The sequence below is a fragment of the Lygodium microphyllum genome, chromosome 5, assembly GCF_053477565.2.
Source record: "Lygodium microphyllum isolate KBCC chromosome 5, Lygodium_microphyllum_v1.1.10, whole genome shotgun sequence".
Classification (NCBI taxonomy): Eukaryota; Viridiplantae; Streptophyta; class Polypodiopsida; order Schizaeales; family Lygodiaceae; genus Lygodium; species Lygodium microphyllum.
In genome coordinates, this window is record NC_141139.1 from 22,752,997 (window position 1) to 22,888,329 (window position 135,333).

Sequence of the window (135,333 nt, forward strand, 5' to 3'; positions counted from 1 at the left end):
GCCGAAAGCAAAAATCACCCTTTCCAACCGCCCACATCGCATGGCCCAAAGCATATTCATGGGCTACTCTCTCTTTCTGGGTCAAGCTCTATAGTTGCCTCACGGCAGTCGTTACCTCAATTGTACCAACATCGCATGTGTCGCAAGGAGGTTTGCAATATCTCAAGTGTATCTCCCCATCTCAACAACTGCTTCTCTAACAACGAGGCTAGGGCACAATCATCACTGTAATATCCATTTCCTGAGCCTTCGAAGCTTGACATTTTCCAACACATTGAAAGGCTAATAGCCTCAACATATTGTAATGGTTGAACTCAAGCAAGTCCCAAAAAAAAACAGAACGAAAGAAAGAAAGAAAGAAAAAAACACAAGAAAAAGAAACAAAAAAAAAATGAATGAGAAGATAAGAAGCACCCACGATCACAACACAGCACCTAGAGGTTCTCAAATTAGGTACGTCCAGTGACCTTGGTCGACTGGCTCCGTCCCTAGTCCCCTAGCCCTTTAGCATCACCCACAATTGTTCAGAGCACATCAAGGGCAGGGCATACCTAGGGAGCTTGTTTTGCCTATGGTTAGACCTGTCACCCTGACCCACTTGCACAATTCTCTCTTGCACTCTGCCTTAGTACCATTGCAATTAGTGGTCGTAAGCACCGCACGATTGGCCATGAAAAGTACACCTTCCTCATCAAGCGAGTCCAATAGCTTCCAGCTACCAAAAGTGCGGTGTCCCTATATTCAATTATGCTATGTCGTGTAGTCACAATGCAAAGGATGTCTCATATACCTTCACGTGTACTTCTTCTCAACATGGACAACTTTGCTTCATCCACACATTGTTACGAGAAACTAGCCCGCAGTCTTCTAACTACGTAATATCTAAGTATGCACGAGCACTCACATAATATCTGCACCAAAGTATATACACAGTTTGGGTCCTCAAGTGCAGGACAATACTCTCAGCTTACTTAGAGTTTGACCTGTCTCCCAAACTAATCAAAATATGTTTTGTGCATGATAAGAAGACTAGCACTACTCCTTAGGGAGAGACCACATGAGAGGTTTTCAATTGCAGGTATTGAAGACTCCAACGAAGGTGTCGTTCGCTCTTCATTAACACTCAACTCTGACTTCCTATCCTTATCACCCTGTAAGCCTGCCAAGAATCAGCATGTACAGAATCCCCAACAAACTGCCACTTGTACTCCAACAAACTGCCACGTACTCCATTAGTGCAACCCCAACAAACTGCCACTTGTACTCCATTAGTGCAACCCCCCCAAAGAACAGCCCTACCACCAACTTCCATTGCCCTATCATCTACCACTTAACCCACCAATGTGTCCCCAACGACCTTCCTCCCCACCACTACCAACACTCTGCCATGGCAACCACAGACGTCCTTGCCACCCACGTCTTCGGTGCATGCTAACGCCTGCTACCTATGATGGTGAGTGCCATGGGACTAGCACTCGTCTAGGAGGGGGGTAATGTTAACCCTCAAACGAATGAAGGTGGAAAATTTGGAAAAGCTAAAGCAGAAGACAAAGACAAAGGCCAAGGCAAAGAGAAATAGAAGACAAAGGCGCACAAGGAGAAGAGTCCTAAATAAGGGAGAAAGAAGCACAAGGAAAAGCACAAGTCAAAACTTTTGTAAAAGAGTGCAAGTGCATCATGATTTAATTCAAGGAGCATCGGGCTCTCACTCGTGCAATTTGTAAATGTAGACAGGCGGTGGAAAGGAAGCTAGGAAGATAGAAGGACAATGGGAAAAAGGGCCTAGGCTACGATCGGCCATGTAAAAAAGGGGAAAAGGGGATGACCACCCAAAAGAGATTTAGGGTTTTGTATATAAAGTTGAAAAGTGAATGAGAAACTCATTCTTGTGTGTGGCCAAAAGTAGCTCTCCTCTTCTTCTTCTTATTCTTGTTCTTGCTTGCTTGAGCTTGTGCTTGAGAGAGGGAGTGTGAGAGTGTGAGGGAGTGAGTGTGTGAGGGTGAGGAACCGGGGAGGAGAAGCTTTCCATCTTCTCCTCTCTTCTTCTTCTCTTCTCTTCTCTTCTCTTGCTCACGGCAATGGAGCTTGGAGTGTGGAGCTTGGGGATGGAGCTTGCTCGAAGCTTGCACTTGGATCGTGGAGCTACCGGAGTGCGCGAGAGAGGAGGTAACTCAATCGGCATGGAGGTAAGCTCACTACACCCGTAGATATGGATGGCGCGTCGGCTATGTGAGAGGTAGCCATTAGTGCTCGACTTGGAACGCTTGAACAATAAGCGGTCCGTGGGTCTTGGCGGTTGAGCGAAAGCTCCCACATTTACATAGGCAAGGGTTGACTTTACAAGGGCTAGAAATTACAACGTATGGAATTAGCATGATTCCAGAGTACAAAAATATCAAGGTATTTTTCATTCATGACAGACCACCTCATCAAAGCGGGGAACTGGGATACCTTGGAGCATGAGATCACCCTCATGGCGCATTGAGGTTCGCACAAATCCCTGTACCCAAATACAAGCATTTCATCCCGATGCTACACAACAAAATCATATGTAGCAAGAAAAGCGTATAAGGTTACCTTGAGGGTTATGCACATAGATAGTACATGCATGGGAAAGATTATATGAAACATACATCGATGGTACACAAATTGATCTTGCATTAAAGTCTTGCTAACATCACAAACTATTAGTTCATTGGGATCTCTAAGTTGTGTGTAGCTAGTACAAACAACAATCATTAGGATTAAAACTATGATGCCTTGAGATCTGTCCAATAATGACTATGTTTATCAATCCTATTCAGGGTTGAGCTTGATGCAAACAACATCTCCACGCCTAAAAGGAAAGAGAAGAACTCAAGGGATTAGAAAACCATAGGATCAAGTACAGACCAATACTTCTAAACTTATTGGAAAAAAGGTCGGGTTGTCAATCAATGTAAGTGTGCTCAATCGAATTTACATTCTTGCATAGGTGTATGAGGCCTTAGTATGTGTCATAGCTGAAGTGTTAAGTAAATTTTGCATAGAGTTGCTTAGATCCCAAAGGGGAGAGCAAATGTGCGATGGGAACATTATCATGACTATTCTTCCAACTCGAGAGGGCACTACTCGATTCACGAGCCAAAGGTTGAGTGGTGAAAAGACCAAACACAGAAACTATGCCTCACTCCTAGGTCGCTTGGGGTCAGGTGGAGCTCTGGAGACCCCTTGCCTAGTCCGGAACGGAGTTGAAGACTCCCATGATCCTAATGTCTATGGCGTTGGAAAATCCTATTCTGGATAAAGGATCGAAACTATAGTGCCATGTAATTTGGACCAGTTACTTCTGCAGAGCATAAGGGATATATAATTTCTCTTATATGGGTAGGAGACAAAGATTAACTTGAAGATAAGTTAAGGAACTTATTTGTCCAAAGGACTGCTTGCTCTATTTTTATAATGGTGCTATAAGTTACGCGAACGAACCCTATTCCCTAAAAGGCTTAATTAAGGAAGTTAATTTTAAATGACACATATAAATGTGATAGGACCTAATTAGATAACTAAAGCACGCCTATTGAGGAAAGCGGGTAAGCAAAACCCTCGACAAGTTTGTCCTATGATAGGGTGCTCCCAGAGAACTGGGAGGCTTCTCACAAGGTTTCACCATCATTCAACCTTTAGGTATTGATAGGTTAGAACTTGATTCATGCCATTTTAGGGGACCGGAATGGGACTATGCCCTAGTGGCAGAGAGGTTAAGCAGCACATCCCTCTTGTTTCCCATTCTCTTTGAACCAAGTTCTACATGGATCTACTTCAGCCTAATAGTTTTCAACGTCAGAAAGAATTGTCTTGGGTATCTCTATGTAAAGTAGGATGTCTAGGACACGCAATGCTAGAATGTTGTCAAGAGACCTTGACCCCTAGGAAACCAAAATTTAGGTTGATCCTAATGGGTTCAGCCGTGAACGTTCCGTTGTGAGGTGGACTCAAGAATAGATTCCTTTTTTCGATGGACTGCTAAAGCGTGCTTGGATAGCCAATAGGCAGCAGGCACGTTATAGTTGGTATGAGAGCAAAACTTTGTAATGATACATGATTGATTAATGTATGGTTCGTAGACATATCCTAAACAGAATAATTGAAGTGGTATGGATTGATTGTCAAGTACCTTTTGCACCCACGAATGCTGACATACAAGAGAAGAAATTCCGAGGTTGATCGAGAAGGGATGCACGTCGCAACCGAGGCAGAGATATGGATTGAGTCGATGGATAATTATTTTTCTGCTTCAGGAATTGCTTTTTTTAATCAAGCAATGACAATCAAACTTAAGTTAGTTGGTCATGCTTAGATATGGTGGAAGCAATGGTGCAAAGACTGAGGTGTTTCTAAAGCCACTGTCACTTAGGCTTAGCTAAAAGATGTTTTATGTGGACGATACCTTCTGCCAACCTACTAGACTTTGAGGATGAATGAATTCTTCAAGCTAAAGCAGCTGGAATTAACCTTGAAAGCCTATTACTCAAAGTTTGTAACCCTATTAATTTATGTGCTACCTATGGATCTCGGCAACAAGTATCCAAGTTTTTCCATGGCCAGAACACTCCTCTGAACTACCATCTTGAAAAAATGCGTCCAATAGATTTGCAAGATGCATTACTTTGAGCAAAGCCAATCATCCAAGAACTTGATCGGGCGATTGTGACAAAGATGATCCCCAAGATCAGGGCAAGAGATGCCACATGTGCAGAGAGATAGGGCACATCCATAGGAGATGTCCCTACTGTCAATGCTTCCACTGCAATAAGCTAGGGCACGTCTAAGCAGACTGTCGTGAGCCTCCAAGTAAACAAAGCTACACAAGTGCAGTCTTCGAATATATAGAGAAATCAGATGAAGATGAAGATTTAAAACCAACTACACCTCTTCAAAATTATTAGAAATCCTAGAAATTTTATCGACATGTAATACATCTTACATTGGGAATAAATCCTACTCTTGTACCTACAATTAATTGCAAAAATATGAGTTGCACTACTTGAATCATTAAGAGTAGCACAGCAAATGCATGGTGGGTCCTAACCCATATGCCTTAAGCCCCATTAATGCTTGTCTTCCCAGTTTCTTCCAAGATGAGGACATCTCGAGTTCTCTAAGGGGTAGAGGATGTAACGCCCCCGCTTCCACAAGGGAACCACCTCCCCCTTAATATTTAATATTAGTGTAATTTTTTTAAATCCTTCCCCTTATCATTGCAAGCAGGGGAAAGGAAGAGGAAGAAAGGACGGCGTGAAGATGACATGAGAAGGGAGTAAGCCGTTGACGATGACTACAAGGGACGAGACGACATCGCTGTCAATGACGAAGTGGGAGAGGAACAGAAGGACGACATCAACGAGGGAGAGGCCACGGGCCTCCTATCCCTCCGCAGCACCATGCAATCCGATACATGGTGGGTGGGGGAGACCACCACCACTCCATCCCCTCCCCACATTCCCCCCCCCCCAATAATACACCACCCTCCATCCTATATAAACCCCCCCCCCCAATCATTAAAAAAAGAAAGCAACACTACTTCTCTACCCCCCCTTGATGTTGGACTGAGAGAGAGAGAGAGAGAGAGAGAGGGGGGGGGGAAAGACAGAGCGAGAGAGAAGAAGAAAGTATGGCCCCAACATGGAGGGTGACACGCACCAGTGGAAATCACGTGTCCAACAATGGAGCCACTGGTCAAGGGAGACATAGGTATGTGCATGAATTCATTTTAACAAGTAGCTTGAATTCATTTTTTAATAGTTAACGAACCCACAGGGGATCATAGGTTAATTCTTTCTGCAACCATAGATGACCTTGTATAGATTTATGCATATGGTGCATTGAGGTTCGCAAACATCCTTGTACCCAAATAAAATCATTGCATCCCATTGCTACACGAAAAAATCATATGTAGTAAGAAAAGTGTATAAGGTTACCTTGAGGGTTATGCACATACATAGTATATGTATGGGAAAGATTATATGAGACATACATCAATGGTACACAAAATTATATTGCATTAAAGTCTTGCTAACATCATGAACTATTAGTTCATTGGGATCTCGAAGTTGTGTGTAGCTAGTACAAACAACAATCATTAGGATCAAAACTACGATGCCTTGAGATCCGTCCGATAGTGACTATGTTTATCAATCCTATTCGGGGTTGGGCTTGATGCAAACAACATCTCCAGGCCTCAATGGCAAGGGAAGAACTCAAGGGATTAGGAAACCCTAGGATCAAGTACAAACTAATACTTCTAAACTTGTTGGAAAAAAGGTTGGGTTGTCGATCAATGTAAGTGATCAATAGAATTTACATTCTTGCATAGTTGTATGAGGCCTTGGCATGTGTCATACGCAAAGTGTTAAGTAAATTTTGCATAGAATTTCTTAGATCCCAAGGGGAATGTTATCACAACTATTCTTGCAATGTTTGGAAAAGAATACCATTGTTTTTGTTGGCTGATCAAACAACACTCTAAATGCTTTTACAATCAACTGGTTGTTGGATTGTAGTTTAGATCATTATTCCAAGTGCTTGTGATTGTTGGAAAATTCATGGCAAGGGTCTATGATGACAAGTTGCCATGGGGATAAATGAATTTTTTCTTGGAAAATGATATTAGGGTTGATTGCCTTGATTGTGTTTGATTCTTAATTGGATTAATTAAGAAAATGATATTTTTGCGTAGGAGGTCGATCATCTCTAAGGTCACGCCATATTTCAACCAAAGAGGGCACTACTCAATTCACGGGCCAAAGGTCGAGTGGTGAAAAGGCCAACCACGGAAAGTGTGTCTCACTCCTAGGTCGCTTGGGGTTAGGTGGAGTTCTAGACACTCCTTGCCTAGTCGGACTTGAAGACTGTCGTAAACCCAATGTCTATGGCATTAGAATATCTTATTCTAGATAAACTATGGAAATTACGGTGCCATGTGATTTGGACCAGTTACTTCTGCAGGCAGAAGGGATATGTAATTTCTCCTGTATGGGCAAGAAACAAAGATTAACTTGAAGATAAGTTAAGGAACTTGTTTCTCCAAAGGACTGCTTGCTCTATTTTTATGTCGATGCTATAAGTTACGCAAACGAACCCTGTTCCCTAAAAGGCTTAATTAAGGAAGCTGATTTTAAATATCACACATAAATGTGATAGGACCTAACTAGATAACTAAGCAACACCTATTGAGAGAAGCAGGTGGGTGGAACCCCCAACAGGTCTTGTCCTACGGTAGGAAGGTCCCAGATAACTAGGAGGCTTCTCACAAGGTTTTAACGTCGTTCAACCTTTAGGTATTGATAGGTTAGAGCCCGATTCATGCCATTTTAGGGGACCAGGATGGGCCTATGCCCTACTGGCAGAGAGGTTGAGCAGTGCATCCCTCTCATTTCCTATTCTCTTTGAACCAAGTGTGGCATGGATCTGCTTCGGCTTGGGTATCTCTACATAAAGTAGGATGTCCAAGACCCAATGCTAGAATCTTTTTAGGAGACCTCCACCCCTAGGAACCCAAATTTCAAATCAATCCTAGTGGGTTTGGTGGCGAACGGCGTTCCATTGTGAGGCACGGACGCGCGAAACCCTAGGCGACAAACCCCAGAACATTCCATGGGAATGTCGAGCATCGATGCTTAGATTCGTTTCTCGATGGACCGCTCAAGCGTGCTTGGACAGCCAATAGGTGGGCACGTTATAGTTGGTATCAGAGCAAAACTTCGTAATGATAGATGATTGATTAATGTATGGTTCGTAGACATATCCTAAACAAAATAATCGAAGTGGTATGGCTTGATTGTGAAGCACCTTCTACACCCATGAATGTTGACATGCAAGAGAAGAAATTCCTTCTCAATCAAATTAAGGCACCTGAGTTTGGTGGAGAAGGGATAGACGTCGCAATCGAGGCAAAGATATGGATTAAGTCGATGGATGATTTCTTTTTTGCTTCAAGAACTACTTTTTCCAATCAAGCAATGATAGTTGCCCTCGGATATGGTGGAAGCAATGGTACAAAGATCGAGGTGTTTCTAAATCCACTGTCACTTGGGCTCAGCTGAAAGATGTCGTACGCGGACGATACCTTCTGCCAACCTACCAAACTTTGAGGATGAATGAATTATTCAAGCTAAAATAGCTGGAATTAACCTTGGAAGCCTACTACTCAAAGTTTGTAACCCTACTAAAAAATGTGTTACCTATGGATATTGCGCAATAAGTATCCAAGTTTTGTCATGGCCTAAACACTCCTTGGAACTACTGTCTTGAAGCAATGCGTCCAACACATTCGCAAGATGCATTACTTCGAGTGAAGCCAATCATCTAAGAACTTGGATCAGACAATTGTGACAAAGATGTTCCCCAAGACCAAGGCAAGAGATGCCACACGTGCGGAGAGATAGGGCACATCTGTAGGAGATGTCCCTACTGTCAATGCTTCCACTGCAATGAGCTAGCGCATGTCCAAGCAAATTGCCCTGACTTAAGCCCAGAGAGCCTCCGAGGAAACGAAGCTACACAAGTGCAGTCTTCGAATATATAGAGAAATCAAATGAAGACGAAGACTTAGAGCCCACTACACCCCTTCAGGATGATTAGAAATCCTAGAAATTTTATCAACGTGTGTAATACAACTTACATTGGGAATAAATCCCACTCTTGTACCTATGGTTAATTGCAATAATATGAGTTGCACTACTTGAATCATTAGGGGAAGCGCAACGGATGCATGGTGGGTCCTAATCCACAGGCATTCAGCCCCATTAATGCTTGTATTTCCAAATTTCTTCCGAGATGAGGACATCTCGAGTTCTCTAAGGGCGAGAGGATGTAACGCCCCCGCTCCCGCATGGGAACCACCCCCCCTTAAAAATTAACATTAGTGCAAAAAAAAAAATCCTTCCCCCATGTCGTCACCAAACATGTGGTGGGGGGAGAAGAGGAAGAAAGGATGGCGTGAAGATGACATGAGAAGGAAGGAAGCCGTTGACGATTACTACGAGGGAGGAGACGATGGCGCCATCAATAACGAAGTGGGAGAGAAAGAGAACGACGACATCAATGTGGGAGAGGCCACGAGCCTACTATCCCTCCACAGCACCATGAAGTCTGACATGTGGTGGATGGGGGAGACAACCACCACTCCACCCCTTCCCCGTGTCCCCCCCCCCCCAATAATACACCACCCTCCTTCTTATATAACCCCCCCATCATAATAAAAAAAACAGGCGACATTACGTCTCTCCTCCCCCCCTTGCTGCCAGATTAAGGGGGAGAGAGAGAGAAGAAGAAGAAGAAGAAGAAGAAGAAATTATGGCCCCAAAACAAAGGGTAACACGCACCAGTGGAAATCTCGCGTCCAACAGTGGAGCCACCGATCAGGGCATTACCGTCAATACAAATGCAATGTTGGGTATGGTTAAGTCATCTCCAAATACCCAGGTACTAATTGCAATCTTTACTATTCATTGAGACATAGGCATGCACATGAATTCATTTTAATAAGTAGCTTGAATTCATTTTTTGATAGTTAACAAACTCATAGGGGATCATAGGTTAATTATTTCCACAACCATAGATCACCTTGTATAGATTTTGAGGTTCGCACAAATCCTTATACCCAAATCCTAGAGCTACGCGACAAAATCATATGTAGCAAGAAAAGTGTATAACGTTACCTTGAGGGTTATGCACATAGATAGTACATGCATGGCAAAGATTATATGAAACATACGTTGATGGTACACAAAATTATATTGCATTGAAGTCTTTCTAACATCATGAACTATTAGTTCATTGGGATCTCGAAGTTGTGCATAGCTAGTACAAACAACAATCATTAGGATTAAAACTACGATGCCTTGAGATCCATCCAATAGCGACTATGTTTACCAATCCTATTCGGGGTTGGGCTTGATGCAAACAACATCTCCAGGCCTCAACGGCAAGGGAGGAACTCAAGGGATTAGGAAATCCTGGGATCAAGTATAGACCAATACTTCTAAACTTTTTGGGAAAAAGGTTGGGTTTTCGATCAATGTAAGTGCTCATCACAGTAGAATTTACATTCTTGCATAGTTGTATGAGGCCTTGGCATGTGTCATAGGCAAAGTGTTAAGTAAATTTTGCATAGAATCGCCTAGATCCCAAGGGGGAGAGCAAATGTGCGATGGGAACGTTATTGCAACTATTCTTGCAATGTTTGGGAAATAATACCATTGTTTTCGTTGGTTGATCGAACAACACTCTAAATGCTTTTACAATCAACTCGTTGTTGGATTGTGGTTTGGATGATTATTCCAAGTGCTGTGATTGTTGGAAAATTCATGGCAGGGGTCTATGATGACAAGTTGCCATGGGAATAAAGGAATGTTTTCTTGGAAAATGATATTAGGGCTGATTGCCTTGATTATATTTCATGTTTAATTGGATTAATTAAGGAAATGATATTTTTGCGCGGGTCGATCATCTCCAAGGTCACGCCACTTTTCAACCCAAGAGGGCACTGCTTGATTCATGGGTGGAAGATCGAGTGGTGAAAAGGCTAACCACGGAAAGTGTGTCCCACTCCTAGGTCGCTTGGGGTCAGGTGGAGCTCTGGACACCCCTTGCCTAGTCCGGAATGAAGTTGAAGATTGTTGTGAGCCAAACATGTGTGGCATTGGAAGATCCTATTCTAGATAAAGGATGGAAATTATGGTGCCATGTGATTTGGACCAGTTACTTCTATAGGGAAAAAGGAATATATACTTTTTCATTGTTGAGCAGGAGACAAAAATTAACTTGAAGATAAGTTAAGCAACTTGTTTGTCCAAATGACTGCTTGCTCTATTTTTATATTGGTGATGCTATAAGTTGCGTGAAAAAACCCTATTCCCTAAAAGGCTTAATTAAGGAAGCTGATGTTAAATGTCACAAATAAATGAGATAAGACCTAATTACATAACTAAAGAATGCCTATTGAGGGAAGCGGGTGGGTGAAATCCCCGATGGGTCCGATAGGGTGGTCCTAGAGAACTAGAAGGCTTCTCACAAGGTTTTACCATCGTTCAACCGATTCATGTCGTTTTAGGGGACCGGAATGGGACTATGCCCTACTGGTAGAGAGGTTGAGCGGTGTATCCCTCTCGTTTCACATTCTCTTTGAACCAAGTGCGGCATGGATCTACTTCGGCATGGGTATCTCTACGTAAAGTAGGATGTCAAGGACCCGATGCTAGAATGTTGTCAGGATACCTTGACCCCTAGGAACCCAAATTTTAGGTCGATCCTAGTGGGTTCGACTGCGAACGTTTTGTTGCGAGGCATGAACTCGGGAAACCCTAGGCGACAAACCCCAAAACATTCCATGGGAGTGCCGGGCAACGATGCTTAGATTCGTTTCTCGATAGACTGCTAAAGCGTGCTTGGATAGCCAATAGGCAGGCATGTTACACTTTTGTAGTAGAAAGTACTACTCAGTGTTGATGTTCAGTGTTCCAAGAGAGAGAACCACCTATTACAGTAACAATAAAACCTATGAGAGATCTTTGAGTAGCAAGGTCTCCACCCCAATTTGCATCCGAATATGCCTTTAAAAGAAAGTCATTGTTATCTTTAGAAAACCATAGCCCCACATGAGATGTGGCCTTCAAATATCTCAAGACTTGTTTCAACTACTTCCAATGCTCATACGTGGGTTGATGCATGGCCTTGGAAAGAATAATATCTCATGCATAAGACAAGTCTAGATGGGTACAAGTAATAAAATACTTGAGATATCCAAGTGCTTCCATATAGTGAATAGTTTCCATTTCATGGGCTTGCTCGTTAGAGAGAGAATGAGATGAACATGGATTGAGCTAGAGATTTTGAGCAAGAGGAATGACCATGGGATTACAATGTTTCATGGAATTTCATGAGAGAATAGACATGATGTAGGTGTGTTGACGTATTTTTATGGATGTGAGTGTACCTTCAATTTCAATGCAAATACAATAATGCATAGGACCATAATTTGTTATAGAAAATTGGGAGGATATGGTGGATTTGGCCTTGAACATTGTATAATGAGAGTTTTTTAGGATAGGAATGTCATCAATATAAAGAACTAAAATAATGAATGTGTTGCCTTCAATCAAAATATAGATATTATGATCTCTATCTAGCCTTCGAAAGCCATGGTGTAGTGTGAGTTTTGGCATCCACATGATGTAGAATCAATTCGAAATGAGCATCCAGCTCTTATAGCATGGATTCGGTAATGACATGATTTCATCATCATTAGAGTCAAAAGAGTTGAAGAGAGTGATGGGCATGAAAGAGGAAATTGGAGATGGAGGTTTGAGAGTAGTGATAATGAGAGCAGCAAGAGGAGAGTTTCTTGAAGTGGAAGACATGGTATCTATTCGAGTGGACCTTCAAAGACTAGGGATTGGAATGTTCTTTTCCTCTTGGAGTTTTTGTTGTGAGTGAATGAAGCTGATCTGGAGATGAGAGAGGAGATTGTTGAGGAGCTCAGGCCAATGAGAGTGGACTAAAGGCCTTTGTGATTATTGTTCTTTGAGAACTGTTGCCTTCTATAGCTATAGTGGTAGTAGCGTGGGGCATTTGAGGTGGAGGTAATTGTGAAGGGTTGATTAAGGAGCTCGATGGAATAATGGAAGAAATAGGGGCTTGAATAGTTGTTGGATTAGAAGGAAGATAGCTAGCTACCTACATTGTTAGCTCATGTTGTATACTCAGTGTCATATGATGAATGATGTGTACCTTATGATTGTGTTCAGGCAGCCCTAAAGCTGGTTCTGATGGTCCTGCAGGTGAGAAGTTAAGTGCAGCATTTGTGAGGAATGAGGTAGGAGATGATGGCATTGAACATGACACAAAAAAGTGGTCCTGAGCAAGCTATCGTGACTTGGAGGGAGAGTTAAGAGTATTGGTTAATATTGGATAATTAATTTTCCAAATTTTTAGGGCTTTTCCACATGTGGCAAGTGGTTGGGAAGCCTTGTGAAGTGGCAAGTTGGTGTGAGAGAGCTGAGACCCACCAATATGAGTGACAAGATGAGATGTGTGTGTAGTGGATGACAAAGTGGATGTAGTGGGCCCGTCATTAGATTTTTGTGTTAGATTGAGGTTTTGTGATGGTTGAAGAGTCTAGGAAGAGATTGACTTCACTCAATATGGCACTTCTACCATAAAGGAAAACTTTGTGTTGTGGGTCATTAAAACGATAAGCTTTGTGGCCATAAGGTTTACCATATCCAATAAAGATAAGTTGTATGGCTCAAGGAGAGAATGGATTTATGGTCTATGTTGAAAAGAAAAGCAGTGCATCCAAATATCTTTAGATGTGATAGGTCAAGAGGATAGGTCAAAAGTGTGATTGTGTGGAGAGGTAGAGTACAATGTGTTTTGAAGATATGTTGTTGTAGCAATTGCTTCCTCCAAATACTCTTTTCAAGACATGTTACTAATAGCATAGCTCTTGCAACATTTAGCACAGTACGGTTTTTACGTTTAACAACTCCAATTTGTTGTGGATGATACGATATGGTAAGCTCATGTTGAATTCCAAAGGCTTTGCATTAGTCTTTGAACTCATTTGATGTGTACTCTCCTCCATTATCTATCCAAAGATCTTTGATTCATAACTCCTGTTTATTCTCCACTACTTCTTTGTATTCTTGAAACTTGAAAAACACTTGCAACTTCCTTGTGAGAAAATATACAACAGTATATCTAGAGTACTCATCAATGAGTACCATGGAGTATTTTGCTCTTAGTGAGAGAAACACAATCAAAGTGTACTAATTGAAGAGGTTGAGTTGTAATGGAGTTAGATTTGGAGTAAGGAAGATATATGGGTTTGCTGAGAGCACAAGCTTGACAACATGGAAAAGCTAAGAAAGAGAAGGTGGGATGCCCAAGACAAGTTTATTATGGTGAGTAAGTTATTGGAGAACACATTGACAGGCATGACCAACTTGAAAGTGCCATAGAAGATAATCTTGTGATGTACTAGAGAGTGAGCTCAAGGAAAATACTATATGTATATCCTCTACATCAAGTGCATTGAAAAGGCATTTTTATAAATATCCTTATCTGTGAATTTTTCTTGAATAAAACATAACCCTTTTCTATTCGATCTACAAATAATCCCGTCATATGACACTCTTTTGTATGTAAAAAATCTATAAAAATGATATTGTAAAAAAGCCTTATTTCGAACCCACATGATGCACACATATATTCATGAGAGTAACTTACCCAAGAGAGTGAAGTGGGATTAGCGGAGGAATTTGCATGAGGTTGGAGAATTGAATATCCAAGTGTGTAAAGTTGACCTAATTTTAGACAAATGAGTGTGAGAGAAGGTAAAAGTAGTTGCAAGATATAGTAGTCTTTGTTGAAGTGATTAGTGAGAGAATATTGACAAGTGAGCTCACTAATGCTCAAAAGATTTTAATTGAGATTGGGAACATAGTAGACTTTATTTATCTTGATTGGACGGAAGCTCTATTTGAATGGTGCCCTAGCCTTGATCTTGCTAGATGCTATTGTCCCCCATGGTGACACTAAGTGGAGTAAACATGTCTCTAAAATTGACCAACCTTTCGATAAAGTAAGCATGATCATCGAATTGGAAAGCTCATCTAGCTCCAACCAATCATCTCCATCAATAGTTGTAGATTTTATGCTCTTCAAATGGATGTGCTTTATATGATTCGTTTGCATCAATATGCAAACTTACAAGGTGAGTAGACAGATGCTTAGAATTTTTTCATTTTCCCCATCAAGCTTCTCAATATCAAAGATTGCATTCTCTGATGATGAATCCATAATAAAGATTTAGAAAATTTACTGAGATCTTGCACGAGCTAACAATCTCAATGTAAGAGAAATATTTAGTTAGTACTTGCATTGACATTGTGCTTGAAGAATCTCTATAACACTCTAGCATAAAAATAACATCAAAGTGCTTATCAAACTAAGTCAAAATGTAGGTGACAATGGATTCTCACACCCTCCGTCCATCGAAGAACCACTGTACTACATGAGATGCATGATAATCCACAACTCAAATCATCTATTTATTGCTAAAAGATGACATAAACAAAGGCACGTTCATAGCTCAGTATATCAGTGGATCAACTCAGTACATCAAAGCATGTAAGCAATATAGCAATTACAAGTATATTGCATAGCCAAGTATGTTACTTAACTCAATGCATTAGCTGTCCAAGCCAATATGCAATTCAATATTGCAACTAATCCTTTAGTGCCAAAGTAGTAAAAATGTGTGGCTTCATACACAACAAATTATGAAGTAAATGGACAATATGATCATTCCTATAACATAATGCCTACTATCATTGTCTTCCTAGCATCAACCTCTCGATGATTGCTCATGTAGCAAATGGGCATATTAGTATTAGACCAGCATTGTACTCTCTTTCATCAATAGCTCTTTGAACAAACCAATTCTGGATAGTTATTGCTCTGGTCCAACATAGCACTAATGTTGCTCACATAGATGGCTTATTGTTGCTCATGAAAAATAGCCTCCTACTGCATCTATAGATTAACTTGTGCGATATGTACTATTCATTGAAAATGACAAAAATAATGTTGATACTATCTTTTATTGTATCACTTTCTCAAAGTGCATTACACTTGACAAAAATGACATCACTAATTTTATTGCTATTTGATATGGCATCAGCTACCCAAACTATACTATCCTAGTTGAAAATGGCAACAATAATATCAATGTTATATCCAGTGTGATATCAACTGTCTAGAGTGCACTATAGCTGTTGAAATGATTGCACTAGTATTACTATGATATAAGTTTCTTAGAGCACATTAAACTTACTAAACATGCCAGCACTAATGTGATTGTTATCCACTATAATATCAACTACCCAAAGCATGCTACACTTGTTGAACATCATAGCACTAATATTGTTGCTACCTGCTACTTATATCTTTGCTAGTTTATGTTGTCAATTCCACCAACTATGAGATGTTGAAAGCAGCAACTTGTTGGTCTACTACTACTATTAGAAGAACACGCTACTTGCTGAGATTTACAACTTCTTACAACCACTCAATTCCTTAAAATCGTAGCAATAATTTTTATCTTTCTTGTTGCAAACAATAATGGACCTCTTACTACAGTAACTCTCTTGTTAAATACTTGTGGTATTTCTCCACTATCAAGAGTGCTCTCTATCTAAGTCAATAGAATCAATGAGAAACTATACCTGCGATCATCAATTGATGGAACCATGAGAGCAAGGGGGCAAAGAGTAAACAAAGATAGCGATAGAGATGAGACAAGAGCAGAGTCTTAGTGGAATGCTCTTGACTAGTGCATTCCCTTCTTGTCCATTAACTAAAGAACAAAGATTGATATATATGTCCATTGATGGGTGGCCTCTAGTGTACATGGGTGACAAAGCACTCATCCTTTAACCCAACAAATGATAGAGTGAAGTAATGAGGATCCATGAAAATGCACATGAAAGAACCATAGCTCATGAAGAAGATGCACACATCTAAGGAAAGAAAATGATACATGTGAATATGTACAAGATGTGTAATAGGTAGAAAGAATAGTTGGTATGACACATGGTGCAAGAGAATCCAAGGTACGATAGTTCATACCCTAAGTACAAATGTTGTGCATGAATATGGGTTAGATAGCAAAACTATGTGAGCATTCTAAATATCATATCTCATAATAAGAACGCTCTAATAAGAATTCTATGTGTGAAATGTGGTAGAGAGTAAATGCCAATTAGAAGATCTTTAACTAATTAGTAGCAAAAAGGATTCAAGAAAGAAAAGAGCGTCGACTTTGATGAGATCTTTTCACCAATGATCTTTGCACCAATGGGCTACTCATTGTGTAGTTCTTGCTTTGGTTTTCAAAGAGCACCTAGAGCTTATTCAAATACATGTCAAGATAGCATTATTGCATGTGAATCTTCATGAGGACATCTATATGCAATAACTAGATGGTTTTGTTGTGTCAAGCACACATAGTATGCAAACTCCAAAAAAGCCTTTATGGCTCGAAGCAAGTCTGAGAGAATGGTATAATAAGTTTGACGCATTCATGAAGTCTCAAGGATACAAATGGAGTGAGATGAATCAAAGGATCCACTTGATGGCATTCATTTTATCTTTATCCTACATACAGATGATAAGCTACCTATTAGGAAGCACATACATGATGTGGATGCTTTGAGGTAGAAGTTACATGAAACTTTTAACATTAAGAATTTGATGCATGCTTATCATATTCTTGGCATGAAAGTGTTTTGAGATAGAGGACAAAAACTTTTTTTTTCTTAAAAAGATTATGTCAGTGAGGTGCTTAAGCATTTCAATATGGAGAGGGGAAAGTGTCTAGTAATATGGAAAACTTAGCCAAGAGATTGTCCTAAATCTAATGAAGAGTTGTCTAAAATGTCCAAGATTCCATATAAACTTGTAGTTAGCAATTTTATATTAGCTATGATAGCTACTTGGTCATACATTGGTTTTGCATTGGAGGTTGTCAACAAATTTATGGTTAACCTTGACAAGAAGCATTCGAGGCAATAAAGAGGATCTTGTGCTAGTTGAATGTACAAAGGAGCTATGCATTTTCTTTTGGAGAAAACATGCATCTACCTTTGGGTACTTAGATGCATAGTTTGCATACAAGGTGATACCATGAGATCTACTACATGATACTTGTTCGTTATGGTTGGACATGCACTTTTTTGGCTCTCCCATCTATGGTAATGTATGACCCTTAAGTTGAGAGCATTCCACCAATGCTCTACTCATGTCTCATCTTTATCTATCTTTTGCTCTCAGCTCCTCTATTTGTTCCATCATTATATGCTTGTGCATGTCCTTGCCAACTCCTTAGAACTTTCAAAACACTCAGAATTTCCTCTTGGAAGGAATAGATTACACCAGCTAGTTAGCTAGTCCTTGAAAATTATGAGCATATTTTACCATGGTTCCTAAAATCGATTACAGTCATGATGACATGATTATGGCTATTATGTCAATTGTGGATATTTTTTGGATGAATATGGTTATGCTTTTAGATTCATATGATCAACGAGATAACCTTTTTTTGAATGGAAAATATTCATGTGATCAAGGAAATACCTTTTTTGATAGGAACACCAAATTTGAGAATACTACTTAAGGAAGTAAGTGGAGGACATAACTATCCATCTAGAAGCCTCTAAAAGTTGAGATAATCTAACGATGGCTCCTCTCCAATATGTTGATGTGATTTTAGAGCAACCATGGCTCTATCACCACATGGGTTTTGTGAATTAGCACCCATGATCTATCCTCATTCGAGATGGATCTTGGTAGGTGGCAACAATCTTGCACAACACTCTTGCATATTTAGGGGCTCCTACTCAGTAGGCGGTAGTTATTTCTCATCTCCAAGCAGGTGTTAGTTATTTTTCATCTCTAATTAGTGAAGCAAGTAGTTCACAAGTGTGGGCATCCTCTAATGGTATACGTACCAGAACTTGAGAAGGACTCTTCTTCTTCACAACAGGGAAATGTGGACAAGACAGGCTTGGCATTATTGCAGGAGTTTGATTGAGATGGAGACCATATTTTTGTGGCTTTCCTTTTTCGACCAACTACCTACTCAATTGACAAGACTTGCAGGAGCAGCTGCTGCAGATGAAGCCCCTATGGGATTTCTTTGAGGTTTGACACTCCATGCAAGGATATGTCTTTGAGGTTCGACACTCCATGGCAAACCCCAAGATGGAGGGGTTGATAACCACATTGGTTATCCATTGGAGGGAATGATGCTCCTGTCCCCACACATCCTAGAGGTGGATCCATGAGAGCCTCGTGAATCAATGTTTGAAAGGAAGTTTCAAGGGGTAATAGCCAAGTCCTTGAAGATTTGGTGTTTTTCACATGGTCCTTCTAATACATCAACGTGGAGAACTAGGAATCAAGATCACTGTCCTCCACAACAACGGAAAACACTGTAAGAGATCAAAAAGACGTCACATGGCACTTATGGTCAAACTAGTTAAGTTTGTCCAAGGGTTTAAACCCAAACCCAAAACAATACCTAGTTAATCATAAGGTCTCTAGCATTAAGCTATTAACGATAACCCTAGGGTGCCATGTCCTAGATTGTCAAAGTAATTAACAATACATAGCTTATTCCAAGTTTATTTCCATAAAGTTTATCATACCCTAAACCCTTAAACTCATCAGATCTTAATGAACACCTAATTTGTCATATGTTTTGTCATGAAGTCTTTCATGCAATGACCTAGATTTTCATAAGGTTTATAAGAAAGTAATTAAGAATACTTAACTAATTGTAAGTTTGTTGTCATAAAGTTTATGACAACCTGAACCCTAAAAATCATCAAGTCCTTTAATGAATACCTATATTGTGGTAGCTTTTATCATGAAGTGTTTCGTACAATGACTCAAATTGTCGCAAGGTTTATCATAAAGTTATTAAGAGTGCATACTTTATTGATGGTCTCACAAAGTTTATCATAGCCTACACCCTATACCTCATCAACTCTCAATAAGCATCTAGTTTGTCCTAGGTTTTATCATGGACTCATAACCTAAACATTAAGTTTATCCTTTGAAACATTATGACTCGAATCATACTACAATATTACCCAAAGACCAATGAGATCCAAAAAGAAAAAAGCCTAACATGAAAAAATATAAAAAATATCATACATCTTTTTAGTAAGCTTTGTCCATTTTACCTTTGTTTTACAAAGCACTACATAATGAAAAAGATCTTGCTTGTATATTAGTTCAAGACAAACAAGAACAAAAAGAAAAAAACCCAACCATTAAAATATGTCAAAAAGATCACAATATGGGTTTTTTAGAAAGCTTTAACTACTTTCAGTTTTCTTTATAAAACACTAACAAAAAGATCCTATTATGAAACCATATTATGTTTAATTAACAAAACCATATTATGCTCGAGGGGGTTCACCACACACACACACACACACACATATATCATATACCTTCAAGCCCTATTTATAAATATCCTTATTTGTGAATTTTTCCTGAATAAAGCATAACCCTTTTCTATTCAATCTATAAATAACTCATTTATATAACATCCTTTTGTATGTAAAAAATATACAAAAATATTATTTAAAATTATCTTATTTTGAACTCACATTATATGCACATATTTATGAGTGAACCCCCCCCCCCCCCCCCATGCATCATATTCAATTAACAAAACAATATGATACAACATTATATGCTTGTGTATTAGTTATAGACACATGACAACACGAGACAAAAAACCCTAGCAATTAATGATAGTGACCAATAAAGAGTGTGTACTTCACCAACCACAATGCTAAAAATGACCATTTATCACCTACATGTAGTTGCAATATTATGTGTATGTAATCACTACCCATAGACTAGGTGTTACAAGTAATTGGGTGATCTATGAAATAACCACCTACATTGGCGTGTGTGTGATACATAAAATGATGAAAACAAAGTAGAGATGACCTATAAAGTCACCATCACATATAACATTACACATACAATATTATATGCTTGTATATTAGTTGAAAACATACGAGAATACAATTCATAAAAGATAGACTTTGGACATCATTACACAAAGTCATCTATTATTCGGGTAATTTATATCTATATGTAGTGGAAATATTATGTGTATGTAGTCACCACCCATAAACTAATGTTATAAGGAATTGGGGTGGCATGTGCAATCACCAACTATATAGACATGTATGAAACATCAAATAATTAAAATAGAGTGGGGAACAATCTACATAATCAATTCCAACTATGCAGTAATCACCACATACAACATTATATGCTTGTATCTTTGTTATAGAAACACAAGAACACGATTCATAAAATACACAAAATGCATAAATAAAAGACACCATTCATAAAACAAGTCCTACAAAAAAAAACACGAAAATTACATGTTTTATACATAGCTATAAATGTCCTACTATGAAAGAACGCAAAAATTACCTATTTTATATGTAGCTTGTTGCAAACAACAAAGGTGGCTTGCTTCGTTCTCCAACTGACACATGGCAAGCTAAGTGCTAGCACCCACTCTCCCCACAACTATCAAGGAGAGTCCAATTAACTGAAGATACCATAGATATCTCTGCCACATCAAAAAGGATCCACCAACAATTGTAACCCCACACATGAGCACAGAAGTAGAGGTAAACAAAGGCTCCAATGTACATCCACCTTTTGCTCCTGAACAAAGGTGCGAGTATTCTTCCGTTCTCAGAATAGATACCTTTCCAAAGTGGGCTATGATACAAGTAAACAACATGGAAACTAGCTTTGCGTATTCAAAGAGCTCATGTGAAGATTTGGGAATTTCATCTTCAACACCCAACCCAACCAAGGCATATTTAAAAGTACACCATCGCTCCTTGCGAAGCTTAGTACTAGAAGGGTGAGTAATGTAACAAACCCTCTAAGGAGAATGCATGGTTCCCTAAAATTTCTAAAAGATTCTCAAACATTCTAGAATATATCTACATCATTGCTTATGTCATCATCAATATCAACACGCCATGTGTCAATATATATATCATACCATGTATCAACATGAATGTCATGCCATGTGGCATCCTCTTGTAAGGACGTGTTTCACTTAACCTCCCTAAGCTATAATGTAAATAAGGTTCATGGGCTACAAACCCTTTAATCTTGCCATCACTTGAGGGACCTACAAGGTAAGCCATCTTCTAGTTCTTGTCTTACTCTAGTCTTGTCCTCTATCAAGTTTCGTCTAATTAAGCCATGCTCTTGTGAGCCTTCTCTTGTAATTATCTCATAATCAAATTCAAGATCAACTTCTCTTTCAAGTTTTTATCTTGTAAGTTGTGAGATCAGTCTCCTCGCTCTCAAAGAGCACTTGTTGTGCCCATAACATCATATATCATCCAGTAGTCTTAAAAAGATGATTTTAGATGTATGAACTTCCAAAAGGTATGATTCAATTTGCAACAATTTTACCACATTCAACCATTGAAAGACATGTACGTGCACATCCGTGTTTGCCAAAAGGATACATAAGGGCTATTTGAAATAATATGCCTTTGTTCGAGAGATAGATAGTATAATTCACCATAATGAAAAAAGACATGAAACAACGAAGCTTCAAGATGATGTATGAACTCCTCAATAAATCTAAGCTTCATTACATGCACTAGTAAAGATTTCTTTTTGTAAAGAGAGAAGTAGCAAGTCTTCAACCCATGGCACTAATCTGGCAATGGACTCGACAAAAGCACCAAATTTGAATAAAACACATTTGAGAGAGATAGATGAACGAATAACAATCCATTGGACTTGTTATCGATGTTTAAACACTTGAAAATATATAAAATAAAGTCAACCAAAAAAATACGAGACATTAAAATAAAACATGTCTAGGACAGATGAGTGAATAAGGCTTTATTGGACCTATTATCCATGTACAAAACGTTAGAAATTATAGAAATAAAGCAAATATTAAGACGAATGCATTCACGCATACACCATGCTTGGTTTCAACTGGTCAAGTTTTAAATATCGACTTGAAAAAAGATATAGAGTTCTATTTTTATAGACTGTTTTCTACATTTCCGAAAGGTACTAGTAGTTTTAAATAATCGATACACAAACTTCAGACAAAAACTTGGAATCTTGGTTACCATTAGCAGCTCATAATCCTCCCATACATACTTCAGACAGAACCTCGGAATCTTGATTCAAAAAGTTTAATTTCTAGCCAAAAATCCTCATAAGCTAACATGTAAAAAATACCTAAACATGGAATACTCATCTTGCCACATCTTGAGAGCATATTTGGTCAAGCATAACTTCTGGCTGTTTGACATGGGGGATACAATTTGCCCTTTGGGCATCTATATGCATTTGAGACGGGACAAAAAATCAACCAAAAAAAAAAGGGGGGGGCATAAACATTATTGTATATTTTCTACATCACTCAATCAGCATTCAAGCCTCCATTCTTGAAGCACCTTCATGCTTCACTTGTCTTGAATTCTGCATCTTATGTCTTTTGTACGCAACTATGCATTCATCAGATAATCTAAGTGACCCTGGAACAACTAATCTTGACTAGTTGGATCGCTTTAAATGCTTGGATACTTCTTTTAAAATATCTTACTGGATTAAATTGGAGAAATCGGATGAAAGGCAGCTCATCAATGCCTACCAGCAATGAGAATTTACACTCAATCATACATGTAGAAGAGTTCTCCGAAAACAGATAGACTTCTTTAAGGGGGAAATTGTTACAGGCAATCGCACTCATTGCTGTCTGCACATCTCTAAAAAATCAGGAATACCAAATGTCCTTACCCAATTACACTGCCCATATCGATGAGCTGAAACAGTGCACAGACTCGAAATATCTCTCCTACTGATGAACACACTTCTGATGCCACAGCACACTTGTACTGTCAGTTATGTCTCACTGCACGGCCTTAAGTGATTTCTTGTAATCATTGAACGTTCCTTGAAACGGTGTGGCCTTTCCCTCAGAAATTACCCATAACTCATCTACACTACCAGAAATAAGATGCTCATCATGGCTAACCTGTTTGAAAAGTCAGAACTAATATGTCATGTTTAATGGTTAGTTTTGCATTGAGAACAGATTACTTGATGAAGGCTAACTACAGAGAATAGATGTAATATAATTTTCATAGTTGAGACTCTAATTACCATTAAAACTCCTCCTTGAAATAGTACAAGCCCTTGAATGAGAGCTTCAACAGCATCCAAATCCTACAGACATATATACACAAAGATCACTGTCAATTAGATGACTTCAAGCCCAACAACACAAAAGTGCAGTCTAAGAACTAGGCTAGTACCAGATGGTTGGATGGTTCATCAAGAAGAAGTATATGTGGCTTGTTGAAGGTAATTTTTGCAAAAGCCACCCGACTCTTTTGACCACCTGTGCCAATGTCAAATTGTGTTTTTGTTCAGCTAATTAAGAAAAACCTGCAAGTTAAAGTGAACTACATAGAGCTTGTAGCTTGGGGTTTTCTAGTCAAGTAAATGAATCACTTATTTGTTGCTTAGCATATGAGTAACTCAATCATCAATCTACCCATCTTCATCCTGTCCAAATGCTTGCCTAAATTAATACCAGAAATCCTTCGAGAGAAAGGATAATAGAGAAGCAAATGGATCCTCTAAATGCTAACCCACAAACGATTGGAGAACCAGACAGCCAGCCATGAGGATGTGACCATATGAAATTGGAACAACACACTCAAAGTGGCAACTAACTTGACAAAGGCCTTAACCAAGACTTTGCAAGACGGCATCCCCCTCCACTCACCCAAGTTCCGGTCCACAATGTGACGACAATAACCTCCTTAAACCTGTTGCAAGTGAGTGCAACCCCCTCCAAGAAACTGAATTTAATGGGCTCAGTCCCCCATGTCTTCCATCATGTCTCTCCATTAGTGATAGACAAGTCCCAAACTCAACTAGTGCTCTTCTTCCTATGCGTGAGAATTCATATCCTTTCCTCTCTGGCCTATCAAGCCGTTTCTCCCTTTGGGTTCAGCTTCCATGTCTCTCCATTAGTGATAGACAAGTCCCATGTCTTCCATCATATCTCTCCATTAGTGATAGACAAGTCCCAAACTCAACTAGTGCTCTTCTTCTGTCTATGCGTGAGAATTCATATCCTTTCCTCTCTGGCCTATCAAGCCGTTTCTCCCTTTGGGCTCAGCCCCCATGTCTTCCATCGTGTCTCTCCATTAGTGATAGACAAGTCCCAAACTCAACTAGTGCTCTTCTTCTGTCTATGCGTGAGAATTCATATCCTTTCCTCTCTGGCCTATCAAGCAGTTTCTCCCTTTGGGTGGTATCCAATTCCCACTCCTTGGGGACCTTGGTGCTCACATAAGTCTGCTCAATCTTATCATTGTTGTCTTCCTATCCTCATCCATCTCGTAGGTTGCCTTGGTCTGTGAAGAAGAGAATATCCATCTCGCCACTGACTAGTGGCAGGATGCACTCATGCCAAAACATGGTCCTGCTGAAACAGTTGCCTATACAAATCAATAGCCAACCTGTCCTAACTCTCCCATTCTGATCTCGAAGGCTGCCAATTAGATCCCCAGTGGTGCTAGCCTCTAGGCCAACGTACCAGGAAGAACTCTCTGAACATGGTTTCCTTTCTGTGCCCAAGCATCTAGAGAGCATGGTCCCTTTGGCATCTAGAGATCACAAGATCATCTCCTGCATCTAGAGAACATAGTCCCTTTGGTATTGCTACCAAGAACAGGCATTACTAAGAACAGGCATTGGGAAGGAGGATGAGAATGAGAAGGGAATGGGAATTTTAACAACAGCTAAATTAGCAACATTTCATAATTTTGAGACAAACACTTCGCAAGTATTCAAAGATACTTCAAAAACATCACTTTAAAGACCATACTGCACAAGTGAAAACAAAATGAATAGTGCATCATACATTAAGACCACTACATGCGGCAAAATGAGTACATAGTACATAAAGAAGAGCTGAGTAAAGCAACCCTTAAGACACAAATGTAGGCAAAGCCTGAAGTACATATGAAGAAAAAGCCAAGGCCAATGGTAAATACAAATGTCAAGACTTGTTGCTCACAAGAATAGCTGCTAGTCACTATACTCCTAAATCTGATCAACACATGAAACAGAATATGCTAGAGATGGAAAGCTGCATTTGTCAAGAGTTGAAATGTTCAGCTCTTCCAAGATGTCCATGATGGCATCCTTATACCCCACCTCATCTGTGGCCTCATAGATGCACTTTTGCAAAGTATAAACAAATTTGCAATGATGAAGACAAGATCACTGACCTGCTACACACAGAGGTGTGGAGATATGCTAGGGTTTGCAAAAAAATTGAGTGTACGACCACAACTGAAACAAAACACAAACACACAAAATGTGAAACACAAAAATGCAAATAGAGAATGAGAACTTTGAGATGAATGAACGAATGCTGTAAATGAAGGAAAGAGTCTACAAGATGCTCAGAGGCACAGCTGTCCAACAGCCAATGGCTTTCGTGGGAGTGGGTTAAGGGAGATGTCAATGTGTCGTCCACAGAAGACCAGATCCTAAGTGCAGTAACTACCGGTCCGAGCAAAGGCTGATGAAGAAAAGGTGCTGAGAACGCAAAAACAACCTACTATAGATAATGATGGTGTCAGCAACCTAGGGCAGAACGCAGCCTATAGGAGTCGCCAAGCTGAAAGGCGACAGCTAGAGATGACCATGGCAACATGCTGAATAAGGCGCCTAATGGATGGAGGCTAGGAAGAATTGGGGTAACTTGCAAAACAAGAGATGGAGAGAACTCGTTAGGTAGCCTCCTCCAAAAAAATGTGGATCCTCCCAAAGTTTGCATGTTTGCTTATGGGACACAAAAGCTTTGGTAAACTTTTGACTTTTCAGGCTGTTTTAATGAGTTGATAAAGATTTTTATGTGTAATGCATCTTTTTTAGCTTAAGACTCCCTCTTAGGCCCAAAACTAGAACCGAAAAGGGATGCAAGCACAACTTAGCCCACAATACCCCTAGGTATTCCACCCCAAAGCAACCATGGCATTGAGCCAAGGGTGCACATCAATTGCCCAATGACCTACCAAGATTACAAAGGAGATGGTAATCTCACCTTCAAAGCCCAAAGAGTCACCCTTGAGATGCCAAGGCATTAGACAAAGGGTGCTCATCGGCTGCCTAGTGGCCTACTAGAACCAACAAAGGCAATGAAATTACTTTGAACTTCCTTCTTTTTTTTTGCTAACTGTGCCCATGGGAAAAAGTAAAGGGATTACAAAAGAGAGGACTATCCAAAACATGGAGGAATGGTGGTAATGTTACACTTATCGTATTCCTCCTAAGTTATGGTGTGAATGCTCCCTTATCCACAAACACTTTTTACCTTCTAGCTGAAGAAGGGTTTTTTCACCCTCTAAACATCCGTCAATGGGTGTGGTACTTAGTACCTTAGGGATTGTACTTTCAAATCATCCTCACATAGTCAATGTCACTGTTCACTATTAAGAGTGTGTGTGCGTATGCTACTAAACCCTAACCTAACACTAGTATCAAAGCATATCTCTTCTCAGTCGCCGCCGCCATTGCCATTGAGCCTCACACTCGACTCATATACTAATTGCCCTTGCAATTGCCACTCCCTTACCACCATCTGCGAGCTTATTGCAACTAGTCCCAACTGCTTCATCACTCACCTAGCTTGGACTGCCTTGTCAGAGTGAAGCAATGTGAAAGCGAATGACAATGACAAAGAGTGAACAGAGAGAGAGACAATGAAGCGCAAAAAATTTGCAATGAAGAATACTCTATAAGGATGCAAAATTATACATGGATGCAGAGAAAATATGTGTGTATGTCTCCACCTCGAGGATCTCGATCTCCGTCAGCCCCGAATGCACTCTCCGTCACCAGTAGGCTGAAATCTGTCAGATACAAGTGTTGAAGTCTGCTGGAAACTCAGCCTTATAAAGGCTGAACAGAATCCCTGAGGAATGACCCGTAATAACCAGGTCGGCTGCATTTAATGAAGTTGACTACAATCGGCGGACAATCCGACTATTGCCACATAGCACTGCTGACATGGCAGATGACTCTCGACACCCCCTCTCATATCCTTGGACAAGGCAATAGACGGAGGGATCTAGAATGTCGATGAAGTAAAGCCTGGGGAGGTGCCTTCATAAACAAATCTGCAAGATTGTCTTCAGTCTTACAGTACTGCACATCAATGGTCGCATCCAGAAGCTTCTCCTTGATGAAGTGATACTAGATCTCTATGTGCTTCGTCTGGGCATGGAATACGGGATTCCGTGCCGAGGCAATGCAACTCTCATTGTCGCACCGCAAGATAGTAGGACAAGTCTAGGAGCAGCCAAGCTCCTCCAATAACTAACGAAGCCACACAGTCTCACATGTGGTAGAAGACACAGCCCGATACTCTGCCTCAGTCAAAGATAGAGCTACCATGGGCTGCTTCTTGCTACTTTAAGAGATAGCACCAGCACCCAAGGTGAAACAATAACCTGTAGTAGACCACCTTTGATCCACATCACCATCCCAATCTGAATCACTCCAACCTGCAAGAACAAGATCAAAAGCACATGTACCTATTGAATAGGAAATGCCGAGGTCGAAGATCCCCCTCAGAAACCGAAGTATCCTCTGAGCAGCCTGCCAATGCACCTGCTATGGAGCACTCATGAACCCAGCTAAGAGAGCGACAGCAAAACATAAATCGACTCGTGTGTTGAGGAGCCAAATCAACGATCCAATCAGCTGACGGTAGCGAGTAGCATCCGCCAAAGGAGAATCTGAGTGTGAAGTGGCCTTCCAATTCGGATCCATACAAGTAGAAATGGACCGACAATCCTCCATCTCAAAAGTCACCAAGAGCTCTTGTACATATTGCTGCTGAGAGATGAAAATCCCCCTCTGAGACTGATAAATCTCATGGCCCAAAAAGAAATGGAGAAGTCCTAAATCCGTCATCTCGAACTTTTGATGTAGGGCTGCCTTCATCTCTTCGACCTTCTGAGCATGATCACTTGTAACAATCAAGTCCTCAATATGCAAAACAAACACACGACCACCCTCAGAAGTGTGCACATAAAGCTATGGATCGGCCCTACAGCACCGATATCCCAACTTGACCTAGAGAAACAAATCAGTCTTCTCGTTTCAAGCACGCGGAGCTTGCTTCAAGCCATACAAGGCTTTCTTCAACCTGTAAACCTTCCCATCTAAGGAACCAAAGCCAGGAGGCTGCTCTACATAGACCTTCTTCAAATCACCATTTAAGAAGGCGGACTTCACATCCAACTGAAAAATAGGCCATCTCCTATGACCAGCCAAGGCAAGAACAGCACAAACAGTCGCCATGCGAGTTGTAGGGGAAAAAGTATCATGGAAGTCAACACCTGGCATTGTGCAAAACCTTTAGCAACAAGGCGAGCCTTGTGCTTGTCCAAAGAGCCATCACTATGGTGCTTGGTCTTAAAGACCCATTTGATACCAATCACCTTCTTATATGAGGGACGAGGCACAAGGAACCAAGTGTCATTCCGCTCAATAGCCTCCAACTCGGCTTCCATCGCTTTCCGCCAATGATCAAACTGTAAAGCCTCCTTCACTCATGTAGGCTCTCTATCCTGCATAACACGGGACATCAAACAGTAGTTAGAGCAAACAAGCTCCATAGAATGTGCCTAGTGCCTCCGTAACCTCCGCGGTCCATCCTGCAATTCCCACTCCTCAGGGACCCCCTCAATCCCTGAATCTTGGAGTGAGTCACGGGCCCAATGAGGAGGAGGTTGAATCTCTCCTCACCGCTCTCCATCTATTGAAGACTCGGGTACATCCACCGGTCGAATCTTCACTGGGGCGGCCAGTGGAAGAGAAGACTTGGAATCTGAAGAAGAATCTCCATTAACAAGCTCTGTCTCCAAAAAGGAACCGTCTCGAAAGCCCAACTCTCCCATGGATCTCCAAGTATGGGGTGTTTCTCGACCCCTTCTATGGCTGAAACTTCTACGAACCGTACATCTTGGCTCTTGTAGACATCCCGCTTCACAGGATTATACAAGCGATAACCTTGGGACTAGGAGTTGTAGCCAACAAATACATGTCGTCAAGAAGCCGCCTCAAATTTATCACGCTGTGTCTTTAGAATGTGCACGTAGGCATCACACCCAAAGAGCTTGAAATAGAAGACATTAGGCTTAGTCCCAAAATAAGCCTCAAAAAGTGCCATCCTGTCGACGGCCGAAGTGGGGGATCGATTTAGGATGTGGGTTGTTGTAGCCACTGCCTCGGCCCACAAAAACTAAGGTGTTTGTCGATGCTCCATCATGGTGCAGGCCATCTCAATCACACTTCAGTTCTTCCGCTCTAAAATCCCATTCTCTTGAGGAGTGTTGGTATTAGTAGTGAATGCCTCTATCTGCACAAAAATGAGCAAACTCATTAGAAACAAATTCACCACCCTTGTCTGAGTGCAAGGTCTTCAATCTCCACCCGATCGGTTCTCCTCGAAGAGAAGCCAATCCTTGAAGTGGAAGAAAGCCTCCGACTTCAGTGCCAAGAAGTAGGCCCACGTCATCCTGTTGTTGTCATTTACTATCAACATGAAGTACGACCTCCCCTTCAAGGACTCATTCCTCATCGGGCCACAAAGATCCATAGATACAAGCTCCATAGGTGAAGTAGACCGCCTCGAAACAGTGTTGGGAATCACATCCCTATGTTGTTTCCCACGAATACAGAAGACACATGGCTGCTGGCTCACCACTATTCCGGCAAACCCCAAACAAGCGATCCTCGCGGCGCCTTCTGAAGATACTCATAGTTCAGGTAGCCAAACCGAGCATGCCATAGCTCGAACTGTGTCTAAGAGGTAAGAAGAAGAGAGGTAAGAACAGAAAAAGACTTTAATTTGTAGATGCCATTCTCCTCATACCCTGAAGAGAGAACCTTCCTCGATCCTCGATCAAGAACTCAAACAGCATCACTGTCAAACTCCACCAAGACACCAAGAGAACAAATCTTATGTACCAAAAGTAAATGATACCCTAAACCTGGCACATGCAACATCTCGAAAGTGTGGGTACTACCACGTCCATCTGGAATCAGCTGCATCTCACCCCGTGCAGCAATAGACATAGAAAAGCTTTCTCCTATGAGAATCTGCCCATACGAGGATCGCAAATGGGCAACACCAACTGTCGAAGGAGTCATGTACTGTGAGGCATCATTGTCCACGATCCACTCTCGAGCCTAGGTAGCTGCCATCGCAGCATCAAAAGTCTTCGGTGAAGAGTCCTCAATGACCACTAGGTGTAGAAAAGCAGCTGATGAGGGTGCAACCACAGCTCCAGAATCCTGTGTCTTTCTTCTTGGTGTCATCTTTGTCCTTGTTGGGACAATCCTTCTTTCAATGGCCGGTCTAACCACAAATATGGCATGTCGATTCTTTCTCTTTGTCCTTTTTGAATTTGTTGTACTCCTTTTGGTCCTTCCCCTTCTTCTGAGAGGCTTGATCAATCAATGCCTCCGATTTGGAAGCATCCTATCCCTTCAACTGTTCCTCTTGGTCCAAGACCATAGGAACTAACTCTTCCCAACAAAGAGTCAACCCCTGCCCTAAAGCAATAAGAGCGGGATAAAAGGTAGCAAGTCATGGCAACAACTGGGACAATAAGGTGATCACCATGTCTTCGGAGGAAATGGGCTTCGCCGCATTTTGAACCTACATCTGAAGTTGCCGAAGCTTGTTGGTGTATTCCCGAAGCGAAGAAGACTTATTCACGGACAGGGACCGCATCTACACCTCCAAAGAGACCCTCTTCATAAGGGTCATCCGACTGTACATTTGGCCAAGCTGCAGCCATATCTCTCGAGCCACCATCAAGTGCTCTATATGGACTATCACAGCTGTTGTACAAGACAGAAAAAGAAAAGAACGAATCTTGGCATTTAGCTTGTCCCAATAAGGCTACGCCTTGGTCAACTCCGCACAAGCATTTGAAGAGAGTTTGGACTCATCTCTCACCAAGGGCCAATTAATCTCCTCTATCACCAGCTCAACCAAATTGTAAGACTCCAATATGGTCAATATCATCACATGCCAGATGCGGTAATTGTCTCACCATCGAACTTTTGATCTAATGGAAGAGCCGGTAAGACCAGCACCTTCCGGTCCATGATCGCTCGGAACTCCACGTCAGTCTCTGTAGACAACTTCACCTACAATGCCTGCACAAACGCAAAAGAAACCCCCTCTGACTGTGAAAACACAACCTGCTAGGACTCTTGTCTCCGCGTCCCAAACCTTCTTCAGCTGTGCCGGAGGCGATGAAAAAGTAAAATCTACACTTGAAGGCCAAAAATGCAACCTTATTCCTTCTCTAACAGCAAAAAACAGCAGCAGCTTCAGCAAATCTTCTCTTTTCTCGCACGCCCACGCTTGCCTCAGCCTTGTTCTGATACGCATCCCACCTGCTCACACTTGAACACTGAAAACGCAGCCTTGTGTCGCACTGAAAACTCCTCTTTAGATGGGTGCTCTAATACCATGTCAAAGTGAAGCAATGTGGAAGCAAATGACCGTGACAAAGAGTGAAGAGAGAGAAGAGAGAGAGAGAAAGCAATAGTGAAACGCAAAAAATCTGCAGTGAAGAATGTTGTATAAGGATGTAGAATTATACATGGGTGCAAAGAAAATATCTGCGTATGTCTCCACCTCGAGGACCTCGATCTCCGTCAGCCCCGAGTGTAGTCTCCGTCACCAGCAAGCTGAAATCTGTCAAATACAAGTGTTGAAGTCTGCTGGAAACTCAGCTTTACAAAGGCTGAACAGAATGCCTCAAAAATGACCCATGATAACCAAGTCGGCTGCATTTAATGCAGCCGACTGCAGTCGCACAGTCCGACTGCTGCCACATGGCAGACTGCCACGTAGCACTGCTGGCGTGGCAAAAGATGACTCTCAACATGCCTACCCTTCAATAACTTGTTCATCACGTGCAGCCCTGTTGCCTGAAAATAATTGCCTAGTTTGTTTGCGACAGCCCTAGCCTGCCCTACATAAAATACCTCATGTTCACACAAAACATCCCAAGCACAAAATTTTGAGAATTTTTCTATATGCATCAATTTCCCCCAAATTTTTTCAAAAATTTTGAGCTTTTGCCTAAAAACCCCAAATCTCACCAAAATTTTGGAGATTTTGCATTCAATGCTCAAAAATAGCTCAATTTTGTGCCAAAATTTGCAGCTTTCACATTCAAGCTCAAATTTCACCAAATTTTAGCAATTAAATTTGAGGCTTTTCTGAAATTTTCCCAATTCATCGACATTAAGGCCAATCACACTTCCTACATCGACATTTGCACACATTGGAATAGTTTAGCTTGTCTATGTAAGCAGCTTGAGATGAAGCACATGACAGAGAACGATTCTATGGATGCATAAATCACAATGTCAGTGGCATCACAAAGCAGCTTGCTAAAATTGATGAAATAATTCTCGATGCCTCTCTTGTATCTACAGTCTTGGCTGGTCTACCTAATACTTATCAGAATTTTGCCACTACACTTTGCTTACTTTGCAAAAGGAGATGCCAATGCATACATATTTGATGCAATGGTATCATTGTTATTGCAAGAAGAGCAATAAAGAGTGAATCGCTCCAACATAAGTATGGACAATCAAGCATTTGTAGCCAGCCATCAAAACAAAGGGAAGTCACAGCAGCCCTCAAACTCAAAGGGTAAAGGTAAAGTAGCTTCTTCTATGGACTCTTCAAGCATCAAGGATGATGATGCTACGAAAAAGAGATGCAATTATTATAGGGAAAAAATACATGTTATTGAATAATGTAGCAAGAGGATGGTAAGTGAAAAGAAGAAACGATTGGACATGAGTGTTGAAGAAAATTCAACAAATACAAAGAATGCAACCGCACACTTAATAAGCTTGGTCTTATGCTTGTGTTGTGCATTGTTTGTATGATCCTTCTTCACATGAACATGGTCTATTCACAATTGAAAATTGCGGCACATGATATTTTAACAAGAGAGCTTCCAAGGACATAACCTCCTTTCGTGACTTGTTGTATCACATGCAAATATACAAAAGGCGAATCCATTGTATGTGCAAACAATCTTTGTATGCAATCCAATGCATTAGTCAGATTTTCATTATTGCAGTAGATGGTAAAACTATCATGCTTGAAAAGTATATGCCAGGCATAAAGAAAATTTTACTTTCAATTTCAACCAACGCATGTGTTGGTTTTGTGGTTAAATCCATCCATTGTGTTGGCTTTGTGGTTAAATTCCACATGGATGGAGTGTAGTGTCTACGATTGTAGTGATAGGGATGCCCTTATTGTTACTCATACATTGTACAATGGACTCTATCAACTTGATTTATATAGGAAAGCATCAAAGGATACATTACACGTTAATGCCACCATTGTGGATGACATTGAGTTATGACATGCTTGGTTTGGTCATCTTAATTATGGCAATTTGTTCGCCTAAAAAGAAAAAATAGGATGCTTGATCTCCCTCTGTTAAAAGCACCTACTCACACTATATGTGAAAGTTGTGTTCTTTGCAAAATGCATCGTGCTTCATTTCCCAAAGGTGTATCTATGCATATTGATCAAAAATTACAACTTGCGCATAGTAATGTTTGTAGACCCATATGTGTCAAATCCATCTAAGGATACTTGTACGTACTTTGTTACCTTCATTGATGACATGACTCCTCACTGTTGGGCATAGGCTTTGAGACACAAATCAAAAGTGTTTGCATGCTTTAAAACGTTCTTGGCCTTGGCTGAAAATAGCAGTGGACGCAAGCTAATTACACTACATACCGATCGAGGGGGGGAATACATATCACAGGAGTTCAACTCTTTTTTGGTTGAAAGGGGCATTATACATCAATGTACTATGCCTTGCACACCTCAATAAAACCGTGTGGCTGAAAGAAAAAATCGCACTTTGATGGAAATGGCACGTTGTATGGTGTCACACAATAAACTTTCCCTAATTTTTTTGGCTAGTGCTATTGTATGTGTAGTGTATGTGCTGAATCGCAATCCCACTAAAGCATTGGCTGAATATATGCCTTACGAGTCTTGGAATGGTCGAAAACCAATGGTGTCCAGTATTCGTTTCTTTGGTTGTTTGATGTAATTTTTGGTACCGCAACCACGAAGACATAAACTGCAAGACAAGGCTGTCAAATGCATTTTCTTTGGTTACATTGTAAAAAGTCAAGGAAACCGCTTGTACCAACCCTCCACCAACAAGGTTTTTGTTAGTAGACATCTAATATTCGCTGAACATGTTGATCAGCCTTCATGGACTGCAAAAATCAATCCAATGTGGGCTATGAACATGTTTGATACTTTGTTGCCATTGTTTCAGCAAGGTGCATCTAATTTTGGTCAATTTCAGCAAACTCTTGAAGGTTTACAGCAGTAAAATCTACAGCAAACGCATGCTGAACAGCAGCTTGATTTTCAGCCCATTGATCAAGGCATTGCTGATTATGAAGTGGCCGATCAGAGGGCTACTTTTTGGAAAGTTAAAAACAGTCCCTAGATGGTTATTAGATACATTATGGGACAGTAAACAGTCTGTTCCACTTCCCAGTAAAACTAGAGCAGCCACTCACCACGCACATGGTAACTTGGTTGCGCAAGTACTCCTAGCTATTGTATGCAATGAGGAACCTATTTATTTACATGATGCTTTACAAAATGAACATTGGATGGCAGTGATGCAATCAAAAATGGACTCTATTCATAAAAATAGCACATGGAAGTTATGTGACTAGCCTGTTGATAAGCATGCCATAGGCACAAAGTGAGTTTACAAATTAAAATGTAGACCTAATGGTAGCATTGATCGCTACAAGGCACATCTTGTTGCCAAAGGGTATGTCCAACAACATGGGATTAACTATGATGAGACATTTGCACCCACTTCACATATAACCATCATTCACAATGTCATCGCTTTGGCTGCTCATTATGATTGGCATGTGCATCCGTTGGATGTGAAGACTACTTTTCTGAATGGTGATCTTTGTGAGGAGATTTATGTTACACAACCTCCTCGCCTTGTTCAGAAAGGGTCAAAAAGCAAGGTGTGTCATTTGCATAAGGCCCTCTATGCTTTGAAACAAGCACCTAAGGCATGGTATGAAAAGGTACATGCATACTTGATTGTTCTTAGCCTCAATAATTCACCCACTGAAAGCACACTTTACGTCTACCAAGATATCTTGATTCACAATTTGTATGTGGATGACATGTTGTTGACTGGACCTCATGAAGCATAGATTTCAGCCTTAAAAGCTAAATTGCAACATGCTTTTGATGTGACAAATCTTGGCCACTTGCACTACTATCTTGGCATACGATTTATTGTAGTTGAGAGGGGAATTATTTTGCAACAATCTAAGTACATTGGGCAGCTTCTTAAGTGTTTTCAGATGCAAGACTATAAGCCTATCTCTATTCCCATTGAGACACGCCACAAGTTTACACTCAAGGATGCAAGAGAACCATTTTATGCTTCTCTTTATCAGTAGGTTGTTGGCAGTCTATTGTACTTGTGTAATATATGGCAGGATATTTAGTTTGGGGTCTCTTAGTTGGTAGGCTTTATACACCACCCTAGTACTACACATTGACAAGCAATTAAACGTGTCTTTCGTTATCTCAAAGGCACTCAAACATTGGACCTGTTTAATCCTAAAGGCACTTCTCTTTACTTACATGCACTTCACAGACAATGATTGGACTAGTTGTTTTGACACCAAGGTGTCCACTAGTTGGAATTGTTTCATGCTTTCGTAATTCACGTACTTCTTGGTTGGGCAAGAAGCAATCTACAGTGGCCACATCTAGTTGTGAAGTTGAATACAGGGCACCATTTACAACTACATTGGAATGTGTATGGCTCAGATGCCTTTTGGTCAATCATAGTATGAGACAGGAGTCGCCCACTTCTATCGATACTAACACTCGAGTGCCATGGCAATTGTGAGGAATCTAGTTTTTCATACTCGCACTAAGCACATTAAGGTGCATTATCATTATGCGAGAGAGAGTCTCCATGCAAGCGAGATTGACTTGGTTTATATCCCTACATAGGACAACATAGCATATGTGTTTAAATAAGCTTTCTCTAGAGAAGTTTGAAGCCTTTCACAAAGCTCTAGACTTGATACCATTTGGAGATTGATCTACGTTCACATCATTTACACAAGGGGGGTTTGTTACACTTATCGTCTTTCTCCTAAGTTCTGGTGTGAACACTCCCTTATCCACCGGCACTTTTTACCTTCTAGCTAGAGAAGAGTTTTTTCCCCACGTAAACACCCATCAATGGGTGTGGTACTTAGTACATTAGGAATTCTACTTTCAAATCGTTCTCATAGAGTGGATGTGACCTTCCAACACTCTCTTGTTTTTCACTTAATCACTATGAGTGTGTCGCGTGTGTGTGCACGCGAACTACTAAACCCTAACCTAACAAGTTAAAGAACAGCTGATGAAGATAGCTCAAGATCCACTCACACGTGCTCTGCACAATGAGATACAAACATGAATGCTACACGGTGAAAATGCGCTTACAATGAGATTTCACTTTTATAGCATCCCTTGTAGGGAAAATTGTTCACTTGCCCAACCGCCCTTATATCATCAAGCAATGCAAACGGTAGGTACAACAAGGATGGCCGATGTCGAGAACAATACCAAAACCTATAGGAACCAAGTGAAGGGTAGAAAACCCCTCTCAACAATCGATGTCGAAGCCAAAGGAGGAGGAGAAACATGATATCAGTCTTTGTGTGGTACCGAGAACCATAATAAAGGATGAAGTTGAAGCTTGATGATGAAGGTAGATCTAACACCCCTTGGCTAAAAGAGTAAACAAGAATCCACCATCTAGGTAGGTAGAACAAACCCATACTCGATCTCGAGAGAGGGCTCTTCTATTGACCAAGTGGCATAGACAAGTCCTCGAATCTCAACCTCGAGAGAGGGCTCTTGTGCTGATCCAGTGGTATAGGCAAGCCCAAATCTCAACCTCGAGAGAGGGCTCTAGTGCTAGTCGAGAAGCATTGGGACAACAGTGCACCATGCAAATGGATAAACAAGGAAAACCCAACACTCCCCAACCAAAAGACTCAGGAAAGAGAACCATCAAGGCGGTCAGAATGTGCTCGTACTTAATCCCATGAGATGCCTCCAATGCTAACCAAGTAGCCACAACTAGTAAAGTAGCAATCCACCTAACATGTAAAAGAAAACTACTAGTAGTGTAGAAAATGATGGTAAGTAGAAAAAACACCTTAGCTGAAAGGAAAGAAAGACAAAATGCCAAGATAAGGAAAAACGATGCTTGCTCTCAAGAGAGAAGACACTATCTCCATCTCCATGCTAATGGAGACAATACTCACCAAGGCAAGAACTGAACAACCCTTCAATCCAATTAGGAACACCAAATACTTGCAATGTAAGTCCTGAACTAAAATACAATGTAAGTGAGCATTCAGCAGCACACACACACACACTCATAGTTAACACATGAACAACAAGAGACGAGTGTGTTGGTAGGTCATCCACCATGTGAGAATGATATGAGAGTACAATCCCTAAAGTGTACTAAGTACCACATGCACTAACAGGTGTTCCCACATGGAAAAAGCTCCTCTAGCCAAAAGTTAAAAAGTGTATGTGGATAAGAGAGCATTCACACCAAAACTATGGAGGAACATGATAAGTCTAACCAATCCCCTAGAGTAAATGATGTGAACATATACAAGAAATAGGCAAATCAATCCCCAAACAATATTAAGTCTATAGCCTTGCCAAAGGCTTCAAACTTTCCTCTAAAGAGAGCTTTTGTAAACACATCTACCAAGAAGTCCTATGTAGGGACAAAAACCAAGTCAATCTCCCCTGCATGGAACCTCGCTCTAACATGATGATAATGCACCTCAATGTGCTTAGTGCGAGCATGAAAAACTAGATTCTTGCGACTACCACGGCACTTTGATTGTCAATATAGATAGGAGTGGGTGACAGTTATCCCACACTAAGATCGACCAAAAGGTGAGTAGACTGCTTCTTGCTCAACCACGAAATGCATGAATCACCACTAGTAGACATTGCGCGTGTCAGAATAACAAGCCCAATCACTGTCTATGTGGATGATCCAAGCAAAGAGAAGTGCCTTTAGGATAAAAAGGCCTAATCCTTGACATAACAAAAGACACTTTTACTTGCTTGCCAATGTGTACTACCAGGGTTATGCATGAAGCATGACAATTGAGAAACCCCATTGAATATCTTGACAATAGACAACCAACATCCTGCTGATAAAGAGAAGCATCTAATAGTTCTCTTGCATCCTCAAGTGTAAACATGTAGTCTATCTCAACTGAAGTAGAAATAGGCTTGCAGTCTTGCATCAAAATATGCTCAAGGAGCTGCCCAATGTACTTAGACTACCACAAAATAATGCCCTTCTCAACTGCAGTAAACTATTGCCAAGATGGTAGTGTAAATGGCCAAGATTTGTCACATCAAAAGCATATTGCAATTCAGCTTTTAAGGCTGAAATTTCTCTCTCATAAGGTCCAACCAACACCACAATCAACACCATATCAACCACATTAAGAGTGAGAATCAAGATGTTATCCCCATCTTTGCGGACATAAAGCGTGCTTTGCATGTGTGAAATATTGAAGCCAAGAGCAATCAAATATACATGTATCTTTTCACACCATGCCCTAGGTGCTTCCTTTAAACCATAGAGGGCCTTATGCAACCAACACCATTTGCTTTCTGAGCTTGTCTAAACAAAGCCAAGAGGTTGTGTGATATGAACCCCTCATAAAGATAGCCACTCAAACTCTGTTTCTTTATCAGTCTATGTGTTTGTTGTACAATTGTATTTGTATTCTATAGGCAAGCATTTTTTACATGGTATCAAAGTTAGGTATTCACTAAAGAAATCTAGGACCTTGATTGGAAAGCTCCGTCTTCAGAAACAAGAACTACAAAACAGAAGATAGCATAGAACACTTCCACACCTACTTAAACCCCAAAGAAGCCTATGACGAGAATTGAGCAACACCAGCTTCCCAAGGTTGTCCACAACCGATGGACGGGTCAACCCGTCCGATCCACATTGTCCTGTATGACTCGTCCTATCTCGTCTGGAGACATCCAATGGGTTCCCTGTGCGGGTCAATTATACCAAGGCCGAGGTCAAAGTAGCCATTTTTTAACCATTTTTTGTGTTTTTTTGCTTGTTTTCATTCAATGACTCTCTCTTCTCTACCATCTAGTCTCCTCCAATAGCTCTCTCTCTCTCTCTCTCTCTCTCTCTCTCTCTCTCTCTCTCAAAAACTCTAGATCCTAAGACTCTCCCTCTCTATAAAAATCTCTTCCCCTCCCCCATCTTGTTCATCCTTTCTAGTATCTACTCATTTGAGCTTCGCACACTCTCACCTCCTTTCTAGAATCTGCTCATTTGAGCTTCCCACACACTCAACTCCCTCGAGCACTCTTGCCATCTCAAGCTCTCTACTCCCTTACACTATCTCTATTTCTTAACCTCTCTACCTTTCCTATTCCCTCAAGCTCTCTCTACTCCCTCAACCTTTGTATCCCTCTAATTTCAATTCTCTTTTGCATTTACTTTAAAATAAAGTCTCTAAATATAGGTTTTAAGTCCAAAATTATAAACTACACAAATTATATGTAAACTCTTTTTTATCAGACGTAGCATAGGACATAGGTTTAAGATTTATTAGGCTCATGGCCGAAAATCATTTGACCACATTGGAGAGACACGTCCTTATCCTATCACAAATGAGAAGCTACAACTGATCATAGCTCACAGAGCCAAGAAGAGTAAAGAGCTTGACAGAAAGATAGCAATTCAATAGCAACAATTCAAAGAAGGTGTATATGGTTCTTTCCCTTTAAATATTGCGTATAAGTCTAATGATGTTGCAAGGTTGTCAAGAACTCCATCAAGGATTAGGCCCCCTCTTGGAGAAAGAGGTCTAGAGTATGTTTCCTACTTTCAAACCATTCCTTTTTTTTCCATCTACTCCAAAGCAAGGTATAGAAGTTTCGACTTTTGTCACTTTTGTTTTTTTTTAATCTACTCCCTTGCAACATTATGGAAAAGATCATGTTGAAGCTAGAGTGTCATATATTGATCGTGGTAAAAGTCCTCTTGAAGATGCATTTTTGTATGTTATTACACAAATAGATGACCATAAGAAAAAGTTGGGTAACTCTTCTTCTTTTTCTTCTTTTCCGTCTTTGAATTTTGCTTCGCTAAGTCAAAATGAGCATGGTATTTCTTCTTCTATGCATTGTACATCATCATCATCCTTTCAATTTCCATCTTTAAATCAAAATCGATTTGACGTGTAACTACGGGAATAACGTGAGAATGACAATACTTAACCAACTCGATCAATCATCACCATGAAAATTAGAAAATAGAAAGAAAGAAAGAAAGAAAGATATATTAACTTCTACATAAGGCCAATGTGGCCCATGAGACAAAATCCAAAGTACATCCATGTCTAATGCCATCTCATCAGCAAGGTGGTGATAACATTAAAATAAGTGGCCTATGAAACAATGTTGAGAATGACCATACGATGGGGCTATGCTAGAGTAAAGCCATGTCTAGTGTTGTCTCATCAATAGAAAGAGAGAAGATAAACAACCTAATCTGGTGGAACTATTCATAGAAATTGTGGTGGAGACTATAGGCTATAGCTGATCTCAAGATCTACACATGATCTCAACAATGATGTCATCCTTGACTGCTCCACTAATATCCCAGTGGTGAGTCTTCGATACCTCGTGATAATGCCTCAGATCTGGCTATGGTGCGGCCTCCTGGGACATGATCCTAGTTGAGGGGGTCATCATGCATGACAAAGTGAAATGGCTCTATCCAATGTGACTCCATGACATCAAATGGGGGGTATCCGGTAGGGTGGCTCTATCTCTGCTAGGCTACTAGTATTAGTAGGGCATAATCTATGAAAAAATTCTATCAATGCTCTCTGTGTCGATCCCTCTGGGTAAGATAGCCTCATATCTCACAGAAGTGTTGTGCAACGCTGCTAGATCTCCAAGACGAAAAGACCTAGGCATCTCTCGTCCTCGTACTCCATGACACAACAAAGAGGTCCAAAACCCATCACGTAGAGGTGGTGGTACCATCCTCATATGTCATAGTGCATTGTACATCTACATATGTAATGCTTATCTATCTCAAGCTCTTGGCCACAAAGCTTAGAAGTCCTATCCTATACCAGAGTATCTATCCATCTGTCTCTCTCCATCTATAGCCTATGAGAGGAGATGCGCATCTGTCTAATAGCAACCCATATGCTTTAGGAGAGATGGATGTCCATGTATGCTGGCAGAATAGTGAATCCATCATCAGTGAGACACAAGAAGTGACTCCGATAGAACTCCATCCTCTATCCAAGAGGGAATGGCGGGTAGAAACATGTCCTCACTATCTCAATCCTCAAGATATCAGCTCTGATCACCTGATTCAGCTCTAATTGGCTAAGAGAAAGTGTAGGGCAATCAAGGCTATAGTCAAAAGGTGGAAGACAATCAATATCCAAACCGTGTAGGCTCATCCAAATAGTCATTTGTGAAAACCAACAGTTCTTCTCATCCTCTACTACTAATTGCATTAGATGCTATCATCAACAGCTCCTTGTGCCAAAATTGTTATCGTAACCTATTTCCTATTTCTGACAGACTGATTATATTACTCAAAGAAATTGATTACAACGGAGTGCTCATGCTCAAGAAACTAGCTAGAGCTGATGCAGAAACACAAATACATCATGTATACAAGCCTCTCAGGGCAGTCTAGGGGGATGGGGGCAAGAAGCCGTGGAGGGGGGGTGTATCGCTAGGGCCGCCTGCCTGCATCGCGAAAAATAGGTCCTAGCCGCCCTGGGTATGCATGAAATGACCACGAAACTCCTGACGAGCCTTGGACTCACCCTGCACCTGATGCCAACGGCCGCGGAGGGGGTGGATGATGGAGGTCCATATCTTTGCTAAGGTCACCTGTGTTGAATGTCTCTCTCCACCGAAAGTCTCTTGACATCGGGCCTTCTAGATATCCCGTCCAGTAAGACTCCCTATGATCTCCCATACCTCAGAGCGGTCCGATGTGGCCTCCAATACATGGCGGATGGGTAGAGCCTCCAAACCGGCCACTGCACACAACCCTGCCTCAATGATGAATATCGTGTCCTACATCCCGGCCTCATACAAAAGGTGACGGCCCTAGCTTACTGCCTGCCAACAGAAAGCTCTCCATGAGATACATCCAAGGCTAGGTGCTGTACGGCGAAGGATGCGGCATGCTCCTCTCCACACGAGTTGCGCCTCCTCACATGACCAAAGGCAGTGCTTTGGGGTTTCCAGAGGCTGTTGTGTGCAACGCTTACAACCTCCATCATTCTGCATCTGGGCAAGCCAACTTCCCACCGCCAAGCCTCCATGTGCCACCAACCATAAGAAATACAATACCCTCCTTGGCCTCCAACTATCCTATAGGCGGCGCCAGAAGGTCCATCGAAACGGCTCCGTGATGCTGTGCTTCGCCCAGTGCCTGCTACATGACGGCACCCAATCCATATCCTCCTACATCAGTATGTGTCTGTCAATACTGGCCGTGTACTCCAGGAACCTCGGTGGCTTCTTGGCGACTGCAGTGGTCGGCCATAGCCACTCTCCTGGATCCCACTCCAGCTCATTAAGTGGTCTGCCCTCCCAAATCCAAAGGCACCACTCCCTGAGCTCCTTCTAGAAAACATAGGGGTCCAATCGCCATGTCTTCCCCTGAAGGCCCACCACCCGAATCCTCCTCCACTGGTGAAAACCTGGCAGGCCATACCTCCCCGAGCTCTATCGGCACTTGTATCGGGGGAGCAAGCCACTCCAGAGGTATTGCTGCGTCTATCTCCCTTCGCCTCAACTCCATTCCTCTCTAGCAGCCTAATACTCGATGCAACACCTCCTCGTCCGCCATCTTGTACACCTCTTGCCATGTCCTGATGGTACAAGCCGGGCCGGCCTCTCAACCAGCCCACTGGATGTGGGGGCACTCGTCAATCTATGCCCCTTTCCAATCTTTGACCTAGGGGTTCCAGATCACCGACTGACAGTCTATCTCCTCCTAGTAGCCTGGGGGACTCTAGATTAGGGACTTACAAAGGCCCTACCACATGCGGAGTGAGCTGCGTAGGAAAGGTGATCGGGGGGGGGGGGGGGGGGGGGGGGGGGTATTATGATCTAGGCTGACGAGAAGATCCATCTCAGGGACAGCCTCCACTCACCTCCAAGCCTCAGTCTACAATCCTGAAGACCCTCCTGCAATAGGACCTTCCAAGTCTGCCCTCCCGGTGTGAGGCCGCGGACAACTAGCTTGCCCAAGAGGACCATACTAATCCCAAGCCCTCCCTCTGACCAATGCCGTATGATGGTTGCCCACGCCACCTTGGCCCGAGAATCCTTGGAGCCATCTGACCCAGACCAAAGGAAGTTCTGCACTAGGCGGTGAAGTTGCACTATGCAGGATGAGGAGAAGCACCAACACGAGGCGATGTACGTGGCCGTCGCTAGGAGGACCTAGTTAACCACCAGGGCTCGGCCGACTAGTGAGAGGCAAGCCGTGCTCTAGTAGGTCAGCTTCCTCCAAATAGAATTGAGGACTGGAAGAAACTGATGGGCGCGAGTGATGTGGAGTCCCACCTAGAACCCTAGGTACCAGATGGTCTGCCCTCTCACCCATCTAAATCCTAGGTGGACGCTCCACTTCGTGCTAGAGTCCGGGTCTGCGAGGAAACCAACCAACTTTTTCCAGTTGATTTTCGCTCCCGCTGCGGAACAAACACCTCAAGAGCCAGCCTCACTCTCTCCAACATCAACTCGTCCTCCTCTATGTAGAGTGTTGTATTATCTGCATACTCTGAGTCTAGCAACTCAGTCTCCTCTCTCACGGGAAGTCGGAGGCCGCGTAATCCGCTCATACGGGACCTGAGGAAGTGAGACATCACCTCTGCAAAGAGTAGGAATAGGTACGGGGCCAGGGGGCAGCCCTGCCGGACTGATCTCTCCAACCGAAACTCCTACCATCGCCTACCACCTATGAAAACCCTGCTGGTGGCCGATCTGTAAAGTGCGGCAACCCTGCGAATCCAAGCCTGGGGGAAACCCAACCTCACCATGGTGCCCTCTAGGAAATCCCAGTCCACCTTGTCATAAGCTTTCTCAAAATCCGAGAGTAGTACGGCCAGTCTCTGCCCACTGTGCTAAGCCCACTCTGTCGCCTCAAAGAAGGTTCCCAGTCCACCTTGTCATAAGCTTTCTCAAAATCCAAGAGTAGTACGGCCAGTCTCTGCCCATTGTGCTAAGCCCACTCTGTCGCCTCAAAGAAGGTTAATACATTGTCTAGGATACTCCTATCTTGGACAAAGCCTGTCTGTGTGTCATGGATGATGTCTGGCAGCACGGGGCGTAGTCGCCTACCAATCATCTTTGCCAGTGCCTTATAAGCCACTGACAATAAGGTGATCGGTCTCCACTCGGAAATCTCCAATCGGTCTTCCCCTTTGGGAAGAAGACTGATAAGGCCTATCGAAAGGCTCCCTGGCATCTGTCCTGAAGTGAAAATCTCCTGGAAGGCCATTAGTAGAGGGTCCTTCACCACTTCCCAGTAGGTAGTAAAGAAGGCCTTAAAGAGGCCATCCTCTCCTGGGCATTTTTTCCCGTCCTGTATATGGAAAGCCTCCTCTAGTTCCTTCTCTGTGAAGGGGGCTAGGAGGGAGTGTCCCATCTCCTCTGTGGCAAGGGACGGGATGTGATCCCAGACCTGCTGCCTACATCGTTGTCCTCTAGCTAAGGCTGTCTCTTGCTAGAAAAGGCGTCTGTAGTAATCAATGGCAATCTCCATCACCTCGTTTGGGCAAGAACGAGTCCTCCCATACTGATCTCGAAGGCTACGTATCTACTTTCCTGAGGTGCGAGAATGGTGCACCTGGAAAAACTCCCTACACATCTTGTCCCCCTTCCGCGCCCAAAAAGCTACTAAGGTGCAGAAAGAGAACTTCGAGCCCCTGTCCTCTAGGCCAACAATGAATGCTCACGCTCGCACCTCCTGTGCGTGGAGGGTGGGATCCCCTAGTACCTCCTGTAGTAATCTCCGCGTGGCTGCAAGGTCCTGCCGGCACGCTCTCTCCTCCTCCCAGCTCTGTTGTCTGGCATGTATGGCTGCCTCTCTACAACCTCCTCTAGGATCCGGTCCCTCCTGCCCCACTCCCTAGTCCAGGGCTGCTCTATCTGCCCCGTCACCTCCTTCCTCCTATAGATCGAGTCAGGGATCCTACAAGATTGAGTGTCTAAGCCAGATGCTAGGGGATCTAGTGTCAGGAGAACTAGGCAATGATCAGACAGCGTGGTGCCCGCCAACTGTCCAATTTGGCCTCCACGAGAGCCTCCCCACTCTCCCACATAAAACTTGTCCAACCGCTCCAGCAGGACTCCACCTAGCCACCTTTATCCCCAAGAGAAGTCCAACAATCTCTTCCTCCTGTGGAAGGCAGGGTCTCTCCAGGCATCACGTATACCTACTGCCAATAGAAATACCTCCCATGCCTCCTGCTCCTCCCCAGTCATGCCCTAATAGTTTCTGCCTTTGCCCTGCTGGTCCTCCAAAGCCTCCAGGTTGTTCAAGTCTCCTCCAACAATCCAGGAGTCCACCTCTGGGAGTCCATCCGCGATCTCCACCCAGAACCTGCTGCGTGCTCTTACCTCCGTAGGGGCATACACATTGAGGACTCCAAGGAACGAGTCCCCAATATCCAATCTGATCCATAGAACCCTCCCTACCACTATTGTCCCGTGGTCTCGTACACGGGCGGTGAGACTCGGGACAATAGAGGTGCATACGCCTCCACTCCTGCCGTGGGCACCTATGGCGTGCTTCCAGTAAGTATGCGAGCTGCCCGGGAGTACCTTCCCTACCCACTGGGCCTAGGAGGGAGTGAGCTTGTGCTTCTGTAGAAGTAAAATGTTGATCCGTCCGGAAAGGGCAGGCTACAACTCCTACCGGACAATCAACTTCCTGGAACCACGTGTCCCACTATAGTGGAGACTATTCACATTCCAAGATGCAAGGTGTAAGCTCGTAGGGAAACCTGCAACTGACCGAACAAACATCTGTTCGGTGTGGAGGTTGCTGATGAGGATGAGAAACTATGGGGCATGCAGGTACTCTTTGCCGCAGGTTTGGACAGTGAACTCCAGTCTCCCATGGTGGCCCTCGGCCGAACCATAGGGGTGAGGCATGCAGGTACGCTTTGCCGCAGGGTTGGACAGCGAACTCCACTCTCCCATGGTGGCCCTCGGCCGGACCATAGGGGTGATAGGTGCTCCAGGTGATACTATCAATGCATCTATCAGCCATGCTGAGAGTCGTGACTCTGTACACTAGTAGAAACAGGCTGCCTGTGCAAGGGGCCACTCGATCAAATCCCTCGGAGCCCTCCACTGTGGAGGGGCTCAAAAGATAATGCTCATGTGGGACCTCGACACCAGCCCACCAGTTAATGTCCATCATGCAGCCAGGTCACTGCTGTGCAAACAATGCTAGTCCTTCTTCTTCCATCCACTAGAAGATGTGGTCCGCTACCTAACTCTTCAACTCCTCCTCTATCTATGTTGTCGTCCAATCCCCTGAGTGAGAGGACTGGAAGAAGAAAGAGTGGTTTGGTCCATCCGGTGGCGCTAGTAGATGGACCTTGCCCCTCCTTGACTTGCGAACCACAAAGATCCTTAACTCTAGAGGTAGTGAAAACTCTCTGCACTCCGCAACTCTCAGGTAGGACCATGGGCCGCTGCGGAAAAAACTCCTATGGCAACAACTGTGCCTATCTTGGGAAGGTGTGACCGACAACAGGGGCAGATGAGCTGGTGGCTATGTGGGAGGGGGAAGACTGCTGGTGCGAGGAGGATGTAGGCGCGTGTGGCTCATCACCTCCTGTGAGAGGAGCGAGAGTGGGTTTGGAGGGGATCACTTGACACGGGTGCGGATCAGGGGGGTGCTTGGCAGGGGTCATGGTGGGGGGGAAGAGGGTCGGAGGGGGGGGAGGGGGGGGGCGGGCAGTTGGGTTGGGGGGCTGGTGGCCCTGGAAGGGGGGTTGTAGGCCAGGGTCAATGGGGGGGAGCCTGGGAGGTGGATGTGGGGGCTGTGGGATCTTAGGTGGGGTAGTCTGTGCGGCGCGAGTGGTGATTGTGGGGGACTGAGGTCCTACCACGTGGGACGGGCAAGGGGGGGCTGCGGAGTGCTCTGCCGAGGGGGTATCGCTCACCCTCCTACGCCCTGCTGTCGAGGCTGCGACTGAGACGTTGGCTGCGGCCGCCCTTGCCATCTCCCTCTTTGTTATCTCTGGACTCGTGTGAAGCCATCAGCGTCCACCTGTGGGCCCATCGCCAGAGCTGCCTTGGCCCCGAAACGCATACAATTTGTTGTCTAATGTCCAAAGTCATGACAGGGCAAGCACTGCACTGGTTGCCCAGTCACAATGACCTGCTGCCTAAAGAAGTGACCTCCAACCTCAATCTCCAGGAACTTTGCTATGCTTTTTGTCTTTCACGGCCGCTCGTACCTTTGGGACTCCTGCAACTATCATTGCATCCGCGAAGGAAGGAGGAAGAACTGTGCCAAAAAGCTGTCCAAAGTCCTCCGCTAACTAGCAGTATTCTACCGCCAGTCCGGGAAAAAGTAGGGTGACTAGGTGACTGGGTGCCTAAGAAAACTGTTGTGGAGCGCAAATGACTCCACTGTGAAGCTGCTATACCAAGGAACCATGTAGATGACCCCCTTCATGGAGACATAGGGCGAGCTCTCCACCAACTCACGAGCTGTGTCCGCAGACGTGAGTCGAACCATGAAGATCCCTCGGCCCATGAGCACTACCTCCAAGATCTGCACTGTGTCAATGTGTAACGTGGAGTGGAGCCAATTTCGCAACTAGGCCCTCGATGGGCAATGTCCAACGACCTAACCAAAGATCATTGTTTCTTTCAGCTCCAACTTTGTGGCCCGAACAGCCAAGAGTTGTTCCTCTGAGAGGATGCGCAAGGTGTTTGACTAGGGGGCACTCGTAGAATGTGTCGGTGTCTGACCAAAGGTTTCCATTGCGCGTCCCAACTGAGGACCTACCACTCACGCTGCTGTGCTATCGGGAGGGGGTTGTTTACACGATGGGGGAGGTGTTGGACACTGCTGTAGTCCAAATCGCAGCAAGGCGAAAGATTGTGTTAGGGGTAGCGGGCAGTGCCGTAGGCCACAGTATTCTACCACCAATCCGGAAAAAAGTAGGGTGACTGGGTGTCTGAGAAAACTGTTGTGGAGCGCAAATGACTCCACTCTGAAGCTACTATACCAGGGAACCATGTAGATGACCCCCTTCGTCGAGACATAGGGCGAGCTCTCCACCAACTCACGAGCTGCGTCCGCAGACGTGAGTCGAACCATGAAGATTCCTCGGCCCATGAGCACTACCTCCAAGATCTGCACTGTGCCAATGTGTAGCATGGAGTGGAGCCAATCCCGCAACCAGGCCCTCGATGGAGAATGTCCAACGACCTAACCAAAGATCATTGTTTCTTTCAGCTCCAACTCTGTGGCCCGGACAGCCAAGAGTTGTTCCTCAAAGAGGATGATGCGCAAGGTGTTTGACTGGGGGGCACCCGTAGAATGCTTCGGCGTCTGACCAAAGGTTTCCATTGCACGTCCCAACTGAGGACCTACCACTCATGCTGTTGTGCTGTCGAAGAGGGGGGGGGCGGGGGGGTGCTTGTTTACACGGTGGGGGAGGTGTTGGACACTGCTGTAGTCCAGCTCGCAACGAGGCGAAAGACTGTGTTAGGCGTAGCGGGCAGTGCCGCAGGCTACAGTACGGGAAAAGTCGGAGGGGGGGGGGAGGAGAGTAGGGGTATTATGCTAAGAAATGCACTTAGCCACTTAAACAGCCCCAAAACATGCTTATTTTAGGCTTATTTTAGCCAAAACCCTAAAACCGGGAGTGGATCGAGAAAGTTAAGTGGGAGAGGATCTAGAACCCTAATTTTCTATGAATTGGCAACCAGCCCTCCACTCTTTTACAATCTCGTTTTTGCAGGTTTTAGGTATTACCAACTTGCTGCCCACACCCCGGTCACGGAGGACATCTCAGCCCTTACTGTCCATCAGCCAGCCCTCCATTCTTTTACAATCTCGTTTTTGCAGGTTTCAGGTGTTACCAGCTTGCCACCCATACCCCGGTCACGGAGGGCATCTCAGCCCTTGCTGTCCATCACTGTTCCCTACAGTCTGGCGCCTATTTCCAGCCCTCCACACACTGATTGCTGTTGTTTCTGCCTGGCGACTGACTACTGTTCATCTGCACTGCTGTTGTACAGCCTACCACGCCAGCAAACTGCTGCGTTTGCAGGCTCCAGCTGCCACCCTAACAGTTTTCTCTCTCCTGTCTGCAGTCGCTGCAGTCTCTCTCTCTCCTGCAAGCTGTCATGTCTGCGTTTTCAGTCTTTCTCTCTCCTGCAGGCTCCGCTTTTAGTCTCTCTCTCCTGCAGTCTCCTTTTTTAGTCTTTCTCTCTCCTCAGTGCTCTCTGCATCAGATCCAACTTCTCACTACTGTGATTGCTGGTGTTCGACATCCGAAGGCTGCCTTGCTGCGATTCGGGATCCGTTTGGAGTACGACACACTCTCCAGCTCATTACCCCTGCCCTGATCCTAGAGATTCAGTATCCATTCACTGCATAGTGTGTTTGCTGCATGAGCATCATATTATTAGTAGCCATATCATTTCATTTATTCACTGAGTTCATTGTCTCAGAGTTACTCTAACCCTAACCCTAACTGTGTTCTTTTCATCAGTCTGTGCTTTGTCGTACGGTTTCTGTTTATGTTTCTGTGTTAGGGTAGTTTTCTTTACATGGTATCAGAGCATGGTACTCTCTGAGAAACCTAGGCCTTTGATCTGAAAGCTCTTTGCAAGAAGCAAGAACAACACTAGGTTCAAATGACTTCAAACACATCAGCCTCCAGCTCAGCCTATGCCGAGAACCGAGCGAGAGTGGGCCAATCAGCTTGCTCCACAAAGTTCCGATATGGTGGGAGAAACATCTGAGTACATGGAAAAAAAGATAAGCAAGCTGACCTCTGAGGAATATAAACTGATCATAGCCTATCGACAAAAGAAGATTGAGGAACTCGACTCAAGGATTGCCCTTCAAGAAAAGCTTCTAAATGAAGATATGCATGGATTCCACTCTTCAGATGTTGCGCGTAAGTCTGATGATGTTGCAGGGCCGTCGAAATCTCCATCAGGGATGGGCCCCCTTCTTGGAGAGCAAGATCCGGAGTATGTTCCATTTTTTCAGACTCTTCTGTCCTCTCTGATATAAGGTACTTTTGATTCGTCTTTTGTGCCTTCTTCTTTTACCTCTTCTGTTTTCCAATATACTGGTAGAGATCATGTGGAAGAAAGAGTCCAGTCTGTTGACTACAGAAAAGGTCCTCTAGAGAACCAATACTTATATGTTAACACACGTCGCGGGGATTATAAGAAAAAGCCAGGTAACTCTTCTTCTATCATTCCTTCTTTTCCGTCTACTTCATATAATCAGAATGAATTTGGTGTTCCTTTCACTTCATTACATGGTATATCATCATCTTCACAGTTTCATTTTCAGTCTTTAAATGATAAAAATGAACAAAAAAAATCTGCACCTCATACACCTCACTTTCAAAACCCACCCATCCCACCACATTCTTCCGCTGCTTCACCACTTCCATTTACACCATTTACATTTCCATTTCAAACACCTCGTATCGCACCGCACATTACTCCGAGGGTTTATGGAAACATAGGCACATCCTTTAGGACCTCATCCTTCCCTCAGTCAGGTGGTGTTCCACCTACCTCATACACACTTTCGGGATCATTGCAGCCTGGGTATCCCACTCAATCTCTCCCGAGTGTGGATCAGTTGCCTCCACAGTTTGCCTCCATGGCATTGCCTAGTTGACCTTCTGGTCATAATGCTGTGTCCCAGCCTTACTTTGGACAAGGCTACTGTGTCCCACTCCCTTCATCTACACCCGCACCTTATGGAAACATCCATGTTCTAGTGCCTCGCATCAATCGGCACTCATTGGACACTCACAGCATACTTCTGCCTACCCACCTCTTCCCCCCCTCCTTACTCTTATCAGGCACTCTCACCTCCACTATCTTTCCGTGGAAGGCTAGGAATGACTCCGCTATTGTCGAGCTGATGCAGGCCTTATTGCCAGATTTTCATTATCAGCTTCAGCATTTTGACTTAGCGCCAGAGCAATGGGCACACTTGACTGACCGGTATGTGGCTCGAGATAGGACCTGTCGTATTAATCTTGACCATGAGCTTCAGCTTTTCACTGACCAGGATGACTTAAAAGTCAAGTTGGCTGAGTATCGGCGTCTCCTTGCTGAATTCTCCACTACGGGGACTCCCAAGTCCTCTGACGATCAGGTCACATTATTCCTAAATAAACTCCCCAAGAAATACTTCAATTTTGTGGAAGGAATAGTTTCAAATCCTACCATGTCTACATTCTATGAATTTGAGTGTCAGCTGTTGCGTTACGCACAGTTGTTAGATCAGTTTCATATGAATTCCTCTTCAGAGGGGGCTCTTCTTGCTCATTCTCAGAAAGGGCAGCAAGGGAAGGGCAAACCAAACCAAACCTCCACTCAAAATCAAAATGAAACTCAAAAGCTAAATCAATCTGGGGATTCTCAAGGAAACTCCCAGTCACAACTCAAACCTGGGTGGCAGAATGTACCTAAAAAGAATAGGTATTGTCAACATTGTGAAAAGGCTGGCCATTTTGACGACGAGTGTTGATCAAAGGCACGAGGCACAGCACCAAAACCTAAGTCTCAGACCCCTGCCCCTCAGTCGAGTAACCCCCAGCAGGGGAGGCAGGGTGATGGCAAGGGGCAGTTTAAAGGTCAAATTCACACTGCCACCGCACAGTCATCTCAGCCGGCAACGTTCTCAACTGCAAAGGGCTTGTCTAACTAGTCTGCAGAGGCCCATATCGTCTCCATAGAGACATCAGATGCGAGTCTCGTCCACATCTGTGAGTTGCCTCCCGACGAGGTTACTGCAAAGGCCCACTCATCACAGCCGAGCACTTCAGCTCCAGTTTGGGTTGTGGACAGTGGAGCTACACATCACATGACTCCTGTAGAGGACATTTTACGTACCCGAGCCCCTGTAGCCGAGTAAGTCCGTATAGGAAACACCTCCTTGGTCAAGATTCAGGCTCAAGATTGCGTCAGTTTTGCCACTAACAAGGGTCCGGATCTGGCTTCATTGGACAATGTATATCATGTCCCTCAGCTTGGGATGAACTTATTATCTATTCAGCAGCTTTGTCGGTTGGGACGAGTAGTTTTCTTTACAGCGACCACAGTCGAGGTCCTCGACTCTCTAACTGGTTTAGTGATTGCTCGCGGTGAGGCACAGCCTAATGGCCTATACCACATGACACTTTCTGACTAAGCCGACCACCGAAGGCTCCGTGTTCCATAGCTTCCAAGTCTTAGCCACATCTCGAGAGCCTATGCACAATGAGCGTTTTTGGCACTTTCACTTAGGGCATCTTGGTTATGACTCACTTTATGAGTTGTCACGCCGTGAGCTAGTTGAGGGCCTTCCACGCCTAAAGCTAGCTCGAGATGTCTGTAAAGCCTGTCAGCTCGAGAAGCAGCATTGTACCCCATTTCCTCAGCAGTCTACACATAGAGCTGAGGAGCCTCTTTGATTGATTTATGTTGATCTTTGTGGACTGACATCCACTGCTGCTTTGAACAGCGCGCTGTACTTCTTTTTGATAGTGGATGATCATTCTCGATACATGTGGGTATACTTCCTCAAGCATAAGTCAGATGCTTTCACATATTTTTCTGCTTGGGTGCTATTGGTTCATAACCAGACTGGTCGTCGTGTTGGGTGCATGAGGAGTGATAGCGCTAGTGAGTTTATCTCCCACGAGTTTTTCGAGTTTCTACAAAAGCGTGGCATTTCTTGCCAACTCATCTCTACCAACTCCCCCTCTCAGAATGGAGTCGTAGAGCGTAGGAACCACACAGTCATGGAAATGGCACGCTCTATGCTGTTCGCAGCAGAGCTTCCTGAGCGCCTTTGGGTCGAGGCTATTAACACTTCGGTATACATCCTCAACCGACTGCGGCTCTTCCTCAAAAGACCCCGTATGAGGCATTTTTTGGCTCTCGGCCTGTTATTTCCCATTTCAGAGTCTTCGGGTGTCATGCGTATACACACACGCCTGATGACAAGATAGGAAAGCTTACTCCCCGAGCTGATCTCCTTATTTTTATGGGATATTCCTCTGAAGCGAAAGCCTATCGTTTGTTCGATCCTCAGACAAACAAGGTGATCGTTAGGCAAGATGTCGTCTTTGACGAGAGGGATATTGTGCAGTCTTCTGCACAGGATTCCGATCCGCTTCCTTCTTCCACATCATCAGAGATCGTGCCTACTGAGCCTGGTCTACTTCCTGCTCCTAACATTCTCGCAGTTTCTTCACCTCCCAAGCCCCCTTCACGAGACCTGTTACCTCGCTGGTACCATCAGACCATGCAGGATTCGGGGATCCTACCACCGGATTTTACTCCGAAGGGACCTAGAAGATCTGTCCGGCTTGCTCCTCACGCATCATTTGCATCACTATTTACAGCTGATTACATAGCGCATTCTGAGCCGAATACCTAGCAGGAGGCTCTTCAGCACCCTCAATGGCGAGAGGCCATGGAAAGGGAGCTAGAGAGTATTGACTGAAATGAGACTTGGACATTGGTGGATCGTCCGAGCCACAAGAAAGTCATCGGGACAAAGTGGATTTTTCGAACAAAGCTAAAAGCTGATGGGACTTTAGACAAGTACAAGGCTCGCCTTGTAGTGCAAGGGTTTTGAGAGAAGCACGGCATTGATTATGAAGAGACCTTTGCCCCTACTGCACGGTTGACTTCCTTCCGGTTGCTACTCGCACTTGCCGCTCACCACGGCTGGCCGATACATCAGATGGATGTCAAGAGTGCCTTACTAAACGGATACTTGGAGGAGGAAGTCTATGTGGAGCAGCCACCAGGCTTTCTCTTAGGGAACCCTAGGAATACGGTAGTCTGCTTGCAAGAAGCTCTTTATGGCCTAAAGCAAGCGCCGCGGTCTTGGTTTCATAGAATGGATGAGTTCTTACAGACTCATGGCTACTCTTATGACCCGAACTTATATGTTCGATACACTCCAAAGGGGGTTAGCTATATCCTGCTATATGTTGATGACTTACTCATCACAGGTTTAGATTCTGCTGCCATAGCGGAAATTAAGGCTAAGCTTAAAGCTACATTTGAAATGATAGACCTTGGTTTGTTGTCTTATTTTTTGGGGATGGAGGTAGTTCGTTCTGGAGGATGTATTTTTGTGTCACAGCAGAAGTACGCACTTCAGTTTGTGAAACAGTACACTTCGGATCAGACATGGCCAGTAGCCACGCCTATTAATCCTACTGTCCACTTGTCCAAGGATACCCTAGGACAGCCCTTCGATGCACACACCTATCGTTCTGTTGTAGGAAAACTTATTTGGTTAATTTACACTAGGCCAGATTTAGCTTACTCAGTTAGCATACTCAGTCAGTATTTCACATCACCTAGGATGTCACATTGGATTGCATGTCTTCGTGTGTTGCGTTATTTGCGGTGTACTTTTTCTTATAGCTTGACATATGGTTCTGGTTTATTTTTGCAAGGGTACACTGATTCTGATTGGGCAGGAGATCCTGACACCCGGCGTTCCCATGGCGGCTACCTCTTCACCTTGGGCACAGCTCCCATTTCTTGGTCCAGGCGTAAGCAAGAGACGGTGGCGGCTTCCACGGCCGTGGCTGAGTACCGAGCTCTCTTCAATGGCACCACCGAGGCCATCTATTTGAGGAGTTTACTGGCGGCACTTCATTTTCCATGGGACTCTCCCACAGTTGTCTACTGCTACAACCAAAGTGTCATTGCCCTTGCGGGCAATCCGATCATCACACCATGGACACGGCATGTGGAAGTCCACTTTCACTTTTCCAAAGAGCAGGTTGAGCTACGCACTATTCACCTAGAGTTTGTACCTTTATCAGATAATTTTGCAGATACCTTGACCAAAGCGGTCAACTGGCCGGTTCTTCAATACCTGCTATCCAAGATCGGCTTGGATACACCCTCCCCTATTTCTTCAGCTTGACGGGGAGAGGGTCCTTGCCTCTTGGTTTCCCTTCCAGTTTGAGAGGGAGCGGCTCCTACTCTTGATCGTGACAGTGATGATGCTTACAGTTTTTTAGGCATTACATTCACTTATTCTTTTGTATTGTATTATAGGCATTTGTAACCTCATCCGCACTATCAGGATGATCTGATTGTAAAAGGGCTTGGACAAGTGAACACTTCCCCTGCGAGGGCACTGTCCCGGTGGCACCGTTGCATAGCATATTGCATGAGCATGACATCTTGTATCTCCCTTTGCATTACCCTATACATTGGCATTCTATTCATGTCAACATGCATCTGTGCGCATTTATCCATTTTCGGTCTTTTGGAGTGGTCAACTCTAGGATCCACCATATTCGTAACATAACACATGGTAGTTCTCCTAAAGGCAGTTTCCCTACCCTTGCTTGCTTGCTTGCTTGCTTGCTTTGCTTGTCTTGCTAAGCCCACCGTTTTTTTTTTTCCTCTCACATATTCAACACATGATTGGCACATACAGTCACTTTTATCATCCTTAGGCACTTATCCTCGTAAGTGCCAGGGATTGGCTTGCTAGTTTTGTGAATAACTTGGGTTTAAAACTCTCTTTACCTTTTCATATCTGTCACTTAATCGGCCACTGCCCCTATATTACTTATGTATTTTCAAAACACTTTTCAAAAAAATAAAAAAACAAAAAAAAAAAAAAAACAAAACAATCAAGTCCATTGTTGATTGCATCCACCTTTATAGGCCTTGGTAGGTCCTTGGGCAGCCGCCGAGCACCCTTGGTCCGATGCCCTGGCCTCTCTGGGGTGATCACTTGAGCTCCTTTGGTAAGATAATCATCGCCTCTGTAGTCTTGGTAGGCCATTGGGCAGCCGACATGCACCCTTTGTCCGATGCCCTAGCTGCTTTGGGATGGGACGCCTTGGGATAAATCAAAATTTAGGATGGCCTACTTTTTTCGCCCTATTTTGGGCCTGAGAGGGGGTGTTGTGCTAAGAAATGCACTTAGCTACTTAAACAGCCCCAAATCATGCTTATTTTAGGCATATTTTAGCCAAAACCCTAAAACGGGGAGCGGATCGAGAAAGTTAAGTGGAAGAGGATCTAGAACCCTAATTTTCTATAAATTGACAGCCAGCCCTCCACTCTTTTACAATCTCGTTTTTGCAAGTTTCAGGTGTTACCAGCTTGCTGCCCACACCCCGGTCACCAAGGACATCTCAGCCCTTGCTGTCCATCACTGTTCCCTACAATCTGGCGCCTGTTTCCAGCCCTCCACACGCTGATTGTTGCTGTTTCTGCCTGGCGACTGACTGCTGTTCATCTGCACTGCTGTCATACAGCCTGCCACGCCAGCAAACTGCTGCGTTTGCAGGCTCAAGCTACCGCCCTGACAGTTTTCTCTCTCCTATCTGCAGTCGATGCAATCTTTCTCCTATAGGCTGTCCTGCTTGCGTTTTCACTCTTTCTCTCTCCTCCATGCTCCGTTTTTAGTCTTCCTCTCTCCTACAGGCTTGATTTTTGTCTTTCTCTCTCTTGCAGGCTGTCCTGCCTGCGTTTTCAGTCTTTCTCTCTCCTACAGGCTCCGTTTTCAGTCTTTCTCTCTCTTGCAAGCTACCCTGCCTGCATTTTTAGTTTTTTTCTCCTGCAGGCTCCGTTTTTAGTATTTCTCTCTCCTCACTGCTGTCTGCATCAGATCCAGCTTCTCACTACTGCGTTTGCTGGTGTTCGACATCCGAAGGCTGCCTTGCTACGATTTGGGATCCGTTCGGAGTACGACACACTCTCCAGCTCATTACCCCTACCCTGATCCTAGAGATACAAGAGTTCAAGGTTCAGTATTCATTCACTGCATAGTGTGTTTATTGCATGAGCATCGTATTATTAGTAGTTGTATCATTTCATTTATTCACTGTGTTCATTGTCTCTGAGTTACTCTAACCCTAACCCTAACTGTGTTCTTTTTATCAATTTGTGCTTTGTCGTATGGTTTTTATTTATGTTTCTATATTAGGGTATTTTTCTTTACAAGGGGAGGGAGTGCGAGACGGGGAGGGACTGACAGGGGGGTCGCGTTGGAGGGGAGGAGTCGCGCAAGGGGAAGACGGGGGACAAGTGGCACAGAAGGCGGGGAGTTGGCGACGCACGCCACGGGACAACAGGGGCGCACTGGAGATGTCGGAGGCGATGGAGCAACGGCGCGTTGGTAGAAGCTATCTTGGGAGATTCCTAGCTACTCTCTACTACCTCCAATGGCTGAAACATGTCTAAATTCTAACAACAACACTTTCTCCCTCTCTCCACATTGAAAACTAATTGAATGGCTGAGACACGGTCTCCAAAAACGTTTTCTCAATTTGCATGGGCATTTTCTGCTCACAAAATAGACCATCAATCTTCTCTATCTCCTCCAACAAAAAACCTTATCTGAATTTAAATGTGCCCATCCATAACTAAATTGGCTAGGCCATTTGCAACCAAGACTAGTCCCCAACCTTTGTTGACCCTTAGATCGGCATTAATTAATTAATTAATGCCTACTCCCTAGTGTCACCATTGACCCTTAATGGCCAACAATTGTCCTAGGGTCCAAACTGGCACCAACTAACTGCCCAGCTAACATAACTTGTCAAAACTTTTGCCTTTGACACCCACTGCATCTTCGGGGTCCTTAGCCTGTTAGCAGAAAATAACTGCTATGTGCATCACATGTGCTAAACAACCTTACACATTTGATTAGTAACTTAATCAAATGTTATCAACAAGATTAAAGCATCTCAAAATTACATGTCCCCGTGACAATATCTCAGTTTGAGCTGCTGTCCACTGCCAACTAGTGCTTGCATTCATCCCTCCTACTGCTGTTGTGGTTGTTTCCATCTTGCTGTCCGCATCAGACAAGCTGTATTTTCTGTTGTACATCATTTCCAGCCTGCATTTACCACTGTGCTCTTGTCACATGCTGATGACATCATCAAATCTGCCTGCATTTACTGATCAGCCAGTCCCTCCAGCCTGCCACATGATCAGATCAGCTTTATTTTGCTGCAGCAACATTTCCAGCCTGTCACATGATCAGATCAGCCTGCATCATCCTGATTGTTCTCAGTCTGGTGCCCAGTCTTTCAAGCTGTCCAGCTTCATCCAGCGCTAATCCAAACTCTACATATGTGTGTTTTCTGCTGCCGTACACTTCCAAAGGCTGTTCGCTGCATTTTTGAATCCATACAGAGGACAAAACACTCTCCAGCTCACACGCTATGCATGAGTCCTAGAGAGACAAGAGTTCGAGGCTTTGTAATCACCCTGCATAGGGTGCTTATTGCATGAGCATTTTTTTTATTCATTACTCATCATTCATCTCCTGTGTTCATTGTCCCTGAATTACCCTAACCCTACTGAGTTTTTTTTATCAGTCGTCAGTGCTTTGTCGTATGATTGTGTTTGTTATCTGTAAACAAGTTTTTTTTTACAAGCACAAGCACCTTTTCTCCTTGTTTATTTTCATCATGACCGAGAGTTACAAGAATCAAAAGAGATCTTTAGAACTTTAGCCATTGGACAAGTGTCTCTACAAAAGACATCCCAAAATTCTAAAACAATAGGATTAGATAAACATGAAATATTGTGTTCTTTCTAGAATAACAAAGAATATAAGATTTATTGCATACCAACTAGCTCTTAGGTTCAATGTTTTTCTACATCTAGGTTTTCATGTCAAACATCTAAAAGGCAAGTTAGGCCAAGTGGATGGGACTACTACTCTTGACAAAGATATCTAGGGAAAAATCTATACATGTTTGCTTCCATGAGATTGTGTCTATGGCCATGAATCAATAGAATAGAAAAATAGACCAAAGAGACCTACAACTTAGGGATTTAGTAGAATCTAAAACCTGATGGCTATCGATAATGTGGTTTATTCAACTAGATTCTCTAGGTTCTCTTGTACGTTGTTGATGCATTGGCACTTCATTTCACTCTATTTGCTCATGAGGAAGATGACCATGAAGCCAATACTAACTCTCAAAGAAGTTGACAACAACTAGACCAACAAATAAGTCCAAACCAAGAGAGAACCAAAAACCTGCATGAGAGCACACAATGTTCATCTCTCCGACCCATTGTAAATCTAAATAGCCCTAAAGAGTGGTGCATTAATGCCACCAAATTATGAAAGAAGTGGTACCTCTAAGATACCAAAACACATGCATGGTAGCTTTCCAAAGATTCAATAAAAAATAAAATCAACCATGCAGAGAGAACTAGGAATCTCTCAAGATATCAAAACACATGCATGAGAGCTTGCCAAAGATTTAAATCCCCTGGTGTTGGTGAAGTGTAGAGAAAATACAACCATTCCTTCTTGGAACGCAAATGATAAACAAAACCTTTGCCCTAAATAGATAAATGTTCTCCTAGATCTCCCCATTGAGGAATGTAGGCTTGACCATCCGTTGATGATTGATATTTGGATACAAGAATGAGAGCAACTGAATGGTAGCTATGCATGGTCTAGGAGTACAAGTCTATGTATTGTTGTTGCCCTCCTATAGAATATAACCTTTGGCCACTAAGCAAGCCTTGTACCCATTCAAGGTATCATTTGAGCAAACCTTTCCCTTGAAGATATGCTCTATGCCAACAATACATCAATGACAGGCTCTATCCACCAAGATCCAAGTATGATTCTTCATCATGGCCAAACTCCACTCAAGCATGATAACAACTTGTGAAACTAGAGAGGGAGGAGAGATCAAAAGATAGGAATTATAAGAGGGCATTCATTATACAATGCGACAGAAACTAAAGGACCCTTTTGAAGTCTTCTATTACTCATGAACACTTGAATCCTAAGGATTGGTCTTAAGCCTACAAAAAATAAGAGACATAGCAAGGTTGAGTGGAGAGCATGGAATGGGTAGATCCTAGGAAACACGACTGATAGTTCAAGTGTAAGATGCTAGGAGAGCCTAAGGATAATAAGAAACAACCAAATGACAAGGGCAACAAGGCAATGTTCATAAGGGAGAGGTGTAATGGATGATTGTGCATAGCTATAGGGCGATTGTCTTGTCTTGCAAGGCTAGGACAATGGAAGGATAAAGATCAGCCTACCCCCCCCCCAAAATGGAATTGCTAGAAGCAAAGCCAAGAAGACAAGCCAGCTGCTCAATGAAGGTTACTCATCAAAAAACTTGTTCCAACTGATGACAATTATTTGTCTCTCCAAATCATAAAGCTAATAAGCATTGGAGTTCATATTGTAACTCATATAAGGAGTTTCGGAGTTTCAGTCAATTTTGGAAATGGGAGGAGTTTCGGATTTCAGCATTAAAATCATACATAGGTACTTTAATATATAAGTGCACTAAATGTGTGTAATAGTGTAACAAGAGGGTGAATGTATATGTGCTAGTATACAAAATGTGTGCAATTTGCTGTGGTTGGGGAAACTTGAAAGAGAGACCTTTGTGTGTGTGGGTTTGTTTTGTTTGAGTTTTCTAGGTGGGTCCAAAATGCTGTTTCAGTGGAACTCTGGCTGCAATGCAAACAGTCTCAGCCTAAAGATTGTGATCTAGTTGTCTTCCATGTAACATTCATTGGGCCACCTCCCTAACTGTCCGGTTCTCCTATTCTACCACCCCATTTCATGGAGGGGTGTAAGAATTGGAGAAATGCTGCTTCATGACTCTGTCCCCACAAAATTCATCTCTGCAACAATTCAATGTAAATACCGAAGTGGAAAATACCAAACCGGCCCATATTTTTGGTTGGGCCAAGAAATCCTGAAAAATAGTTGGAGTGAAATGTCAATACATTGGTCTAATTCAGTTAAGCTTCGGATTTTCACATAACAACTATCTGCTTTCATACTTTCTTCTTTCTTTCGCCCCAGATCTTGGGGTCCCAATTGTAGTGGCACAGGCCATCTACCTGTGACCCAAAAATAGTAGTCTTTCCTGATATAGCCGGTTGATCAGGATAGGTCCAAACCTGTCTGAAGTAAACTCCCCCATTATCAACCACACAACCCCAACTCCTGTGAGAAAAGTCATTATTCAATGGTAAGGAATACAAAGAACTATGCAACGGATTCTGCATGTTCCCACAAAGGTCCAAATGAGCAAGATCCAAGATGCACAAAGCTCATTGGGTAGCCTCCTTAGAAAGCACATTTCTCTGTGATGATTGTGAAATTTAACTCAGACTCTTGTCCACAGTCCACAACCATGATCAAGATGAAACTGGGTCAAAACCACAACTCCCAAGTTTACCTAGGCTCTACCTGATGCACTTATCTAGCATCACCATAATTGTCATAAGTAGTACCAACAGATTTAATAAGCAGTGAAATGAACTGACCCAAAATTTCTGTTACCTGACAGGGTATAGATAGGCTGAAGAGCCATGTTTCCAGTAATTCCAAAAGACCCCAAATGAGCCCTAAGTTTCTGCTCCAGGACCCCCTATATGTCGAAATGTTTTTCAAAGTTTAGTAATGCCACTTCAGTTCATTGCTCACCTTGAAAATTTGACATCACTTACTGGGAAGCAACGCATCATGTAAAGAAGAGGAGTTGCTGAAAGGTCAAGCCCGTCAACGTGATGTTGACTGAACACAGCCATTCGTACCTGGAAAACATGTATCAGAATGGTAAACTCAAAAATATAATACTAAATACCTTAGTGATACAAAATTATAGTTTGGAAATAACTTGGTAAATGCCATAAAACAACAATATTAACACAAGGACCCTCTCTTGAAAGACTCACTGACGACCAACTCCCCTTTGTAAACGCAATAGAGGCACAATGACCAAAAGTATTGCACTTTCAAGTTTTGTGAATGTAATCATTATTTTACATTTACTCTAACATAAGAGTTCCTTTTCCTCAAAAATATAATACTAAATACCTTAGTGATACAAAATCATAGTTTGGAAATAACTTGGTAAATGCCATAAAACAACAATATTAACACAAGGACCCCCTCTTGAAAGACTCACTGATAACCAAGTCTCCTTTGTCAATGCAACAGAGGCACAATGACCAAAAGTACTGCACTTTCAAGTTTTGTGAACATAATCATTATTTTACATTTACGCTAATACATAATAGTTCCTTTTCCCACTTTTTTGGCATACTTCAGTCAGAGTTTTACTTAAGGTACATGAACACAAAAGTATGGTACTCAGCATGCATCTGCTTTTCGAGCTGAACTGCAGCATTTGCAATCCTTGTTGGAACATTTGGTGTCTCTGCAATAGGCAGGGATATCTCTAATGAATTAGTCACATGTTCTGGATGGTTGAAATGCAAAGTCCAAGCTCTTCAAGAGAAGGAATATGCCAAACATTAATTGTTGGCATGTCTAGAAGCTTTACATGATAATAATTGTCGACCTCATTATTTCTTTGCTCATCTATGGTTTTTATAGGGAGAGGGAGAGGTACCTCCCTCCCTCCACGCGGCCTGGCTGCATGGCATTAACCTTTGGCAAGCTCCAGCGAGGAGCTTAATCATTAGCACCTCTCTCCCTCTCCTTCAGCACGACCGTCGACTGGGGGAAGAGGGGATAATAAATTTTGTTTGCCATAAATATAACAATTTCATCTTGATCTCCCCCCAAGAGGAGGTTCTTATGAAGAATGCGGGTTTTTATTAAACCATCAATACATATGTGACATGGTCCAAGACCAAATTAAGCCTGAATGGATAGATTCGATGGAGCCAGATATTACCAAGGCTGAAGTGGAAGATATGTTATCCCATCTACCATGAAAGAAAAGCCCTACTTGGAATGGCCTTCCTAATGAGCTGTTTTCAGCCCATATTGAACACCTAAAGGACCCACTGACTCGCCTTTACCGATGTATGCAGATCATGTTCCATGCCTTTGGATAGGAAGAATGCGGTCATTCACTTGCTGCCCAAGGTTCTTTTCCCATGCATTTTGAAGCAATGAAGTCCCATCTACTATGAGTTCCTTGTACAAAATCTTTTCCAAAATCACTGCCAATAGATTGCAAAAAGTGCTTCCGCACAATTGATTCATCTACATCAATATAGTTTCATCGCGGGACCGTATATCATTCACAACATTTTAGATATTCAAAAGGGGATTGATTATGCCAAAGCCTCTAGCTAGCAAGGTCCCTATGATCCAGCAAGATATCAAAAAGGCTTTTGATCATGCAAGCTGGTCTTTTCTATGGTTATATTGATGAACACTCCAACAATCTTCCTTCTCGGAGAGGGTTGTAATTCCCTGATTCATCAACAATTACAATACACATAAAATCCACATAAACTGCAAATGGAAATGTTACCACTTAATCTTGAACAATTGACAACTTGTTGGTCCTAAAACATACATCCCTTGCTGTATTTCTTTATCTTGAATTGTAGTCTCAATGAAATACAAGGAGATCCCCTGAATCTCCTTTGCTCTCCAATTGCCTCTTGCTTGCATATATGACCAGCAAGACTTCAAATAAATTTTCCCCTTGGTTGTGCCAAGGATTGGCCTTTAATTGTGCTCCTTGGGTGACAAATTCAACCCCAAATGCTTGCTGGGCAATTCAAGTCTCTAGGCCTTCAATTTCTGAGCACACTTCTCAAGGTGACTATCAAACCCAGATTTTTGCTGTAAATTAGGGCTTACAACAGAGGTAAGTAGAAATCTCCAACTCCAATGGCTGTTTTTGCTGGAAATTGCTCAAGAAGGATGAGAATAGCCTTTGAATTCAACAGGGCCTCTAAAAATCTCGTAATCCTTTCTCATTCTATTGCCTCCCGATAAGAGAATCTCTACTTTACAGTTTAGCATCCTCCTGATCTTTGAAAGAAGGCTAATTCATTACATGCAAAAGTGCATGCCACTTCCAAGCGGCTAGATTGGCCTGATAAAGACTTGCAATAAAATAAATTTAATCGGATGACTAGATTGGGATTACAAACCATACATGCTATCGTCATTCCTTGCCAACCCCATCTTTATTCTTTCTGTCACATTCACCAATACTCCCAAGTGCCTAGAGGCTATAGCTAGATTTGGTCAACCTTGTAGAAGCAACTTCAAAGGCATTACTCCATTGCCTAATTTTCAGCCTTCTTTCCCTTGGCAAGATATGGAGTTTGTGGAATTAGACAATTTCCTAAAACGTCAACTAATCAAATCTACCATAAGACAGCCAACTCATCCTTACCATCTCTGTTTTCTAAGATGGCATACACTCCCGCCTTTGGCACACCCGCAATGCTTTTATTTTTTATTCGGCCTTGGGTATCCATGGTCACATGGCCCATGTTGAAGGATTACTATTATGGTAGATTTATTTCATGGTTTTGGCTAACTTCATTCTCGCTGAAGTTTCAAATGGTGAAACCAAATACTCATGTTCAAAGAGACAAACCATGAACTGGTGAGCCTATACAATGAAGCTCTCGTGAATCCAAATTTGGCTACTCTTTTTGTAGTTACTTTGAAAGAAATTATTTGTGTCAAAAGCTCTAGAAATTTTGCAATAAACAATTTTTTCTCCATCAACTATATCCAAGTGTCAACTAGATAGAGGAATTTTAGAGTAGAAGGTTTAGAAGCTTCTTTCTCTAAAAAATTGACACATGGCATCCTAATTAGGACATGTATCAATAGAAAGCACACTTATCATTTTACTTGACACTTGTCATTTTCAGTAGATACCCAAGCCTCGTACTTATATATTGGAGGCATCTCTCCACTTCGGCCAGCTCTATTGCTGAAATTTCAGCCATATGCTATTTATTCACCTATGTTATACTCATCTAAGGAGCACTCTCTACTCAACTTGATCAAATCAAAGCACAAAAGATGAAACATCAGTTGCTGCCAGGAGGGTGACCGAACAGGGTGTCATGCATTAGTATGGCAGCCCCATCACGACAGAAGTTCCCCCCATTTGTACAGCTTGCTTTGTTGTTCAAGAGGTATGAAATGTTGATAGTCATTGGTGGAGTCAAATCTGTCACATGTGCAAAGCTTGATAGATGATGCAGCCTGCATGTTTCTGTAGCAAACCTTTAATCAGTTATCTTACACAATCTACACTTCAAAAGGTCCACATGGTTGAAGAACCTATCGGCAATTTCTGGCAATGTCAACTTATTGCATCCTCCACAGCTTCCACAATCCTAAGGAACAACACTGTTAGAAAGAGAATTGCATCATCCCTCCTAGGATTAGCTTTGTCTAGACAGAGCGCATCTCTGAGCCTTGTTTGAAAGTTCAAACTTCAGAGCTGAAACCCCACAAACAGAAAGAAGTCATGGTAGCAAGGCTTGGGAAAGCTGATGACAGCCTAAATAAAACTTAAAACAACAGACACTTTAGGCTGCCAAGCAGCAGTCCTGCAGTAGAGGTAACTGCTACAGTAGAGAGGTCATCTTCAGGTACACAGGCAAGCAGAGCCCAAGCACAGCACTGATGATCCACACATGCAGCAACAAGCTTTGTTTAAATCCCAAAATGCAAGCAGAAAAGTAGAATGCAAATTGATGGACAACCTATGGTGGAGACAAGTACTCGTTACAATGCAGTATAAAGCTTTTATTCAGGAAAAACTCGGTGCCTGTATGTGACTAGGAGGTCACACACAATTACAACAGTTTGGTTCTCCAACTCACCTTTGCAGATCTAAAGACCGTGCCTGAACTAGGCTCTAGCTCTCCTGAGATCAATTTCAAGAGAGTTGATTTGCCAATGCCATTGGGCCCAACCACTACAAAAGATAATGCAGAAAATCAAAATAAGTTAGTTACCTATGCTTCATCATTATGCAAATGCAGCCAAACAAACTAGAACATGCGTTATTGCTTAACCCTCAAAAGAACCATTTCTAAAATACTTTCATTTTGTATCTTCCATAAAGTACATGCAATTGCCTTGTCTGCTGAGCATTCAGACAATGGAGTTTCAGATGGAGCTGTGGTGATGTATAATGCCAAGTCTGAACTAAGGTTGTAAAACAATCATTTCAAATCCTTATTACTAGAGTTGCCCTTTCATGACAATCTTAGAAGATTGTAGAGTGCAAGAAAAATCAAGAATCCTTAGTACGACTCTAATAACCCAAGGGTTTTTGAAAATATCGAGGAAATAATGTCAAGAGTTTACATCTGCATAAAATGGTCCTAGATGTCTACCTGATTCACCACTGCAGCATTACTACTCACCAGAAATACATCAGGGGTTTGGTTAAGATCATACAGAATCAAACAAATTGTGCTCAAAACATGAAGAGTAATCAACCCACATAAGCTCTAAAACTCTAGGCAATTAAAATTTAGTAGTTCCTGCTGCAAAGTATCTTGTAAACGATGCCATCAAGAGTTTACATCTCAGTTGAGGGAATCCTAGATTCCTTGTTGGAGTAGTGCTACTTACAAGAAATACATAGGAATTGAGCTCATTTATTTCTCCCGAGAGAAGAAACTATTTGCAAGTTCAAAATTTAGCATGCAATATCTGGCAACACCAGGATATACAATTAAAATTTAGTAGTTCCTGCTGCAAAGTATCTTGTAAACGATGCCATCAAGAGTTTACATCTCAGTTGAGGGAATCCTAGATTCCTTGTTGGAGTAGTGCTACTTACTAGAAATACATAGGAATTGAGCTCATTTATTTCTCCCGAGAGAAGAAACTATTTGCAAGTTCAAAATTTAGCATGCAATATCTGGCAACACCAGGATATACAATTAAAATTTAGTAGTTCCTGCTGCAAAGTATCTTGTAAACAATGCCATCAAGAGTTTACATCTCAGTTGAGGGAATCCTAGATTCCTTGTTGGAGTAGTGCTACTTACTAGAAATACATAGGAATTGAGCTCATTTATTTCTCCCGAGAGAAGAAACTATTTGCAAGTTCAAAATTTAGCATGCAATATCTGGCAACACCAGGATATAGTTGTGTGTGGGTGAACAGCAGGTGCAGCATTTCTGTGAGAACAGAAGTCCATGCAACCTTTTACATAAAAGACAACAAGAGTTTGTGCATGGCAGATTCATTCTGCAAGCAACTAATGTTGAGAGGAGAAAGCACCTTATAACTTTTGGAAAAACCAAATATTTTCCACAACCTCATTAAAACAAACCACAGGCTTGTGCTAAATTACACTAAAACAGCAACTATAATTTATTGTAGCCAAAAACACACCACTTACTGGCCAATCGGCTCTCAAGATCAATGCCAAAATTCAAATTCTTGAAAAGAGTAGGTCCACCCGGATATCCAAAAGATGCATCACTGCAAAGTAACACACGGTTCAGAAGAAAATGTAGGCACTGTATAAAATGGGCCAGAACTAAGAAAAGAATTACATCTTTCTTTGACTAGCCCTTATTATCACTATTACTCAGTAACTTTGACAAGACTCATCACACAGGCTGTCTATGATCTATCACCACCCACCTGAAACACATACGGGCAACTTTAATAGGTACCTATGTCAGAATATGTGTATGGGACGCCCTTAGATACAACTTGTATCAGTTCTAAAAGGATTGGGAAAGTTCTTCAAATGAATTCTCTCGTGGAATCGCATGCTTTAGCACTAGATCGTACAAACAAATCTATGATGCCCACAGGTTAACCTCATTTTCTGCAAGAAAATTGTATAACTCTAGAAAAACCAACACCAACAACATGCCCTGTGACTGAGATATTGAAACCTGCCCCTAGGATCCAACTTGCACACAACATGATAGAAGCTATATCCATGGCAAAAAACATAAAGATAATGGATATTAAACTCACCTCCCAGCAATAGAACCAAACAAACTCACCCTTGAGCATGGGAGCTAGCAACATACTAGGCCACAACCACATTCCAAGAACTGGTGTCCCATACCACCAGCCCACACCTTCGAAGTGTACAAACGCATCGGCCTACGGGCCAAGAGTCCAAGGGTGGCGATCACACACTAATCTTCCCAATAGGGCCTTGTGGACTCAACTGCCCTAAGCCTAAAGTGCTCCTAGTGCATTCGCACTAGGTCACTTTATGACCACTGTAGCCATTGTCACCACTCATCTAGGTGTCCAAGGATGTAACACTTACCAATGCAGCATCCCCCCTAGAATCCAACCTACACAAGACACAATGTATGCCATACCCATAGCAAAGAACATAAAGGGAATGGACATCACACTCAACCACCCAACTATAGAGCCAAAGGGGCTCACCCTTGAGCCTAAGAGCTAGCAACATACCACGCCACAACCACATCCCAAGAACTAGCATCACATACCACCAGCCTACACCATAGCCAAAATGCCATGTAGCAGCCATTTCCCCGAAGAAGAAATGCTTCGGCTGCCCGCCGTCTCCTTACATTTTGGCGTTCCAGGTCCTCCCAAGAGGTGTTTCAGGGCATTTCCCGCTTCTATGCCTTGAATCCTATAAATAGGACTTGACTGCCCTAACTCTAAACTGCTCTAGTGGATTTGCAATAGGTCACTTTATGGCTATTGTCACCAATGCTATTAGTGCCCATCCGGATGTCCAAGGATGTACCAAATTTAGACCTGCCATTGGCCCAAAAGTCAATCTCGTAATCTCTGCCAAGGTTCAGGGTCTTTTTCATGCTGCCCCATTCCCTTCCGAGACACTAAATCTGCCGATTATAATGCTAGCAAGAACAGCACAGATCTCAATCTCACTTCTCAGAAGCTGATGATCTGACTACTAAGATGAGGTGTGATCTGACACTACCAATCTGATAAACATAGGCCTTGACTGACACTTCATTTTTCTGTTAAAGTGGAAGGAGCAAGATGAACCCCATCTGATGTGCCCATTGAAGGGAGCAAACCTCTGAATAGTCACCTGCCAAATCAGGCAGCTCCACTATCCACAAGTTCATGGCAATCGCTTGGCAGCATAGTCAGCTGCAATCCTTGCCGATTTGAACAAGCTGACAAAAGAATGGACGGCTAAACAAATCCAGAGCTGGAAGAAAGACGAATGCAATAAGGATGCTCCATAACCTTTTCCAAATTTCCCTCTGGAACCTCCTGTGAATATGAAAATCTCCCAGTGTCTCTGCACGGTGTGGCCAACTCTAATACCAATAAACTGCCCATCCATTCCAGGCTCAACGGTCAGAAACCTGAATTGCTGGGCATCGCTCCTACAACACCACTGCTGCCCACCAAGGTCCCACTCTGCCTCTGAGCAATGTGTACACCCAACACCAAAGGTGCCACTCAGACAGATCTTCAGCAGGATCTCAGGATTGACAAGCCATGTACTACCTTCAGGGCCAAATAACTCTCTCCCCCTTCTTGACTTCCAGTACAAACTGAAACTTGAACAAATCTGTCACATTAAGGATCTTCAAGCTTAGCCACCAACACTTTGTAGCCACCTGAGTTAGTGCATCCATATCTAGCTCTCTAGAGACCATTCTCACTAGCTGAATGTCCGAATTGGCTGCCTGCTTGATCCACAGTCCCTATCCATACAGTTGGTCCTCCTCACCTCTATCTGCAGCATTCCAAATGCCAAGCTGCCAATCAATCTCCTTAATGCAAGACAAGACTCCATACATCAACAAAGCTCAAAGAACTCTCCAAATACCAAGCAGGCTTGTGCATCCAAATCTAGCTCGATGTCCAAATTGGCTTTGCTGCCTGCTTGCCAAGTCAAATGAGACCTCTGTCCCCTCATACGATTCTCCAGCATGCTTTCAGTTCAATGTTTTGCAAGATCTTACACTTTTCTAGTAAGGAGTATGATGCAATTTCTAAACCTACCTGAAATACCTGCTTCCGTATCTGCTCCCCAAGTGATAGGGCTCTTACAACAGGTTTGCTCAGGAGAGCTCTACTCTGCACCTCTGAATCCAAAATGCCAAGCTCACTCAAGCCTTTGGCAGGTACTACCATCTGCCACTACCCCATTTTAGCTCAAATTCTGAGCCTCATCATTTCTCCAACAAAAAATTCTGTATCAACTGTCTAGCTTCCCAAAACCACCCAATGAAAAGCACCAACACAAAGCCACAAACCATGCAACAGCCTGCAGCAACCCCCACACCAATGCTCTCCTGACAAGCAAGAGCTTGGAGGCACCCCAAAACATGATCTTTCAACATATAAGTCTACTATGGTGAGGGAAGTACTAAGTGACCAGTAAGTCGACCATAGCACCTGATCAACCACCAAGCTCTTTTGCTCGTGTCTAGTATAGCAAGGATTACAACCAGTATTAGACAGGGGTGCCAAAACGTCTACAGGATACCCATATTTTTACCAACTCTATACATATATAAACATAATTAGAGCTATTGTGAACAGCATTAACAACTTCTAGGATCTATCTCTAAGGTAGGACACCTACGAACTTAAAACTCTTTTGGTGGATAATAGAAGTGTTTCATAGAACAAAAATGTTCATTACCAAAAGACAGCAGGTATGTGACGTGCTTCATTGCAACTATGGTCATGTTCCAGAAGTTGACATCTTTTTCATACATACTCCAGCTGGCCTTTGAACCACAGAAGCATCAGATAGTAATTTTGATATGGTTTGTACAAAAAATGATTGTCATCATGGGCATGGAATAATGATTGGCACATCTTGATTAATGCAGCTTCAAACCTTTTATGGTTTGTACAAAATATGATTGTCATCGTGGGCACGGAATAATGATTGGCAGCATCTTGAATTAATGCAGCTTCAAGCCATTTATGACAAGTATCTAATGGAGATCACATTGTAAGATTGCAGAAATTAGGAACATACTTAATGCCCTACAACAAATAGCTTCGCCATTCCATAAACCTTAAACTTTAATTTCAAAGATGGTGAGAAAGGACCTGAAGCTTATGATTGGAGCAGATGGCCTATCCTCAGGAGTGGGAAATTCAAACTTGTAGCTGAAAAGCAAGGAAGGAGAATACAGGAACATGTATCGTAACTCAAATAAATATTTAATGCCAAGAAAACTGTTACCAAAACTTTACAGTCTTAAAGATTTCGAGACTTGAAGGTCTTACTCAGGGTCATTCACTATTGCATCCACATGTCCCACTCGTTCCAAAGCCTGAATCATAAAACATATTTATATACCAGAAACTTACTACTGCTCACTTTATGCCAAATCCATCAGCTATAGCAGATGAATGGCTGGTATTCTTAACTGTTTACTATACATTTTTGAAGCATCAGCACATGCTAATCCCGTTAAATAGATAAAAACTCAAAACAAATACAGATCACACGACTGCATAACAAACACTCAGTGTCTTATGATAATATGGTGGAAGTTCCTTTTGTGACACTATCATCCAACAATTTATGCACAATCAAAAGAACAAGTCTATGCCCTAATTTTCAAAGTGTGCCTACCAATAGTGATCTCACATGCTATAACCATCTACCAGTTGCAAGAAGTTTAGCCCTTAGCCCATTTAAGTAAATTCCCTATGCCTTAAATTGTTCTAAGACCAAACAAACAATTGAGCGTCTGAGAAGCACTAGATTCAAAATAGATATTCTTTGCAGCATGGCGTGGTACTATATTTAGTTTTTCTTTAAGTGAAAACCACTAACCACAGTAAAACTTCACTAACAATTGTTTTCTATAAACCATCTTGTATATAATCACTATTTTTATTGTTGTTCACTCTACATGGAAAACAAAGTCACATGCTGACTGTCAGTGGCAACTTTCATAGAATGTATACAAGGTGTAACATCAAGACAGTACAAGAAAACACCTTTATCCTTGATTGTACAAGGGATGCCCTCTTTGCATTGTATCGAAACTTGTCAATAAATGCCTGCAAATTTAGATCACAGTCAACAACCCTCCAGGATTTTGAAGTAACAGTTGTGTAAAATGGAGGAGACATTTACAAACTATGTCACATAAAGCTTGAGAACCTGCATGTGTGCCCGTGTCCTTTCATTGGCCTCAATTGCCTTTTGCTGATTGCGCAGACGCTCTGCCCTAGTTCTTTCAAAAGTGTCATAGTCACCTTTGTATGTTACCAGCTTTTGTCCATGCAAATGTATGATATCTGTCACCACCTGTTGTTAAACTTGAAATGAATTGTTGAATGAGCGTGGGAAAATGGAAGATGGCAGAGACCACCACTAATAGTACACATTATACACACAATTGCTTCTCTCTAAATACATCTTGCATTAGGCAAACATATCCTTGTTTCACACCACCAGCCTCCATTGAAAGGGTCTGTGGGTGGGTGGATGGGTGTGGTGGTGGTGGTGGTGGTGGTGGTGGTGGTGGTGGTGGTGGGTGGGTGGGTTGGTGGGTGGGTGGGTGGGTGGGTGGGTGGGTGGGGGGTGGGGTAGCTGCAGAACCCTCATAGCAAGACGCAAACCAGTTTAAGCCAGAGAGAAACTGTGGAGCAAAAATCAAAGTTCCAAGTAAATACCGTGTTGAGAAATTCCCTGGCATGGGACACCACAATGAGAGTTTTGGGCCACTTCAACAGATACGATTCCAACCAAAGTACAGCATGAAGATCTAAGTGGTTCTGCACAAAACAGGAGTTCAAAATTAACACAAACCTGGAACTGATAAAATACCTTTCCCGATATTGAAGCTATCAACATTCTGAGAGAGCATAAGACGCAGTAGACTAAATTTGAAGCAAAAAATATCCTGAAAATCTTACAGTCGGTTCATCCAATAACAGCAGGTCAGGCTCAATAAACAATGCCCGAGCAAGAGCCACCCTCATTCGCCAACCTCCTGAGAATGTCTTTGTGGTACGATGTTGCATATCTGAAGTAAAACTGAGGCCCTGCAAACGGACAAAAAAGGCTCATTTCGCACAAGTAGAAGCATGCAAGTTGACACCAGTCAAATCTCTAAAGAAGCAAACACTTACTGCAAGAATAGAGCCTGCACGAGCTTCTGCAGAGTATGCATCTATCTGTTCCAGCCTCTTGTAGATTTCTCCAAGCCTAGATGAGACAAAATCTTTATCACGTTCAAGCTGATCTTTCTCTACCACCCCAGATGTAATGGCATTACCATTACTTAGATTATGTGGCACTCCATTGGACTTGAGTCCCTGATCAGAAAACCCAGATGTCGACGCTGCAGAACCACCATCCCTCTAGCCACATTAAGCACAAATAATAAGTCTAAATAAGGGTGTCACACAAGAAATTCAATATATTTCCAAATCTTATGCATAGATTATGCCTGATTAGCATGCTGTACCATTAATAACAAATATACCGTTACCATATTTTGGTAGTGATAAGTGCAAACACACTTAGGACCACGAAGGCATAGTTAGGAGGTTATCTGAGCTTTGTATATATGCCCATTCACTCTAGGGCAAACTTAGTCATGTAAACCTTCTGCATTGAGATCTCTCAATACACTTTGTGTTGTATGCTCATTGGATCAGCATTGAGGTTTTGGGATAGGGTATACAAACAGGGTCCCATTAATCTTGCAGTCTACAGTGGATTATTCAACCATTTTGGTTATTGCAGAGGGTATTTTCAGCTTTGGCAAATGTATGGAGTTCCCTTACAGGTCTACACGGTTGGTACATGCATGAAAATTGAAGGTACAAGTCATTAAATGATCAAAACAGAGCATTCACAGGTTGCAGGAATTTCCAGACAGCTACAGTAAACTGTTTACAGAATTTCTTCTTCCAAGTTGTGTGCACATTCCTACAATCCTAAATCTTGTATTAGAGCAGGCTTTGGCTTCTCGTGCAAAGTCATCAACACTCTCTACTCTGTCTCCTCCAATTGGGAGAGATTCAATGATCAATTCACAAGTTGACTAATACTTCAACTGAGCCCTTGGGACCCAATTTCCTAAGATCTTTGATTCAGTTCATTTCAAGCTCCATTTCCACTACTGTCAGTATTGCACAAGCTATTTCGTCATAGTCACATGGAACGGAAAATGGGAGCAGGGAATGGAAACAAAGGGGGACCATGAATTGCCATTCCATGTAACTATATAGTCACATGCAATAGGCATGAAATGGGAACTGGGAACTGGGAACAAACCAAAAAATGGCCATTCCATGTGTCTATGTATTTCATCCTTTGTGCAACATTTCCAACTATGTTCTTTTTTGCAAAACAATCCTTTTATAGTTTATTTTATACTGTGCTATATAGCACAAATTAGTTGATGCAAAGTTTCATTTATATGAGCAACTTTTGCATCAAGTGGAATCCATCAACATGGCTAACAAGTAGTATACATTTCGTATACTGGCTATTGAGAACAAGTGAGCTTATACAATGCATCATGTATTGGTCACAAAAGGGTGTGGAACATTGTGCAAGAAATTGGCATACGTCTTCTTGTTGCTATCAACAAAAATGAGTGTTGTTAAGCATGTTGTGTGTTTCAATACAATGCAGTCAATGCTAAAGCACCACTATCTACTATTGAGCATTCACTAGGATGGCAAAGATGTGCAAGCTGATTCCATGATTGCAATATCTGTTACCAATACAATGGTCCCACACATTCACTTTATGGTGTTATCTATAAAAAGTATCATGGTACCACACATTCACTCATGCAAAATAGCTGAAGATGCTTGGGATACACTTGCACATTTATATCAAACAAGAAATGAGGACAATGTTGCTTACCTATGTGAGCTTTCAAAGTAAACACCTCAATGAAGGTGACTCTATGGACAATTATTTGGCAAAGATCAAACAAGAAGCAACTGATTGCCGCAACTAGATTTTGCCAGACAATTTACTTGCGCAGACTATTCTCAATGGTATTCCCGATTCCTATCAAAGTTTTGTGCCTACTCTTCATTTGATGTTGAAAGGCAATCCCAATGCTTTTTCATTTGGGGACTCTGATTCTATTTTGCTACAAGGAGAATACTCACAGCAAAACAAGTCCATTATGTATGTTCCATGTCAAGCTCTTGTGGCTAGTCAATAAAGTAAAGAAAAACCTAACCTTCTATTCGTGGGCAAAAGTCTGCAAATACCGTTCAAAACAAAGAAAACTCATATTATTGAGCATGGGTGTATCCTTCGAAAGCTAAGTCTAAAGTGTTATTATGCTTCAAGCAGTTTCTATATATGACTAAGAATTTGTCAAGATCTAAAGTGGGCACTCTCCGTTCTAACCAAGGGAGAAGTATATACCTAAAGAATTAAATGTATTTCTAGCTAAACATGGAATAAAACACCCATTTTTAGTGTTGTATACACCTCCATAAAATGGTGTAGCTGAGAGAAATGATAGATCTCTCAAGGAGATGCCAAGATATGTACTAAACAATATCCTGCCAAAGCATTGCAATCTATTACTCCATATAAGGCTTGGCATGGCAAAAAGCCGTGTTATTGACGTGCGTGTTTCTAGTTGCTTAGCTTATGCAACATCACAAGAAATTGGATGAAACGGCCCAAAATGGTTGTGTAGACATTACATGACAGTAAATTGGATGCAACTTTGTCTAGTCATACTCATTTGGGCACTTATAGTGTGTGTCTTATGCATTAGATCATTATGCATTCATTGTTTCCAATGTATGTGACAAGAATGATTCTTTTGAAGAAGCAAGACGTTCAGAAAATTGGATGGCTGCTATTGTCATGGCTAAATTCGTGACAAAGGATTATGCACAACAAAAGGGCATTAACTTTCATAAGATCTTTCCTCCCACTTTCAATATGATAATAATTTGTAACATTTGTGCATTTGAAGCTCATAGTGGTTAAAATATACATCATCTGGGCATTAAACTGCATTTTTGAATGGTGATTTGCACGAGGAAGTATATATATTTCAGCCTTGTGGTTCTATTGAAAAAGGATCAAGAAAGTGAAGTGTGCAAATTGAAGAAAGCATTGTATGTTCTAAAACAAGCATCTCAACCTTAGTATGAGAAAAATACTTGCATACTTGACTCCACTGGTTCTTCAGAATGGTCCACTTGAGAGAACCTTGTATGACAAGTATGTCATACATGAGGGTGGCATACCTCTAATCATTGTAGTTTATGTCAATGACATGCTTCTCACTCCTCCTAATGAGACACATATCACCGATTTTAAGGCTAATTTTAATTTGTATTTTGACATGTCCATTTTATGCTTATTGCATCATTGTTTGGGCATTCAAGTTGACCAATGTGATGGAGGCTTTACTCCAAGCCAAACAAAGTATGTTGAGATATTGTTGTAGTGATTTGGTTTTGAGTGTAAGCCTATTGCTACTTCTATGGAGACAAGTTTGACGTTGAGCCTTCATGATGCCAAACTGCTTTGATGTGTTTCTCTATCACCAAGCTCTTGTATGCTTGATTTATGCATGCATTATGAGGCTTGACATTCACTTTGCAATCTCAAAGATCAACAGGTTTACGCATAGCCCAAGCTCCAAGTATTTGAAAGCAAAGAATGGTATCTTTTACTATTTCATTGGCATTTGGTACTTTGGGTTGTTTTGTCCCAAAGGGGGATCATTCTCACCATATTTACATGCTCACCAAATTTGCATGTTTTTTTAAATTGTGATTGGGTTGGTTGCTACAACATTTACCCTATTCACAAGTCATTTTTGCTTCATGCTTGGTAACTCATGCGAGGAAGCCACCTACTACAGACACTTCTAGTTGTAAAATTGTGTGCAAGGTAGCTTTCATAGCTACGATTGAGTGTGTTTGGTTCACATGGCTTTTAGTTGATTTGAATACTAGATAGACATCTACCACAACCATATTTACAAAAGTGAGAGCATATTTGTGATTATTCCATGCTCACACTAAGCATTGGTGCACTACAAGAAAGATCAACTTGGCCTGTGTGCCAACACAAAACAATCTTGCATATCTTTTCACCAAGGCTTTGCCTTCTAAGAAATTCAAGTCTCTTTGTAAAGCTTTAGCATAGTCACAAGTAACGGGTAGGATAGACCAATGGGACGTCGGGGCGTATCACTTTTGAATGTAACGTCACTTTCCTTAGTGTCACAATGTGATGGGCTAGGACACGAAATGTGATGTGAAACCTTGCGAGTAACCAATAATGTGATGGCCAAAGTAACGGGGTGACATGGCCAACTAATCATGATCAATCATCAATTAAAAACATGGCCCACTAATCACTTTTCTATTGCCTTATCAACTTTGTTTGGATAGGATGAATAGGACGATTGAATATTCGACTTCACAACCCCACGATATAGCCCATCACTTGGTGATTAAACTAAAGATTGCCTGCTTCACAACATAGTCGTGCCCACCAAGCTCCAACCAACTCCAGGCCAATGTCCACGACTAGAGTCTGTGTGTGTGTGTGTGTGTGTGCGTGTGCGTGTGCGCGCGCGCGTGTGTGTGTGTGTGTCTATAATAGGTAATTGTATCAATTATGAAAAAAGATACAAGTACAAGATTGCAAGATTGCAAGATGGCTCTAATCCATCATCCATAAAAGATACAAAGTCACGGCAAAGGAACAGAGGGGATCGCCATATGCCAAGGGACTAAATCATCTTTAACCAAGATATCAGCATATTGTAGAAGGTCAAGCTGCCACCAGAGAAGTCCCTTAAGCTTTGCAACATGACACTGAATGCCCGAGGCAGCATAAAAAATGAACGCATTGCAAGTGACCCAAATATGCCAGCAACCCCTAAAATCTGTTAAAGTGAACCAAAATCTTCATGTGAGGCTGAGGCAAACCATTGTATTTAGCTTTTCCAAAAACCCAATCAAGCGAACGCATCCTTGTGCCCACCACCGCAAGCCAAATGTCTGAGAGAAGGACCCAAATCTTCTAAGTAAAAGGGCAGGAAATGAATCTATGACATGAAGCCTCCACCACAGTGGCACAGAAGAAGCAATTCCCATTAGATATACCTCTAGAGTAAAGGGCCAATGCAAGAGAGAGGTCCCCCCCACCAACATTCTCCAAATGAATACCTTGCATTTGAATGGCATCTTATTGATCCATCCCTCCATTATTGTCAATTTCCACCAAGCTTTAGATTTGTGCAATCCCCAAGAGAATTGGCTTTAGCCGTGAACCATGCGCAATCTCTAATCTTGAGATCATAGATCTAATTAATTGAAGAAGACTGAAAGATCAAACACCTTGCAAGATCCCAATCTATCATAGTTACCTGGAACAGGGAGCGGGAACGAGAACGAGAACGAGAACGAGAACCATAGCAGCCAAAAACGTCTGAAACGTTTAGAAATGAAACGTTAGAAACGTGTTTCGTAAGTTTCTTTCAAGAAGGGGTGAAATAAGAAACACGAGATTTTTTTATAAAGGGTTTTTTAATAGTTTTAAACTAGGGAAATATGTTTTAAACCTCCATGGAACTTTCTCTTAAACAAAAACAAGTGAATTAAGCAAAAGTGATAAAACATGAAACAATATAGTCAATTCAGAATAACACGTTATGCATCCATGATCCATGATCCATTGTTGACTATTGTCAAAGATTAATCTTTGAATAAGCTATACTATAATCAAACCTTAAACATCATGATCATTGATTCATATATATCACATAAAGAAAATTGAAAGACATTTTACATAGCCCATGTGCAAATGGCAATGTAAAATGGGTGAAGCAGCAATATCATGATTCTCATCAAAACAAGTTACAAAATGACAAAATGACAAAATGTCAAAATCCAAAATGAATCATGATACATCATAGATAACTCATAAATGAAACTAGAGTCATATAATGAATTGTCCAAACAATAATGGTCCATGGACACTACATTGACTAAGTGAAAATCCCAAAAAGGTAAGACTCTAGAGTCTAATCCAAAATCATGAACCCTCATGAGTCATGACTCGTGAGTCACTACTCAGACTCATCATCATCACCATCGCCACCATCATCATCTCCATGCTCATCCTCCTCACTCACACTCCAATCATCCTCTGTGTCATTTATGACACTAGCTCGAGTACTAACTGCTACCATCCTACTGGAACCTTCTATTGGAATTGACGCATCAACACCCCTCGCCCTAGATCTTGTTTGATGCCGAAGCTATGCTCTCTCTGCTGTAAGTAAGGCCCACACCTCATCATCCTCATGTGTAGGATGCACCAATTCTTCTAAGAGAATTTCCACTTTGAAGGAGTTGGGGCTGATCTCACTTAGTCCCCTACAATTTTGTCCTTTGCATAGGACTATTGACAAGGCAAAAGCGGGTAGGCGCAAAAGCAAACAAGCAGAGGAGCTGGCGTGGGAGTTGGGATAGTCGATGGTCAGCGGGAAAGGAGCGAGCAGTCGACGGGGCGAACAGTCGCACAAGTAGACAGGCGGAGGAGGTGGCGTGGCATCAACAGTTGGCGGGGTAAAATCGGGACAGACGAGTGAGACGAGAGGTGTGAGTTGTAACACGATGCGCATGCGACAAGTCATAAGTGATGAAAGGTATGTTTCTTTTTTTTTTTTTTGCTTTTTTTTCCATCGACCATAGACTAACACTAACCTTTGCTTTTTTACAGACTAACTCACGTTTTTTTTTCGAGGTCCCCTCTTCCCACGTTTTTTATGCAAAGAAACATTTCGTACTTTACGAAACATTTCGTAAGTTTTGAAAGCAAAGAAACATGTTTCTTTGCTACTATGACGAGAACGGGAGCCCCTGGAATGGGGGGAACATCCAAGGTCAGGGAACAGGAATGGGAGGAATGGCACACATCTTAAGTGCCCGAAATATGCCCTGCGTGACCCAAATTGCCCTAAATTGCTCTCAATGCCCCAAAAATGCCCCAAATGTCCCTCTAATTGCCCCAATACCTCTCAATGCTCAAATGTCCCAAAATTGACTCGATTAACCCCCTTGCTCCAAATTGCCCCACTTACCCTAATTTTGCTTTAAATTAGACAATATAAATGGGTGATGACCTTGGAATTGAGGATAGGGCTGAAATTTGATTGTGATTTGCAAGAGTTGATAATGCATCAAACTTGACCTTTGCATGGACTCGTGATTGGCTTGTGGCTTGTCTTGACACTTTGAATCTTCAACCACGGAGAGAGAGAGAGAGAGAGAGAGAGAGAGGAGTGCGTGTGCATTAGGCAATGGAGATAGATGAACATGTTGTAGATGGAGTGTGACACAAGCAAGAAGAAAAAATAGGAAAAACGTCAATTTTTTGTCAACAAGCCTAGAACGGCCATTCCAAACCGGGAACAGCAAGGGGAACGACAAGGAATGCCAAGGAACAGTAGGGAATGGGCTTGGGAAAGGCAAGGAACATTCCCTGGCTCTTTCACCTCCTCGAAGGATTTGGAATACATTAGGCCATTCCTATAGCCCAGAACGGTTGTTCCCTGTTTCTATGCAATCTTGCCAAGGTCCAAAACAAGCAAGGGGTGCCCATCCTACAAAAGATTGGAAACTCTACCCCACAAACCACTGTAGCCACGCGGTACGCAAAAGACTCCATGAAGACACCAAATGGTTAAGAAGACCCAAGGTTGACATAGAAAAGTGAGCCTCAACACTAAGCACGTGCCACCAAGAATCCTATATACTTGAGTTGCCATACCAAAGGCCCCGTTCTTCAAGGAAAGCACAAGCAATAAGACTCCAGGGTTGTTGACCAATACATAAGGCCTAAAATAGTGACCAACGGAGGGCTCTCATATGGGTCCCCACATCCAAAACAACCCCATCTCCCATGGATTTCAAGGTGCAAACATAGGTGCAAGCATTGCCACAATATCCAAGATATACTTGCTTGCATAGAATCCTTCTTCCACAGCATGAAACGGAAATGGGGGACGAGATTCTTTAAGACAACACTGTTCCAAGGTGGCAATGGCAAGAAGTAGGTGAGCATAGGAAGTATAATGGTTGGGGCTACTTTGAGACATACATGGAATGGCCAAGCTTGAGATTTCCAATAGACAAACTTGGCTTCCAATTTCTGCAATATCCATTTCCGCAAGCATAGAAACAGGGAACGGCCGTTCCGGCCTGTAGGAACGGCCTAACGCGTTCCAAACCCTCCAAGGAGGTGAAACGGCCAGGGAACGTTCCCTGCCGTTCTCTACCATTCCCTGTCGTTCCCTGCCGTTCCCTGTTTGGAACGGCCATTCCAGGCCTGTTTACTGAAAATTGACGTTTTTTCTTGTTTTTTTTTTTTAACTTGGGTCATAGTCCTTCTACCACATATTCACCCATCTCCATTGTTTAATGTGCACACACACATCTCTCTCTCTCTCTCTCTCTCTCTCTCTCTCTCTCTCTCTCTCTCGCGGGTTGAAGATTCAAAGTGTCAAGACAACCCACAATCTAATTAGGAGTCTATGCAAAGTTCAAATTTGATGCATTATCAACTCTTGCAAATCAAAATCAAATTTCAGCCGATCCTCAATTCCAAGGTATTCATCCATTTATATTGTCTAATTTCAAGGAAAATTGGGATAATTGGGGCAATTCAAGGCAATTTGGAGCTATGGGGGTAATCGAGTCAATGTTGGGACATTTGGGTCAATTTCATGCATTGACGGGTATTGGGGCAATTAGAGGGACATTCTTTGGGGCAGTTTGGGTCATGCAGGGCATATTTGGGGCACTTAAGACATGTGCCGTTCCCCCCGTTCCCGTTCCCCGACCTTGGACGTTCCCCCCGTTCCAGGGGGTCCCGTTCCCGTTCCCCGTTCCAGGTAACTATGTTCGCAAGACTTTCGACTAAACATCAATCCCCAAGGGGTAACCAAGATGCCTTACAATGTCGCTGTGCTATACAATCCCACCCTACCATCCTAAAACTAGCAGATTGGAGGCCGTGCAATAAGGGAAGATTTGGTCTCATTGATTCATTGGACCGATGCCTGTCCAAATAACTCCCATGCATGCAAGGCTAACCAAATATTAGAAGCATCAACTTTCAAAATCATGAAAGTATCATCAACCAGTGCCTAACCAATAAACTGTCGTTGCAAAGGTAGAGAAAGACAAGTTAACTACCCAGTATCCACAAGATACGATAGCATGGAAAGAATAGAGTGAGTAGCAAGCGCAAAGAATAGCAAGCTCAGAGAATAGCCTTGTTGGATCGATCACGCAAGGGGAAAAAACTTGATTACTCTACCATTTAGCATGACACGAGAGGTGGCCACCATACTAATGGTGTAGATCAACCTTGACATGCGAAGGCCTTTTCCAAGTCTAGTTGCACCAGAACAACCTCCTATTACATGTGCCCTGCATAGTCATAATACATAATGTTGCAAGACTCGCATCTCCAAAATTTCAGGTAATGAGGAGTCCTTATGCATGGCAAAAATGTGGTCTAATTGAGACCATGTGGCCATGTATTGAGGCAAGTGAAAGGTAAATCTTAAAGCTATTGGAGAAAGCCAAGACCAAAGATCTTACTTCAAGGCATCCATGGCAAAGGCCTAACACACCCACTTCATAGACGATGGAAATGCCCCAAATTCAATGGTTGGCTAGTCCTCCACCTGAATTTAGCTGAAATTCACCTTGAGCCCTGAAAATTTCAAGTATTGGAGCTTCCAATTTCTGGCACACTTCCCGAGGCTACTGCTAAACCCTAACTTTTGCTTAAATTAGAGTTTACAGCAAAAAAATTTGCAATTTCTCAACCTCCAAGGGTCCAAATGCTAAGATCTTCGAAGCAAGGCTATGAAATGGCTAGGAGATGAGAGAGAAAGCTGTAGAGAGAGAAAATTCAAAGTTTTGTCGCGAAGAATGACTAAAAATCAATCAAATGCAGCTATTGCCCTACCACAACAGCATTAAATGCTGTCGCCTACAGCTGAGACATCCAAATCAAATGTCACCTTGTACCTGGATGCAATCGCCAAACTGTGGAGGGTCTGAATTTGCAATCGCCTCCTCAAAACTCACTCATGGCTGGCTGCAATGGCTGAAAATAGGCTGGCCATGGCTGCTCACAACTCTCCCATATTTGCTACAGCAAGAATCATCTCGTTTTTCCTCTTCTTCAACCTTTTACCAGTCTATATGGGCAAATTTGCCAAGTGGCAGCCTTCCCAAATGGTTTTTCCAACATTATCCATCATTAAATATTAGTTTTCAACCTTTAATTACTGAAAATTAATCTAATAATTATTTCGGTGCCCAAAAAAATAATCTGACTAGCCAATAATTAAATTGACTAGGCATCTTCCACTCCTAAGTCTCTCTATGTCATCTTTGACCATTAGATCAGTGTTAGGTACCATTAAACGCCACATCTCTAGTATCACCAACTGACACTTATGGCCAAATGAATGACCTAGGCCAACAATCGATACCAAATACCTCCAAGTACCTCTGCAACATAACTTATCGCAACTTTTGCCTTTGACATCCTGTGATTTTCTCAAGTCCCGAGCTCGTAAATTTACTCTAACCCCAGGTTGCACCTCACATGTGCAACATTTACTTAATCATGTGATTAAAAATTAATCCACATGTTAAGTAAGGTTTCAAAAATACATATCCTCATGACATTAACCCATCCCAAATCATGCAAATCTAAAGAAAGCACAAGTTGCTTTTGTTGGACCAAATCCTTCTGCAGAGGTCATTCCCTAGTGTGAGTGGTACCTCCATCATCATTTCAATATCCCCATTATGAGAAATCGTAGCAACTTTTTTGTCCGAACACTCCACCATGAAATGACCAAGCTTTCCACAAGTGAAATAGTGACCTACAAAGACTTCCCAATTAAGCTTAAACCATAGCGGATGTATGCCAGTGCAATTGAGGTGCAGCTAACTAGACCTTTTATTGGAGGGGTTTGTCACGAGGACGTAAATTTTTGAGATACCTTAATCTTCCTAATAACATTTGATTGAATTATTAATCAAATGTGCAAGGTAGTTTAGCACATGTGATACACATGGCAATTATTTCACGGTAACAGGCCAAGGACTCTAAGGATACAGTTTGTAATAAGTTATGTGTGACAGGTACTAGGTGGTACCCGATATCATATTTAGACCTAACCAATGTTTTTGCCACTAATGTCAGTGGTGATATTAGAGACTACGCATTAATTAATTAATTAATGTCCGTCTAAGGATCAATATCTAATCAGGGATACTTTGAAGAAAACTCGCCTAGCCAATTTAATTATTGGTTGGTGAAATTTATTTTCTGAGCACTAGAATAATTATTGAATTGATTTTCCAAATTAATATTCTTAAAATTAATTTAATAAGCTAGATAATGCTGAAAAATGGAATTAGAAGGTTGCAACTTAGCAAAACTTGCCCAGGCAAGTAAAAAAACGTTTTTAGGGCCTGTTGGAAGTCTATTCCAACCATTATGGGAAAGGAGGCTATTAAAGAGCAAGGAGAGACTCTTGATGTAATTTGCAACCACCAGGGATCAATCCTACAGCATGTGACAACAGATTGGAGCCCTCTAGCAGCAAGTGACAGCCACCCAAGGTCCCTCTGGTGCATATAACAGCATATAGGATGGGACAACAATCTTTCTAGTGGTCATAAGTTATAGGTGACAACTTCCATGGCTGTTTGAATAGGACAACAATAGCTTTTCAGCATTTCTCGTGATAAAACTCTGAAATTTCTCTATCTACATCATTATCTCCCATCCGCTAATCATTTCTCAAGTTATCTCAGCATTTTCCACCAGTTTGAACCATCACAAGAAGAGATTTCAATCAATCTTTGCTATAAACCCTGATTTACAACAAAATTTAGGGTATTGACAAACGCCTTGGGATACATGCTCAAAATTAAGGGCCTGGGACTTGAGTTCTAGCAACTAAAATTGAGGAATCTCAAAGAGATTCAAAAGACTAGCCAACCAATATCAAATTTGGGGTTAAATTTGTCTTTCAAGGAGCAAGGTGAAGGCTAATCCCCGAGTAAACCAAGGGACCATTTGGTTTGGAGGCTTGTTGGTCAATTTTGACAACAAGAGGCACTTGGATTGGCGGTTTCGAAAATGCTTAGACATTTCTAACATTTCCTACCTATAGGAAACACGTCTCCTGGCAACTATGGGAATGGACCCCTGCTACACTTTTGTATGGTACTTTGATTCTATACATTTTGAACAAAGGTAAAGTAAAAATATTGTTAATTTTTAAATATATTTGCAATGTTTTTAATGCCATCTTGGTTTCCCATCCCCTATTTTCAGCCGTCCCCATCCCTGTCATTGTCCCCATCCCCCATCACTTGCGACTATGAGCTTTGGACTTACTCCACTTTCGGGATTCACCAAAAAGCTTGGCACTTTCCTACGTACAAGTTGAAACTAGCCTTCCTTTGGTGGAGAGGTGATAATAACCTGACTATAACTTAAGTACAACAAGCAATAATTAATGAAATGCTGAAACACAAACATATACCATTCAATCTTGGACATTGGACACCCTATTCACCCCAAAATTGGCACCCCTTTTGGTATTTCTTTATCTTTAATTGCAGTTGAATTCGAATACAATGGGATTCCTTCACAATCCAAAAGCCCCTTGCTATCAATAAAGACCAGCAAGTTTTCAAATTGATTTGCTCCAGTAATAAGCCTTCACCGACTCCTTGGAAATGAAATTTCCCCCAAATTCTATTGTTGGCTTGTCCCTCACTTGAATCTTGCTGAGAATTAATTCTCAACACGTCTTCAGGCTTCAATCTCTTGACACCCTTCTTGAGGTTGCTAACAAACCCCAATTTTTAGGGTAAATTAGGGTTTACAGCAAAGAAAAATACAATTTTCCAGTCTCCAAGGATTAGAATGCTGAGAACTTCAAAGCAAGGCTAGGAAATGGCCAAAGGATGAGAGAGAATGCTGAATAGAGAGAAATTTCAGACTTCCGTCATGAGAAAATGAAAGAAATCGACTACTGCCCTGTCTAGATAGCCATGAAAGCTATCTCCATTGATGGAATACACCGAATATGATGTTTGCTTGACTGAAACAACCCTCAAACTATTGTCACCTACTGTTGTAGTCTCTTCAAGGCATGTCACCAACTCCTGGAGGGTCTTTTATTGGTTGCAAATGGCCTATCAACTATTGTAGCAGCTATGGCAGCCTTCTCTCTATCTCAGCTTGCACAAGGCTGGAATGATCCCCCCCCTCCTCTCTCTCTCTCTCTCTCTCTCTCTCTCTCTCTCTCTCTCTCTCTCTCTCTTCCCAAACCTCCAAAAACGTATTTTCCAATTGCATGGGCAAGTTTTGCCGAGTGGCAACCTTCTAATCCCATTTTCCAACATTATCAACAATATTAAATTAATTTTCAAATTTAAAATTATAAAAATTAATTTAATAACTATTTTAGGGCCAAAAATTTTAGTCTAACCAACCAACACTAAAATTAGCTAGGCCAATTCATCTCCCAAGTGTTCTTCAATCTTCTTTAGCCCCCAGATTGGCACTAAGCACCATTAAATGCCAAATCCCCAGTGTTACAACTGACATTTATGGCTAATAAAATGTCTTAGGCCGATTTCTAACACCAAATACCACCTAATATCTATACAAATTACTTAAGACAACTTTTGCCTCTAACATCCACCACTGATTTCCTCGGGTCCTTGGCTCATAAATATAAAATAATCACAGCTGCACTTTACATGTTCAACACATACTTAAGCATTTGATTAAAAATTAATCCAAATGATAAGTATGTAAAATTTCACGTCCTTGTGATAGCATGTCAAGACAATAGGAGGGAAATAGTGCCATTTGGCTTGTTTTTACATCATTAAGCAACATGCAATCAATAATTCACATAGAGGTTACATAATACTAATACTAATTCCAACTACATGGTGCGTTGCATCCAGCCTAGAGTGGGATTCCGGAGGAGGTGGCCTAGACCCTATGGGAGTCGAGCACGATTTGCAAAGAGACAGCCCTCAATACTTGGCTACACTACTAGAAGAAGGAGAGGACCATGCCCTAAGATCTGGCAACCATCCATAGGTTCCTTCAAGAGTCAACTTGCGACCACTCCCTCCATGACAAGGAATGGAGGTCATCAACAATTCTTGCAAGCTTAGAGGGCAAGAGGACAAAGTTCTCATTTTGCAACTCGAGTCACTTTTTGGGCACAAAAAGAGGATACCATTGTCAAAAGATGACATACCAGCGAGCCAGTAGGGTTTACGGGGAGAAACACAGAGTGAACTCGATAAATACTAAGAAGAGAAAAGAAGAGAGAAGATGAATGGAATGATGAAAATCTGAATCATGGAGTCAATGTGATACAAGGAAACAAGGGTGTCGTAGCATAAGGAAGATGATGAAGACTGCCACGAACCGTGCACGAACCGCAATGTCTTTCTAAAGGGGTGTGAGGTTAGTGGAGAGGCTGGAGAGAAGAGATGACGGAGTGAATGAATCAGCCGTAAAGAATGAATGACAGAGGCCACCTATAAATAGGCAAGAGACTGTCTAGGGTGGTGCCCGAAGGAAGGGCGCCGGCTGTCTAGGGTGGCACCCGACTCTGGGTGCCCAACCCCTTTTTGGGGCTGTCCATTGTGAAACCCTAAATGCAAAACGCAAAATGCAAAACTACGGGTGAAGAGTTTCTCAACCACCATATGCAAAATGTTCTTCCAAGTGCACCAATCTTGCACTTCAAAGGACCAGATTTGTAAATTAATGTTTTAATTAAAACCAACTCTAGATCTAGAATTGCTAGCTCTTAACATGGTGACCATTATACTAGCAGTGAAGGGGTATGCAACAATGGACAAGGGTATAAGTTATGTCATACAAGACAGGGTAAAAGGAACAAGGTGCAATGTGAAATTTTCTTTAAATTGAAAGTTTGCACCTAAGAATTGAGTTATATTTGAAAGTTTCACCAAATAAGCAACTCATCTAGGGCACTTAAGTTACAAGTAAGACCTAAGCTTAAGTTTAGTCCAACGAGCAACTAACTTATGATTAATGATCTTGAAAGTTATACGAGCTTTGTTCTACAGCATATCAAAAATCAAGGTTTGAGGTACAAGCTCTGTTTTGCAATAGATCAAAATTAGGGTTTGTTGTTTACAACAAATCATTGGCTAGGATTTACAAAAATCGGTCATTCTAGGTGTTGAATTGCTTGTTGAAGACATTCCAACCAAAACCTCCAATTTGCTGGAGTCACTTGATCAATGAAGATTCAAGGCAAACGATAGGGCAATGCTTATTGATGTGCAGTTCTAATTTCCAATCATTGAAAGCATTAAGTACGGTATCCAATCTCAAGGCAAATGCATGTAAGAGATTGCATTCTATGGACAACAAGTTTAGAGGTTTGAATTACTTCAATTTGACAATGAATTGAAGGCGCACTCATCCATCATCAAATACCTCAATATTTTCTCTTCTTTCATTGTTGTTTTAGAGAAATGTAGACCTAAAAATTCATTTTATGCCCTTCTTCTCAAGCATTCTTCCATTTCAAGAATAATAAGCAAGCCATATCAATACATTGTTGTTTTATCAGCGAGAGGAAGACTGATTTTTCCTCTTTCTATTGTCATCTTGTAAAGAAATCAATTGTTTTTATTACATAGTAAGTAATACATGTTTACATGTACATCTTTACAAGATTTTGTGAGACTAAGAATTACTCCTCCTCACTCTCTAATTGATTGAAACTAAGCTCTTTCCTAAAGGACTTGGGTTAGCAAAAATACATTCCTTGGAGAGGGTTCCCCATCTTCAACCCTCAATCTTGTCGCTATTGCTTTTATGTTTCCATTGTTGTAATTTTCTAAATAATTGTCTTATTCAACTTTGAGCATTTATTTTCTCCATTCCTTGAAATATTAAGTCTTGAAAACAAACGAATATTATAATTATTGAGCATACTACCTTGTTTGAGGCTTTTTAACTACAAAAATAGAACAAAGACAAAGGCTCTACAAAAGGTTAATAGAAAGCTCAATAAAAAGCATTCAACTCAGCAATCAGCAAAGGAAGACCTATAACCAGCAAAAAACAACAGAAGTGGCTGTACCAATGGAAGCATGTCAGAAGCAGATGAGCAATGGAAGCATGAAAGAATGATAAAATAAACTGTTCAACACAAGACAGAAGAAAAAGGAAAGAGAAAACACACAAACACTGCAAAAGAGAACTCAGAGATGTGCTCGGGAAATGGAATCCATGTACCAAACGCGAGACAATCGTGTACAACAATGAGTCACTGGCTGAGTCAGCACTAGCACCGGCACCCCCTCTCCACACTGGATCTACAAGTGATGAATGAATGAATGTGGAGGAGGAGCCCGAATAAGTAGGACAAAATATTGCCAAGAAAGTGATCACGTCGACGAGCATTTTTTTAACAGCCCCAAAACATGTTTAATTAATTAAATTACCAAACTTTCATTTTTTTAAATGTGATCCTAGAGAGTGTCATTAAAAAGAAACACGATCCTAGAGAGTCTCTATGTCCCACATATCAAACCCTAATTTGGGAGGACCCATCCATCTATAAATAGACAAGCCGCCCACCACTCAATCTCAATCTCGTTTTTGTAGTTTGCAAGTGCCATATCTTTTCTATCCACAACCCATTCATGGAGTATCCCCCTCCCCGCCCCCCAAATATCCTAGATTGGCATTGACTTTCTCTAGACAACTAGCAAATACAAGTGGGGGGGAATGTTGGTATTCAAAGCTAGCAACTTGGGCTTGCATGGGCTAGACATCAACCAACTCCTACTCTTAGACTATGGCTTGAACTATCCTACACTCCCACTCAGTCGATCTAAGTTGAATTCAATCATTATGGCCAATCTCCCGAGAGTTGAGACAGGGAGGGCTTGGATCCAACCACCACTCCCTCTAGGGCCAAAATATGGATTTTTACCAGAACCCCTTCCTATGTCTCTCTAATGATGGATTTATCGTCCACGACCACAATATATAGACACATCTCTCTCCCAAGGTATATGACCTACTATTGGACAAATGCGCACCTCCTCCCACCAGTTGGAGGATAGAGACGAGTAGATGGACAGATATTCCAACAGAGGAAAGGATATGCCAACTCTCTGTGACAAAGAGCCAAAGACAAATAAGCACTATATACGTAGTTGTACAATGTACTATTATATACAAAGAAGGTATCACTACCTCTTCCGTGAGGGCTTTGGACCTCTCCATTATGTCATGGAGTATAAGGACCAAAGATGACTCGGGCTTTTCCTCCTAGAGCTCCAAAGGCGCCACACAACACTGCTACAAGACAAGAGACCAACTAGCTCAACAGATACAGATTCATCCCACCAAACTACACCTATCCCATGCCACAAAGTCACACTAGATAAGACCATTGCACTTTGTAAGCACAGTGACCTCAACCATGCAGAATAGATTAAGGGGTCCATATTGTAGTCAGATCACAGCCATCACTGCAAGACACAAGAGACTCACCCTCTACACATTAGCAGAGTAGACTAGGACCACATCATGGTTGAAATGGCATGCTGATCTTGACATTTAGAGAGAAGCTACTATAGCTAGATATTTTATACATTCAGTTTTTAGACTTACAAATCTTTAGATGTTAGCCTTATACTAGAATGTATTTTTCTTTCGCTTTCATGATGAGATGACATGGGACAAAGATGTACTTTGGTCCTATTTCATAGGCCACATTGGCCTTTTGTAGACATTAATATATCTTCCTTTCTTTCTTTCTTTCTTTCTTTCTCTTCACAGCTCACTCTTCTCACTCTGTTGTGCCCATCCAATTTCATGATAGACTTCTTGCCATCTCCTCGCAATCCACCTTGATAGAAGTAGAAAACAAGGCCTCTATGAAGAAGGAGAGATGATCTTGTGTACTTGATAGTGCATCCATGCATACAGCATTAGCTGGCAGTTGAAGTCATAAAAGGTAGACATGCATGGAAAAGAGAGAATTTGCTGCATAAATTTGATATATTTGGGTGGCAATTGACAAATAGCATAATTTGATCATCTTTTTCACTTTCAATTTCCACTTCGACTACCAATATCTTATAGAGCAATCACCATTAGATAGCAGTAAAAACAAGAAGAGATGAGATAAGAATCAACCTGCTGTGCAAGGAGATGAGCTTCCTCTTCCAGCAATTGCTTCCTTTCTATGTCAGCATTTAATACACACTGAAGCACTGTTGTCTCATCAGCTACGACCTCCTGCTCGACATGTAAAATTTGGCAATTCTTTGGGATGCCATCAATTGCATGCATAGCCATATACTTTAGAAAGGTGGTTTTACCAGTTCCATTTCTTCCGACAAGTCCTGCATGTTTCTAGGTCAATATACTCCATCCAGACTGTTGAAATTCAGTAAATTCATTTTACTTGAACTCTGTTCATACAAAGACCAAGCCTTCCTTGAAGTGATTGATTTCAATACTGACCATAATGCCTGCCGTAAGCAAGAGTAACAGATGCTTCAGATATCAATTCCCGACCACCAACAGAGATGCTAAAATTATCCATGCGAATGTCACGAGGGGCATTGCCTTCATCCGTATTCCAATGATAAACAACTGCTGCAGGCATGTTTGCTTCTAGTGCTTCCAGTGCAGCCAAATGGGCTTCATACTCTGCCTGCATAGAGAGGAGGTCAAAAAAGAGCCAATAAAATAGCCATTCTGAAACTCTTATCTAGCTGTATATTTTAGGCCCTGTACAGCATACATTACCTGCCTTTGTCGCTCCTCCTTTCTCTTTTTACGCTCAATCTTTGCCTTATCACGCTCTGATAAGAAAAGTGGTACATCTTCAACCTGCTCTACTTTTGCAGGAGGTTCTTCCTCCCTTAGTCCATCTGACATTCGAACTGGGGTGGCAAGGCTGCGAAATCCTTCTTTGTAGCTTACCTTAGCAGCATCTCCTCGAGAACCAATCTTCTCTGCCAGTTTGCCACATACCTGAAAATAATGAAATTTTTTAGCAATTAATCTAGTTCTGTTAATTTAAACTAAGGGAACCACTGGGATTTAGATACCATAAGTACATTGATGCAGATAGCCAACATATCATTGATGCAGCTCCTCACAAGATTTATAAACAACATAGCCTTCTCACAAGATTTAAAAACAACGTAGCCTCCGCAGAGTAGCAGTAGTTTGAGTATCCAATTCCATTGACACGTTCATGAATCGTGTTATTTTGGTTCATGAAGCAAAACGATAGAAGGAGTCGAACATATTTGGAAAAATCGAGGCGAAATTCACATTACAGCAATCAAGTGGTGGTCTAGCGCAGCTCAAACAGAATACTGGCCTGTTGAGCTTCAGCCTCATCTTCTACACATCCCGCGCCGACCAGCAGGTCCCCTAGAGCTTCGTATGCTCCTTCGCCTTTCCATCCAAAATCGAAAGTCTCGTCCTTGAGAACATTAACGATGTAATCCACGATGGTGGTATCCACGTCAAGAAGGGGCTGGCCGATCACATCTCGGATGACCGCCTCCACATTCACCTGTTGCGGCTGTTGCGTCGATGGAGCTGGAGGCATCGTTGTTGCCTTGGCTCGACAGATCTCTTTGCGCGTTCGATCCCGCAACAACCAAGAGGCAAATTTTACCCCTTCGGCTGAAAAAGATAGTAAACCTGCGGCAGTGGCACTATTTATACAGTTCAAAAAAGGGGCCCCAAAAAGGGGAAAAACCATCAATAATCAATTTACCCCTCTGCCTGAAAAAGGGAATAAACCTTCGGCAGTAGCACTATTTAAACAGTTCAAAAAAAGGGGCTCCAAAGGGGAAAAACCATCAATCATCAATAATCGATAAATGACTAATTGGAACTTGGGTCTCTTAGGCCCGTTACACACCAGGCCCTCGATGCCCATTTTGTGGACAAACAGAAAAACTTGACTTGGGCAGACATTTGTCCATCACTCGGTTACACACTAGGCAGCGGACATATTTTTCTACCTAGCAATTGTCTAATGTCCACCCGTCTACAGGTGTTTACACACCGCTCACCACTTGGCTGTCGGTCACTTCCCAACCTAATATTAAATATCAATATTAATCAATTTAGCACCAAGCTTTTACACTAGTCAATCTCTTATGATCGCCACATTAATCAACATCGATCAACCATTGTCACAAATTTTAAAAATAACAATATCGTTTTAATACAATTAACACTAACTCTATCAAACAATAGAGAGTAGGGGAGTTGAACCCCTTCACCATGCTATTGAAGCATGGATCTACCCAGCTCTCTGCAAGAAGGTGGAAAGAGGGAAATTTTATTGACACGCCACCCCTCTTTCCACCTTCCCACCTGTAATGCAGCCACTCTCCATTCAATCGTTACTATCTTCATTGTCGACCTCTTCCACTCAATCAATATCTGCAAATATCGTTCTCACGTTTGCATTCTCTCTTTCTCGAAACATGGTTCAAGTGACATTGTCCCTTCGAGTTGTTCCTCCAAGTTGACTAAATCCCGGTACCAGCTCTACTAATTGAGCTGTTGAACTCCTTGTGTGGTATCCATGCTAGTTAATGCAACAACCTCTGCTAATACATTCCTCAAGTTGTTTTGTTGGTCCGTATCTTGTTGAGATGTGTTACTTTCTCTCTCCAATTCTGATGTTGCTTCAAGTATCCATGCATCATCGCAAATACCTTTGCCTTGTCTGATGGAGCTTTCGCAATCAACAGTCTTGATGAGCCTAGTATCACACGAGCAAGAAGTAGCAACAATTAATCAACGAGTGGGAGATCGATCGGGAAACAAGGACCACCATATGAAGAGAAGGGAAAACAATTGGTGCAATGCGAGAAAGCCTCTTAGGGCCCACACAGAAAATGTGATTGGAGCTTGATGATGATGGACACAACAAGGCAAGGGAGCTCCCCTGCCCTATTCAAGCCTGAAACAAGGTGGGGGCCATTGAATGCTCCCCAAAATAGGCCTATTTGGCTATGGATAGTGTATAAAGGGCCATTAGCCCTTTTTGGGAAACCAGGCCTATGATTGGCCCTTTTTGGACACACTAGGCATCCTCAATGTGGTGTGTAATGGGCGTTACCTTCATGCATGAAGCCCAACCACCCCCAACAACCTCCCACTTAAAGGTGAATGTTCCTAAATGTGGAGAAAACAAGGAAAAAGTAACAAAGAACAAAGTATACATAGAAGTACATATAGGATGAGAAATACATGTCATCTCATCCTATGCCCATAATCTTCCTAAGGAAGGCATTACATTCCACTAGGAGACTTTTAGTGAGTAAATCTATAGGATTCTCATTAATCAAGATCTTGACAAGCTCTATTCTCTCGTCCTCAATCATCTCTCTAAGGTAGTGATAATAAACCTCAATGTGCTTGGTCTTCGTATGAAAAACTAGATCTCGTACCAAGTGAATGGCACTCAAAGAGCCCAAAGGCAATGTAGGAGTCATAGTCATACGAAGGTCGATAGCCTAACTATAGGGCCTCCCTACAAGCCTCTATGGCTATAATATACTCAACCTCGATAGTAGAGAAAGCCATGCATTTCTGCATCTTGGACATCCAAGAAACAATACCTCTAACAAAGGTAAAGACATAGCCAAAGGTGGACCTCCTACTCTCCACATGTCCTATATAATCAAAGTCCATCTAGCCCATGATTTTAACATCCTTGCCACCATAACAAATGCATGTATTTGCATTGCCCTCGAGGTATCTCATGATCTCTTCATGACATCCCAATGTCGCCTACCAAGTGTCACCATATAATGAGCCACAACTCCCACTCCAAATGCTTTGTTAGATCTAGAGGCTATCATGGCATACATCAAACTACCCACTACAAATGCATAGGGGATCTTAGCCATCTTGGCCTTCATCCCACTAGGCACAATCTATCTAACTAACCTTCACATGCCAAGGTAATGGGTAGCCAATAGGCTTACTATCCTACATAGGGAACCATTGAAGGACTTTATGAATATATCCTTCTATGACAAGTAGAAAAGACCCTTAGAGCAATTACACCCAATATGCATACCAAGTATATGAGAGGCATATCCCATATCCTTCATCTCAAAGCTTTGAAAGGGAGCAACGGATCGAAGGTTGGACTTGAGAGCTATGGCGGGAGAGCAAGAGCAAGAAAGGGAGAGATTAGAAATGGGAACTCCAACAATCACAATGTGTGACCGGGCCTTCCTTTATTCAAACTGTCACTAGAAGAATAAAGAATAAAGTGACGGTGACAGGTGCCGCCACCTGTAGTGTGCAGTGGCAGTGACTGTCAGTGTAGTAATACACGGGCGGCTAGGCAGAGGCGCCTTTACCCCCAACAACCTCCCACTTAAAGGCGAATCTTCCCCAATGAGGAGTGAAAAGAAAAAGAAAAAAAGACATTACAACATGTACACATGTACAATAGGATGAGAAAAAAACGTCATCTCATTCCATGCCCATCAACCTCCTGAGGAAGGCAAAGCGCTCTGTAGAGAGGCTTTTCGTGAGCAGATTTGCAGGATTCTGGTCAGTCGAGATCTTGACAAGATCAACAGACTTGTCCTCAACGACCCGACGTATGAAGTGATACCTCACCTCAATGTGTTTCGTCTTTGCATGGAAGACCGGATTCTTAGCTAACTGAATAGCACTCATAGAATTCGAATGCAGTGTAGGGATAGCATCAACACCAAGGTCAGTAACTAAACGACCCAACCAAATGGCCTCCTTGCAAGCCTCAGTGGATGCAACATACTCGGCCTCTATAGTAGAAAGGGCCATGCATTTCTGTACCTTGGACATCCAAGAAATAGCACCTCCAGCATAGGTGAATACATAGCCGGAAGTGGACTTCCTACTATTTGCATGTCTTGCATAATCAAAGTCAGTGTACCCCACGACTCCTGTGTCCTAGCTACCTTAGCATATGCACATATCTGCAGTGCCCTTCAGGTTCCTCATGATACCCTTCATGGCATCCCAATGCTTCTTGGCAGGTGTAGCCATATAGCGGGCCACAACACCAACTGCAAAGGCAATATCTGGACGAGTGGCTATCATGGCATACATAAGACTGCCCACTGCGGATGCATAGGGAATCTTGGCCATCTCGGCCTTCTGCTCTTCTGTCTGCGGACAATCAGCCTGTGATACCTTCACATAAGAAGGCAATGGACAAGCAATAGGCTTTACGTCCTGCATGCAGAAGCGCTCAAGGACTTTATGAATGTACTCCCTCTATGACAAGTAGAGGAGTCCCTGATGCATGTCGCGTGTAATGCGCATACCAAGTACGTGAGCGACCTATCCCAGATCTTTCATCTCAAAGCTCTTCTTGAGCTGAGCCTCAAGAGCATCTAGCTCATCATGAGCTTTCCCTGCTATCAACATATCATCCACATAGAGTACCAAAATCAATAAAGAACCATCACGAGCTTTCTTCGTGTAAAGACACGGATCCATAGCACTCTGGCTGTAGCCCTGTGATTGCATAAAGGCATCAAACTTATGATACCACTCCCTAGGTGCCTATTTCAAGCCATAAAGACTTTTCTTTAATTTGCACACTAGGTGCTCCTTGCCAGGTTCTGCAAAGCCCTTAGGCTGCTCCATATAAATCTCATCATGTAAGTCCCCATGTAAGAAATCCGTCTTGACATCCATCTGGTATAAATCCAAGTCAAGCTGAGCGACCAAAGCCAAGACTAAGTGTAGGGTGGTCATCTTAACCACAGGAGAAAAGACCTCATCAAAGTCCACACCATGCTCCTGCTTAAAACCCTTTGCTACCAATCTAGCCTTGTATGCCGGCTTGGGGTATCCAGGGTACTTTTTAGCTTATACACCCACTTGTATGGCAAAGCCTTCTTGCCCGTAGCCAAGGAAACCAAATCCCAAGTGTCATTCTTATGCAGGGATTCTATCTCAGACTGCATAGCCCTCTCCCAGGAGTGACTGTCACCCCTGCGCATAGCCGCATCATAAGTGAAAGGCTCTCCTACATCTGTAACCATTACATAATGCATTGAGGGTTGAAATCCATCTGGTGGACGTATGTCTCTAGTAGACCGTCTCGAGGCAGGCTCTGTTGCCTGCTCATCTGCCTGTCCAACGCCCTGACCATGAGCATCTACTGCAGCTGTAGGCTGTCCAACTGGCTGTGCGGGAGCTCTCAGCTCCTCCTGAAATATGACCCTGCGGATCTCAACAACTCTCTCAGGCTGCCTATGAATCTTGTCTTCATGGAAGACTACAGCATAACTGTGGATGGCTTTCCGCGCCTGCGGATCCCAGAGACGGTAACCCATCTCGCCTGCATCCCCATAACCAAGGAAAATGCATTTGACACTCTTGGGATCCAGCTTACTTCTCTTGTCCCTGGGCACATGGCAAAATGCCTCACATCCAAAGATACGGAGATGCGCATAAGAGGGGGGTTTTCCAGTCCGTACCTTCTCTGCAACCTGGAAATCCAAACCACTAGAAGGTGATCTGTTTATGACATGCACACCTGTATTAACTGCCTCAGCTCAAAAGCTCTATGGTAGCCTGCATGGTTAAGCACACTACGTACACGCTCTTGGATGGTTCTATTCATCCGCTGAGCCAAACCATTCCAGGGGGGTGTAGGGGGCGATCAACGGACGCTTAATACCCCTCTCATCACATAACTGCTCAAAAGCACATGAGACATACTCACCCCCATTATCTGTCCTTAGGCATTTTAGCCTATACCCAAACTGGTTCTCAACCAATGCAAGCCATCTCTGAAACACAACCAAGACATCGGATTTTAGCTTAATGGGATAAGCCCAAACTTTTCGTGAAAAATCATCTATGAACGTAACAAAATACTTTGCACTACCCATAGACTGACAAGGCATGGGCCCACAGACATCCGAATGTACCAATGCTAAGGGCTCACTCATGCGTGGCCTACCAGACTTCTTATGCGTAGACCTAGTCTGCCTGCCATAAAGACAATGCTCACATGAATCAAAACATGCATAATCAAGGGGTGGTAAGTACTTCAAACCAGAAAGTATTTTCATTTCCTTCAAAGACATATGGCCCAAACGGGCATACCAAAGAGATACATGTGGGATAGAATCCACATACAAAACATGATCAAGGGAAGAAGTTGATACAATCAAAGGGTAGAGACTGCCAGCCTTGGTACCTCTCGCAATCATAAGTCTGCCACGAGTGATCTTCCATGCAGAGTCTCCAAAACATACATGATATCTTGCGTCATCAAGCTGTCCAGTTGACATGAGACTGCGTGTCAAAGTAGGTACATGATGTACATCCTACATAACAAAACTGCTGCCAGAAGGAAACTGCAGCCTAACATCACCAATGCCCACAATATCAAGAGAGCTGTCATCACCCAAGCGCACATAACTCGAAATAGTACGGTATGAATGAAATCACTCTCAGCAAGGTGTCACATGAAAGGACGCACCTGAGTCCAAGAGCCAACACTGTGCATACATAGAGTGTATCTCTCTCATCTACGAAGCACTAGAAGAAGCTGCTAGGATATAATCATCATCATCAACATTCTCAGGCTGCATAACATTGATCACTTCAATTTTAACACTGGACTTTGCAGGTACTATGCTGTGATCAGAAGACTTATCCTGCACTTTGTCTTACCCATTATCTTTGCGCCTTTCATTGTGCAATTCATGGCATTGTGGCCTAATATGGCCCTTTTTTCCACAATGGGGACAAGTAACATCTGCATTCCTACCACGGGATTTGCTACATGACTTCCCACGAGACTTGGACCGAGATTTCTGAGAATCCCATCCACGGCCACTACCACTGCCATGCTTTCCATATCCATCATTCTTGCCTCTAATTGTCATAGCATGAGACACACGAGAGGCATCCAAATTCTTACGGTTAACCTCTTCCTGCAGAAGAGCACTCTCAACATCAGATCATTTCAAGGTAGCAGTAGAGGCACATAATGCAATGCGGAATACATCCCATGACTCATTAAGAGTACTAAGCAAGAAAAGAGGAGTGACATCCTCTGCAAAAGTGATGTCCTGCGAAGTCAAGTTCTTAAGTATAGCATGGAATTAGCTCAAGTGAGCAGATATAGTCACGTTCTCCTTCATGCGCAGATCCATAAGCTGCTTCAGCCAATACATCTGACTCGCTGGACTTTTCTTGTCATAGAGATTTTTTGTCTTTTTCCACAACTGCCATGCACTCTGTTCTTCCTCAAAGACATTATAGTAAACCTATTCTGTGAGAGATAATACAATAGTGGACTTGCATAACTCATCAAGCTCAAGCCATTCCTCATTTGGCATAGTTGCAGGTGGATGTTCGCTTAACCTCAAAGGCTTGATCTGCGATTTCTGCACCAACACCTGCCAAATCTGGCTCTTCCAATAAGAGTAATTCATACCATCAAGCTTAGTGATATTGAAAATAGCATGATCAATGGATGAACTCGCCATAATGCAGGCTGGAAGACTGTAGACAGTTCAAAACTGCTTGCTGTTTACTGCAGAAAATGACAAAAAATTCACCAAAATCGAGGGAAAATGGTGAGGAAAGTGGAACCAAAGCTGCTACCCACCAAGTACTAAAGTACATCATTTCAGAGTGTTTTAGCATGAAAAATCCATGTCAATCCATACATATATTCTTGCTATAATAAATTTCAGATTTCAGTGAGAAAGAGAGCTAACAGTGCCAAAATTGGATCCCAAGGCAATCAGATACTGCCAAGACCAAAGCCGGCATCATGCGGGCATAGCATAAGCATATGACGATCAATAAGCATGAATCCAATACCCAAGTATGTCATACAAACATCTGTTGTGAGTAGGCACACCCCCCAGGCAACGGGGCAAAGTGTTCTTGCTACTACCAAAACTTGACGCAAGTAGGTGTCAGTTCACAAAGATACGGATCCAAAACTGAGACTTAGCTCATAAGCATATAGTAAACCAAGACATATGATGTATCATCCCAAAAGGTAAGAAGTCCCAAAGTCTCAAGTGTCTATAACTGCTCAATGGCATGTAACGGCTCAATGCATAAAAGTACCACCTACTCAATGTCTGATAAGCATTCAAGAATGCTCCCACTGGCATAAAAGCTGTATGTACGAGCTCAAGAGCTCAAGCCAAGGCAAGACACAGTGCCAATGACATAAGTCCAAGACAATACATCAATAGTACATCCCAAACATGTAGGCGATAGAGCATTCGTAAGCATGTAAGACATCAAATACATCCCAATCCAAACTCTGACAAGCCAAGTCACATCCAAGGCTACTCCAGATAATCCAAAATGCATCCAAGGTGGAGCTTCAATGAGTACTCAAGCTCAACGTATGCATAGGGTAATCAACCGTGACATGAGCATCAAGCCGTAGGCAACGGATATGCATAAACCCAAGAAGCATCATTGTCAAAGCATATACCAATGTCAATAAGCACGGGCTGAAATAAGCTCAAGTTTCCAAAAGCATCCGGATTCAATGACAAGCTCAAAGTCATCCCTCGATGATCAATACATCATAGCATAACCCAAGACATACATCGGGAACCAATAGGCATATGTTAAAGCATGAAAGATAGCTTCAGTCCAAGAGTATTCAGCATGCATTTACTATTATAAAGTGTGTATTTCTAGCCCTAGAATCAAGCCAAAATCATAGCATTACATGTAGCTTCAATCCCCCAATCAATTGGAATGCAATAGGCATCAAACCGGTTATGTAATTATGCCCAAACAAGCATAGGCATACAAATACATGCTGTCTCAGACCTGAAATCTATTGCAGAAGATTTTTTCATTAGAGTTTGGCAAATCCAAACATCACCAACGTGTCCGGAGTGTGCCAAAACCCCAAGTTAGACTCTTACCTTGCCTGAATCGAGTTCCGAATGCCCGAGATATGACAAAAAGAGTGATTTTTGGGCCAGATTTTGAAACAGGCGCAAAAAAAACGTGAGCTGGCTGGGGGGTCTGTTGTCCCATGTATCAAAAATGGGGCCCAAAGGGGGCACAAATGAGGGCCAAAGAAGGCCTACACTAAGCCTCAGCAAGCCTTGATAGGCTGGAAGCAAGATCCAGGTGAAGGAAGCTCCAAGAGGTGTGAGCTATGGCTGCCCACAACTTGTTTACAGCCTGTGAGACATGAGAACTGAAGTAAACCCTGAAGAAAATGATCAAATACCTTTTATGTAATGCCCTAAAGGTGCCCAACAATGCCGGAAAGGTGCTCGGTAAGACGGGGAGTGATGGGAGCTCGAAGGAATCGGATATGGCTGCCGGGAAGGAGACCCAATGTGAGTAGGGAGTCGATGGGATGTTGAGAATGCCACAAACCAAGCTCAAGAGTCGGAAAGCAAAGCTCTGATACCAATTGAAAGGGAGTGACGGATCGAAGGTTGGACTCGAGAGCTATGGTGGGAGAGCAAAAGCAAGAAAGGGAGAGACTAGAAATGGGAACTCCAACAATCACAATGTGTGACCGAGCCTTCCTTTATTCAAACTGCCACTAAAAGAATAAAGAATAAAGTGACGGTGATAGGCACCCGCCACCGTCAGTGTGCAGTGGTGGTGACTGTCAGTGTAGTAATACATGGGCGGCTAGGCAGAGGCGCCTTTACCTCCAACAAGCTCTTCTTGAGCTGAGTCTTTAAAGCATCCAACTCATCATATACATTCCTAGCAAACAACATATCATCAACATATAGCACCAAAATGATAAGGCTACTATCACGAGCCTTCTTCATGTAAAGAGACAGATTCATATCACTATGGGAGTAACCCTATGAATGCATAAAGACATCAAACTTATGATACCATTCCCTAGGTGTCTACTTAAGTTCATAAAGACTCTTCATTGACTTGCACACTAGGTGTTCCTTGCTCTTTTTCTCAAAGCTATCAAACATATACATGTCCTCATGCAAGTCTTCATGAAGAAAATCCATTTTCACATCCATATGGTACAATTCTAGGTGTTCCTTGCTCTTTTTCTCAAAGCTATCAACCTACTACATATACTGTCCTCATGCAAGTCCATGAAGAAAATCCATTTTCACATCCATATGGTACAATTCTAGATCCATCTATACAACTAAAGCCAATACCAAGCGTAAGATAGTCATCTTAACAACATGAGAGAATATCTCATCAAAGTCGACTCCCTTCTCCAAATTAAAACTCTTAGCAATTGATCTAATCTTATATCCTAGCGTGGGCACTAATGATACTCTTTAACTTGTACACCCACTCGTATGGCAATGCATATTTCCATTAGGCAAAGGAACCAAATCCCATGTTATTTTTCTACAATGAATCATACTCGAACTACATGGCCCTCTGCCAAGAGCGACTATCACCTCTGCACATAGCTTCCTTATAAATAAGGGACACACTAGAATCTTCACCATGACATAATGCATAGATAGCTTCAAATGATAAAAAGGATGTGAGGCACTGCTGGAGCATCGCAAGCCTAGCTATGGAGCATGTATGGCCTATATCTCTATCCAATATCATGATCATGCCAGAACAAGTGGATCTTGGACAATTATATCATCAATAGTTGCAATAAGTTGTATAATTGGGGCTAGTTGTACTATAACACAAGGGTTCTCTTAAAATACCACCATGTGTACCTCAATCACCTATTCCCATCTCATATGCATATTTTTCTCATGGAATATAATATCATGGTTGCATATATCCTTCTGAGTATGCAGATTCCAAAGGTGATAGCCCATCTCACTTGCATCATCATATTTGAGAAAGATGCATTTGATAAACTTTGAATCCAACTAATTGCATTTGTCTTTGGAAATATAACATAAAGCCTCACATCCAAAGACTGATAAGAGTGCATACAAGGGAGGTTTATTAAACCATACCTCCTCTATAACTCTATCATCAAGAGTATTGCAAAGGGATCTATTAATAAGATGAACAACAGTAGTAATTGCCTCAATCCAAAAGTATTGTGGTAAGCCCGCACGACTAAGTTTGCTGCGGATTCTTTCCTAAATATTATTATTCATGCTCTCTACAAAACACCGTTTTGGGATGGGGTGTATGGGATGGTTGACTGATGCTTAATATGTCTCTTATCACAAAACTGCTTGAACACCTTATAGACATATTCACCCCCATTGTTAGAATTTCAGTCTACCCCCAAATTCGTTCTCAACCTTAGCAAAAAGTGTTGCAATGCAAGCAAAACATCCAATTTATACTTACTAGGATAGGCCCAAACTTTATGTAAATAATTATCTATGAATGCAATAAATTATTTTGCACCACCCAATGACTGACAGCGTATGGGATCACAAAAATCTGAATGGACGAGCTAAAGGCTCACCTACACGTATAAAGATAGACTTTTTATGAGAGTTATATATTTATCTATTGTAAAGACAATGATCACATTAATCAAAACACGAGTAATCAAGAGACGGAAGATACTACAAATGAGTAAGTACTTTCATTCCTTTCAGGGACATATGCCCAAGACAACAATACCAAAGAGATATCAAACATGAGTAATCAAGAGATGGCAATATCTTGGCCCCTTGAGTAAAAAGTGATGCCATGAGGCATATTCCACAGTGGATTCCGTGAGGTTTTGCAGTGGATTCCATAAAACTATATTTATTTGCGGGGCTCTACACAAGGTGGATTCCTTGTGTGAGAAGTTGACGGGGATGCTTGTCCTTTTTGGGCGTCATGCTAATTTAATGTTCATGTGGGTGACTCCACAGTGGGTGATTCCGCAAAATACATATTTAAATTAATGGACATTTATGAGTTTAGAGTGCACTCGTATTAATTTAAGGTTAGGACATAGTTCCAACCTAATTATTTATTTTGTAGCTGAAGACTGCTAGGTATTCACTTTTGTCGGTTTAATTTTATTACTTTCTAACAATTGTGAATGCTTCAGTTGATGTGTAGAGTAGGCGGCGGTGGTGTTGGGAAGCACTGGGCGAAAGCGTGTATTCAAATTACCTAGAAGAAATTATCATTTTTGATGGGCGCGCATCTTGTCATTAAAGGCGTGGCACTAATATTTATTTAGGTGCGCTTATTTATTAAAGTACTTGACAAATATTTCTTATTTTGTATGTGCATGGGTGCACGGTTTAAATATTAATTATTGGACATTGTATTTGGGCACAATCCAACTCTTGTGCCGCCCAACTGCTTTATTATTTATTTGGACAAAAGCTAAAGCATGCTTATTTGTAAAATTGGGCTATTTTTGAGCTTTGAGATGAATGAATTTATAAATACATGCCTTTTGGAACACTCACACAAGGCATGGGGGGAGATTGTATCCAATTGGTCCTTTTGCCTCTTATTGTGTAAGTCTATTCTTTTACTTTTTGAGCTTAAAGTAGAGTTCTTTGTTCTTGGGGACCTTCAGGCGCTCGCTACATACACATCTAGCATTTGATTTGTGCACCAAAAACAAAATTACAACAAGTGATTTTCCATGTAGAATTGCCAAAAGATACATTATACTTATCATCATCCAATTGGTAAAACAGAGTGGAGGCATGTTAAGGCAGTTGTTACTGTACTAGTAGTGAAAAAGCATAGAATAAGAGAAAGATTGCATGTATCTAGCTTGCCCACTATTATGGGAAAAATAGTTGATGTATCGAATAAGCCACCCATTTTTGTGGCTAACCCTATGGCTACACCTGCTATTCCCACTGTTAGGGAAGATGTATTAGATGAATTGGTTAAAGGCGTGTGGGATCTTCAGTTAAAGGTTGCAAAATTGAATGAGAAAGGACAAGAGAAAAGGGGACGGGCAGCAGCCCCTAAACCATGGAAAAGATATACGCAAGTTGAGATAAGGCTTTTAGTCAAGGTTGGGATATGATGTACATCATGAAGCACAAAAGGAGCACCTATACCAAACTACAGTCTAACATCACCTATGCCAATGATATCCAATGTATTGTGATCTTCTAGTTTAACAGAACTCATAATATCCTATCTTTTACTCAAGGTTGGGATATGATGTACATCATGAAGCACAAAAGGAGCACCTATACCAAATTGAAGTCTACTAACATCGCCTATACCAATGATATCCAATGTACTGTGATCTTCTAGTTTAATAGAACTCATAATGGTATGGTAACTATGAAACAAATGACAATGTGAGGTAACATGGAATGAAGCCCCCAAATCAGGAAGCCAACACTGAGAGTAAGAAGGTGACTATCAGTCAATTGAGTAGCAGCAAGTATGTAATCATTGGAACTATACTTCAAGGCATTTATCTCCTCTATCTTCATGCTAGACTTAGGCACAATCTTAGTGGAGTTTGGGTTTTCATGCATTTCTTCTATGTCTTTCTCATTGCACTTCTCATTGTGCATTTTATGGCAGTACAACCTAATGTGACCCTGTTACCCACATTAATGACATATTAAAGAGAATTTACGGCTACGAGACTTATTATGTGATTACCCACAAGATTGAGACTTGCCCCCGTTGTACTGTGAGTCTCTACCAATTTTACTATTTCCATTCCACCATTTCTGCCCCTCACTTTAAGTGCACGAAAAGTGCGGTTTGCGTCAATATTCTTCCTATTCACTTCTCATACAAGTAAATCACTCTCTATCTCACTGCATTTAAAGCCATCTTGATGAGAATTAGCACTCATAGCAATAAGGGATGTATCCCATGTGATAAGCAAGAATAAAGACTTTATGTTATCCTCAAACTAAATGCCTACGAGGTAGGCCACTTGAAAATAGAGTAAAACTCATTCAAATGAGTAGACATAGGAGTGTCCTCCTTCATGAGAAGGTCCACAAGCTTCTTCAACCAATACAATTGAGATACAGGACTCTGCTTGTCATAAAGGTTATATATCTTCTTCCATAAATCATATACACCACCGTCAGTAGAGAGAACATTGCAGTATACTAGCTTAGACAACGACAATATGATAGTAGACTTGCATAACTCATCAAGTTCATCCAATTATCTCTATCCAAAATTTTAAGCCTTATGCCCTTGGCTTCCAATGGCCTATCTACCTCTTTTGCACCAATCCCTATTATATTTTTATCTTCCAATACTAGAAGTTGTTACTATCCAACTTCTTGATGTTGAAAATAGCACTATCATTGGATGCATGTGAAGCATGTGCCATTATGTTCACAAAGGATTGCAGAATACAAGAGTATAAGATGATGTAATTATAGCAAAACAACCCCAAGATTAAGCCAAATGTGAGGGAAAGAAGTGGGGAACTAAAGAGTTGATAGCTATCATAAGCACTAGAGTGCTCAAACAAAGCATATACCCTTAAAGAAACTACTGAAAAACAAATTTCAGCATTACTATCCATAAAGCTATAGTAAATGACCATACATCTATAGGCAAATGACTAAAGGGATAAGCTCCCATTGCTAGGAATATTTAGGTAGCAATAGGGATATATAAAATGCAACTAGCAATGTAGCAACCAAGTACCAAGAACTATCAAAACATATAGGGTGTCAGACACATAGATGCATCAACAATGGGTATAAATCATGTATCCACCATTGAAAACCCAAAGAAAATGATAAATACAAGGTATCCAAGCTCAAAAGCAAATTAATCCACGCTCACAAATCTCTACAATGAATAATATATACATAAACCATGAGCACATAAAAAGTCTCCCAGTGACTCAAAGAACCAAGCTCTGTAATATAAATACAAATGGCTCCCTTTGGAAGCAAATGTGGAATGCCCAAGAGGATGACAAGGCCCAATACATCAAGTACATAGTATCAATGTGCCCAAAGACATGAAATCAATACATTCGGGAGCATAAATCGACAATAGGCCTTCAACTTGCAAGTGAAGAATCCTTGTATCAATGAACCACTACCAAAATGAACTCAATCGAGCTCAAATATGAAGTTCTAAGCTCATCATAATCATATATAGGCATATGCATCAATGCCAGACATCAATACATATATGTAAAATCCCTAGAGCGTTGTAAGCATGTAATACATAGACCTTCATAGTGAGTGTTTGCTGTCCAAACTTTGCTACATCAAAGAAACCTTCAAATGTTGAGCTATTCGCTTTTAAAAATCCAAGAAGCTTGCCCGAGCATCAAACCAACATCCAAAAGTTACAGACGTGCCCCATAAGCATTATATGAATCCGATGCATTTGAATGCATGTTGTCTACTATGTATATAATGGATATGTTCTATTTACTCAATCAATGGTTGAGCATAAGCATTTCAAACAGAGCTCAAGAGGAAGCATCCAATGTTGGAAGTAATGCCAAAGAGTAGGAATAGCACCAGAGGAACAAGAGCACCAGCTCGAGAAGTAGACTGATGTAGAGAACAAGGGTTGAAAATCAATGCAAATTGCATTGGCTGATCCTAGGTCTTCTATTGCTGCTCTTTATTCAATGACCATCAAGCAATACTCTATCTGTCTCTAGAAGCCAAGAAAAATGTGAGGAGCAAGCCTTGGTGAAGGGGGAAGTCAATACATATCTTGCGAGTGAAGGGTTAGGAAACCCTGAAAGCTTGAAGTGAAGCTCTTCTTCTCAAGCTAAAGCAAATATTTATTAAGCTCCTCAAACATTGTTGTGATACTAGTTGAAAGGTGGAGTAGAAGTGGAAGCATGAGTAGAAGCAAGAGGAAAGCAAGACCTATGGAGGTTCAAGCAAAGAAGAGAGAGACTAGTGTGTGGGAACTCCAACCATCACAATGTTTGACCTACCTTTCCTTATTCTATTGTCATAGAGTAAGAATAGAGAACAAAGTGATAGTGATAGGTGGCCACCACTTACAATATACAAGTGTGTGGGTGGTAAGTACAAAAAAATGTAGGCAACTAGGCACATGCAGCCTTTAAGCCCCAATATTTTGAGAACTACCACTATTGAGAGTGACGAGTAACCACCTTAACATGCTGAGTGGAGTATAGTGTAAATTGATAGGTTTGGCCTAGAAAACCGTAATCTAAGTAGTTGTGAGCAAGAGGAGGGGAGGCTAGGGCATCCTCCCATCTCTGTATCAACTTAGTATTTATCCATAACTTCTTTAATAGCATTCATGATTATCTAGAGCTCTTGTTCTTTAGAAATTTCATCCATGATAGTTGACACCCTAGCTTCCATCTCCTTGAATTGGAGGTTTTGGCATCTCATTTTTGCAGTTTGTTTTACAATGCCCTCCTTGCCACAAAATCTTATGCTTAGTATAGTGAATTTCAAAATTGAATTTACCTTTAAACATTGCATCATTGCATTGTAGCTAGATAGTCTAAAGGAAAAATGAATTAATAAAAATCAAGATTTCTAAATGCATTATTTCCAAGTTATGGGTTGTGGATGGAGATATTTTATCACCCAAGACCACAAATCTTAAGTTGCACTCATAATAAATACAAAAGGGCTACTTAGAAACAAGGCTTCCAATATTTGTATTTACCTTTAAAAAGTGAGATAAATGAGAATTAAGGTGATGTTATCACAAGGGCCTTCCTAATCGAAGGATTCAAGAAAGGATAGGATTGTAGCTCTATTATACATAGATTTTTAAAGCTTAACTACACACTACAAGATCTATGTAATTATTTAAAAAATAGAAAAATGTGAAACTTGTGGATGTGTGGTTGTAAGATGAACTTCTCCACATCCTTGTTTTGTATTTGATGAGGGCAACTAACAGTACCAACAACTACAACCATTGCATATTGACACATGTGTTTACTATAGCATAGAGGAGCGGGAAAATGGAAAAAGGAGATAACCAAAAGGGCACAGGACAAAGGAAGGAAAAGGTACCCTAGATGGAAGTCAGACCCTGAAAAATTTGAATGACGGCCTCTCCAGAAGGCCTCAATGTCGCCTCGAGAAAAGAAAAGAGTAAAAGCACACCACTAATTGTGAAAGCGCTCCCGAATCCTTGTAAAAGAGTGCCAGGCTCACTCTTATGCAAATTGTATGCACTAGTTGGGAATGGGATAAGTTAGAACAGTGGGAAATAGGAAAAGAGGGCCTAGGCTAAGGCTAATGGCCGGCCATGTAAAAAGTGGGGATGACTGCCCAAAAAGTAGGGCATGTATATAAAGTTCAAAAGTGAATGAGAAGATCGTTCTTGTGTGTGGCCAAAGCTTCTTCTTATTCTTCTCTTGTTTCTTGCCTTCTTGCTTGTGCTTGAGTGAGGGATTGAGGGAGTGTGAGGGAGTGAGAGTGAGGGATCGTGGAGAAGAAGCTCCCCACCTTCTCTCTTCATCTTCTCTTCTTCTCTTCTATTTCTTTTCTCATGCGTCTATGAAGGATGGAGCTTGACGGAGAGGGCTTGAGGTTGCTTGAGCTTGCCGCAAGGATCGTGGAGCTACCAGAGTGCAAGAGAGAGGAGGGAACTCAATCGAGCATCAAGGTAAGCTCACTACACCCATAAGGTAGGCATTGCACGTCGGTTATGTGAGAGGTAGCCATGGCCACTTGGCTTGAAACACTTGATCAATAAGCGGTCCGTAGGTCTTGAGGTAGAGCTCTGTAGCTTCCCTTCATTTTGGTTTCGTTGTCGAGACCGACGGAATCGAGCCTCGAGCGCTGTGCGCATTGAATCGAGCATAGAAGTAGGGTTTGTAGCCCAAACTAGTGCTCGAAATAGTAGGAGATTTAGGAGGTTTTAATCCTTAGAGAAAGTAAGTATATTGATTTGTTGTTGAATATTAGAGTAGGACCATCCATCTCCATCTCTGTTTTTGATTTTTGTTGCATTAGGTTAAGATTAGGATAGGAAAAAGAAGGAAAATAGAAAGGGTTCTACTGCTGTTGGAAACATGGAAATAGGCACACAGATTCAAATTTTTGGTTGGAAGAGTGTGAGGGATTAGCTTCTGAAGTTACAGCAGGCTGGGATGGTGCAATGAGAGGCCCAGGGAACCAGGAAAGACCACACTTGACATTTTGCTTTGTAAGAGAGAGTAAGCTTGAGAGCCAGGGAGAGAGAGAGAGCTGCAAGGAGATCCTTGGAGTGTTGTTCGATTCGAGCACCATAGTGATTCCAGGTATGTCTGACATTTCCTTGTAGTGTTTTGCACCTATCTGGAAGGCACTAGATGATTCCATGGAGTAGATGTTGAGCTTGAGTCATCACGCGCAACCCGCAAGCTGTCATCTGTGCAGTTGGACCAACCCGTCCGATTCCCAGAATCGGACCACCCGATTTTTGGAGTCGGATTGTCCGACTGCGAGAATCGGACCACTCTGTCCGACTGCTAGAATCGGACCACCCCGTTTGACTGCGAGAATTGGACCACCCCGTCCGACTGCGAGAATTGGACCCAGTGCTAAAATCGGACCACGTGTCCTAGTCTCAAAATCAGACCAACTGCAAGGATCGGACCACTTTTCCTAGTGTGAGAATCGGACCATTGGTCCCAGCGCCACAATCGGACCACTCGTCCTATCGCATGAGTCAGACCCCCTTGTCCGACTAGGAAAATCGGACCAAAGTAGATATCAGACTGTCCGATTTTCACAATCGGACCACCCTGTCTGAGTCTCAAAATCGGACCAGCTCGTTCGATTCCTAGAATCAGACGGTCTGATTTTGAGAATTGGACCACTTCACTAGAACTTAAAATAGAGGATTTTTGAACCTGCCTGACAGTCCTGGCCACTTTGTTCACATCTCTAACCCCCCCTGGAAACCCAATTTAGCCCTTAGAAGCCACAGACCAGGCATGATAAGTGAGGATTCACCCCAAACAGCTAGACACTGAGTGGACCGAATTTAGAACTTGACTTCACTTTCGGTAACCAACCAACCAACCCTGGAGCAGAATAGAGAACGCAGCATGGACTTTCAGTAAGACCTTAGATCCGCCAGAACCTGTGCTTACAGCCATATCAGGCTACAAACATGAGGGGAAGAGTGGAGTTTGCATTGAGCATTTCGTGCATCCGCACCTCACTTTTGATTTTATCACCAAAGGTGCACTACAAGAAAACAAAAAGCATGTTTTCGCACCGAGCACTAGAAAGCACGAAGCACAACTTGTGAATAAGATTGACAATTGCTTCTAATTACAAGGAACTCATCAGGAGATATAATAACATCAAGGAACCCACTATTAGGAGAAGATCCCAAAACATAGTTGGGTGCCTGAGAGCCCCATCAGTAGGACCTTAAGAGGACATGAAGATCCAGAAGGCGACAACATAGAGGATCGAATGTTACCGGAGCTACTCAAATTGATCGATGACCTTGTGGAGTTGGAAGTGGGAGCAATGTCAGGATCATGAGGACAAGGAGAGGACTGACTGGACTTGGGAGAATTCCCAGTCTTAGTGCAAGAGTTAGTCAATGAGTACGACTTGTTGACTAGGACGGTAGTTCAGGGCAGACCAGCAGAGGAAGTGGTAGCAAGCCTAGAAGAGGAAAGAAAGGTGATTAGAAAGGCGTTAAAGAGCATAATTGCCTATAACCACGAGCAGAAGGCTAGGAAACTCCAATAAGATGTAGACATATACAAGGCTCAGCGTGTGCTAGCCTTGGCTGGTGCAGCCAAAGCAGGGCCAAATGCAGAGAGAGAACGAGCAGCAGAGGCTGACTTATCGTTGAGTGAACTCGTAGCCAAGCGGCTCATGGACAATACGTCCGCTAAGCAGAGCGCAACAGCCTTAGCCACTGCATTACTCTCGGGATTAGGGGTCACGCAATGGGCAATCTAGAATCCCTAGTGTAGCAAAGCAGCTAGACAAGTATGAACCTAGCAATGACCCATATACCTTTGTGGAGCAATTTGAACAAGTTTGCGAAGCAAACGGTCTCATGGACTTTGCACAACGCTCTCAAGCTTTTGGTCTGTGCTTAGGTGATAAGGGGAGAATTCGGTACACTAGTCTAGATGCAGTTGAGTGCACGAACTTTGCCCGTCTTAAGGACCTCTTTATCAAGAGATTCTCTTAGGCAGGGTACTCTGAAAATCTCATCGTCTGGTTGATGAATGTCAGTCAGAGGGAAAAGGAAGACGTAAGGGACTATGTCACTCATGTGCGTAGCCTCTTCAAGAGGATCCCTGCAAATGAGCGACCTAACGAGAAGGCTGTGTCTACCATATTTATAAATGGAATTCGAAGCGAGGAGCTCTACAAGGCTTTGGCTAGTAACTCCACTCTACACCAAGACGTGTTAGCTAGAGTCTTTGAAGAGGCAATAAGGATGGACGATTAGCTTAGGGAGCGAAGCATGAGGAACACCAGTCGGGACAGTACAAGCTAGAGAGCTCCAGAGCGGTCAACAGTTTCAGGAGAGAGAGAGAACTCTAGCATATAGGATAAGGGAAAGAGTGTTGACCAAGGCTAGGAGCTGGCTAAGGTGAGAATGGAGCTTGCATGATTGCAAGACCAAATGAGGAAACCTGTGCGGTCGCATGTGCAGTATATACACTGTGGCGGTAACCACCTCCAGTCGAGTGCCAAGATCCTAGATCTAGGCCGTGCTCGAACTGTGGTAGGTTCGGTCATGAGGCATTACATTGCAGACTGCCAAGGAGATTCCCATATGCGCAGCAATACAACCCTCCATACTTAGGCAACATGCCACCTAACCTCTTTGGTAGGGGAGCCCAGTTGGCGCTTCCAGTACCAAATGACGCAAGACCGGCCATTCCTAGGCTAGAGATGAATCCAACAGGCATATCCAGACCACCAGGGCCCTATGTAACCCATCCACTGAGTGACGCTCCTATTCACTTTGTGGAAGAACCTAGTGAAGAGGAGACTTACGTGAACCCATGCATATCCTATGATGAGGAAGGCAATCCAGTCTTGATGGACTACCGACCAGTACCAGTGATGGTGCTAGGTAGAGGAAGAGGCAGAGGCTTTGGAGGACCAAACCAAGATCCAATCTCATGCTGGACTTGCGGTCATCTAGGCCATATTTCATCACGCTGCTCAAAAAGGGAACATGCAAACAAGGACAAAGCTGACCTTCGATGCACCGAGTGTGGAATCACGCACCTATTTCCTGACTATCCTAGACGGAAGCCATCAACTAGTTCTGCCAATGTGCCCTTAGTAACCTTGGGGCTGTTCGGTGTGGAGACCTTTGACAGTGAGGATACGCCCATCCCACTACGCGTCATGACACGAGCATAGACAAAACAGGCAGGCATCTCATTGCCTGGGCCAAGTAACCTGGATGCAGCCTTGTTGGGAAAGAAAAGCCGGAGGAGAAGGAGAAAGAGAATAGACGCAAAGATTACCCTTAAGACTGAGGAAGCTACAATGCTAGTGACAAGAAAGAGGGTCACTGATGCAGAGGCAGAGACCTCAGCTCCTAAGGCATCAGAACTAGGGAGTGCAAAGGTAGGGGAATACCCCCACCTCAAACGGCAACTCGAGGCTATAGCCAAAGTCAAGGAGTGGGTCAAGGATGCCCAGGGACACCTTAAGGATGTAGAGCCCATACTGGAAGACCAAATTGAATATCTCTCTAGTGTGAGGACACCCGTTTCATCGTCGCGATCTCAATTGAGGAACACACCCACACCACATGAGATGCCATAGAGGCAAGACCAGGAAGAAGCATGTTAGCAAGCTAACCAAGACATATGGCCAAAGACTGTTGACCAAGGAGGAAGGCAACTACCTAGCAACCTCCTCACCACTTTAATAACCAGGCCAGTAACCTTGAGCCTAGGAGATCTGCTTCGATAGCACCCTTCCTTATGGCAAGAATTAAATCACTGGGTGGAGGGAAAAGAGGAGCACACTGCCGCTGACTTGCAAGAGCATGACGCAGTCACGCAGATTTCAAGCCTAACGCTACACTCAGTTCCAAGGTCACTGTATGCCAATGCTTTCTGGGAAGGCATTGAGATGCATGCCGTCTTACCTATCTTAGCCTTGGGGGATGTAACATGAAAAGAAATCGTAGACACAGGCGCCGGTGTCAGTGTCTTGAGCCACGCAGTTCTACAAGCCTGGGGAAACCCACCCGTGGAAAGAGCTAGGTTCAATGCCACATTGGCCAACGGAATGAAGGTTAGACCATTCGAGGTCCTAAAGAACTGGTCAATGAAGGTTACAGGGGTGCAGTTTTCGATGAACTTCATTGTCATGAAGGGAATGGACTACGACATATTGCTAGGCCGACCCTGGATGAGGAATGCTCGAGTTATTGAAGATTGGGGTAACAATCTCATCTTATCGGGAAATAGAGTAGAAGCGGTAAGGGTTGAGATGGATACCTGGAAGACTACCCCAGCTGACCTTGATGCTATCTCAACCATGCTAAAAGGTGATGCATAGGCAAGTAAACGCTATGGGTCATTGACCAAGTACATCCCTTGCCCTGAGGACAAGCGGGATTGGATGCACGTCTTAGCAACCATTGACCTACTATTCTCAGATGAGGAAGAGTTATATAGGCAAGCTGCTAAATCCCCAAGCATGCCAGCAAGGGAGCCCATCGTGCCACTTTGCATGATGGCAGGAAGCTCACGTAACCCAGGGAAACCCATCTCGTTCCATATCCCCACCAACAAGATCGAGCTTCAGGAAATCATAGAGTGTCTGACCGATAAATTGAAGGGCAACATGGCTGCCAATCTAAAACCCCTAAGTGATCTTTTGGCTAAGTCTGAGTGGAAATGGACCAAAATTCACGATCTGAACCTATTATACAATTGGACTTTAGTCACTGATGAAAAGGAGATTGGAGAGGAAAGCCTGGGGGATGAAGAGCAGTCAGAGGGGCAAGACTCCGATGATGAGGAGTACAAGGACTGCCGCTCTATTGGAGACGAGAGTGAAGAAGAGTTAGACACGATAGAATATGACATTGAAGGGAGAACGATCAAACATATCAAGGCAGACTCTAGGCCTAGAAGGGAAAGGACAGGCTGGAATGAAAGAGGAGTCATGCGGATGGAGTGCGAGAGATCCTGGTTGGAGCACATAGGAGCCATGGATTACGAGCAGGCAGGAGTGGCACAACCATTGGTAGTTCTAGTGCTTAAGATGGATACACCTACTAAATTATAACCCCTTAGCAAAACTCCTTTCTTAAGCGAGAGATGTGAGTTTAACTCAGAGTTAGAAGTCAGTACGGAGAGTGATCCCGAAATACCCCAACCCTCTAAGGTCAAACACACCAAAGGGGACTTGCCAGTCCACCTAAGGGGCAGACAGCTAAAGGAGGAGGCCACGAAGTGAACTAAGGACTCAGAAGCAGAGAGGAAAAAGAAGCCGCACGATCTCCCCAAACGCTTCACAAATTTTAAGAAGGGTGATAGAGTGGTGATTCTGCTAGGAGCAAAGAGACAAGGGCAAACCAGTGAGCCAATTGAGGGACCTGCCAAGGTCAAGGAAGTCAACTTGGCAGGGGAAGGCGAGAAGCCTCGACTTGTGTTCATTGCTGATGACTTGACCAAGGATGAGGAGGCTAAACTTGTTGCTTTCCTATGAGAGTATGTCGACGTGGTTGCCTGGTCCTTGGAGGAACTTAAAGGAGTCCATCCTAGGGTTGTGACCCATAATATCCCAATGGTTCTAGATGCAGTGCCAACAAAGCAACGACCTTACCCTATGAATCCCAAACACGCCTATGCAGTAAAGGAGGAAATCGATAAGCTCCTGCCTTTGCCACGGAGTGGGGTGTATTCGCCTACGTCATTATGCCCTTTGGGCTAATGAATGCACCTGCAACCTTTCAACGACTAATGTGCACCATCTTCAAGGATATGCTTAGACGCGAGCTAGAGGTGTTCGTAGATGACTTATGCATACACTCTAGTTGGGCCGAACACTTAGAAAAGTTGAGAGCTGTCTTTGAATGGTGTCGGTTATACAACCTCTCATTGAACCCTTTAAAGTGCAAGTTCTGGGTGAAGCACAGATGTATCCTAGGGAATGTAGTGTTAAGAAATGGTACTGCCCCACTGACTTCTCAAAAGTCAGGGTCATTGTCGACCTACCACCACCCATTAACTACAAGGACGTTCAGTGCTTCTTAGGCCATACGGAATACTATCGACGCTTTGTATTGAATTACGTACTGATTGCTAGACCATTGTACAAGCTATTGATCGTATTCGAGTGGACTGAGGAATGCCAGCATGATATGAAGAGTTGAAGGAGGTTCTCATCACTGCACCAATCTTATGAGCCTCAAACTGGAGCATAACGTTTCATGTACACATAGATGCCTCTAAGTTTGCTATTGGAGCTGTTCTATGCCAGCCTGGTAAGCATAACCTAGACTACCCCGTGAGTTTTGCTAGCAGGCAGCTCACTGAAATGGATATGAACTATTCCACTACAGAAAGGGAAGGTTTAGCCATGGTGTTTGCTGTAAAGAAATTTAGGCATTATTTGTTGGCCACCCCCTTCGTCTTTTTCGTTGACCATCAAGCCTTGCTTTATCTCGTGAACAAGTCGTGCGCTACAGGTCACATAGCTAGATGGTTACTTCTCTTGTTGGAATTCGATTTCTCTGTGGTTGTACGTAAGGGAAAGCAGCATACATGGCTGATCACATGTCCCGCATACCCACAGGAGAAGCTGTTGGACAAGGCATACTTGATGACCTACTGGATGCTCATCTCTTTGGCCTGTCTAGCAAAAGAGACTTGTTTAGAGCCGATCTGATGCCATATTGGGCCGATGATGTAGTTCAAGTGCTAGAGAATGGTCTATCTGAGAGACCTATTGAGAAAGCCAGGCTAAGGAGGCTTATCTTAAAGATCCAGCCATACCAACTGATCACTGGCCAACTCTATAGGCTATGACAAGATAGTTTGTTGCATAGATGTGTGTGTGAGCACGAGATGTATGATGTATTGAGAGAAGCGCATGGTGGAATAGTTGGAGGACACTTTAGTGGGGATACAATAGCCCGTAAGGTGCTACAATCCCAACTATGGTGGCCCACCCTATTTCGTGGTACTGCTAAATTTGTAAAACACTGCGATGAGTGCCAGAGGACTAAGGTGCCTGTACACAAGGATAAGATGGAGTTGACCCCCGTAATAGCACGACAGCCCTTCGAAAAATGGGGCATTGACTTCATTGGACCTATCAGTCCTATGGCACAGTACTCCTAGGCACGCTACATCATTGTGGCAACTAATTACCTGTCAAAGTGGGCAAAGGCAAAAGCCACTAGGAAGAACGATGCTAGAACCACTGCGAAGTTCTTGTGGGAGCAGGTCCTTTCACGTTTTGGTTGTCCAATTGGACTACTAAGTGATCAGGGCACGCACTTTATTAATGAAGTGATATCCCACTTGCTCTCAACCTTCCTAATCATTCATAGAAGGTTCTCGCTCTACTACCCTCAAGAAAATGGCGAAGCAGAATCCACGAATAAAATCCTAGTCAATGTTCTTATGAAGGTGGTATCCACATCATGAAATGACTGGGATAATAAATTAATGGCGGCCTTGTGGGCCTATTGTACAGCTTATAAGACGGCTGTATGATAGATGCCCTTTAGGTTGACTTATGGAACGGAGGCCATTCTACCCTTAGAGTTCTTTGTCCTTAGCTTAAGGATAGCAACCCAGGAGCGGTGGGAGGGAAGAGAGGCTTAGACCAACCGCTTAGTGGAGTTAGAGCGTCTCACGGAGTCTTGAATCTTAGCCACCCATGCTCTAATTTGTGAGAAGGCACGAAGAAAGATGTGGTTTGACAAGCATGTCAAATAGCGCAACTTTGATCAGGGGGACCTCGTTCTACTATACTCTGTGAAGGGTCACAAATAGAAAATGAAATTTCGAGGACTAGGACCTTTTCGATTACGTACAATTAGTAGAACAGGCAATGTTGAATTGGAGACGCTCAAAGGTGAAGAAATAGGATTTTTCAATGGCAATCACATGAAAAAGTACTATTCTCCTTCCCATCCATTGCATGAGCCACCTACGCTTGAAGCCCCTGTCAACATTTGTGTGGCCACTATTACCGAATTGACAGATCAAGATGAAGAAGTAGTGGCACCCGCCTACCTACGAATCACGGTCACTGCAGAACTGACATATTCTTTTGATGCCTTGATCGACGAAGGTGCCGACTATAATATCTTGACGCATAACCATTGGACACGCATTGGTCAACCTAAATTATAGCCCACAAACACTAAACTCAGCCCATTTGGGGGCAACACTTACTCACTCTTAGGAAAATGCAAAGTGGCTGTCTCTATCGAGTCTGAAAGTATACCAGTCTTCTTTTATGTATTGCCAAACACTAAAGGTGCCGATAATAAGTCACTACTAGGTCGCACTTTTAAAAAGCAGATGAACTGCAATGTGGACTATAACCTAGATCGTATCCATCTTGCTATAGGCAATGTGCGCATAGTGACTACTTTTAGCAAGGGTTATCCTGATCCTTCTACAATTGCAAAGGCACCGATAGAGACCCCTACAGCCATGCCTATGACCAAGTCTAGGGAGAAGGGCTGTGATATCTCACCCCATGCTCAAACTGCTAGAACCAAGTCCACCAAGGCCATTCACAAGGCCAAGGAGTCCACACTCATATGGGTGCCAAAACGACAAGGGCCACCTCCTTGTAAACCACATAAACGTGCTTCTAAATGCAAAAACTATCAGCCACAGCCTAATAGGCAGCTCAGACACTATCGACGTAGGTGCACGACCATGCCGCGATGGATCCCCAAAGATCTCTTGCGAGCACAAGGATACTATGAGGGCAACCCCTGGATATGGGTGCCTAAGAGTGGACATTCAAGAGGCTCAACTCTAAGCAACCTCACTCTAGCTAGAGAGGCTTGCACATACGAAGCCTAGGCTGCAAAGCAAGCTGGACCAGCACACCGGTTGTGATTAATGAATCCCAACTCATTTATTGTCCAAAGCTAGATGCCCTAGAATTATCCAAGTTAGAGGAGTTGAACACCCCCATGCTGGCTCAGATAGAATGTAGCACACCTCCTATGCCACTGGAGCCCCCTGCAACATCTCAAAGTGCTTTTGAGTGCAAAGTCCCATCTGTGACGCCATCAATGGAGTCCCCACTGTCCAGCCCAATTGCACCATCACCACCAGCAGGTCTTAGGCCTTTGTATGAAAGACGATCTTTCCTTTTAGTGGCCAAGGATCTTGTTGAGACCTCAGGAGATGATATAGTGACATGCATCAAGGTGTTAGATAACACCTTCACCACATTTGCTAGGAGCTATGAGAGGCTTGACCTAGGACTTCTCGATGAACCCCTTGCTTCTGATGTTTGTGCGTTGCCATGCACTTGGGAAGACTACGAATTTATGATCGTCAAATTCTCCAAAATTATCGTCGAATTAATCGCTAATGGAGAAATCTCAAAGGAGCAAGCCATTCTCAGAAGACTAATTGCCTCGTACCACAAGCCTGCTCGCTCTACACCTGAACAAGAACTGGAGGAGCTCACATAGCTTGCCAGCTCTGATTCTACGTTCTTACAACTGTGATATGCCTTGCGACTCCAATGGGAGAAAAAAGGCTGCCGCATCATGACTAATGCCGAGCAAAGAAGGGCAATCAAAACAATTGAACATGACCCTACTTATGTGGCACCTCTTTCGTTTAGGGTTTTGGCCATTACATGCAACATACACTTAGATGACCATATTCCCAATTAACACCATAGGATTTAGATAAAGTAATATCTTCTTGTGTTGTATTTGTTCATTATAATTGACGCATGTGACTTGCATATACTCTCACAAAGTGTCAAGTGGATGCAGGATGACACATGTCTTTGTACGAAAGTGTTCAATGCCCAAGTCACCGCAAGACCACCAACCTCACAAAGAGCCATCGCAGAAGCCTCACCGTCGAAAGTGAAAATCACCCCTGTCGATCGCCCACATCACATGGCCCAAAGCATGATCAGTGGTCACTCTCTCCTTCTGGATACTTGGCACTCACGGTAGCTATTACCTCAATTGTACCAACATCGCACGATACAAAGAGGTTTTGCAAAATCTGCAGTGTATCTCCCCATCTCAACAATTGTTTCTCTAGCAACGAGGCTACAACACAATCATTGCTATAGTATCCATTTCCAGAGCCTTTAAATCTCAACATTTTCCAACCCATTGAAAGGCTGATAGCCTCAACGTATTGCAATGGTTGTACTCAGGTTATTCTCTTTTATAAAAAAAGAAAATAAAATCAAATAAAAAAGAAAATAAAATAAAATAAAAGAAGAGAAAAGAAAAAGCACTCACAATCACAGCACGACACCTAGGGGTCCTCAAATTCGGTACGCCCAGTGACCTTGGTCAACTGGCTTCGTCCCTAGTCCCCTAGCCCTCTACACATCCCCCACAATTGTTCAAGGCACATCAAAGGCAGGACATACCTAGGGAGCTTGTCTTGCCTATGGTTAAACCTGTCACCCTGATCCAATTGCACGATTCCTTTTTGCACTCTGCCTCAGTATCATTGCAATTAATCGTGGTAAGCACTGCACGACTGGCCATGAAAAGTACACTGTACTCGTCGAGCAAGTCCAATAGCTACCAGCTACCAAAAGTGTAGTGTCCTTGTGTTCAATTATGCTACATCATGCTGTCACAATGTAAAGGATGTCTCATACACCCTCCTGTGTACTTCTCCTCAACATGGACAACTTGGCTTCATCCACATGTTGTTATGAGGAACCAGACCCACGATCTTCTAACTATGTAATATCTAAGTATGCACGAGCACTCACATAGTATCTGCACCCAAATATATACACAATCTGGGTCCTCAAGTGCCGGACAATACTCTCAGCTTGCTTAGAGTTTGACCTGTCTCCCAAACTAATCAAACTACATCTTTTGCACGATAAGAAGACTAGTACTACCTCTAGGGAGAGACCACATATGCGAGGTTTTCAATCGCAGGTACTGAAGACTCCATCAAATGCATCGTTAGCTCTTTATCATCACTCAATTCTGACCTCTTGACCATTCCTATCATGCAAGCCCACCAAACAATCGGCCTGTGCAGAATCCCCACAAACCACCACATGTGCCAGTCCCCAACGCAATTCCCAACAACGAACTACCCTACCCCCAACTCCAACCACCCTACCACCAGCCACCCATGCCAACAATGTGGCCCCAATGACCTTCATCTACCCACCACTAGAAATCTTCCAAGGCAACCACAGACGTCATTGCCACCGACGTCTTCGGTACATGCTAAAGCCTACTACCTACGACGGTGAGTGCCATGGAACTAGCACTCGTCTAGGAGGGGGGTAATGTTAACCCTCAAACGAACAACATGGAAAATTTGGAAAATCTAAAGTAGAAGACAAGGCCAAGGCAAAAGTGAAACAAAAGAAGAAGGCGTGCCAAGAAGAATGTGGAAACATAAGAAGTGTAAAAAAGTCCTAAAGCAAGGAGAAAGGCACACGAGAAAAAGTGCAAGTCAATACTTTTGTAAAAAAGGTGCAGGGCACACCATGATTTATTTTAAGAGTGCCAGGCTCTCACCCGTGCAATTTACAAAGGGAGATGGGCGATAGGAAGGAAGCTAGGAAGATAGGAGGACAATGGGAAAAAGGGCCTAGGCCACGGCCGGCCATGTAAAAAGGGGAATGACCACCCAAAAGGGATTTAGGGTTTTGTATATAAAGTTGAAAATTGAATGAGAAGCTCATTCTTGTGTGTGGCCAAAAGTGGCTTTCCTCTTCTTCTTCTTCTTCTTGTTCTTACTTCCTTAAGCTTGTGCTTGAGAGAGGGAGTGTGAGAGTGTGAGGGAGAGTGAGTGTGTGAGGGTGAGGGACTGGGGAGGAGAATCTCTCCATCTTCTCCTCTCTTCTTCTCTTCTCTTCTCTTCTATTCTCTTGCTCGCAGCAATGGAGCTTGGAGCGGGGCTCGCTTGAGCTTGCACTTGGATCGTGGAGCTACCAGAGTGCTCGGGAGGGGAGGTAACTCGATCGGGCATGGAGGTAAGCTCACTACACCCGTAGAGATGGATGGCGCATTGGCTATGTGAGACGTAGCCATTAGTGCTCAGCTTGGAACACTTGAAACAATAAGCGGCCCATGTTGGCGGTTGAGTGAGAGCTCCCACATAGAGAGAGAGAGAGAGAGAGAGAGAGAGAGAGAGAGAGAGAGAGAGAGAGAGAGAGAGAGAGAGAGAGAGAGAGAGAGAGAGAGAGGGAGGGAGGGAGGGAGGGAGGCAAAAGTTCCTAAAGTAGATTTCATTAACTTGACCCCAAGGTTAAGATGAGCTTTCATTTTTTTGGTAAAGTTATATTCTTCTACTACACATGTGTGAATATCTTTTGGATTTACTAGACTACATAATTGTTACCAAAACTTTGTGTGAAGGTATGTACCTACTCCCCTTCTCTTCTTCTTTGTCTTGTCATCTATTGTACAAATTTTGTTTGTCTTATCGTTGTTTTGTATCGTTTTTTCTCACTTGTATCTTTCTTTTGTAGGATTTCACTCCATTAAAGAAAATAAAGGGACAATCTGCTATTTTTTTGAGTGCGAGGGTTGATTTTGGGATAGTTGTATTTCATAATGATATATGGGTCTATGTTCCACTCAACTAAGCTATTCTATAATGGACCATAGTGCTCCTAAATCTATGATGAAGCTTATCAATTAAGTAGTTCACAAAAACCAACTCTATAATTCCAAGACTGTTCATCCTTAGTAATGGAAGCTACACGAGTTGTCTTTGCCACCATATAAAAACTTTCCAACCCTATGTATGGCCTACGCAATGTTGCAACTTTAGGTTGTATGATATGCTTGAAGTGTGCACCTTTGAAGAGAAGCAATAACATGATTAACATATATTGATACACCTTTTATGGTGCTCATTTCATCTTCTTATCTTTGATTCTCAAATCTTTGTAAGGTGAATTAAGAACCATGATTTGGAATCGAAAAACACTCATGATGCCTTGGAGCATGAATAAAAATGATGCTCTATACAATCTCTATTTTAGGTCATGGAATGGAGAGGGTGTCTATCTATCATTGCAAGATTGCATGATATCGGTTTGTATGACATATATTCAACCAACAAATGAGAGAGAGAGAGAGAGAGAGAGAGAGAGAGAGAGAGAGAGAGAGAGAGAGAGAGAGAGAGAGAGAGAGAGAGAGAGAGAGAGATCCACCTTCAATTCTTGAAATTGTCTGGATTGAGCTAGTAAGATGTGTTGATTTTTCCTCTCTATCGCTCCTTTTTTGTAGTGTTGCAAGTTGTGAAGGCCCATCCTATGGGGGGACTCATGAAGGGCATTGTGTTGACTCTACACACCTCACAATAGTGCCAATCTAATCATCATTTTGCAAGGAGGCTATTGTGGCTAGGAGATCAAGAGATCACCATAGACTTTGTCATGGAGCCAACGCTTGTGAAATTTCTACGAATGTTTGAAATAATTGGGAGACTCTATGTTACAAAATCCCAATTATGCAACTCTCCCCTAACAATTATTGTTTTTTCCCATTTGAAAATGAACAAATAGTGTTAAATGTATTAAATTATGACCAATGGATGCTGAAAACGTCTTCGTCGTTGACCCTCTTCAAATGGACCTCTAATTTTGTTGGCAATGATCCAAAACCACCCAAGTGCTTGTCTAGGTTGAGCTTTCTAATCTCCCTCCAAATCTCTATCTTTTTATCTATTATGTATCCTCGCTATCTTCCCATTAGCTAGAAGCTAGGATGCATACTAGTCATAGGTATTAACCCAAGATGTCACCCACAACTCCTAGTCCAAATTGATATTACAAAAAAAAAGATTGCAAGAATTTTCATATCACCTGTAACAATATAAAGAAACACAAATGATTAATGAAAAACCTCCCTAATGTATGCTTCAAAATGTTTGAAAGTATGTAACTTCATTAGAGATCATCTTGACCTCAAACCATCAGATACTAATGCTTTAAGGAAAAATTGATCCTATGGAAAATACAACAAAGCTCAAAGATGATGGGATTCAACTTGTAAATAAAAGAGGGAATAACAACAAACAAAAGACACCTATCATTTCCCAAAAAGAATAAACCAAAGAACTTCCTAGAAAATTTTGAAGGCCCACAAGATAAAGGCCAAACAAGTATAGTCTAAAAAGCATTAACTGAGCCTCTTCACTTTGTTATCTCATCCTCGTTTTCTACTAGTCTTGAAAAGAAAATTTCTAGCCCATTGATAGTGATCATGAATGTTATAAGATCCGAGATACACGCTCGACCTTCTTATATATACTTAAAAGATATATTGTGAATATTATGTTGGCGCAGAGAGCAGATTGGAGAAAAGAAAAATGTAGAGAGATAGAGAGATTGATAACACACTAGGGATTGGAAGATGGGCCAGTCCCCCCCCCCCCCCCTTTGTGGAGTTATATTATTGACAAGGAGCAAACTCCTCCATTACACATAAACTAGTTCTTAACTTGTAGATCTTGGGAACAAGATCACGGTTCCTTGCACGGTATACAACTGGCTAACACTTGCATAACTTGGAAGTTGGCACCTTTTGGTCCTTCTTGAGTCTCTCTTTCTCTTTTACATAATATGTGTAGGGGATCTCCTCTTGGAGCTTGATTTCAACAGAGCTTTCATAGCACTTGCACAACTCGAGGGTTGGCGAGCTTGAACTTACATAAATCCTTGCACGGTATACAACTGGCAAGCGCTTGCAAACTCGGAAGTTGGCTCCTTTGACCTTCTTGTTGATTTCTCTTCTTCTCTCCTATACAATATGTGTAGGGTTCTCTTCTTGGTGCTTGATTTCAACAGAGCTTCAGCAGTACTTTGTGACACTCGAACCGCCTTCTCTCCTCTTGCATGCATGCAAAGTGATGCTTCCTTCACCTCCTCCACACCAAAGGAAAACCTCCCTTTTATAGGCTCCAAGAGCTTCTCTTATTGGAGAGAGACTTGAGTGAAAAGATTGGAAATGTTGATCTTCATGCAAGATGTGGGTGTTCTAGGACCTACTCTGCAGCACCAATTTTGGAATATCTCTGTGTGTTGCTTGGATGGAAAAACGTCCAACACAAAAGTTGTAGATCTCATAATATAGGGATGTAGCAAACTTATATGGAAAGCATTATGAATGTTCCAATGACTTAGTAGATTCAAACAAAAAGTCATATCATTTCTCTTATTTGTGATCTTGAAAGGGCCATAATAGTGATTAGAAAGCTTAACCACTTTACCCTTTTGACATTTCTGCTTCTTCAAGTGAGGCTTCTCAAACTTAAGAAGAATATACTGTCCCAACTTGAGATCTAGCTTACGACAATGCTTATCAGTTTCACGTATATGGTTCTCTTGTGTCCTTTGGATAGCAGCTTTTACTTGACTGAAAGCTGTATCAATGTCTCTAACAAGCTCATATGCTATAAAGATCTTATCCTTCATAAGAAGAATGGGTGGTAAATTAGGCTTACCATAGATGATCTCAAAGGGTCCCTTATGAGTACTAGAGTGCACCGTGTTATTGTATGCAAACTCTTCTAAAGGCAAATACTTTTCCCATTTTCTTTGATTATCAGAGACATAGGATTTCAAAAGGTCCAAAACAGTAGAATTAGCACTTTCACTCTACCCATCCATTTGAGAATGATAAGAGGATGAAAAATTTAACCAAGTCCCGAGGTTCTCGAATAGAACTTGCTAAAAGAGGCTGGTAATGCGGGGATCTCGATCACTTATAATGGACTTAGGCATGCCATGATACTTGAAAATATGAGCAATGAATAGCTTTGCCATATGATTGGGTTTGATTGTCTTTTGCACAGGCATAAAGTGTTCTTGCTTACTGAATCTATCAATGATAGTTCAGATTGCATCGTTGCTTGCTTGTGTGCAAGGAAGCTTCATGATAAAGTCCATGGCTATACTTTTCCAAGGCTCATTGGGAATAGGTAATGGCTTCAGTAGACCAGGTGTTTTATGCCTATCATACTTTACTTTTTGGCATATCTTGCACTCGTGAACATATCTTTCAATGTCAGCTCTAAGAGTGGGCCAAAAGAAATATATTTCCAATGCTTGAGTAGTGGGTAGAATACCCCTATGTCCAGCATATGGAGATGTATGTGCTTCATCCATTACCTTGTGTTGCAATGGTAATGCTACACAAATTGCTTGATGATGATACAAATAACCATCTCGAATTGAGTAAGGTGTAATCAACTGACTTGAGTTAAGTTGATCCCATATGGCTGAGAAGTCGGAATCTAGTTGCATACATTTTGGGTAAATCCATGAACTTGTTATGATAAACAGTTGTGATTGCATTCACTCGAGGTCGTCGTGATAAAGCATCTACTACCACATTCTTAGTTTCAGATGTGTGAATGATTTGAAAGTGAAACATAGATAAGAAATTTGCCCAACGCATTTGTTTCTCTAAGAGCTTCTTTTGAGTGAGGAAGTATCTTAGACTTTGGTGATCTATTTTAATAACAAAATCTACACCAAGTAAATAGTGTTTCCATACTTGAAGAGCATGTACCACCATCATAAGCTCTTTCTCATATATTGGAGCATGTAGCTATTGATTCTTGAGGCATCGGCTCTCAAATGCTATTGCATGATGCTCTTGGTTAAGCACATCTCCAATGCAATACCCAAAAGCATTGCACTGAACTTCAAAAGGTTTTTGAAGAGCACACAAAAGCTTGTGTCATCTTAGACCTTAGAAAGAGAAAATCACTTCTCTCCTCACTTCCAGAGGATCACGTCTCTTGTCTTTCTTAGTGAGAGAATTACCTCTCTCGTCTTTCTTAGTGAAAGAATTACTTCTCTCCTTAATTCATTAAGAGAGAAGAGACCTTAAACCTTGACTTGTAAGGGAGAGGATGACCCCAAACGAATGCAATGCTCATTACACACGAGTAAACGTCCCAGGCGTCCCCGGATGCACGCATAAATACATATACACAATGCTAATGCACTTCCTCTTCTTATAACTCAATCCATCTTCATTTATGTGTAACTCCTTGGTTCTTGTGTACGCCCTTACACTTGGCAGACACTTCCATCCCCCTTCATAACTTGTACTCCCTGTACCAGATATCCTTGTCACAGTGCTCTCATCATCCCATTAAGTGATACACTAGGAATATGGTCTCTAAATGGTCTCATGGCCATGCTAGATCATGTACTGCCTGTACCAGATATCCCTGTCACAGTGCTTTGATCACCCCATTAAGTGATACACCAGGAATACCAATCTCTAAATGGTCTCATGGCCATGCTAGATCATCATCAACACTTAAAGAAAAGTGAGTCATTAATTTATTGACATAAATATACTAAATAGAGAATGTGTAATAAGCAATCAATTTAGTAACAATGAATCATTTATAAGTTTTGCGAGTGTTGAGATTGCAGATTAATGCATTGATCCTCTACAACACATATACTAGGTGCTCCATGCCTAGATCATGCACAAAGCGCAGAGTTACAAACTCTAATTTGCACCCTAAGCCATGCTTTGTGAAGTAGGGGTATTGTTGATTGGACATACTCTACACATAGGCATCGTATTTTGTTGTTGGGGCCCATACAATAAAATATACTTTATACATCGAAATTTACACTTGTGGAGAAGTCATAGACATGTTTATATAATCTATTATATAACACTTTAATATCATATAAATCTATTACAAATACATTGACATTGTTAAATAATCAATATAATGTATTATTAGCATGGTTAAGATAACATAGTCTACACTTGTGTACCCTAGTACACCACTACTATTGCTCCCAAAGCATATGTACATATCTCTTGTACTAGTCAAGTACATCAAGATGCCTTTCACTACTTCCCAATGCTTCTTGCCAAGATTTAACATGTATATACTCACTACTCCCATCGCAAAAGCAATGTCTAAGCAAGTAGCAATAATAGCATATGTGAGACTACCCACACATGATGAATATGGAACCATGCCATTGTAGCCCTCTCTTCATCAGATTTGGGACAATCATCAACACAAAGTTTCACATATGAAGGTAGTGGATTACTAGTTGCCTTTTCTCCTCTATATTGAATTGAAATGATTTCTTTATATAATCCTTTTGGGACAAATAAAGCAATCTCTTTGCTCTATCCTTGATTATACACATGCCGAGAATGTGAAAGTTTACATTAACCTTTTCTTTGACACATCAATCTCTTACTCGTTTTTAAAGCTATCAACATACGTTGCACATAAAGTATCAACACTATCAAGCTGCTATCTTTAGCCTTTCTAGTGTATAAGTAGTGGCCTATCTTGCTTCTGCCATGAGAGTGTATAAAGTCATCAAAGTTATTGTACCATACTTGTGGAGCTCACTTTAACATAAAGACTCTTTTTTAATCTTACAAACAAGCTTTCCTTTTCCATGTTCCGCAAACCCTCTAGTTGTTGTACATAGATCATATCAAGAAGCTCACTATTCACAAATATTGGCTTCCGATTCTATAGGGTCCATATCATCCTTAGCCACCAAGGCAAGTATAGTGCAAAGCCTAGTCACTTTCACCACATATCAAAAGATCTCATCAAAGTCCACATCTTTTTCTTACTTAAAAACCTTTGGCTTATAACCTTGCCTTGTACTTTGGTTTAGTATAACTTGTAACCTTCATAAATCCACTCACATGGCAAAACATTTTGGCCTTTGGTAGAGGAACCAACTTCCAAGCCTAATTCTTCTTAATGGAATCCATTTTAGACTAGGTAACTAGCTTCCACTTAAGTTTATCATAATGAATCATGGCCTCTTTATAAGAACTTGGCTCCCCACAACCTGTCAACATGACATACTCAACCCTAGGTTGAAATCTCTTAGGGGATGAGAGATACAAGTAGATCTATATAGCACAACAAGTTGATTTGGAGTGGTAGTTTTAGCCACCATTCTTTCTTTTTGAGACACCATAGGGCTCTCAACCTACTACTCAATAATTCTTTCTACTTCCTACTACTAGCTGAAGCATCCCTTGTGCCCTTTGTCTATATCCTTGATGCATTAGCATATGCCCTACATGGCAAAATAATAGGTGGCACTACATCTTGGAAAGTTCTTTCTTACTTTCACTTCCTTTAGAGGCTGCTTATGCATCTTCTTCTCATTGAAGATGGCATCTTTACTATGGACAATCTTTCGACCTTCTGGATCCCAAAGGTGATAACCCATCTCGTCACTAAACCCAAAAAGACACATCTAGTCAATTTTGGCTCTAAGTTGTTGCACTTTTCCTTTGGTACATGCACATAAGCTTCACTAGTTAATACTCTTTAAGTGATCATAAGAGGGTTTCTTGGCCAACTATGCCTCTTCAGGAATGCTACTAGTTACCAAACTCTTAGCCTAAACTCCTTGATTTAGATCAACATTAGATAGTATATTCAACATCCTTTCATTAATTGTTCTATTTATACGCTTTGCAACACCACCTTGGGTGGGATTACCATGTGTAGTGAGTTCCATTTTTCCCACATACTTCGAAAAAAATTTGAACTTATGAGAGACATATTCACCATCATTATTAGATTTGAGGCATTTAATCTTTCCAGATTGATGTCCTGCATGTGCCAAAAATATTTGAAAACAAGACAAAGCCTTATCTTTTTTACACATAGTGAAAGCCCACACTTTTCTAGTTGCATTTTCAATGAATGTGATAAAATACAATGCCCCCTATAGGCTTTGTAGGTATATGCCCATATATATCGCTATGCATCAAGTCAAGCAACTCACTCCTTTTTTGTTTAAGTTTTTCTTACTTATGGACCCAATATGCATGCTTTCTATATGTACAATGCTTTCAAACAGAAATATTAAGTAACCCAAATGAGATATGATTTCCATTTCTTTTCTGGACATATGTCCCAACTGACAATGCCATAGAAGTACATTTGGCTACTTGGTTACTGTAATTACATGTTTTTTGACAAAAGATACATGAAGAGGATACAAAGTGCCACTTTTGGCTCCTTTAGTAGCAACAATAAGGAATCCCTTGTGGACTTTCCATGATTGACTTTTGAAAGTAGTAGAGTATCCCAAGTCATCCAGCTGAGCAATAGATATCTAGCTCTTACTAAGCTTGTAGACATGGTTTACATTTTGAAGAGTAAAGGTAGAACTATTCTAAAATGTAAAATGAGCATCACCTACACCAACTATATCACATACATAGTCATTACCAAGATAGATTGATCCACACTTGTTGCTATCATATGAGTAAAAGTACTCCTTATGAGGAGTCACATGAAAAGATGCACGACAATACCATTAAACTTTCACTCACCATGTAGAGTTGAATTGTTGATTGTGGTTGTTCTAAAGGTATTCGATGAGGCAAGCAAGGAACACAACAAAAAGATACCTCATCTTTAAACTTCAACTTATGAGCTTACATCTGATTGAATACGATGTTGCATTAATTAAGATGAGAGGTGATAGTATAGCCCTTCTTCATTTCTAACCCAAAAACTTTTTTATGAGATACACCTTACTAGAGGTAACTTTCTTTTCGTAAATGTGACATAGCTTCTTCTATAAGTCATGTAGAGTGGTCTCATTTTCAACGCTAAAATACACAAATTTTGCAAAGTATAGTCTAACAGAGGATTTGGCCAATGCATCAAGCTCTAACAAATCAACTTCAAACATTTCTATTGGTTTTGCATCTATGCCTCTTATGGGCTTCAATTGCTTCTTTTGTGAATAAGGACATCTTGGATTTGCTCCTTCCATAAATTGAAGTTAGTACCATAAAACTTCATGATGTTATATAGTTCCCTATCCATTGTAGATGATGAAGCCATTTGTACAAACCAATAATTAACTATTAAGTGGTAGGAATTAGAGAATCAACAAATTACACCATGAAACTAACAAATTTTCTAAAACACCTACTCAATATAACTAGAACTGAGTCAAGATAGAAAATAAATTACTACTCAGCAATAACTATATAAAACTGTCCAAACGTTGTGAGAATCATTGTATATGGTTAAAACATTTATTACTCCATCAATAATTCCTTATAGATATAACAACATAATATCATCCACTTGTTTAGAGGTACCTCAATAGACTAATCTCTTTGAAACAACCGTAGTACATCAAGGAAAAGTGTTCTTGCTCATTTAGGATCAAATATGCATATGTAATATAACAATTTGGATGGATCTCAAGTAAGCAAACAAGAAGGTATATATAACTCAAGAATTACTATAGCATATACATTAAAATTTCTTCTCCAAAAACACTTATTGTATATAATAGCAGCCAATAAGAAACTCCAAAACTATGAGCTCTGTAATCTGCAATCTGTGTCAAAGAACTACAACATGAGATTGCTTGGTTCTAATAGTCCATTACTGGTTACCAATACATTGTAACCTACATTCATAATCTCTATAGTGGACATTGTAAACACTTGTAAGTAAAAAACAAAGCCCGATATAGCCTCAAACTGAAAACCAAAGTGGACTGACCCCTTATGGATTGGCAAGAGAATTTGCTAATCTCTTCACACATGTCAAATCTCATCCAAAATAGAGACATTGTAGATTTCTTATAGTGGCATTGGCTGGGGACTCCCACCATCTCTAATACTAGTTGTTAGATATGCAAGAAGACGAGATCACACACACACACACACACACACACACACACACACACACACACACATGCTATATTTATGGTGCCTTCAATAGCTCTCTTGTGAGAAATATTTTATTGTATTATCACACAAAGAATGAAGAATGAGTGCATACTGAGTGCGATAGGAGGTTGGTGACATTGGCCTTTACCCTAACAATTGCACACATCCTCTCTCTCTCTCTCTCTCTCTCTCTCTCTCTCTCTCTCTCTCTCTCTCTCTCTCTCTCTCTCTCTCTCTCTCTCTCTCTCTCGCGTAAATATGGCTTGATGTGTTGTTGCCATATGCTAGAATACAATTTGGTTTAAATGAAAGCCACATATAAACTCGAAAGTTTTATTACCTTTTTTTCTATAAACAAACAATCCCACTTGGTGTTAAGCTCCACTCTCTTTCTCTTCACATGAAAAGTTTCTTGCAAGTACGTGTGCACACATAAATACTTAATTAGAAAGATCCACCATAATCTTGAACCCTAGAGATAGGGTCAAATTTTATCTAAGTGATGAATTGCATGTTTGGAAAGATATTTTTACTAAAGAATAATGTCATTAATTCTTAAATCAACTACTAAGATGAGTTAAGCAATCCCAAGTAACAATCAACCACTAGGTATTCCACAACTCAACACATTTTGTAACCTAAGTTACATGACTTTGTACATAAACTCCAACTATTCATCCTTCCAAACTCTTTACAACACATGAACATCAATGCATGGAGTATATAAGGAAAACAAAATCACTTTACATTTGTAAAACTCAACTTTGTATTTGTAAAGACTCATGTAAACACATACATATGAACATATCCACATTTCCTTGCACTATCTATCGCCATACTTATTACTTTGTTTCAAGGTTTATCCATTACTAATGTAGATTAAATGGAATTTCCTATGATATGACCTTTATAAATACATGTATCCCTCTCAAAAGAAAACAATTAAAAGAGAGAAGACGGATGTGTGTTACCATTGTTACGATTTAGACATAATTCTGCAATTCCATCCCATATCATTCGAAGATTATAGAACCACAAAGAAATGCTCTTATAGACTATGAAATTGTAAAATTGCCATCAAGGAGTATGGTATTTTCTATCAATGGGTTTGCAAAAGCGTACATTGTTACTACTACGAAAGACACAATGGACACCAATATGCAATGTCAAAAGAGCTTGTACATGCACAAAAAAGGGAGAGTCATAGTTTCATATTACATTAAATGAAATGTATTAGAGATCATATTCTCTCCTAGGATATGTGACTTTTCAAACAATTCTTATGGGAATAATTTGAGATATTATACATGACAATCCTTACAGGAATTATGAAAAGTTGCAACCAAACCTTGAGAGAAGGAGGCGAGGAAGCGATGAACATGTGCATTCTAAACACTTAGATAGTTAGTAGCATAGTTAACATATTAATATTAATAACTAATATAGTTGATATTAATAACATGTCCTTGCAACTAATCACCAAATTTATGAAGTAGCACATTGAACATGTACTCACCTATATAGCCTTTCTACATGCGGTATTTAAGATGTTTTTGTTTATGAAATATGCATCTAACTTTCTACTTAATGTTTTAAACTCTTGATTGAGTTTCTAACTTCAAGATGTTATTAATATTCAATAAACTCATAATAAAGGAATGAAACATATATTACACTACACCTAACTTTGCCTTTGCTACTGTTGACACCTTGGCTAGCATGAGTTGGTTTGAAGCTATCCTTTGTGAGAGTAGTGATAATGCTTGGTTAGCACCTTCCTCTTGAGCGAAAATATTCAAAATAACAACAAATGTAGCATATGGCTTTCATACACATAGTCACCATAGAAGCTCTATGCCCATGTGTCACCATCGATCCTCCATCTCACATTTGAGGCTAGCCGCATTGGCATGACATTACCAACCATCATTGCAACAAAGCCTTACTTCAATTGGCAAGTGTCAACAATATCCTCTCACATTGGAAGTGGTGGTAGTGCTATGGAGTATCTATATGCTCCTTAATATATTTTACAAAGCCTACAAGTATTACGAACTTCATCTAGCCTCATGCATTTGCTGTCCCCTATGGTGTGGAAGTGGACACTTGGGTGTACATTAAAATATGATATTCAACCTCCTCCCCATACAAGAGCATCCTAAAACCTAGTGGAATATCTTAGATACGAAATTGCAACATAGCTTCTTAAAAGAGTTGAGTTGAATTTGGGAAGCGCTTCAATAGCAACAATGTCTAGGATTCATTGGGAACAAAAATTAGTATTCCCATCATAAAGTTGGCAATTCTATATAACTTTAAACATTTATGAGTTTGAAATTAATTAAGCCTTGTCCTCTTCATACTACTTGTGGGTGAATGTTATAACCAATTATGTTTTTGCTCATCAAACAATTATGTGAAACTCAATACCGCTGCGACTTGAAAAACAATCCTAAGCTTTGAATATCATGGATACATGTAATATATTGGTTCAAGGAATATATATGCACATAGAG

General features: G+C 42.0%; 1 protein-coding gene across 1 annotated transcript; it reads right to left on the reverse strand.

The window, feature by feature from the left end:
* Positions 1-23,330: 23,330 nt before the first annotated feature.
* Positions 23,331-93,743, reverse strand: ABCF3 (general control non-repressible 3). The gene is made up of 18 exons (XM_087677559.1): positions 93,414-93,743; positions 92,831-93,058; positions 92,543-92,735; positions 92,213-92,421; positions 74,044-74,274; positions 73,828-73,956; positions 73,585-73,686; positions 73,070-73,216; positions 72,904-72,966; positions 72,181-72,227; positions 72,001-72,060; positions 68,342-68,424; positions 66,803-66,897; positions 62,684-62,770; positions 62,517-62,604; positions 23,955-24,040; positions 23,803-23,865; positions 23,331-23,674 (listed from the first exon to the last, which is right to left on the reverse strand). The coding sequence occupies exons 1-18, from the start codon at positions 93,645-93,647 to the stop codon at positions 23,549-23,551; spliced, it is 2,271 nt and encodes a 756-aa protein (XP_087533685.1). The 5' UTR covers positions 93,648-93,743; the 3' UTR covers positions 23,331-23,548.
* Positions 93,744-135,333: the final 41,590 nt, after the last annotated feature.

Coding starts and splice junctions, on each gene's coding strand:
- ABCF3 (XM_087677559.1), bottom strand. CDS start 93,647: ATGCCTCCAGCTCCATCGACGCAACAGCCGCAACAGGTGAATGTGGAG. Junction 74,275..92,212: donor CTCATCTCCTTGCACAGCAG/GTTGATTCTTAT, acceptor TAATGTGGCTAG/AGGGATGGTGGTTCTGCAGC. Junction 72,967..73,069: donor GGACACGGGCACACATGCAG/GTTCTCAAGCTT, acceptor CTAAATTTGCAG/GCATTTATTGACAAGTTTCG.